Genomic DNA, 144,179 nt, shown 5'->3' with positions numbered 1-144,179 from the left:
AGAGTAGAATGTGAGTGGGGATTGAGGGTAATGGAACTTAATGAAATAAAATGAAATGAGAGGGATCTTGTAGTGATTAGTGATAGAAATATGCCTTCATCTGCAGAATACAATTAGTTCAAAGGTGTTTATCTGAGGCCCAGAAAAGAATAAAGCAATTATAGGTCAAATGAATAAGTTATCTGAAGGGCTGTTTTGCAAGAAAAAAGGCATAGACTCAACATTCAAGCTTACATCTGTAGGATGAGAATGCATGAGTCATGCAGAGAAAGGGAGAAAAGTTTTTCTGGTAACATGTGCATACCTGAGATTCAAAAGTGCTTCTTGTGGTTGAAGAACTGAAGGAGGCCTAGGATGAATTAAATAGTAGGCAAGAGAGTCATTATAGAAGCAGCCACACCATTCAGGGCCTTTTAGATTATAGTGTGAAATTTGGATTTCATCCTAAGTACAATGAAAAACTTTTGGAGGTTTTAAACCTGGGAGTGGCATGATGTAACATAAATTTTAAGTCTTCTCTGTTCCTTGGGTGATTATTGGATTGGATAGGAGTTATATGCAGAATGGAAGGATCAGTGAGGGGGTTATGGCATAATCTGGGGGAAGATAATGCTGCTTGAACTAGGCAAGTAGCAGTGGTGATGGAAAGAATTAGAAAGATTTGAAATAAGTTTTGCAGATAGAATTATCAGGACCTTCTACTATGATGGATGTGGGTAATAAGGGAGATGGTAGAATCAAGAGTGACTCACAGATATCTGGCTTGTGCAATTGCATGAGTAGTGGTGTTATTTACTATAAGGAGAAAAAACAGGATGCAATAGATTTGACTAGTCATTTTAAATTTTTTGATTATGTGGCTTCTTTGACTGATGGCTTCTCATTGCCTACCAAGTTAAGTTGAGACTCCTTGGACCAGTCCTCTAGACTCCCCACCATTGGATCTTTTCTACCTTCTTAGCCATATCTTTCATTATACCTCATAACACCACAACCCTTCATTCAAACACATTGAATTACTTGTATTTCCCTAAATAAATCTATTAATGAGTAATGTGTGCCTCTACTCACATTCTACTCCTTTCTGGATTGTCAAATGTGCATATCTTGACCTGTTGAAATAATATATGTTGTCAAAGAAAAAAAAAGATATCTTATATATTGTCAAAGTCCCAGTGAATATGTCACACTCCCAGAAACTTTCCAATAGCTCAGTTGGCATGAATTTCTTTTGTCTATATAACCATCACGCTTTACCTATAATTGTCAAGAAACTGTTTATCAATTCATCATTGTGACTAGATCTCTTACTACATTGTAAGATCCTTGTGTCTAAATTACTGCTGGATCCCCAGTGCTTGGTCCAATGCCAAATAAAGAATAATGCAAACACAGTAAATGCTTAATGAAATGCATTGTGCTGTACAACCTTGGAAAAATCTTTTTTCTTCTCTGGAGATCCAGAAACAATTTAGATAGTGTCACTGCTAATGATTTCCTCTGTGACGCTGAGTCTCCCCTCACTACCTCACCTTCATCACAACCATGCCCTATTTCTCTTTACCTTATGAGTTGCCAAATAAATAAAGGCTTTAATTCCTGTTTGAAAGCAGCAGTCCTTTCTCTGTTCATTCGCACGTGTAGATGTTAATAGCTACTACTGCCTCAGTGTGGATTAATTTTGATTTCTTCTTTAGCTTATGATAGTTAAAGAGAGGGACAGAACAATATATTCTTGAGTACTTAGAATTGCAGGTAGACAGCAAATCCTGACCCTAAAGAGAGAGAAAGTACAGATTTTGAAGCTGGGGCCAAAGTTTTAACAAACTTGACAGAATGACCCCAGCTCAGGGATGTGTGTAGAGAATGCTGGGAGCAGAGGATGCTGATTTTGAAGTAACTGCTTGGGATGGAGAGATAACTTAAACTGGAGGCCTTTCCAGGGTGCTCAGGCATAAGATAGCTATCACCCCTGTCCTAGAGCATGTGGACTGTGGCCTGGCTATCAGTGCGCTCACCAGATTGGCTCAGAGGAAGGGGCCCTGTCTAGGAGGCATATGTAAAGAGGAAAGAGATGAGCTCATCTTGAGGACAAAAAATAAAAATGAAAAAAATACCAGAGGCACTAAATGGACAATGAACTAAAAAAGACCCAATCTCAAAGAAAATCCGATTGTTGGCCAGGCATGGTGGCTCACACCTGTAATCCCAGAACTTTGGGAGGCTGAGGGGTATGGATCATGAGGTCAGGAGTTCGAGACCAGCCTGGCCAATGTGATGAAACGCCGTCTCTACTAAAAAATGCAAAACAATTAGCCGGGCTCTGTGGCGGGCACTTGTAATCCCAGCTATTCAGGAGGCTGAGGCAGGAGAATCACTTGAACTCGGGGGGCAGAGGTTGCAGTAAGCCCAGATCGCACCACTGCACTCTAACCTGGGCAACAGAGGAAGACTCTATCCAAAAAAAAAAAAGAATACCAGTTTGTTAAAACTTAAAGGTAATTTAGATTTCACTGGGTCCACTCCCACAGCCACAATTTGAACTGAGGTTCCTGGCACAAACTGGTGACAGCAAGGCTGGGCTCCAAACTTAAAAGAAGAAAGTACTAGGCAAGTGCTTGAATCAAGGGACTCATACTCTTGATAGGAAACAAAGATGGAGCACAGAGAAAGAAATATTTATTTTGCAAGGCATCATGCTGGCTATTATTATGATATACATTGTTCTGGTTATTTTATAAATGCCAATATAAGAAGTAAAAAAAAATTCTCATATTTTAACAACACATGAGGAAACTGAGGCTTAGAGAGGGGAAGCAACTTTTTGGAAGTCAGTCAAGTTGTGGTGTAGCACAGCTTAGAGCCTAGCTCCCATCATTCCTAAGTTTCCTCAGGTTTCTTCTGCTTGTGTTTCCTTGATCTTATGTTGCTTATGTATTAGGAGGTGGAAATGCCTTCTATAATTGCAGGTGCTGCCTTTTCTTACCTTGATTTCTGTAGTTGCCGGCAGCCCAGCAGAGAGTCTAGTTTGGGGGAAGATATATAGGGCAATTATGTGCATGTGAGTATGTTCTGTTCCTCCTAGCCCTCAAGATATTGCTAACTAAGCTGTGTGCCTAGATCTTTGAAAACTGTTTTAGCAGGTGGGAGGCCCCTTCCTGAGGTTGGAGCACTACTCAAAAGCCTAGTGGGAAAGGGACTCGTGTTTGTAGATTCTCTTTGCTGCAGGGGTCAGAGGGAAAGTCAGAGTACTATGGGGCCAAAGGGAAAGCTGGCTGTTCATATCCTCTGCTCCTTCCTGCACCACAAGCCACCTACCCATGAGGGCTGAAATCAACGAAATTGTAGCCAAAATTTTCAATTAGGTCCAATATTATTTAAACTTCATTCATTCAAATTGAGTGCAGAGAATTAAGGTTACAGATCCTGGAAAAATTGTGACATATGCAGTGTTATCTGTTCATCTCTCCTCTACCACTTAGCAATTGTGTGGCTTTGGACCAGTCAGTTATTATTTTCTTCACGTGTAAAATCCTGCATAGGAAGGGTTGGGGATGGTTGCAATGAATCATCTCCAGATATATAATAATCTTAAAACCAAAGAGTTTTAGTATTACGTATTCAAAAAAATTATAATCCTATAATTCTAAACCTATAACCTACAATTTCAAAATCAAGTGTGTCTTCCTTTCCTCTTGTCCTATATTGATCTATTGTCCTAGTCTCAGGACAAAAGATTCTTAACTGTTTGTCAGCTGAGGTACAAGCTGTCAATTAAATACTGTCATTACAATACTGTCATTATCAGTATTGACCTATAATGAAGGCATCATTTGGCTATCTGGAAAGGCAGAAAGGAGTTAAGAGCACTAATCGTGCTTTTAGACCTGAGGAAACATAGCATATTTAGTAGTTGGGATAGCCTTTAGGTCTACTGGAATGACCTAAAAGGCTCAGAAAAATTTGATATTGCATGCTTGGGGCCTTAATGTAGAATTTCTTTGTAGTTTAAAGTCATTCAAATGTCAACTCCTTTGGACCACATTCCAGATGCCATTTTAGTAGTGTCACGGTGCTATGTACCAGTCACATTTGTCTGCCTTTGCCTACCCGAACTCTGAAAGTCAGAGCAAGTAGTTTTCAAGTTTGCTTTTCTCTGCCTAGCTTGAGAAGTGTTCTTCCTGACCTGGCAAGAATGACTTAATATCTTCTTCTCTCCAGCCTGTTGCCTGCTGAGGTCTAACACACATGGAGTAGATGGAATGAATTGCAACCTCTGTGAAAGTAGCTCCTCTTATATGAAGCATAGGTTTAATAACTATGCTTCATTTTTAAAAAATTTCCAACTTATTTTTTAAAAATGTGGACCAGGCATGGTGGATCATACCTGTAATCCCAGTGGTTTGGGAGGGAAAGGCAAGAGGATCACTTGATGCCAGGAGATCGAGATCAGCCTGGGCAACATAGTGAGATCCCTGTCTCTATAAAATCTTTAAAATTAGCTGGGCATAGGGGCAGGCACCTGTATTTCTAGCTACTCAGAAGGCTGAGGTGGGAGAATTGCTTGAGCCCAGGTACTCGAGGTTGCAGTGAGCTATCATTGTGCCACTCTCCTACAACCTGGGCAACAGAATGAGATCCTATCTCTAAAAAATACAAAAAATAGAGAAAAAGATATGATAAATAAACATGCATATAATATGAACAAATAATACCAGAATAAATGCAAATAAAATCTAACACAAAAAATTGATAATGCATAGGCCTTCTCATAAAAAAGAAAATTGACTTTCTTGCTGGCCTTGAGAGTCTGTGAGTATAATAAAGTCACATTAACATTTGACCTAGATAATGGGGGCCCTTAACTTGCAGCTGCTTATGCAAAAGTTAAGCTTCCATCAAAATCTTCGCTAGTATTATCCCTTTTTATCTCAGAGAATTGCCTCAAGTGGGTTTAGAAACATACAAAGTCAAGATTTTCCACCTCATCTTCACTGCTGCTTCCAGTTCCTTTTATGAAAACACAAACCTTTGCCAAGTTTGTCTCCTGATGTTTGCCAAGCTTCCAGTCCTCCAAATGCCAAAGTAGTTCTGTGTTCTTGGCGGAAGTGAGCAAAATTGTCTTTTTTTAAATTCTAAGCCATAGATGATCATTGGGGTCCTGCTGCTTGGAAGACCCAGAATTACTAACAGTATTTCTATTTAAAAAGTGCTTAAAAACTAATCCAAGGGACTAGGGATACACACTGTCATTTCCCTCTATCTTCCTGTTCCTCCCTTCTGTCTCCGGTGCTCCAGCACAGACTTCTTCCTTATTCTTTTAGCAAAGAAGAAAAACCTCTTGCATATCAATTCATGAATAAAGAAATACAGGAGGGTTAGGTTCTGTATATTCTGAGCTAGGATACCTTGCTAAAATAAATAGCAAAAATGCAACAATAGGGCCGGGCGCGGTGACTCACGTCTGTAATCCCAGCAGTTTGTGAGGCTAAGGCAGGCGGATGACCTGAAACCAGGAGTTCCAGACCATCTGACCAACATGGTAAAACCCTGTCTCTACTAAAAATACAAAAATGGTGGTGGGTGCCTGCAATCCCAGCTAGTCGGGAGGCTGAGGCAGGAGAATCTCTTGAACCCGGGAGGCAGAAGTTGTGGTGAGCAGAGATCATGCCATTGCACTCCAGCCTGGGCAATAAGAGCAAAACTCCATCTCAACAAAAAAAAGCAATAATAATATTATTAATAATAGTAATATTAATGCTTAGTATTTATCCTGTACACAGCTCTATTATAGGCATTTTACATATATTAATTCATTTAATTCTTACAAAAACCTCATAAGCTAGATACAATTATCGCCCTCATAACTTGCCACAAGTCTCACATTGTGTATTGTGGTGGAGCCAGGATGCTCCAGAACTTGTAACTTTTTTCTTTAGAGATGGAGTCTTGCTTTGTCACCTAGGCTGAAGTGCAGTGGCGTGATCATAGTTCACTGCAACATCAAACTCCTGGGCTCAAGTGATCCTCCCTCTTCAGCCTTCCAAGTTGATGGGATTACAGGCATGAGTGAGTGATTGTGTCCAGCCTCTAGAACTTGTAATCCAAACAGCTATGACACCATTACATTCCAAGTTAGGAAGCCTTAGCAAATGGGACATACTGGAGTAGATAAAAGAAAAAAAAGATTTCAGTTCATAATATTCAGTGCTGGTAAAACTAGAGAAATAGGTATACTGACATACTCTTAGACATCTTGTAAATAATCTGTTGGACCCTTGGGAAAGCACTATGACAATATTCAGTAAGTCATAAGTAAGCTCATACTGTATGATCCAGTAATTCTAATGAAAATAAATTTGTCAAAGAAATGATGCCAAAAGGCACAGAAAATTTATGTGTACAGCGATGTTAAAGCCTTATTGATGAAGAAATAACAACAACAAAATTGTCCACCATTGGCCATTTGCCAATGGATTCATGGTGGTGTGTCAACAGAATGGAACATAAGGCAGCCTTGTAAAAAAATAATTAGGAAGACTGTACAGGTATGTGACAGAATACTTATGACAGCATGGTAAGTGAAAATATCATCACCAAATCCCCTGGCCATCCTAGTTGCGGACCATTTAAATTATGTATATATATGAAAAAGAATAAGCAAACATGAAGAGAGTGGTATTTAGGTGGTGGAATTATGAGCAGCTTTTCTACTTTTATTATTATTATTACACTTTAAGTTCTAGGGTACATGTGCATAACATGCAGGTTTGTTACATATGTATACTTGTGCCATGTTGGTGTGCTGCACCCATCAACTCGTCAACACCCATCAACTCGTCATTTACATCAGGTATAACTCCCAACGCAATCCTTCCCCCCTCCCCCCTCCCCATGATAGGCCCCGGTGTGTGATGTTCCCCTTCCCGAGTCCAAGTGATCTCATTGTTCAGGTCCCACCTATGAGTGAGAACATGCGGTGTTTGGTTTTCTGTTCTTGTGATAGTTTGCTGAGAATGATGGTTTCCAGCTGCATCCATGTCCCTACAAAGGACACAAACTCATCCTTTTTAATGGCTGCATAGTATTCCATGGTGTATATGTGCCACATTTTCTTAATCCAGTCTGTCACTGATGGACATTGGGATTGATTCCAAGTCTTTGCTATTGTGAATAGTGCCACAATAAACATATGTGTGCATGTGTCTTATAGCAGCATGATTTATAATCCTTTGGGTATATACCCAGAAATGGGATGGCTGGGTCATATGGTACATCTAGTTCTAGATCCTTGAGGAATCGCCATACTGTTTTCCATAATGGTTGAACTAGTTTACAGTCCCACCAACAGTGTAAAACTGTTCCTAATTCTCCACATCCTCTCCAGCACCTGTTGTTTCCTGACTTTTTAATGATTGCCATTCTAACGGGTGTGACATGCTATCTCATTGTGGTTTTGATTTGCATTTCTCTGATGGCCAGTGATGATGAGCATTTTTTCATGTGTCTGTTGGCTGTATGAATGTCTTCTTTTGAGAAATGTCTGTTCATATGCTTTGCCCACTTATTGATGGTGTTGTTTGTTTTTTTCTTGTAAATTTGTTTGAGTTCTTTGTAGGTTCTGGATATTAGCCCTTTGTCAGATGAGTAGATTGCACCTGTTCACTCTGATGGTAGTTTGTTTCGCTGTGCAGAAGCTCTTTAGTTTAATTAGATGCCATTTGTCAATTTTGGCTTTTGTTGCTGTTGCTTTTGGTGTTTTAGACATGAAGTCCTTGCCAATGCCTATGTCCTGAATGGTATTACCTAGGTTTTCTTCTAGGGTTTTTATGGTATCAGGTCTAACATTTAAGTCTCTAATCCATCTTGAATTAATTTTCATATAAGGAGTAAGGAAAGGATCCAGTTTCAGCTTTCTACTTAAGGCTAGCCAATTTTCCCAGCACCATTATTAAATAGGGAATCCTTTCCCCATTTCTTGTTTCTCTAAGGTTTGTCAAAGATCAGATGGCTGTAGATGTGTGGTATTATTTCTGAGGACTCTGTTCTGTTCCATTGGTCTATATCTCTGTTTTGGTACCAGTACCATGCTGTTTTGGTTATTGTAGCCTGGTAGTACAGTTTGAAGTCAGGTAGAGTGATGCCTCCAGCTTTGTTCTTTTGACTCAGGGTCGTTTTGGCAATGCGGGCTCTTTTTTGGTTCCATATGAACTTTAAAGCAGTTTTTTTCCAATTATGTGAAGAAACTCATTGATAACTTGATGGGGATGGCATTGAATGTATAAATAACCTTGGGCAGTATGGCCATTTTCACGATATTGATTCTTCCTATCCACGAGCATAGTATGTTTTTCCATTTGTTTGTGTCCTCTTTTATTTCACTGAGCAGTGGTTTGTAGTTCTCCTTGAACAGGTCCTTTACATCCCTTGTAAGTTGGATTCCTAGGTATTTTATTCTCTTTGAAGCAATTGTGAATGGAAATTCATTCATGACTTGGCTCTCTGTTTGTCTGTTTCTGGTGTATAAGAATGCTTGTGATTTTTGCACATTAATTTTGTATCCTGAGACTTTTCTGAAATTGCTTATCAGCTTAAGGAGATTTTGGGCTGAGACAATGGGGTTTTCTAAATATACAATCATGTCATCTGCAAACAGGGACAATTTGACTTCTTCTTTTCCTAACTGAATACCTTTGATTTCTTTCTCTTGTCTGATTACCCTAGCCAGAACTTCCAACACTATGTTGAATAGGAGTGGTGAGAGAGGGCATCCCTGTCTTGTGCCAGTTTTCAAAGGGAATTGTTCCAGTTTTTGCCCATTCAGTATGATATTGGCTGTGGGTTTGTCATAAATAGCTCTTATTATTTTGTGATACATTCCATCAATATAGAATTTATTGAGCGTTTTTAGCATGAAGGGCTGTTGAATTTTTCCAAGGCCTTTTCTGCATCTATTGAGATAATCATGTGGTTTTTGTCTTTGGTTCTGTTTATATGCTGGATTACGTTTATTGATTTGTGTATGTTGAACCAGCCTTGCATCCCAGGGATGAAGCCCACTTGATCATGGTGGATAAGCTTTTTGATGTGCTTCTGGATCCGGTTTGCCAGTGTTTTATTGAGGATTTTTGCATTGATGTTGATCAGGGATATTGGTCTAAAATTCTCTTTTTTTGTTGTGTCTCTGCAAGGCTTTGGTATCAGGATGATGCTGGCCTCATAAAATGAGTTAAGGAGGATTCCCTCTTTTTCTAATGACTGGAATAGTTTCAGAAGGAATGGTACCAGCTTCTCCTTGTACCTCTGGTAGAATTCAGCTGTGAGTCCACCTGGTCCTGGACTTTTTTTGGTTGGTAGGCTATTAATTATTGCCTCAATTTCAGAGCCTGCTATTGGTCTATTCAGGAATTCAGCTTCTTCCTGGTTTAGTCTTGGGAGAGTGTAAGTGTCCAGGAAATTATCCATTTCTTCTAGATTTTCTACTTTGTTTGCATAGAGGTGTTTATAGTATTCTCTGATGGTAGTTTGTATTTCTGTGGGGTCGGTGGTGATATCCCCTTTATCATTTTTTATTGCGTCTACTTGATTCTTCTCTCTTTTCTTCTTTATTAGTCTTGCTAGCATTCTATCAATTTTGTTGATCTTTTCAAGAAACCAACTCTCCTGGATTCATTGATTTTTTGGAGCGTTTTTTGTGTCTCTGTCTCCTTCAGTTCTGCTCGGATCTTAGTTATTTCTTGCCTTCTGCTACCTTTTGAATGTGTTTGCTCTTGCTTCTCTGGTTCTTTTAATTGTGATGTTAGAGTGTCAATTTTAGATCTTTCCAGCTTTCTCTTGTGGGCATTTAGTGCTATAAATTTCCCTCTACACACTGCTCTAAATGTGTCCCAGAGATTCTCGTATGTTGTATCTTTGTTCTCATTGGTTTCAAAGAACATCTTTATTTCTGCCTTCATTTCGTTATGTACCCAGTAGTCATTCAGGAGCAGGTTATTCAGTTTCCATGTAGTTGAGTGATTTTGATTGAGTTTCTTAGTCCTGAGTTCTTGTATGATTGCACTGTGGTCTGAGAGACAGTTTGTTATAATTTCTGTTCTTGTACATTTGCTGAGGAGTGCTTTACTTCCAATTATGTGGTCAATTTTAGCATAAGTGTGATGTGGTGCTGAGTAGAATGTATATTTTGTAGATTTGGGGTGAAGAGTTCTGTAGTCTGCTTGCTGCAGAGATGAGTTCAATTCCTGGATATCCTCGTTAACTTTCTGTCTCGTTGATCTGTCTAATGTTGACAGTGGGGTGTTGAGGTCTCCCATTATTATTGTATGGGAGTCTAAGTCTCTTTGTAAGTCTCTAAGGACTTGCTTTATGAATCTGGGTGCTCCTGTATTGGGTGCATATATATTTAGGATAGTTAGCTCTTCCTGTTGAATTGATCCCTTTGCCATTATGTAATGGCCTTCTTTGTCTCTTTTGATCTTTGATGGTTTAAAGTCTGTTTTATCAGAGACTAGGATTGCAACCCCTGCTTTTTTTTGTTCTCCATTTGCTTGGTAGATCTTCCTCCATCTCTTTATTTTGAGCCTATATATGTCTCTGCATGTGAGATGGGTCTCCTGAATACAGCAGAGTGATGGGTCTTGACTCTTTATCCAGTTTGCCAGTCTGTGTCTTTTAATTGGTGCATTTAGTCCATTTACATTTAAGGTTAATATTGTTATGTGTGAACTTGATCCTGCCATTATGATATTAACTGGTTATTTTGCTCATTAGTTGATGCAGTTTCTTCCTAGCCTCGATGGTCTTTACATATTGGCATGCTTTTGCAATGGCTGGTACTGGTTGTTCCTTTCCATGTTTAGTGCTTCCTTCAGGGTCTCTTGTAAGGCAGGCCTAGTGGTGACAAAATCTCTCAGCATTTGCTTATCTGTAAAGGACTTTATTTCTCCTTCACTTATGAAACTTAGTTTGGCTGGATATGAAATTCTGGGTTTAAAATTCTTTTCTTTAAGAATGTTGAATATTGGCCCCCACTCTCTTCTGGCTTGTAGAGTTTCTGCCAAGAGATCTGCTGTTAGTCTGATGGGCTTCCCTTTGTGGGTAAGCCGACCTTTCTCTCTGGCTGCCCTGAAGATTTTTTCCTTCATTTCTACTTTGGTGAATCTGGCAATTATGTGTCTTGGAGTTGCTCTTCTTGAGGAGTATCTTTGTGGCGTTCTCTGTATTTCCTGAATTTGAATGTTGGCCTGCCCTACTAGGTTGGGGAAGTTCTCCTGGATGATATCCTGAAGAGTGTTTTCCAACTTGGTTCCATTTTCCCCCTCACTTTCAGGCACCCCAATCAGACGTGAATTTGGTCTTTTTACATAATCCCATACTCCTGCAGGCTTTGTTCATTTCTTTTTCTTCTTTCTTCTTTAGATTTCTCTTCTCGTTTGATTTCATTCATTTGATCCTCAATCGCTGCTACTCTTTCTTCCAGTGATCGAGTCAGTTACTGAAGTTTGTGCATGTGTCACTTATTTCTCGTGTCATGGTTTTCATCTCTGTCCACTCGTTTATGGCCTTCTCTGCATTAATTATTCTAGATATCAATTCTTCCACTCTTTTTTCAAGATTTTTAGTTTCTTTGCGCTGGGTACGTAATTCCTCCTTTAGCTCTGAGAAGTTTGATGGACTGGAGCCTTCTTCTCTCATCTCGTCAAAGTCATTCTCCGTCCAGCTTTGATCCGTTGCTGGCGATGAGCTGTGTTCCTTTGCAGGGGAAATGCGCTCTTATTTTTTGAATTTCCAGCTTTTCTGCTCTGCTTTTTCCCCATCTTTGTGGTTTTATCTGCCTCTGGTCTTTGATGATGATGGTGACGTACTGATGGGGTTTTGGTGTAGGTGTCCTTCCTGTTTGTTAGTTTTCTTTCTAACAGTCAGGACCCTCAGCTGTAGGTCTGTTGGAGATTGCTTGAGGTCCACTCCATATCCTGTTTGCCTGGGTATCAGCAGCAGAGACTGCAGAAGATAGAATATTGCTGAACAGCGAGTGTACCTGTCTGATTCTTGCTTTGGAAGCTTCCTCTCAGGGGTGTACTCCACCGTGTGAGGTGTGGGGTGTCAGACTGCCCCTAGTGGAGGATGTCTCCCAGTGAGGCTACTCAGGGGTCATGGACCCACTTGAGCAGGCCGTCTGTCCATTCTCAGATCTCAACCTCTGTGTTGGGAGATCCACTGCTCTCTTCAAAGCTGTCAGACAGAGTCATTTGCGTCTGCAGAGGTTTCAGCTGCTGTTGTTGTTGTTGTTGTTGTTGTTTAGCTGTGCCCTGTCCCCAGAGGTGGAGTCTACAGAGACAGGCAGGACTCCTTGAGCTGCTGTGAGCTCCACCCAATTTGAGATTCCCAGCGGCTTTGTTTACCTACTTAAGCCTCAGCAATGGTGGGCGCCCCTCCCCCAGCCTTGCTGCTGCCTTGCCGTTAGGTCGCAGACTGCTGTGCTAGCAATGAGGGAGGCTCCGTGGGCGTGGGACCCTCCCAGCCAGGTGTGGGATATAATCTCCTGGTGTGCCCGTTTGCTAAGATCTTTGGTAGAGTGCAGTATTGGGGTGGGAGTTACCCGATTTTCCAGGTCTTGTGTGTCTCAGTTCCCCTGGCTAGGAAAAAGGATTCCCTTCCCCCTTGCATTTCCCAGATGAGGAGATGCCTCACCCTGCTTCAGCTCTCACTGGATCGGCTGCAGCAGCTGACCAGCACTGATTGTCCCACATTCCCTAGTGAGATGAACCCGGTACCTCAGTTGAAAATGCAGAAATCACCTGTCTTCTGTGTCGCTCACACTGGGAGTTGGAGACTGGAGCTGTTCCTATTTGGCCATCTTCAGCTTTTCTATTTTTATAAATATGTTTTTTTCTAATGTTTTTAGAGAGGACCTTTTCATTGTAGAGAGAAAAAAAATTATGATAATTTTCTTGTCCCTGGAAGCCAGCTTTCATTTCACAGAGACACATGGAATTCATTCCTCTACAGTGCTGGACTTTGGTTTTTGAAAGGGATAGGGCAGATAGCAGAGGACCTGACTATGCAATCTCTATCCACACAGACAAGGAGCTCTCCAAGATTTATACTTTTCTTGAGAGGAAGAGTCAGTAAGCCTTTTGAATTTTCCCTTTCAGCAAATTCTTTCTATTGTGTTAATTAAATTAAGCAGTGTGATATGGTGGCTCATTCCTGGACAAGGATTTGAGTGATAGGTGTAATTCTCTCTTAGTCAGAAGACTTGCTGTGTGACTTCTGACATCACTTTTTTCATCTTTAAAACAGGTAAGTATGAAGGGGCTTCATAAACTGCACAAGAAATTACAGATGTGAGCTGTAGACACAGCAAAAAACAATTGTGTTTTGTATTCAAATATGAAGACTCTGTCCTTCATCTCTTTGAAGCATACTTGAGAAGTGTATTTGCTCATGAAGAAAGCTGTTCTACTTTATTCATCAGTTGATTTGAGTTGTTTTCTTTTATTGCCTATTATAAATAATGATGCTATAAATATTCAAGTACAAGTTTTTATGTGGACATGTTTTTAATTATTTTAAGTATATACTTAGGAGTGAAATTTCTGGATTGTATAGTAATTATATGTTTAACTTTTTGAGAAACTGCCAGACTGTTTTCTAAATTGGCTGCACCATTTTACGTTTCTGCCAGCTGTCTATATTTTAAGAGGCATATTCTTAGGGAACACCATGGGGATTACAATTAACATCTTAACTTATAAAAATCTAGTTCAGATTAATACCAAATTGACTTCAACATATACATGCAATGACTTGCTCCTATGTGACTCACTTCTCTCTACCCTCCCTTGAGCTGTTATTGTCATACAAATTACATTATAATACATTATAAACCCATCAATATTTATACACATTGTTCTATGGAGTTATTTTAAACAGATTACAGAAAGATGCTTCAAGTAAAAATATGTTTATACTCTCTTTTATTTACCTGTGTAGTTACCTTTTGTGGTACTCTCTATTAATGGGTGTGGATCCGTATGACTGTCTAGTGTGTTCACTTCAGCATGAAGGACAGCCTTTAGTATTTTTTGTAGGCAGTCTTCTAGTGATGAACTCTCTCTCTCTCTCTCTCTCTCTGTGTATATATATGAAATCAGGGGGCATCTTCATTTTTTGTTTGAAAAATATTTTTTATTTGCTATTGGGCTAATTTCTTTTTAAAAAAAATTTATTTATTTATTATTATTATTATACTTTAAGTTCTAGGGTACATGTGCATAACGTGCAGGTTTGTTACATATGTATACTTGTGCCATGTTGGTGTGCTGCACCCATCAACTCGTCAGCACCCCTCAACTCATCATTTATATCAGGTATAACCCCCAACGCAATCCCTCCCCCTCCCCCCTCCACAGGATAGGCCCCGGTGTGTGATGTTCCCCTTCCCAAGTCCAAGTGATCTCATTGTTCAGTTCCCACCTATGAGTGAGAACATGCGGCGTTTGGTTTTCTGTTCTTGCGATAGTTTGCTAAGAATGATGGTTTCCAGCTGCATCCATGTCCCTACAAAGGACACAAACTCATCCTTTTTTATGGCTGCATAGTATTCCATGGTGTATATGTGCCACATTTTCTTAATCCAGTCTGTCACTGATGGACATTTGGGTTGATTCCAAGTCTTTGCTTTTGTGAATAGTGCCGCAATAAACATATGCGTGCTTGTGTCTTTATAGCAGCATGATTTATAATCCTTTGGGTATATACCCAGTAATGGGATGGCTGGGTCGTATGGTACATCGAGTTCTAGATCCTTGAGGAATCGCCATACTGTTTTCCATAATGGTTGAACTAGTTTACAGTCCCACCAACAGTGTAAAAGTGTTCCTATTTCTCCACATCCTCTCCAGCACCTGTTGTTTCCTGACTTTTTAATGATTGCCATTCTAACAGGTGTGACATGGTATCTCATTGTGGTTTTGATTTGCATATCTCTGATGGCCAGTGATGATGAGCATTTTTTTATGTGTCTGTTGGCTGTATGAATGTCTTCTTTTGAGAAATGTCTGTTCATATCCTTTGCCCACTTTTTGATGGGGTTGTTTGTTTTTCTCTTGTAAATTTGTTTGAGTTCTTTGTAGGTTCTGGATATTAGCCCTTTGTCAGATGAGTAGATTGCAAAAATTTTCTCCCATTCTGTAGGTTGCCTGTTCACTCTGATGGTAGTTTCTTTTGCTGTGCAGAAGCTCTTTAGTTTAATGGGATCCCATTTGTCAATTTTGGCTTTTGCTGCCATTGCTTTTGGTGTCTTAGATATGAAGTCTTTGCCCATGCCTATGTCCTGAATGGTACTACCTAGGTTTTCTTCTAGGGTTTTTACGATATTAGGTCTAACATTTAAGTCTCTAACCCATCTTGAATTAATTTTTGTATAAGGAGTAAGGAAAGGATCCAGTTTCAGCTTTCTACTTATGGCTAGCCAATTTTCCCAGCACCATTTATTAAATAGGGAATCCTTTCCCCATTTCTTGTTTCTCTAAGGTTTGTCAAAGATCAGATGGCTGTAGATGTGTGGTATTATTTCTGAGGACTCTGTTCTGTTCCATTGGTCTATATCTCTGTTTTGGTACCAGTACCATGCTGTTTTGGTTACTGTAGCCTTGTAGTACAGTTTGAAGTCAGGTAGTGTGATGCCTCCAGCTTTGTTCTTTTGACTTAGGATTGTCTTGGAGATGCAGGCTCTTTTTTGGTTCCATATGAACTTTAAAGCAGTTTTTTCCAATTCTGTGAAGAAACTCATTGGTAGCTTGATGGGGATGGCATTGAATCTGTAAATGACCTTGGGCAGTATGGCCATTTTCACGATATTGATTCTTCCTATCCATGAGCGTGGTATGTTCTTCCATTTGTTTGTGTCCTCTTTTATTTCACTGAGCAGTGGTTTGTAGTTCTTCTTGAACAGGTCCTTTACATCCCTAGTAAGTTGGATTCCTAGGTATTTCATTCTCTTTGAAGCAATTGTGAATGGAAGTTCATTCATGACTTGGCTCTCTGTTTGTCTGTTACTGGTGTATAAGAATGCTTGTGATTTTTGCACATTAATTTTGTATCCTGAGACTTTGCTGAAGTTGCTTATCAGCTTAAGGAGATTTTGGGCTGAGACAATGGGGTTTTCTAAATATACAATCATGTCATCTGCAAAGAGGGACAATTTGACTTCTTTTCCTAACTGAATACCCTAAGAAACTCAATCAAAACCGCTCAACTACATGGAAACTGAACAATTTTATTTTTGCAATGGCTGGTACCAGTTGTTCCTTTCCATATTTAGTGCTTCCTTCAGGATCTCTTGTAAGGCAGGCCTAGTGGTGACAAAATCTCTAAGCATTTGCTTATCTGTAAAGGATTTTATTTCTCCTTCACTTATGAAACTTAGTTTGGCTGGATATGAAATTCTGGGTTTAAAATTTTTTTCTTTAAGAATGTTGAATATTGGCCCCCACTCTCTTCTGGCTTGTAGAGTTTCTGCCAAGAGATCTGCTGTTAGTCTGATGGGCTTCCCTTTGTGGGTAACCCGACCTTTCTCTCTGGCTGCCCTTTAGATTTTTTCCTTCATTTCAACTTTGGTGAAGCTGGCAATTATGTGTCTTGGAGTTGCTCTTCTTGAGGAGTATCTTTGTGGCGTTCTCTGTATTTCCTGAATTTGAATGATGGCCTGCCCTACTAGGTTGGGGAAGTTCTCCTGGATGATATCCTGAAGAGTGTTTTCCAACTTGGTTCCATTTTCCCCCTCACTTTCAGGCACCCCAAGCAGACGTAGATTTGGTCTTTTTACATAATCCCATACTTCTTGCAGGCTTTGTTCATTTCTTTTTCTTCTTTTTTCTTTTGGTTTCTCTTCTCGCTTCATTTCGTTCATTTGATCCTCAATCGCTGATACTCTTTCTTCCAGTTGATCGAGTCGGTTACTGAAGCTTGTGCATTTGTCACGTATTTCTCGTGTCATGGTTTTCATCTCTTTCATTTCGTTTATGACCTTCTCTGCATTAATTACTCTAGCCATCAATTCTTCCACTTTTTTTTCAAGATTTTTAGTTTCTTTGCGCTGGGTACGTAATTCCTCCTTTAGCTCTGAGAAGTTTGATGGACTGAAGCCTTCTTCTCTCATCTCGTCAAAGTCATTCTCCATCCAGCTTTGATCCGTTGCTGGCGATGAGCTGCGCCAGAGTGAACAGGCAACCTACAGAATGGGAGAAAATTTTTGCAATCTACTCATCTGACAAAGGGCTAATATCCAGAACCTACAAAGAACTCAAACAAATTTACAAGAAAAAAACAAACAACCCCATCAATAAGTGGGCAAAGGATATGAACAGACATTTCTCAAAAGAAGACATTCATACAGCCAACAGACACATGAAAAAATGCTCATCATCACTGGCCATCAGAGAAATGCAAATCAAAACCACAATGAGATACCATCTCACACCAGTTAGAATAGCGATCATTCAAAAGTCAGGAAACAACAGGTGCTGGAGAGGATGTGGAGAAATAGGAACTCTTTTACACTGTTGGTGGGATTGTAAACTAGTTCAACCATTATGGAAAACAGTATGGCGATTCCTCAAGGATCTAGAACTAGATGTACCATATGACCCAGCCATCCCATTACTGGGTATATACCCAAAGGATTATAAATCATGCTGCTATAAAGACACATGCACACGTATGTTTATTGTGGCACTATTCACAATAGCAAAGACTTGGAATCAACCCCAATGTCCATCAGTGACAGACTGGATTAAGAAAATGTGGCACAGATACACCATGGAATACTATGCAGCCATAAAAAAGGATGAGTTTGTGTCCTTTGTAGGGACATGGATGCAGCTGGAAACCATCATTCTTAGCAAACTATCACAAGAACAGAAAACCAAACACCGCATGTTCTCACTCATAGGTGGGAACTGAACAATGAGATCACTTGGACTTGGGAAGGGGAACATCCCACACCGGGGCCTATCCTGTGGAGGGGGGAGGGGGGAGGGATTGCACTGGGATTTATACCTGACGTAAATGACGAGTTGATGGGTGCTGACGAGTTGATGGCTACAGCACAGCAACATGGCACAAGTATACATATGTAACAAACCTGCACGTTATGCACATGTACCCTAGAACTCAAAGTATAATAATAATAAAAAAAGAAAAAAGAGTGAAGAAGGAGAGATAGGGAAGCAACTCTGCTTTCTCACCCTGGCTCAGAATACCCTGGTTAAAATGGGAAGAGTGTGCAGGAAGCAGCTCTAAGTTAGGGAGAAACAATTATAGATTGGCCTCTGCACTTTCTCTGCTTGAGTTGTGCCATCAATCACAAACATTTACGGAGCACATAAAACAAGAGAGAGATAAGGGAGACTTCATTTATGTTTTCAAACATTTCACAGCAAAGGATAGAGGCACTGAGGGAATAACAGATATGCACACGGAATACAGTATAATCAATCTTCTTAAAGATGGATAAACTCCATTTAGGAGGAAGCAGCTAATTTACCCTGGGAAAGCTGGGGAAGATTTAACACTTAGTATGATATTCGCAGTGGGTTTTTAAAATTGAGCTTACTAAGCACAGAAGTAGGGATAGAGCATGCTGGTATACTGGGGGAACATCATGTGCAAAGAGACAGGTGAATGAAAGGACATAGCAAATTGATAGTAAGTTGTAATTACTTCAGATTAGGGCGTGTATCCAAGGGAAGAGGCAACAGGATATAAAGAATAAGAATAGATAGGAACTTTGGGATCTAATTTTGATCACTGAGAAGTTGGTCTTATACTGTTGATTGGGAATCGTTGCATTTTTATCAGAAAAGTGACATGAACAGAAATGTAGAGGATTAATAGGAAGTTGAAGTTGAAATTGCAAAAGGAAATTTTGTTAAAAATTAAACAAAGGAAAAAGGAAATAAGTATATAAATTATAAATACATGAAAACAGATAAATGAGAAGAGTAGAGACTCTCTGTCTAAAGAACTAAATTGTAGTCACAGATTGCTTTGGTTGCTCTAATCCCTGGCTGTGTAGACCCTGAGCAGGTGGTAGAAGGGGGTTCTTTGATTCAGACAACCAAAACGTATTAAGAAACTATTATATATCTGTGAGCATGCTATGCAATTTTACATGCATTAGATTATTTCCATTTGGTTTCTGAATATCAGATTTGATTGTTCCCCTATACCAAGTTAATAGTCATCTCTCTTCTGCATCTCTTGCCCCAACCTGGATGTAGGAACAAAAGTACTAGACCAAGAATCAGAAGGCCTATGATCTAGCCCCAGTTATTAATCTAATCTGCTGTGTGACCCTGGGCAATTCCTTTTCCCTGCTTCTGGCTCCAGTTTTCCTCATCAGTACAAGTAAGGGTTTGGATTAGTCTCCAAGGACACTCCCCACCGTGTTACACAATTTCCCGAAAAAGGGATACAGATTCAGTGATTGCTACATAGATTATAAGCAGGAAAAGAACCCTATGGGCTGGGAAGGTCAAGAAAGACATCTTGAAGGAGGTAAAACATGAACAAGACCTGGTAGAAAGCTAGGTATGTCTTTCATAGATTATTTTCCATTTCCTAGAGCTGAAGGGCAGGCACACTTGTAATAACAGTATACTGTAGTGGCAAAAACATAGATTTGGAGTTGGGCCTGGAGAGAGATACTGGCTCTGCCACTATTATGTGACTATGTGATTTTTCAGATTATTTTCTATAAAAGCAGTATAGTAGTAATACCTCCTTGAGAGGGTTTCTGAGAGTAAATTTATAAATGGTAGTGCTTAACCTATCACCTAGAGTAGATGCCCAAATGCAGCTTTTCTCTTCCTTGCCCCTTTCCTGTGCTTCTCTGCTCCGTGGTTTAGGCTGATACAGGGGGCACCTAGCAAGCTCTCTGTCAACGTTGGTTTGTTCATAATTCAGATTGATTGCTGAGTCTGCAGTCAAGCCTATGGAGGTACCTAAAATGTTTTTGAACTAGTAAGTGGGTGTGTGGTTCAGAGTGTAAATGTTCTCCTAGTACCATAACATTAATTCATCAAATTAATCAATTCATCACATAAACAAGGTCCCTGCTGTTGCTCATGGCTTAGCAGAGACTGGGAGTTCTTGCTAGCAGGAGAAGGATGATCATAACAACTAATTGAAATCCATATAGCCTGGAACTGAAAGTACAACCCTTTGTGATATTTTCTAAATAATGACAACAATTTCATACAATTATAACACCCCATTGAGAAGGGAGTATGATCCTGTGGCCATGTTTTGCTCCCCAAGCTACTGGATTCAAAAGGAGTTGTGCTGGATAAAACAAATAGCAACAGCAATAATTACGCAGGTAGGTTTTCTACACTTTGAGTATAAATAGTTGTAAGGCTGAAGTCATGTGGCACTCTGGAGGACATGAAGGGTTGTGGGAGAAATTCCGTGAAACATAGGTGTCCCCGCTCAACCATATATGTACATAGTCCCCCTCTCCACCTCAATAGAGAGACATGTATGTATGTACATATGTACTGCCCTATTGCAAATAAATAAATGTGCACATAGATGTAGATGACAGAAAGCAAGGACTTTGCCATTGCACAAGAGAGGGAAACTGATTGGCTGAAACATCCCAATCCTGGTGCCGAGGTGCAACTGTCATCTGATTCTTCTTATTCCTATCTTTGATCCAGAATAGAAGATAAACCTGGAAGGGTCTCTAAATGGTTGACTGCAAGCCTCTCATTGTACATATGGGGCAGCCAGAGTTCAGAGAGCGAAAAGGATTTGCCTAAGGAAACAGAGAATCAGTGACAGGGCCGAGACAGGAAGAATCCAATCCCTGACTACAATACGTAGCCCAACAGTGTTTCCTAAGTTTTTGTACCAGCACCACTGGTCTGTGATAAGCAAGACAATTTTAGGTGGTATATGGATGACTTTCTAATTTTCATAGTTATGTATATCTATTTGTGCTGTATTAAGAAAAAATCACTGGCAGATCAGAGCAATGATTTCATGGATAGTATTGTTTAAGATATGGTAGAAATCATGAAGGTAGTATACCAATAGTTGTGCTTGGTGAAACACTGTGGTGGTATAAAGGGTCTTGGGGCCAGCAAAGCCTGGGTTTGAACCTAACTAAGATGCTTCCTACTATCATGGATTCTTGGTCAAGTTTTCTTCTCTCTCTAAGCTTCCAATTCCTCATCTATAAAATAGAGATAATGATAGCTACCTCCAAGGTAACTGTGAGGATTAAGAATAAGCATCTATAAATACCTACTAAAGCTAAATATACATGGTATCTATGACCCAGAGATCCCCAGGAGTAGTCCTGGGGATGCACTCAATTAAAGTGAGTGTTTATAGCTCCATTGATAATATATTTTCAATAGGCATCAGGAAATTGAGGCCCTCAGTCAGCAGCCTGCATGCAACTGAATGTTGCTATTAACTACGTGAGTTTGGAAGTGGATATTTTCCCGTTCCCAGTTGAGACCACAGCCTTTGCAAATACCTTGATTTCCTGAAGCAGAAGACCCAGCCAAGCCATGCACAGACTCCTGACCCACAGAAACTATGAGATAATAGATGTCTGTTACTTTAATGTGCTAAGTTTCTGGTAATAATGTTACACAGAAATAGATGACTAATATAATGGAACAATATAAATGGATTTCAAAAACATGCTTAGTGAAAGAGACCAGACCCAAAAGTACACATATTGTGTGATTACATTTGTATGAAGTTTAGGCATTGTATGTTCATACATTATATGAACAACAAGTAAAACTAATCTATGGTGATAAAACTCAGAAAAAGGATTACTTCTAGGAAGTTATCGAATGGAAGGGGCATTAAGGGAGCATCTGGGAACAAACAAAATATTCTATATCTTGATCTGAATATTGACTACCCAGGTGTATATTTTAATCAAAACTCATCAAATGTACAGTTGAAATTAATGCACTTTACTTACCATACAGCTATTTTAGAACTTCAGAAGAAAATAAACAAAATGCCCTTTTTAGGGATTAGAATTCAAATAAAACTGCAAGCATGCTCTTTAAGTGGTAAGCCAAATATAGGCTTCTTTAAAAATTAAAAATACGTTATTGCTAAAAACGCTAACAATCATCAGAGCCTTCAGCAAGTTATAATCTTTTTGCTGGTGGAGGGCCTTGCTTCGATGTTTTTAAGTTCAGGAGTACATGTACAGATATATTATATAGGTAAACTTGTGTCATGGGGGTTTGTTGTACAGATTATTTTATCACCTAGGTATTAAGCCTAGTATCCATTAGTTATTTTTCCTGATCCTCTCCCTCCTCCCACCCTCCAGCCTCTAATAGGCCCCAGTGTGTGTTGTTTCCCTCTATGTGTCCATGTGTTCTCATCATTTATCTTCCACTTGTAAATGAGAACATGTAGTATTGAGTATTTGCTTTTCTGTTCCTGCATTAGTTTGCTAAGGATAATGACCTCCAGCTCCATCCATGTCCCTGAAAAGGGCACAATCTTGTTCTTTTTTAAGGCTGAATAATATTCCATGGTGTATGTATCACCTTTTTTTTTTTTTAATCCATTCTATCATTGATGGGCATTTAGTTTGATTTCGTGTCTTTGCTAGTGTGAATAGTGTGGCAACAAACATAAGCGTGCATGTGTTTTTATAATAGAATGATTTATATTTATTTGGGTGTATATCCAGTAATGGAATTGCCAGGTCGAGTGGTGTGTCTGTCTTTAGGTCTTTAAGGAATTGCCACACTGTCTTCCACAACGGCTGAACTAATTTACATTCCCACCAACAGTGTATAAGCCTTCCTTTTTTTCCATAACCTCGCCAGCATCTGTTATTTTTTGACTTTTTAATAGCCATTCTGACTGGTGTAAGATGGTATGTCATTGTGATTTTGATTTGCATTTCTCTAATTGTCAGTGATGTTGAGCTTGTTTTCATATGATTGTTGGCTGTATGTCTTCTGAGAAGTGTGTTCATGGCCTTTGCCCATTTTTTAATGGAATTGTTTGCCTTTTTTGCTTGTAAATCTGTTTGAGTTCCTTATAGATGCTGAATATTAGAACTTTGTCAGATGCATAGTTTGCAAAAATTTTCTTCCATGCTGTAAGTTGTCTGTTTACTCTATTGATAGGTTTTTTTTTCTTGCTGAAGCTCTTTAGTTTAATTAGATTCCATTTGTCAATTTTTGCTTTTTTTACAATTGCTTTTGGCATCTTCATCATGAATTATTTGCCTGTGGCTATGTCCTGAATGATATAGCCTAGGTTGTCTTCCAGGGTTTTCATAGTTTTGGGTTTTACATTTAAGTCTTTAATCCATCTTGAGTTAATTTTTATATATGGTATAAGGAAGGGGTCCAGTTTCAGTCTTCTGCATATGGCTAGCCAGTTATCAAAGCATCATTTATTGAATAGGGAATCCTTTCTCTATTGATTGTTTTTGTCAGGTTTGTCGAAGATCAGATGGCTGTAGGTGTGTGATTTTATTTCTGGGTTCTCTATCCTGCTCCATTGGTCTTTGTGTCTATTTTTGTGCCAGTAACATGCCGTTTTGGTTATGGTAGCCCTGTAGTATACTTTGAAGTCAGGTAGCATGATGCCTCCAGTTCTGTTCTTTTTGCTGTCTCAGCTATTTGGATTCTTTTTTGGTTCCATAAGAATTTTAAAATAGTTTTTTCTAATTCTGTGAAGAATCTCGATGGTAGTTTAATAGGAATAGCATTGAATGCATAAATGGCTTTGGGCAGTATGGCCATTTTAATGATATTGATTTTGTCTATCCATGAGCAAGGAATGTTTTTCCATTTGTTTGTGTCATCTCTGATTTCTTTGAGCAGTGATTTATAGTTCTCCATGTAGAGATCTTTCACCTCCCTTGTTAGCTGTATTTCTAGATATTTTATTCTTTTTGTGGCAATTGTGAATGGGAGATCATTCCTGATTTGGCTCTTGGCCTGACAGTTTTTGGTGAAAATATGAGCTTTTGATATGTGCCCTGGTCTCTCCTTGCCCAGGGCTCATTCTACCACTTTGAGCTGTTTTCTATCTCTTCCTCAAATGTCTGAGGGGTAGCGGGCTAGATGGGATAACCTATGGATAATTAATCTGGAGAGGCCTTATTATTTTTGGTTGCCATTTCAGGCCACTCACAGGTGTTTCAGCCATCCCACCCTTTTCTTTACAGATCTGAAAACCACCTGCACTCTCACTCTGGGTAATGAGTGGCTGAAAGATGTGCTAAACACAGCAAGGTGAAAGATCTAAAGTTGAAAAACCTCAGACCACTGGAGCCAAGTATATCAATCTTCCACACCATTCACCCTGGCTGGCCTCACACTCAGCCCCATACAGAGGCAGAAGCCTGACACCACACACACACACACACACACACACACACACACACACACACACAGTTGCCCAGCCAAATTCCTTTGGATTTTTATATAAACCAACAAGATGAATATTTCCTTTTGGACTTGCTTGATGCTCAACTCTGTATAAGGATCAGTGGGGGACTTCAAACCTCACTTTTGTCACACTGACCTTTAAGTATGGTTGGGAAAATCCTTTGAGATAATAGTTGAGGAAACACCTGAAAAACTGGGATATGAGATAGAAAGAGATGTGAACAGCAAATCCTTGTGCATATTAAGTGCTTGGGTAAGGTTTTTACAAACCAAAAAGAATTGAGAACTGGTGTCTCTGGCCAGTTTTTTTGTGAAGTACCTGGTAATAATGCCTCCTTGTTTCTGTCCTGCCAGCTTCTGAGTATAACTCCAGCTGAGGTTCAGGCCAACATTTAAGTTAATTCCTCCACAGTGATATCGTCCAGCTGTTAAATTACCTCCAGTCTTAGAGTCCTTCAAATTCTCAAGACATTGTGAAACAGAGACAAGCCATCTCCACTGTACTCTATTCCAATTCTTTGCTTACAGAAACCATGAGCAAGATAAAATGGTTGCTTTACATCTCTCTAGTTTTGAGGTGGTTTGTTAAGCAGCAATAGATAACTACCTTCTCCAACAACCTGAGGGATCCTTGTATTCAGTGATTGTCATCTCTGCAACTTTGGTGCCTAGTGAAAGGCCTGGCATGCATTAATAGTCGGTAATGTTTGATGAACTAATTTGGATTGAAATGGTTGTTGGATGGATAAATGAATGGAAGAGATAATGAATGAAGAAAACCATACCAAGGGAGTGGTGAGCAGCAGAGCATAAGCGAAGCTGGTGATAGGAAGAGGCAGGACATATGAGAGGTACTTGGAAGTGCCCAGTCTCCCAGGGAAAGACACATCTGAGAAATAGAGGAAGGGTCAGATTGCCACAATAATTAAGTGGTGCTGGATTAGGTTTGGGCAAGCACTTATGATGGGTTAGAGTAATAAGGATGCATTGAGCATCCTACTAGAACCAGCAAACTTCATGCCAAAAAATTCTGAAAGGGCTTAGATGTCTCTGTGTAGTGTTGGAGCAAGAGGTTGGTCCTTATTTACTGAGACCTACACTGAGACTCAGATGGAAGCTCATCTGGGGACCAGACAGGGCTCAGGGAACAAAGCAAATTCAAAGAGAGGCTCATATTATCTCAATGAAATGCTAATAGAAATTGTGTGCTGCCTCTCACACAACTCTGCTCTTCTTGCTATACAAAGATGACACTATATATGATTCTACCTCTGTGTCTCTCATCATGATCCCCCAATCCAAATCCACTGCCACTGTTGCAGTTCAGATTTTTATCTTCTTTCACCTAGCCTATTGTTATAGGAACTGCATTTTCCTCATTGAAAATCTACCTATCCACAGAATCTGACACGGAGACTAACACTTAAACTGAAATAAAAACAAACAGAACATACAAAATTAGGATTGCTCTGGAAAATTCAGACTAAATGAGGACCTTCATTGTTTATATAAATCCTTAGCCAACACAGTATCCACCTTTCTTCATTTATTTATTTGAATATTTGTTTATCATTTCTTCAAAATAGATTTATTGATCATCTATTAACTTTCGTGAACTGTGGTAGGAACTGGATGGAGAAAGAATGAAGAAATAAAAGAGAAAAATGTTGCAGGATCTAAGGAACTGATAATTTCTCAGTGAGCATAGACATTTCAACAAATGGTCTTTATCAACTTTTTAGTCTTGGGTGAGTTATCCAAGTGCAGTTAACCAGTAGGTATTTGGAAATAGAGAAGAGACTCTGGAGTGATACAGGGAAAGACATGGGACTCCTTTCAAAATAAGTAAAAATTAATACAATAGGAATAATGGGAGGGCCAGGAAGAGGGTTTAGAGAAAAGACAGGGGACAAGGAGAGAACTTTGAGATGTGCCTACATTTTCAAAAGGGGAATGAACCAGTAAAAGATAAAAGGTACAGTCAGGAAAATTGGTGAATGATAGGGAAATGAACATTTATTGATAATATTCATTACTTACTTGGGATTTTGTCCTTTTTTTTTTTTAAATAACCCTGTGAGACAGGGCTTTATCTGTCCCATTTTATACATGAGGAAACTGAAGTTCAGAGAGTCTAAGGGACTTGCTTGACATTATAGGATAAACAGTAGGGATTTAATACCCTTATTCCAATCTTACAACTTGTCTAATTTTTAGCCTACTGTTAGAAGGAAGCTCACCTGTCTGGGTCCAAGACTTTGATAAGATATCCCAAAAACTCCATTAATTTTGCTCTCATACTCATTTCATTCTCTCTGGCTTACTTGGCCCAAACACTAAGAGGCTTATGATTCAGGCATACTTATCCATGGTGCTAGTGAAATAACAGATTTAGGACCTGAATTTTATCCGGGGACCATAGGATCTTATTTTGTCTTTGAAAATGACCCTAGAAACCATCTTTCAGATCACCACACATACAATTTTGTACGTGTGTGTGTGTGCGTGTCTACAATTGTTTATGGTGAGAGAAGTCAAAGAAGTCACCAAGATGGTCATCTGCACCAGATAAACATGGAATTCTGGAAGAAGAAAGAGAGAAACAGGAGAAATGTGCTAGAATAAGGGATCTTCAGACCCACAAGTGTTTCCTTTCCCAGAAGACTTGGGGAATAAGCAAGAATGTTGAACAGCATTTGGTGTCATGGAAGGAGCAATAAATGCCAAAAGTGAAAGGTATAGATAAAGCACAGAAGAGTCTCAAGCATCTGATAATTTGTGACTAGTAGTATTGGGAAAGCGTCTATGGGAATAATGTTGTATGACAATGTCATTAAAGTTAATCAGGGTTTCATCTCATGGAAGATTCCAATGGAGGGAGCCAAGTCAAGTCAATAGAACTATGCAGAGGGATATGTTCAGAGACTGGGGAACAGTCCAGCCTGGCTGCTCCACAGAGGTTGATGAAAGGGCAAAGAGGGACGCTGGTAAAGTTTGTTCGTACCAGATTATAATAAACCTTTAGAACCAGGCTGAAGGTTTTGAATTTTCTTTAGGAAGCAATGAAGAGCATCAGGTGGCTTCTGAACAGGTAAACACTGTAATCCAAGGTGTGCTTGATGGAAAGGAGTAAAAAGCTGGTGCCCGGGATGATCTTGGAGTTTGTGTAGTGACATAAGACAGCCTGGCAAGCAAGAAGACAGACTCTAGACCCTGCTGTGAGGTGGAAGAAGTGTGCCATTCCAGCATGCTTATGAGAACTCAAACACATTGTAACTTAGTGATAGACGCTAACAATCTCGAGCAGCCTTATTTTAACAAATAATGAATCACTCTTACCATTTGTGAATGCTAGGCAGCTGTGGCTCATATATATGTCAGTCATCTGGGGTGTGACATACCAAACCTAACAGGGGACTCACAGTGCTGACTGAGCTCCATCAGGACTGGCTCCTGTGTGACCTGGCCCATCCACTTGTGGGTTGTTCCCTTTGCTACTGGGGAAAATTTCCCTGTGTTAACATTGCCCTCTGGTGGTTTTTGTTTCCTACAACCAGAGGTACACTTACCTCAGCCTTAAACTTTTCCCTTTCTCAGGGATTGCAGTTTTCTTTTCTGTCTCTCTTTGTTTTCTCTTTCATCTCTACCTTCTCTTATATCTCACTCCCTTATTCCATGGAGTGGAGTGAGTGAAGCAGACAGGCTTAGAGAGAATTAGCCCAGTGTTACAGATAAGGAAATTGAGTCTTAGAAATGTGAATTTAATTTGCTCTACACATTCAGCTACAAAGCATCTTAAATACAAAGTGACTGGATTAGAATTCAAACCATATATCTTAATTTGGAATTCTGGTTTTTATCCAATTCACCTTCCTCCCTTCTTCCTTTCTGTTCTCCCTCCTTCCATCTCTCCCTTTTCATTCACTGTCCCTTCCATAAATTCCAGTTGACAATTCAGTGGCAGGAATAATGTTAAGATATAGAAATAAATAGGTACTGTCTTAAAGGGAACTCCCAGTCTCTTATGACAGACAGACAAAAATAATTATAACCCAATGTGATTATATTGTTAATAGAGTCATGTTGGATGTGCTGGGTCATCAAGGATATAGGGTAATTTACCTGTCAGAAAAGAGGGAGAAGGGAAGATTATATTAGGACAAAAAACCAGTCAGCACTAAGGTAGAGGTTTGAGGAAAGAATAAGACATTTTCAGATACAGAGTAAGGGGATGAAGGAGTTGGGGGAGTAGGGCCTGGAGCCAGATTGTGGCAGCCTTTGTGTGCCAGGCAAAGTACTGTGGACTTTAGCCTCGTTCTCTCTTTTTACACAATTTCTGAAACTTATAAGTAAATACATTTTCTAGGCGATTACCATACCCCCACACACTAAGTTGTTTAGTTTATTTGTCAAGCGGGTCAAAAATAACAAAACGGGCCGGGCGCGGTGGCTCAAGCCTGTAATCCCAGCACTTTGGGAGGCCGAGACGGGCGGATCACGAGGTCAGGAGATCGAAACCATCCTTGCTAACCCGGTGAAACCCCGTCTCTACTAAAAAAAATACAAAAAAAACTAGCCGGGCGAGGTGGCGGGCGCCTGTAGTCCCAGCTGCTCAGGAGGCTGAGGCAGGAGAATGGCGTGAACCCGGGAGGCGGAGCTTGCAGTGAGCTGAGATCGCACCACTGCACTCCAGCCTGGGCGGCAGAGCAAGACTCCGTCTCAAAAAAAAAAAAAAAAAAAAAAAAAAAAAAAAAAAAAAAAAAAAAAAAAAAAAAAAAAATAATAATAATAATAATAATAATAACAAAATGAACTATTTTTAAGCCTGTCCAGGGGTATAATATGAGCCCAGGACCAAATGGGAACCAAACCCTGGTCTGCCTTCTAGGCCTTCAGATGATAAAAATGAGGAGGGGGGAAAATGTGGAGAAATTAACTGAAAAATAATGGGATAGATTCCAGACATCTGGACCAGCCTCAAACAAATCAATATGCAGACTATATCCTGTTTGCTCTGGCTTTCTCTTAACTTACAGGCCTAGAGATTGGGTGGGAAGCAAATGTTTGTTTATCAAAGTATATTTATCCACTGACCTCCAGAATATTTTCAGGGATGGTTGCTGTTCCATGAAAAACATGCAGGTCACAATACATTGACCTCAAACCACACAGTTATTCTCATAATACTTACAAATAGTGCTTCTTCTTTCCCCACATCTTATTTGGGTGCATGTATTAATAATTATCAGTCTCCCAAATTACTTCCTCACATGTATAAGGCTTCCCATGGACAAAGCCTTCTCACAAGCATTGGGTTCTTCAGCAACCCTAGGAGAGAATTAAAGAGGTGAATTCAGTTCCTCATTTTTCAGAAGAAGAAACAAAGGTTCAGAGATGAACTTGCCCCCAACTAGGGGAAGGAGGCAGAGCAGGATTCCAAGTTCAGTGCTTTTGCTACCCCTCCAGTTCCTGTTAGGAAGTGTGCTTAAAGAAGCACTAAAGCCACAAGCTTAGTGAAGCCTCATTAACAACACTTTCATTAACATACCTCATGGTTAATTTCCATTTCCTGCAAAATTTCTCCAGACTCAGGGTCCTGAGACCTAGAGGAGTCACACTGAGCCATTGCTCTGGTCAGCGTGACATGTTTCCATTCTGAGCCAAATTTTCAATAAAGGTCCTTCTTTTTTTTTTTTTTTTTTCCAGACAGCGTCTCATTCTCTCACCTAGGTTGAAGTGCAGTGGTGCGATCTGGGCTCATTGTAACCTCTGCCTCCTGAGTTCAAGCAATTCTCCTGCCTCTGGCTCCCAAGTAGCTGGGATTACAGGCATGCACCACCATGCCTGGCTAATTTTTGTATTTTTAGTAGAGACAGGGTTTCACCATGTTAGCCAGGCTGATCTTGAACTCCTGACCTCAAATGATCCTCCTGCCTCAGCTTCCCAAAGTACTGGGATTACATGCATAAGCCACTGCACCCAGTCAAAGGTCATTCTTACCCTACAAAATAGAGTTCTTCGGGAATAGAGAGAACCCTTGGAAATGCATGGCAAGTTGAACAACATTTATGCTTACGGATTCGGGAACTGGAAATATACCAAATAATTAATGTAGTTTTTCTTACCAGATAAAACAACCCTTGCAGCTTCTTCTGCCTTTAGCTGCTTTTCTTTGATAACTGACTTTCTCTTTGTCTGATGTCAGGGGATGAGCCTCAATTACATATAATTTTCTTTTAAATCCTCACAAAATACTATGAGTTAGGTGTGTAGCATTATTATCCTTTTTAGCAGATGAGGAAACTGAGGGCCAAAAAGGTTAAATTACTTGCACAGGGTCATATGGTTTGTAAGTGGCAGATCTGAACCCAGACAGTCTGATCTTAGAGCCAGTATGCTAAATTGCCATTCATTTTGTCTTGCTTTTAATTTCAGCATTCAGGGCCTTTCACTCCCTACATCTTGCCCCAGTCAGTTACCCTAGGGAGCTAGGTTTATTCCATTCCTTATATCTTTGCTTAAGCAGCAACCCCCACCCCGCCCCCATTCTCTTTCTACTTCTCTGCACCTGTGCAGATATTTGGAGGTTTACTTCAAAGTTCTACACAAAGCCTTTTCTTAATACTCCAGAACACCTGACATTTTGATCATGGTTAGCATGAAATATTCGAATACCTTTTCATTGTCTCTTGTTATTCAAGGATACATATCTTTTCAATTCCATTTTCACTGTTTCAAGAGCAGAGACACTTCTTTGGTGGCACTCACTTACCTTTAGTGCAATACCTAGGCACATATTTCGAATGAATCTATTTTCCAAATGTGAATAAATACAGGTTTGACAATGGGCCAGATTATCTGAATCTGGAATAAATAGTCCCAGTCCATAGGGTAGACTTTGGCTTGTGTAACAAACACTGGCTCAATTAAATAATTATTTGCCTTACCAGTTAATCATCTCAAGCTTACCAGAATGTTATCAGCAGATTAAACTACAATATTAAGTACCTACTACATGCTAAGCACTGCACTGGGCAATATTAAAAATATTTTTTATAAAACCCTCATATTATCCCTGAGAATCAATTCCCACTTACAGAATTAGATAATTTTTATGACTTGCATGCAAAAGCACTGTTACATGTCAAGACACTTTTCATGGGAACGATCTCACCAAGGTCAGTCTTTGATGGGAGTTCTCCAAAGCAGAAGAGTTGAATTCTCTTACTATGGAGAGGCAAGAGTTCTAAGCTCATCTCCTTCTAAACAGTTGCAGACTAAGCTGGTGCCTTATTATAAATTAGGACTAAGGTTGGAAGAGGACTTTTAGTGGAATCATTAAACTAGCAAAAGGGCCTGAGGTTGATTTTTTTATTTTTTATTTTTATTAGGTGCTTTAGAGAGAGAGATAAAGAGAAAGATAGGTAGGAAGGTGTAATTTAACTTATTTAAAGACTCTTTATAAAGGAAATTACTTAAGAATTATTATCTAGACAGATAAATGACAGATAGATAATAGATAGATACTTTAATGGATCACATTAAAATGTTCTGATGAGTGGCTAAATAAGAGTGGTATAACTATAAGAGATATTATGCAGCCATTAAAAGTCATGGTTTCAAAGAATATTTAGCAACATAGGGAAATGTCAGTTTTATGGTGTTAAGTGAATAAAGGAGAACACAAAGTAGTATGAAAAGTATGATCTCAATTAGAATGAAACAAAATACACATACATACTCAGAAAAAGGTCTAGAAGGAAAAGCACCAAAAATATTAACTGTGATTGCCACTGGGTTATAGAATTATGATGGATTGTTTTTCTTTACATATATTTTGCTCCCTATCCTTTCAAAGTTTTCTGCTCCCAGCAAGTTTTAATTCTGTAATAGCAAGGGAAAAGATAAGTATTTTTTTTAAAAAAGAAAGGTTTGTGCGTGTACGTTTGCCTGGGAGTAAGGGTAGAAAAATACCAATGGTGAATAAAGAAAATAAGATTGTTCCTGGGGCTAGGAAGGGAAGTGGAAGAGAAGGAATAGGTTAGAGTAGCTCACTGAAAGCTATAAGTAGCTATTTAGAAGACTCAGAGCTTCTTTGTCGCTTTTCAGAAGGAATGTAGAACCTGTAATGGATGTATTGGAAATTATTTTTCTGGATTTGTATGTTCTGTTAACAGTGGGAGTTGAGGAGAGAGGGAATGGGTGTCTGGTTAAGGTGATTGCAGTGGGAAATACACTGAAGGAGCCTCAAGCACAAGTTCAACTTTAGGGCAAGGATTTGGATATAGTCCTGCCACTCCCACTCCAATCCCCATGCTCTGTACAGGACCTGACAGAATAAGCTGTTCAGTGTTTGCTGACCAGAACTTTGAGTAACACAGAGACAAAGGCCCTTCTACCCAGAGATTTCCATCTAGCCATCTAGGATTTTCCTCTGCTTCACTTTGTGTGTGTGTGCAGGGGTTGGGGGAGGGTGCTATTTCCTTATTTAGGCATACTCAGTGACTATCATATTTTTTAAACTCGTTATTATTTTTATTATAAAGATATTATATATTTATGGTAGAAAAATGCAAAAATGCAGGTAAGCAAATTAAAAAAAATAAAATTATCCACAATTCTACCACCATCACGACCCAAAGATAACCCTGTAAACATTTTGGTGTACATTCCTTCAGACATTTTTCTGTGTGTATATTTATTCTTTTTTAGAAAATTTTTCTACCAAGAAGCTTTTTACTCTTGAAATGTGTATATTTATTCTTGTAATATGACCATGCTGTTTTGTAACCTATTTCTTTTCACTTAGCAATTTAATATGAACATCTTTCCAGGTTATTTAATATTTTTATTTTTGGATCTTTTGAAAGTCACTTTTATGTACACAAATAATACATTATCCTTGAAATTTGAAATCTATAAAACTTACAGATAAGATTAATGTCATTTTTGATCACCTGTCATACCCCTACCTCAATCCTGGTCCCCTCCCCACTTCTGAGAAATAACCACTATTATCATCTGTCATGTATTCTTATATGTGGTTCTCTAAAGATTTCCATACACATATATGTATTCATAGGGGACGTATGACATTATTTTGAGTGGTAGGTATGGTGTTTATTGTCTATACAAATGGTATCATATTAATCTGAAACTTGCTTTTTTATTCAGTAACCTAAATATCTAGATATATCTCATTCTATTTAATGAATGCATAGTATAGTGTAGTACAGATATATCATTGTTTATTCAATCATGTCACTATTGATGTAGATTTAAGTCATATCCAATTTTTCACTGTTACAAATAGCATTGGAATAAATATTTTTGTCATGACTCCTTGTGCATATGTGTGGGAATGTTCCTTTAGTATCGATAGCAAGGAGAAAAATTAATAGGTCATAGAATGTATACTTTTTATTACATTGCTTTAAAAATCTTTAATGAGGTATTTGATTTAAGCCAACATATTCAGAATACTGTTTAAATTGATAATATAAAAAATGAAATACATTTTTTGTAATAAATGTGGAAATTTTCAAATACATGTTTTAAAAGTACAAAATTTTATAATGAACCCACATGTGTACTAAAAATCAGATTCTACAATTATCAATACATGGCCAATCTTGTTTCATTTATGCTTCATTTACACTTGCCCCAGATCACATTGGATTACCCTGAAGCAAGTCATATCATTTGGATGCACATTTTAAAATTTAGTATATCCTGAAAAAGTGTCTCCAAAATGATTATGCCAATTTATACTTTCATCAGCAGTGTTTCAGATTACCTATTTTCCATACCTTTGCCAAACTTAAAATCATCAAACTTTAAATTTTTTGCTAATCAGAAAGAGCATTTTATTTTTTTAATTTGCATTTCTCTGACTACTAGTGAAATTTGGCATCTTTTCATATCCTTAACAACTATTTGTATTTCTCCTTCTGCAAACTGCCTGTTCAAATCCTTTGCCCATTTTTCCACTTTGGTTATCCTTTTTGCCCATTTTTCTACCTTGTTGTTTTTTAATAACATTAAATGTTTATAAACGAAATGCCACTAAGTAAATATGCATATTAGCTTGTGTTAACATTCTGAATGTTATTAGGAGAGTATGCTTTACTTGGCACCCATTTTATTCACATATTTGTTGAATACCTGGTACCTGCCTAACTCCTGAGGATACAATGTTGAGCAAAAGAGAGATAGTTCCTGTTCCTTTGAAACTGGTAATCAATCAAGTCGGCAAGATGAACATTGATTAAACAATCACACATATAAATATATAATTACAAATAGTTATAAGTGTTGTAAAAGAAAAGTACCTTGATCAAAAAGCTTGAGGTAGCCAGGATGCCGGATCATTGGGCATACTGGAATAGAGAAAGGGTGGGTAGCAGATGCTCTTATTCAAAGGGCCATAGCTAATAAGAAAGGGTCTCATCTCTGATACTCCTTCCCTAAGGAATATTAGCTTTGGGATCACAATCTGCTTGAAAAATAATATTTTATAAAATGGAATAAGTTATAAAAACACTGGCCAAACACTTCATTATTAATCTCTGGCCAAAAATGCAGAGGTAGAGACTATCCTCTGTATCCCCAATGACTTGTAAGCCCAGTGCCAGAATTTCTCTAGGAAAGTCATAAGAAACGTGATAGATAGGCCAAGTGTCTTCTAAAGAAACATGGAATGCTATGACTTGGGGAAATCCAGTGGGACTGTGCACTTCGTTAGATCATTATCAACCCCAGCAAGAGCAGTAAAAGCACCATTAGCAACATAAAAACCAGAGCAATGGCAAGAATATCAAAGTCCAGAAGAACAAAAGCAACAACATAAACAAGAGTGGAAATATTATCAGCCACATCAACAGGCAGTGTCAGAAGAGAGAATGATACAGACAACACCTCAGACTTTTTGTACCTACTCTTTCAAGAAGACGGTAACACCATGCTCAAGAAAGCTCACTACCTCAGAATTCTCCAGAAACCACCTTCAACCTCAAGAGATGTATTAATAGAACGGAGAATAAAGTGTGGTCTCAGAGTGTGATCTATCACATTGCAATTGATTCACTGGAGAGACATCATTCACCATGAAAAATATCACAATACTGAGCAAGAACTGCTTCAAATAATTATATAAGGACAGATCCACAGAATTTGGGGAAGTGGTCCAGTTACTCTATTTTGTACCCCAACATTTCCACCCTTTTAATGATTGACTATGAGATCCCCACCTAGGCTTGGAACCTAGGAAAGCCTTTCTAAGGCCAAAAAGGGTTTGGACTGCGGGTTGCTACTTACAATGCTTTACAACAAAACAGAATGGTCTTCACTTGAATTGACTAGTTATTTTAAGCTCCCAAAGCTAGAGAGGCATGAGAACATAAGATCCTCAATTATTTAGAACTCACAGCTTCTGATATGGCTCAAGACTGGGTGACAAACAGGGTTGGGCTGTTATGACGCTGGAGGTTAGGGCTGCTCCAGAGGGAAGTTTGAACACACAGCCATCTCTAGGGAAACGTGGGGTCTGGGGCTGTCTCACTTTGTTAGTGTTCTTCTCAGAGTGTGTTTCCTAGAAGGGAAAGCGTTCTATTTGTGATCTGACCAATGCTAAGTAGAGCAGGATTGTCACCTCCCTGGTTCTGAACACTGCATTTTTATGATTACTGTTAAAGATAGCATTAGGTTTTCGCCACCCTACCTCCTAACTGACACGTATTGAGCTCACTGTCCTCCCAAATCCCTAGGCTGTGCGACACTTGCTACTTTTAAGCCACATCTTCTCCATCCTGGGTGTGTGTGTGTGTGTGTGAGTGTGTGTGTGTTTGTGTGTGTGTGTGAGTGTGTGTGTTTGTGTGTGTCTGTGTGTGTGTTTGTGTGTGTATATTAAGTTTGGGGAATAAAGAAGGAGAGAACCAGGAAGAATTCAGAACTGAGTAAGAACTTCTGATCCAGAGGGGTTCCAACAAATTAGTAAAGTGTTTTTACCAAGAGATGACTACAGGCAGGGAGTAGGCCTCAGAGGGAGATCACCATAACTTCAAGGTCTGAATTCAACTTGGTGAGACCAGAAACTTAATTATCACCTCATCTGAGTTGGTCAGGCACAGGGAAACTGATTTCCATTCTCCAGAAACAAAGTTGAGTTACCCACACCTGCCATTCATCCACGCTGCCCTGTCCTAGGGTGAGTATACTCAGATGTCAGACTTGAGAGCACAGGGGTGTTTGACGAATGGAAAAGTAAGGCAAAATGGCTTGGATGACATTCTGGAACATTTTCTTAAAGCTGGGGTAGCTGGATGAATTAGTTTTTAGGAGATTTCTGTCTCTGTGGAGCAGGTTGATCCATAGACTCAGTGGCCCCTCTCTTTGGGTAGTGTCAGAGGAACATTAACATATTCTTTTGTTTTTGTCTCCTTTTTCTCTAACCTTCATGGAGACACCTCCACCCACCAGCCAGCCAACCACTCCTCTGTTATGACTACACAACAGTAACCTCAGCCAAGTCACAACATAATTGAGTAGGTTGCTGTTTTCTGTACACCAAATTCCATTCCTTCTATGTCTTACTAAAGATTGGACTTGGGACACAACGTTGTCCCTTGATGGAGACTTGAGACACATCCAGTTCCCATCACGTTAGTAATACGTGTCCAAATTCTTTCTCAGGCTCAACTCTTTCTGCAAAGGGCTGAGCTCATAGGTTCCTTGTTGATTTTGTTTTCATCAGTTTCCAAGAGCCGTTTGGTCTAACTTGACCTCTCCATGAGCAAGTAGAGGAGCTGGGGTTGGGTGGAGGGTGTGCCTCTTGTGGGATTTGGCACATTATCACAATAACTGTCCAAGGCTCAACTCAGAACTGATAATAATCAGCTCTTACGTATCATTTAATGTAGTCACCATATCAGTGAGATATATATTGTCACCCTGTTCATGAATAATAAAACCAATGTTCAGAGAGAGAAAGGACTTTCTTTAAGAGTTCCTTGACTAATTATGAGCAGAGCTGAATCCAAGTCTCTTGATTAAAAATCCAGAACTTTTCTGCTTTTTCCTGTGTCTTTACCTAAAAATTTGTAGGAACTCCCATCAATGCTACTCTTGCAAGGGCTTTCCTGTTTCTGACCATTTCTGGGGACCTCACAGAAGGGAGAAACCTGCCAGTGACAAAATCACTTGCCATCTTTCCCAGACATAAAGTAGAAGATATAGGAAGCTGGCTTCACTGCTTAAGTTCTGCTGCCCATGAAGTGACCTGGTCATAGTGGTTAAAGAGGACAGAGACCATACTACACACTCAGAAGACCTCCCTTTGCCAGGAACCCATGATGGTCTAAGAGGGACATCAGTGGACAGCAAACTTAAAAAATGGTCTTTGTGTATATTACTTTGCTAGGGCTACAATAATAAAATGCCACACACTGGGTAGCTTAAACAGTAGAAATGTATTTTCTCACAGTTCTGGAGGCCAGAAGTCTAAGATTAGGTGTCAGCAAGTTTGTTTTTTTTTTTCTGAGGCCTCTCTCGTTGGCTTGCAGATGGCCACCTTCTCATTGTATTCTTAAATGGTCTGCTCTGTTCCTGTGCATCCTTGGCTTCTTTTTGTGCCCCAATGTTTTCTTGTTATAAAGATAACAGTCAGATTGCATTAGGGACTACCCTAACAACCTCATTTTAACTTAATAACCTCTTTAAAGGCCCTGTCTCCAAATACAGTTACATTCTGATATACTGGGGATTAGGATTTCAACATATGAATTTTGGCAGGGGAACATTGTCCTTTGTTTCTTAGCTCATGGACTGAAACTAGTTAATCTTTTAGGCTTAAATAAATAGAGAACAGCTGGATAAAGAGACAATAAATAAGATACTTTTGAGATGAAGGTGATTGAGTATAATATTAATTACCATTTAGTACTTGCATCTCTTCTCGATCCACACCCCATGCTGTGTCATCTCCCTCATCCCTGGCAGTTCTAGAGTTTCACAGTTTCTTGGTAAACACCCATGGTCTGCTTGCTAGCAGAATCTTTGGTTTTCTGCTAAACTGGCACTTTCCTTCTTTTTGGCTAGTATCTGTTCTCTTTAGAAAAATTTGGGCTCTTGACATTCTAGAGACAAGTATGCAAAATGAGAATTCTGACTATATCTACAGACTTTTGATCCAAAAATGGACAAGTTTTGTCTTTAAGCAGCGGCGGTAATAAATATAGTGAACATAGATATCAGATTTTCCAGCACAGTCCAGGTTCAAATATTTGGTCTTATTGCTTCTGTAACCACATGCACATTTGTTAGACTGATGGTTCTAATGTGGGCCCAGAAAATATACTTTGGAATGTGCTGAATGGGTTTAAGTATTCCCGTCAATTACTTTACATTGTTTTGGAGACAAATTCTAAACTCACCACAGATTTAAAAGTCCTCATTAATGCAGACTTCCACATCTAGCCAGCTTCATCTCCTACCACTATTCAAGATAAGTCATGTATTCAAACCATACAGAATTTTAGTCACCAAACTTGCCTGTCCATTTTATATATTCATGCTTTTGCACATGGTGTGTTAGGACACTCTTCTAGAATACCTATGATGCTCCACCCACTGTTACCTGTAAACTGCCTGCTATTCTGTTAATCCTTCAAGTTTCAGTTCAAATCTCCTCTGTGAAACTGTTCCTGACACCCCTAGAAAGTCAATCACTCTTTCTCTTTTGCCACTGTAGCTTATACATACTATATTATATATTATACTTGAGCATGTTATAATGATGAACACAGTGGGCTAACTGGAACACCATTTTATTTGGCTATCTTTCCCAGTAGACAGGGACCTGACTTACAGTCTGACTTACAATAAGTACCCATGTGTTTATTAAATGAATGAAAGAACTAATAGGAAAAGGGCATTACCAAGGATGAGCATCTGCATCTCTCCATCTTCCAACATAATTAACGCAATTCCTTTCTTTATTATTTTTGAGGCAGCATTTCATTCTGTTGCCCAGGCCAAAGTGCAGTTGTGTTACGTCCACTCACTGCAGCCTTGACCTTCCAGGCTCAAGCGATCCTCCTACCTCAGCCTCCCAAGTAGCTGGGACTACAGGCATGCACCACTATGTCTGGCTAATTTTTCTATTTTTATAGAGATGGGGTTTCACCATGTTGCCCAGGGTGGAATTTCTTATGATTAAGAGGATGAGATGGGAGTGAGGTAGGGCTAGCATCTGGTTTATATAGCTCAGACTAGTCTTCTACTTTGTTTATCAGTTATGGGACCTGATCTGATTCAAACCAAGTTTCCAGTGCTGGGCCCCAAAAGGACTAATCCCACTCGTCAGATTAACCTAAACCCTCAAAGGTATGAGTAGTTGTGGGAGGGCAAGATGACCTGACAGACATGTTCCTGGCAGACCAGTTATCATGTTGAGGGGCCCAGAGAACCTGGTCCCTCCCACTCCTATCACCACCCTAGGGTCCCTGAGCAAACTATGGGAGACCAGAACATTGCCACATTGATGGAGAAATGTCAGCATGGAAATTGCCACACATAGACTTTGGGGAGACAGTATGGGAATGGGGTAGGGGACAGAATGGTACAGAGAGGCTGATGCAAAAAACCAACCGTCATTCTTGAGCAACTGAGGAGGTATGGGCTAGAAGTCCAGACTGTTGCTGCTGGGACTTCCCTTCCACAATGACTCTGCAGTCCAGAAGCTGGGGAGGCAGTTACAGAGGCCACTTCAGGCCAAGCCTGGGGTAGAGGTGGTGGCAGATAAGCCACCCACCCATGAGTTCCCTCCCCATCCTACTTTCCTTTTTCACATCTTTCTTACATCAGATCTGACACTAGCCCCATGATATAGGCAGGGCAAAGATTATGACCTCTATTTTACACTTGAGTATGTCAAATTCCAGGAAAGTGAGCCATGAGGCAGTCTCTTTCCAAACTCAACCGCTCAGTTGCCCTTACCTCGTGGCCCCTCCATGTATAGAGTGTGAGCCTTGCCCTGACAAGAGTCTCATATTCATTCAACTTAATAGCCCCCCGGTCTTTCCATGTCTTCAACTTCTTAATTTCAACTCAATCATAACATTGACCTAGTGATGTCAACTCCTCCCATCCTAACTTATGTTGTGTCAGAGGCACCATTTACTCACTGAATATTATTTAATACCTCCTACCACGTGCCAACTACTAAGCTAAGCAATATCCAATACAGCAGTGAATAAAACAGTCTCTGTTTATGTCACAGAACTACCAATCACAAGAATGCAGTGTTTAGAGCCAGGGAAGTGATCAGCAGTAAACATATAAACTGATCAAAACATCAATTATTCCAAATGGTAGGGTGCTATTAAGAAAATCAGTAGGGTTCCAAGCATATGCATATGAGTGAACAGGGGTAAGAAGAGCTATTTTATCTTGGTTTGGCAGGGCGGCTATTCCATAGAGAGAATATTTTAAGTTAAGACCTGAAGAATGAGAAGGAGTCAACCATGGGTTGAAGGGAATTTCAAAGACCTTGAGATAAGAAAGTGCCAATGGTGCACATAGTCAAGCCAACTATGATTCATAGCCATCTTAAGGCATTGTGGTATACGGGGAAGGTGAAAGGCACTGGATGCAACCTTAGGAATCCCCTTGTTTTTTTGACCCATCCCTGCTAAGAGGTCAGAAGGGAACTGGCATGTACTGTGTGTCTTTTTTTTTTTTTTTTTTTTTTGGCAAATTCTCACTCTGTTGTCTAGGCTGGAGTGCAGTGGTATTGTCACAGCTCACTGCAGCCTCGACTTCCCATGCTCAAGAGATTCTATTACCTCAGCCTCCTGAGCAGCTGGGACTACAGGTGGACACTACCATGCCAGGCTAATTTTTGTATTTTTTTGTAGAGACAGGATTTTACCATGTTGCCCAGGCTAGTCTTGAACTCCTTGGCTCAAGTAATCCTCCCACTTCAGGCTCTTGAAGTACTGGGATTACAACCACTGTACCTAGACTACTATGTATCATGCCGAACCAGGCACAAACTAGTCCCTTTCTCACATGGATTTTTTTTTTTTTTTTTTTTTTTTTTTTCCCTGAACCTCAGCATTCTCATAGTTGTAACAAGGAAGTGAAACTTTTTGGCCTCTAAGAGCTTTTATAACTTGGAGAGATTAGTTGTTCTAATCTATGATCCCATCCTCCAGTTAGGAGGCTGAGGTCCTGGAAGATGAAGTGCTTTTGCCTCAGTTGCCCAATGGATAAGTACATTCCTTTTTAACTCTATGCCTGATTGACCAAGGTAAAGCTGAAAGAGTCTCATCTAAACTATAACCCAAGTGGGCAAGCCAGACCCTTGGCACTGCCCAGGAAGAAGATATGGATGGGAGGACTACTCTTTCTTGAATGTAGAGGATAAAAGTTATCTGGGAGCTCTTTTATGGTGTGGTTGTGGCTTTGAATATGAGCAAAGCTTCTCCCGGCTACAGATATTTTCAGGAAGAGCAGAAACTGCAGCACAGTGTTTTGGGTAGATAAGGCTTAGCCTGGTGGGGAGAGAGGCCCTGGAAGGGTGTGAGTCCAAAATCTATATGCTTTCCTGGGAGGGGATCTGGTGTTGTAAATCAATTTTTAGAATTTTTTTTTTTTTTTTTTTTTTTTTTTTTTTTTTGTAGTGCAGCAAGAACTGGAGAGAGATCAAATACATTTTCATTTGTTTCCAATAGCCCTTTTTGCTGCTGCTGCTGCTGCTGCTGATGGTGATGACGAGGATGATGTTTGTTCTGTTCCTCCTCCTCCTCTTTCTTGTCCTTTTTTTCCCTTCTTCCTTCTCTTTTTCTTCTGGCTTTTGCAACTTAGAATGCACATGGTGGCTAGATACAGTTATAAACCCAGTTCCATGCTCAGGCTTATCCTAGCACTGGTTCTAATATCTATTCCAGATTGTTGGAGAAGATAAGAGAAAGTGAAGAAGGGAAGGGGAGAAAAAAACAGAGAAGAAAGAAGGAAGAGAAGGTAGGAGAGGGACAAGTAGAAGAAGGAAAGGAGAAAAAAGGAAAAGCAAGGAAAGTAGATAACCTGCCCTCTTTGACTAGTAGGCTCACCAACTCTTCGTTATCATGGAAGGGATTTCAGTAGGACCCAAGGCTTTTCCCATGAAATAGTATTTTATCTTGATAAGAACCTAGCACATTGGTTACCAAGCTCCTTAAATTGATTCCCTCAAAAGGAAGAAAGTGTATCTGCAAATCCTCTGAAACTTCCAGAGTCCCCCAAGCCCAGTGCTATTTCTACCAGGGGAGAAAGCAGAGCTCTTTGTATATAGGGGTAGGAGCAAAGTAAGATTCTCCTCCCCCTTTCCCCACAACCCAGAACAAAAGTTTCTCCTGAGATTTCAAACAATAAAATCACCATATAATACATGAGACTTCTGGAGAAGTTGTTAATGGAACAAGAGCTCTCACTAATCAAAGTAGGAAATAACAGGGCCTTGAAGAAATCGGAAATCTAATTAAGGTGGAATCTCAAGAGGTCTGACTGAATGTTAAATAAGTTGTAGAAGCCTCATCAAAAGGATTAACTCAGCTGCAGAAACAATGCAGAAAGGCAGGTGGGGATTTTGCATGAAGACTGGGAAAAAACAGTGCCAAGAACTGAAAGTGGTCATTGTGTTCATGGTGTGTCTAAAGGATAGATAAAAGAAAGAGGGGACCCTGACCCCTCCTTTCATCCTATCTTAGTTGATGAGGTTTGGGGAGAAGAAGAGTTTGTTAAGCTCATTTAATCTGTTTTGTCTTGTCCATGTTTTCATCAAGCAACTTTCTGATTAATTTGGCTTTCAGAATATATTTTTCGAAGCAAGACAGAGATTGCTGTTCAGCCAACATGAGCATTCCCAGCTGTTTTTGGGTTATATTATCTCTGGAATTAAAACAAAACCAAACAAAAAAAGCTCCTGTGTGTTATATCAGCTTTCTGTGAGTCTGAATTGCGTGGGTCAGTTCATGGAGTATGATCAGGTCAACTCCAGGTGTCTTCTCAAAACTGAACTGTATGGGTTATGTAAAACTAAACTGTGTGGTCCATAGTAAGAGGTCTCTGCTTGAGAAGTAAGCCACATCCTTGAAGGGCATTTCTATCTCACTCTTTTTGTTATGTAAAGAAGCTTAGTCCTTTATTTTGCACATGGGAACACTGAAGCCCAGAGAAGGGAAGAAACTTGTCTAATTTTCCTCAGTGGATCAGTGGTAAAGCCAGGAGCTAAGTGTAGGTCATAATCTTGTTCTACACAGGCTCTTGTCCTACAGCATTCTATGTCTAGATTTTGCAGTCTCTTTCTTGGCCCGTGTGTGTGTATGTGTGTGTAGGTTTTCATCCACAGTTCCTTTAGGCCTCAGAAGCAGGCCTCAGAAAACAGAATCTCTCTCTCTCTCTCTGATATTCTCCTGCTCTCCTTCCACTTGTCCAAGGCAGCATTCTAATTTGATTGTGGATCCTAAGACCCTCATTCCAGAGAAGGTCCTGACTCATACCCAGGAGGAAAGAATGCTGTGTAGAGAGGCCAAGAAGAATCTGAATAGATAAACCTTGCTGGCTTCCTCAACCCAGTCTGTTAGTATGATATAATACCCTTTTTATCCAATCGCATTTATACATGAGTGTCAATCATGCTTATGTAATGAAACCTCCATGAAAATTCAAAAGGACAGAGTTTGGAGAGCTTCTGGATAGCTGAACACGTGAAGGTTCCTGGAGAGTGGTGTGCCCTGGGAAAGTAAGGAAGCTCCACACAACTTCCTCCGTACCCCACCATATGCATCTCATTATCTGTACCCTTTGTAATATTCTCTATAGTAAAACTGCACATGTGTTTCCCTGAGTTCTGTGAGCCACTCTATCTAATTAATTGAACTCAGAAAGAAGGTAGTGAGAACCCCAACTTGACACTGCCCAGTCAGAAGTTCTGGAGGCCTGGACTTGGGATTGGTGTCTTTGGTGAAGGGAAGTCTTGGGAAATAAGCTCTCAACTTGTGAGACCTGAGGCTATCTTTAGGTAGATGGTGTTGGAATTGAAATAGAGGACACTCAGCTGGTGTCTGCTGCTTTGTGCGTGGGGGAAACTATCCCACACATTTGGCCACAGTAATCTTCCACGTTGATTGTTGTGTTGATGTGAAAGCAGAGGAAAAAAATGGTTTGGGGTTTTTCCCAAACAACCCTGAATTCAGGATCATGAATTTTATGAACTCTCTGAAAAACAATCTTTAAATCAATCAAACTTAACTTCACTAGTAATTCTCCAAAGGACTGAGGTTTATTTTCAGCTTTGCCTTTTGACATTTACAACAGATTTCCTCCCTTCAGCCCACACAGCTTTGCAGCCTCTCTCTGATTTTCATTTCCTCTTCTTCCTTACCTAAGGTGACAGGAATGTAACCCTGGTTGCAATTGTGTTTTTCTCTATTCAAATTTTGTCTCATTATGTCCATAGGAAGAAAACAGAGGTTTGGAAGACATTACTGGCTATGCGGGGTGGCTAACACCTGTAATCCCAGCACTTTGGGAGGCCGAGGCAGGCAGATCATGAGGTCAGGAGTTCGAGACCAGCATGGCCAACATGGTGAAACCCTGTCTTTACTAAAAATACAAAAATTAGCTGGCGTGGTGGCACACACCTGTAATCTCAGCTACTGGGGAGGCTGAGGCAGGAGAACTGCTTGAACCAACCCAGGAGGTGGAGGTCGCAGTTAGCCGACATTGCGCCATTGCACTCCAGTCTGGGCAACAGAGCAAGACTCCATCTCAAAAAAAAAAAAAAAAAAAAAAAAAAAAGACTACTCATCAACCCAATTGCTGTGCTGGCCTATATTCATCTCCAGACACATCGTGATTCCAAATTGTTCACTAAAAGTCTACTGTGTTCTAGGTATGGAGCCTAAGAAATGACTCACCCCTGCCATCTGAAGAGATTTTAACTCAGGCAGAATTGGAGTTGTGGACTAAACATGTGTGAAAAGTATCGATAAGCCAAGATGGAGTCAGAGTATATAACACAAATATTAATATTTATTTCAGTAGGCATTTTAGTCAGATTAAACCAACATTTACAGAAAATCTACTTTGTGGTGGAACTTAACCTAGGCTCTGGGAATCCAAAAATTATTAAGTTAAAGCCAGTGCCTGGTAGAGCACACTTAGTAACCATATACACAGGTAATCTAAATGCAATGTAATCAGGCTGTAATTTAGATACATACAAAGTACAGAAGAATGTGTCTAGGACAGTTAAAAGAAGTTTCCCAGAGGAGATGATAATTGAGTTGGGTCTGAGGAAGAAACACAAGGTCTCCTGACAGAATAGATGTGAAAGGACCAGGAAATTTTCCAGGTCCACAGAAAGGCATGTGTAAAGGCTGGAGGTATACTAGAATATAGGGCATGTAGTAGTCGGAATATAGGATGGAAAGAGAACAGTGAAGACATAGTTTGCGTAGATTGTGAAAGATCCTGATCACCTAGCTGACAGATTTTGAACTTTAAGCTTAAAGCAATAAAGAGCCACTCATCTTTTATAAGCAGTGCAATAACACCACTAGAGTTGTGTTGTTAAAAGATCATCCAGGCAATAAATATCAAACTTTAAGGATAAAAAGATTCCTGGATGAAAATGAACATAATTTTCATCTTTTTTTCTATATTCTTCTTCATCATTGGGAACAACATTATTCTCTTCCTCAAATACAGGCACCCTGGGAGCTGACTTCATCACCCTTTATTAATGTAGCTAACAATTGCTAACACTAAGGCCCCTTACTATGTGCCAAACACTGGTGATACAGAAATAAATCTAAACAGAGATACCTTTTCTTGAGGGAACTACAGGCTACTCATGAGAAAAAGGCATGGACAAAAAATATCACACTGTAAGGTCGTGTTATAATCAGAGTATTAGTAGAAATATATAATGGTGATCAATGATGTCTGATATTTCTAGCTTGGATTTTCTCCATGGAGATAAGAAACACAGTATTATGACCAAGTTTGTTTTAGGTGTAGCGTCTAGGGCATAAGGACTTAGACATTCAGGGAGATATGTTCAATATTAAATTGAATCTACCGATCTGGAGGTGGAGAAGATAGAAAGAGAGTAAGCAAGCATGCAGAGACACAATAAAAAGACCAAAGTACAGAATATTTGGAATCACATTTAATAAAGAACAGGAAAGAAAGAGATGTCATTAAGAGAACCAAAGAGAATGGTTAGAAAGATAGGTGAATCAGAGGAGTATAGGTGAATTCAACAATTCTCACTGAGCACTATTTGGGATCAGGTGCTCTGCTAGGTATCAGGGACACAAATAGAGAAGACAGTCTCTGCAATTGGCTATGATCCTCTGGCATGAATTTGATCTTTACATCTCATCTGAACCATACTTCTGTGGTTCTGGTGATCAAATTCAGTCTGGAGAGGGAGGGTATTCTCTAAGCCATCTGATGACAGGTTTTAGGAAAGAAGAAATGGCTACCAGTCATCTGTTGCAGAGACATTGAAGGGAATGAGGGCGAGTAGAGAGGCTTTTGGCTTTGTTGATTAGGAGTTCACGGTAATTTCATGACAACAGTTACCAAGGTTAGTGCAGAAATGCGAATAAAGGACAAAAAGCTAAATTATGGCAGATTAGGAGGTTAAACAGTGAGGTAATCTATGGAAACTACTTTTTAGAGTGATCTGAAGAATGATGTGGTGGTCACTAGAAAGAGATTTTTTTAAAAGTTGGTTGTGATGTGATTACATGTACAGGCTCAGAGATCAACAGATGAGGGACAAAATAGGACAATGTCTGAGAACAGGCTATTTGGTTGATGAGCTTTGCCAGAACAGAGTCAATGGAGTAGTAAGAAGAAAGTGAAGTAGGAGTAGTAGATTCCAGTTCCAAAACCCCTTTGCTTAGGAGTAAAATGAGAGGTTCTTGAGAGGTTTCAGGCTGCAGCTTGCAGCTCAGAGAAGGATGTTCAGAAGAAAAGTAGGATAAAGGAAGAGGAAGTTGACTTAAACCACAATAGGCCTGGTTCAGATTAGATGGGAGGTTCAACTTCCTGCCAGAGGAGCACCAGTTCATGTTAAGAGAAGTGAGAGAATTTCCTTGTTTGTGATCTCCCAAAACTTAGATATAATTATCCTGCTTTGGAGTAAAAATTGATATGGTCCAGCCTAAAGGCAGCAAAAGACACTAAAATGGACCTTCCAAGTGGCATGTGGTATGGAAGACAGTAGAAAAATTGGTTTGAACTCCAGTTTAGTGGATTACTTGAAGTAAGTCATTTGAGCACTCTGGGGTTCAATTTCCTTATCAGTGAAAGATATGACAACTCTCTCCTTATAGAGTTGTTATGAAGATTACATAAGAGGATGTACATAAAGCATCTAGCTTGGGACAGAGTAGTCCTTCTTCAACTGTTGTCTCTCTTCCCCTACTTCCTCTGGTTCCCTAGCCCTATCAACACAGTGTGCTGGAGTCTCCAGTCCTGCTGGAGATAATGAGATAATGAGGGCCAGACTAGTGGCTCACCCCTGTAATCCCAGCACTTTGGGAGGCCGAGGTGGGCGGATTACGCGGTCAAGAGATGGAGATCATCCTGGCCAACATGGTGAAACCTCATCTCTACTGAAAATACAAAAATTAGCTGGGCGTGGTGGCATGCACCTGTAGTCCCAGCTACTCGGGAGGCTGAGGCAGGAGAATTGCTTGAATCCAGGAGGCGGAGATCGCAGTGAGCCGAGATGGCGCCGCTGCACTCCAGCCTGTCAATAGAGCAAGACTCCGTCTAAAAAAAAAAAAAAAAAAAAAAAAGAGAGAGAGAGAGAGAGATAATGATAAGGTGGGAAATCCTGTGTATGCTGGGAATTTATGCCACAATGTCCAAGAACTGATCATCTCCTGGATAGTCAAGGTTGCTAGAGAGACCCACAGAGCTTCTTCCCCTTTTCTGTCTGCCTCCATTGCCAACACTTGCAGATAAGTCAGGCAGCTTCTAAGATGTCTTGTATCACCAGTAGCTCAGGCAAATGAGCCTAATATATAGTTAGAGCTAGTTCCAGGCTCCAAAATATTTCTTTCCTTGTCAGAGATAGATGATGTCTACTTTGTACTAATAAGTGCACCAGCTGGTCACCCTACAAATCCCAAGGGGACTCAGATTTAGATTCAGGACCTGTCTCAAAGAAACCTTCACTGAGGGCCACCCATGGAGGTCCAAAACAGGTCAGGAGAAATCCCCAGACAAATGAGAAAATTCATCCCTCACAGTTGTATTTATCACTTTGCAGTTTAGAAAGCTTTTTTTCACATGTTAGGTGAGTATTTATATATATATATATACACACACACATATATATACATATATGTATATATTTAATATAATATAATGTTTATAGTATCACTATAAATTATAGTTTATAGTGATATATATATAATATATAGTGTATAGGTATAGTATATAGTATCATAAGTTAACTACAACAAATAATCATATTCATTACAATAATGAGAAATTAACAAGTAACTAGTAATAGAAATATAGTATAATTAATGTTAATATTATATATGTACACATATATACAAGGCCCGAGAACTTTACTTAGTCTGGATCATTCTTTAGGTCTTAAATATTTTTTGAAGAAACCTTTTCCTAAACTCTCATACCAGATTAGGTTTACTATTATTTGATCTTATGATACCCTATATTTATCCTGTATAACACTTATATTTGTATTCTGAGATACTTTGGCAAGTGCCTGTGTCCCTTATTTTAATGTGAGTTCCAGGATGGCAGGGCCTTGGTCAGTCTTGCTATCTTTGGCACCCTTGTTACTAGACCACTTGACCAATCTGTGAATGGGAGAGAGAAGGGCCCTTTAAAGACCATGCAGTTTACCCTATTTATAAATGGGGGGTGAGGGAGTGATATAGTTTAGATATGTGTCCCCACCCAAATCTCATGTTGAAATGTAATCCCCAATGTTGGAGGTGGGGCCTGGTGGGAGGTAATTGGATTATGGGTGGGAGGTAATTGGATCATGAAAGGTTTAACTCCATCCCCCTTGGTACTGTTGTCGCAAGAGTGATTGAGTTCTCATGAGATCTGGGTGTTTAAAAGTGTGTAACACCTCCGTCCTTTCTCCTTCATCTCTCTCACCATGTGATGTGCCTGCACCTTTTTGTCTTCCACCATGGGAAGCTTCCTGAGGCCTCCCCAGAAGCAGATGCTGCTATGCTTCCTATATAGCCTGTAGAACCATGTGTCAATTAAACTTTTTAAAAAATATATAAATTGCCCAGTCTCAGGTATTTCTTTACAGCAATATGAGAATGAACTGATACAGGGAGACCAATACCCAGAGCAAAAAGGAAACTTCCCAAGGTCATGTTATAAGCCATGACACAGCTGGACCTGGAACTCAGGTCTCCTGACACTCTGTCTAGAGCTATTCTCAATGAGCCTTCAAACCTGATGGCTTCCAAGAACCAGGTCATCAGGAACCAGAGTCCAAGGAAGGTCAAAGCTTTCAGTATTCAGGTATCACCTCATTTTCTGGCCTTGCAGAACAGGAAGATTTTTTTCATCAACAAATATTTACTGAGCACCTACTATATAAGCAAGGCAGCTCTAGGCATTAGGGATATAGTTAAAAATAAAATAAAATAACTACCCTCATGGAGCTTACACTCTAGTAGGGGACATAAACAATAAACAAAACTACAACATGCTAGAAACAAAGTCAAAAGGCAAATGACAAACTAGTGGAAATAATTACAATTCTCATTACATACAAAGGCAAATCTCTCTAACATACAAAGTATTCCCAAAATCAATTAAGAAAAAGAAATCAACAGACCAATTGAAAAGTGGGTATGACAGACATGGTTCCTGCTCTCGTGGAGTTTGCAATTGAGTGAAATAATCCCCTTTTTTCTTTAAGGCTAGGGGAACCAGCTAGGCTGCAGGGTTTGAGGGGACCAAAGGATATGGTGAGTCATTGAGTAGCCTCTCTTATGCCATCTTAGGGATAAAATTCTAAATTTTAGAATTTGGAATTCTAAATTCTAACAAAATTATAAATCTCATCTCTGCTACTTACTAAATATGTGACGTTGAAGAAAGTTGCTTAATTTCTTCATGCTTCAATGCCTCCATTTGTGAAATAGAAATGATTCTTATTTTATAACGTTATTGAGAGTAATAAGTGATACAATAGAGAGTGAGAGTAGGTGGTACATACTAAGCACTCAGAAAAGTGTTTTTCTTCCAATTGCCACTCCTTATTCTGCCTAGAACTGAGAATAGAGGGCAGTGTCCCTTCTGATGCCAATATGAAGATTTTCTGCTTCTTACCTTGCATTATCTGGCCTTTACAGGAGCTCTCAGGATCCCGCTTTGAAAGCCCATGAGGTATCACATTTTTGGGATTGACTGATTCCTGAATCAGTGCCAAATCTAGTTCTAGCAAATGTTTAGCTGTGGTGAAAGCTCAAGCGTCTGGTCTAAATTTTCTTTTTGTTTCCCAAAAGGTGCAATTATTGCCCTTCCTTTACTCAGAAGACAAACTAAGAAGATGAAAATAGTGTGTGTGTGCCAAGTCAGTGATATCAGGGGCAACCACCCCGGTATGAATTAGGAAATATCTCTATACTGATATATATAGATAGATACAGATATAGATATAGATATATTCGTTTAATTTTTTATTGTTTAAGTTTATAATTGTATTTGTGGGATACAAAATGATATTATGATTTATGAATACAATGTGGAGTAATTAAATTTCATTAATATATCCATTGCCTCAAATGCTTATAATTTATTGAATACTTTGAAATATACTCTCTTAGCAATTCTGAAACATGCAATATACTATTATTAACTGTATTCACCATGCTGTGCAATAGATCTCAAAAAAACCCTTTTCCTTCTGTCTGAAACTTTGTACCCTTTCAAAATTATCTCCCCATTCCACCCACCCCCAAGCCTCTGTAACCGCCATTCTATTCTCTGCTTCTATAACTTTCATTATCTTAGAATCCACATGTAGGTGAAATTATGTGTCATTTGTCTTCCTGTGCCTGGCTTCTTTCACTTCACGTAATCTCTAATTCCATTTATGTTGTTGAAAATGACAGAATTTCCTCTTATTTATTTATTTATTTATTTATTTATTTATTTCTGTTGCCTAGGCTGGAGTGCAGTGGCTATTCACAGGTGATCATAGTGCACTACAGCCTTGAACTCCTGGGCTCAAGTGATCCTCCTGCCTCAGCCTCCCCAGTAGCTGGGACTACAGGTGTGATGTGAATAGTGGGAGTGAGGGACAGACTGGAGTGAGAATATATATTTTAAATAAATGCATGTTTGTTCCTTCCAAATACACTATTTACAATAGGTTATTGAAAGTGCATTCCTCATTCCTTTCTTTGTTGTCCATTAAAAACTGTTTCCAAGGGATTGTATATTTAGGGCAACTGGAATCTGTGCTCCTGAGTTGCAGCTCTCAAGCTTGGCCCAAATAAACTCTTTATTCAATTTAAGAAAAAAACAACTGCTGCTTAGTAGTTGTTTTAATCCATTTTTAATCCAGCTGCTGCTTAGTAGTAGTAGGTGGGCCATTATAGGAAATGGATTAAAATGGTCGGTTAGGGTCACTTCAGTTATTTCTGCCATAGATGGAAGCTTATGAAGGACTCTGACTGGGAGTAAGGTATGGGGAGTAAGTAGAACCAGTTTGATTTTCTGCCTTTAAACAACTCCCTGGAACTCCCATTTTATTTACTTCACTTATTTTGTCTTTCTAAGAAGCTAAACAAAAGTCAGCTTCAGCTCAGACTTACCTAATGATCATAAATTGGAAATTAATGAGGTTTTCCTGGAAAAAACTGTCCTTAAAGACTGAGATGATAACTGACTTGAATTTGACATTTCCTAGCCAGAGACATATTATATATTTTTTGTAGATTGCTCCAAAATTTCTACCATTCATAAATTGTTGCATAATATTTAAATCCTACATCTGCCATTTACTAAGTAATTATAGTATCTCCCTCATAAGGTTGTTGTTAGGATTACATAAGTTAACATATGTAAAGGGCTTCAAACAGTGCCTAGCACTTAGTAAGCTTACAATACTTGTTAATTATTGTTATTCCAGTACAAAATGGATCTCTTGATAGATCCAAGGTCTTTGCCAGGTTTCCTCCAGAGCACATTTTGTGTGTTGGATAGGCCTTTGGGCTACTATTATTCTACTATGTCTATAGATACTCAAAAATACTAAAAATACTCCTAGGCTTATATTTGCCATTTTGCATTGGTAGTCTAGCTATTCACACAAGCTCACCATATTCTTTCCTATCTCTGCACCTTTACTTGGGTCCTTTCCTCTGCCTGAAATGCCTTTCTCTGATTATTGATCCTGTTATCCTTAAAGGCTCTTTTAAAATTCGGCCTCTTCTGTGAAGTCTCTAATCCAACCAGTTGGAATTAACTTTTTTTTCGTCTTTGTTGCCATGGTCTGGACCCTTAAATTCCTAGGCTTGAATATAGAAAGGCACTGCATCACCTATATACACTTTCTGGCTTCTCATGTCTCAAATGCCCAACCTAGCATACAAGGCCTTTCTTAGTTTGGCCCCCTGCTTATCTCTTCTACTTGCTTTATGCTGGTTTTTTTCCTTTTGCTCACTCTTTTTCAAGCCATACCAGCCTTTTATCTTCTTGGAATATGCCACATTATTCTCCATCTCAGAACCTTTATACGTGTTGCTGCTTCTGCTTGGAACTGCCTTGTACCTATTATCCATTTGGCTCACTACTTTTTATTTTTCAGTCTCACTTTAAAAGTTACTTCCTTTGAGAAGTTTTCTTGACCTATCCAAGTCTGGTGGATTATGCTATCCTGTTTTGTGTTCTCCCTGCTCTCTGATCTTCCCCCTTTCTTGACATGTTTAAAAAATGTGTTTAATTGCTATTTTCCACCACACTGTATATGTCAAGAAGGCAGGCGTTTTATATGTCTTGTTTACTTCTGCATCTTGAGTACATTGCACCATGCCTGACGCTAAGAAAACATTCAACATATATTTGTTTCATGAATAAATTTAATCAGACTTATTGTAGAGATGGAAATATGGAGGCCCAGAAAGGGAGAGGGATTTGCTCAAGGTCACACAGAGAATTAGTGCCAGAGAAAAGAATGTAGCCCAGATCTCCTGACTCTTAGTGCAGTTCTCTTTTCCAGATATGCGCCTCCACTATTGTACTCATTTTTTGAACATGCTTATGTAGCATTCTGGTTTCTGGACTAGACTGTGAATTCCTAGAGGGTAGAGACCATGTCTTATACCTGTTTTGGTCAATACGGTAGTCACTAGCCACATATGGCAATTTAACACTAGAAACATGGCAAGTTCAAATTGAGATGTACTGTTTGTATAAAATACATACTACATTTCAAATAATGTAAAATATCTTATTAATAAATGCTTACATTGTTTACAGGTTGAAATAACATTGTGGATGTATTGAGCTAAATAAAATATGTTATTAAAATTAGTTTTGCTTATTAAAAATTTTTAATGTGATTATTATAATAATTGTGGCTCACATTACATTTATGTTAGATTGTTGTACATTTCTGTTCTGTTGTATGTTTATTTTTTTTCCCCTTTTGCCAAGCATAGAGCTTTGTAGCCAGTAGGGGCTCAACACACCCTTGCTGAATATAGTTAAGCTGTAGTTATTGGGTTAATTGTTGCCATTTATCTTGTCAATATCACTGTTTTGTGGGAGCCTCACAGTGAAACCTCTGTCCCCAGGCCCAGGTGTACAAAAAGTTCTTTAGTCTTGGCCTGCGGGTGCCCTACACATTGCACCAGCCTTTGTATTTCCTTTCAGAGAAAACCCCGATGCAATCCTATGCATAGCAATCACCAGGGTTGAGGTAGAGTGTGTGGACACCAGCCACTTGCACAGGAAGTGGCTTTAGCTTTGCAATTTTCCCTAGGGCCTCTTCTTGAAAGTCTTCTGAAAGGAGGTGGGGGGAAAGATAAACTCAAAGTGAAGGATGGGGGCTTCTCAGGTCCTTCATGAAGGTAGGGTAAGCTAAGCAATGTGGGGACATTGGGCTATGAGGTCTCTTTCTTTTGCTTATGCATTAACTCATTCACTTATTCACCTCACAGTTCTGGGATAAGTAGTTTATTCCTAGGCCTAAGAAGACAGTAAAGATCAAGCATAGTTCCTACTTTGGGGAGTGCTTGGTCTTCTTGGAGAGACTGACACCTAAGTGCAGTGTGAATGTTTTTCAAGAGTAGAGGAGGGCAAGGTGGGAAGCAACTAATTTTGCAGGTGGTTGTCAGAGAAGGCTTTCCAGAGACAGTGTGCATCATTTTTTCCTCTCTATCCTTTAAGATGTAGCCCAAATCCTATTCTTCTGAGAACCTTTCCAGTTACCATCACCTCCTCATCTTCTGCCCTGGGAGAATCTTATATACATATCTGATAGCACTTCATGCCTTTGTCAAATTACTTATTATATTCTGTAGGGTAACATAGCTCTTGGGGTGCACACCTGTCTTCCATTTCCCTTTAGCCTGAGAATCCTTCAATCTGATGTGGGGACTAAGACTCAGACAGGCTCTGTATGTTTGTTTAAGGTCACATAGTTAATGAGTTACAGAGCTTGGTCTATAACCTAGGGTCTAAGATGCAAGGACTCTAATTCAGTGTTCTTTCCATTCCAGTACTGAGGAAACAAATGAGTGTGTCTGCAGTGTGGTACCCCAGCACTGCCTGCTTGCTCCCCTTGTCAACTATTTTCCCTTCTTTCTCATCTCCCTCCACAGGCACACGCAAGGCAGAAATCATACAAAATGGGAATACTTTGTGACTTTTGGTTACTCTCCGCAGAAGCCTGGACAACAGATCAAAAAGAAGAAGCTCCTTTGTGCTGTTATTGGAAATTTGGCCCTTCCCAGCATAGTTTGTGTTTGTGGGCTAAAGAGGAACTCTGAGCTCAGTTCCCTTTTCTCTCATTCAGGCCCTATGCATAGGTGGTATGATTTTCAGAGCCTTCTGGTTCCTAATGCTCTCTTTTACTGCCCCTGTTGTTGGGCTCAAAATGGATACTGTTAATTACTACTTTAGGTAAACACATTGTCTCCAGAAACCCCTGTTACAAGGCCTGTAGAGTACTCTGATTGATAGGGGAGAAAAAAAAATGTGTAGCTAAACTTAATCTCCATGGTGTGCATAGGAAGAAGGGGGTCCCTTTTTAGCAAAGTGCCCACAGGACCACCCTACTTCTGCTCCAAGCTGTAGTCAGAAACCAAAGAGAAACAAGAACTGAATCTTTCTAGAAGCTAGATCTGGGGTCTTGAGGCCTGAGCCAATAAATTATTCCGATAGAAGGAAGTTTTCTACAGAGTGATGTTAGTGCAAGTGAATCCCTATCTCAGGCTTCCACAGAGCCTCAGGTCCTACGACCATGGGGAAGCCCACAGTGAGTAACGAAGAGCCACAAAGGAACCAGGGAATGTTTGAGTTGGAGTGATCTCCAAGACCATTTAGTCCAACCTCTGTTGGTTAAAGGAGAAACTAATGCCCCAGGAGGTAGTAGAGTAGGGACTGGGGCCCAGGACTCTTGGCTCACAGGATGTGGTCTTTCTTTGAACCTGAATTTATAAGAATGTATGTAGCTTGGAAAGATTATTTACCACAGCTTGAGTACCACTCAGGGCCATACTTCCACTAGTGTAGACAGAGGACTGTGCAGGGCACTGCAGTCATTGAAAGCTGTCAAAGTATACCCTGAAAACATTGTCCCTCCCATCCTTCATGCCATCAAGATTCATGGTGGAGGGCACTGCATGGTGGGAATTTGTCATCTTCCTGGCTGTTAATGGGGACTTCCTGGAGACTGCAAACATGAGGCACTAGGAAACCACTCACCCTCTTTTCACACTTTTCATGTCCCTCATTAGCCTGAAGGTCACAGTTGAACTTAGGGATCTGGCACTATCTTTTCTTTCTCAAAGTCAACTATTTTCTTCTCCCTTCCTTGTAGCCAGTGTGGGAAAGTAGAAGAAAACCTCAATATTTGGAGTTAGACCTGAGTGAAAAATCTGCCTTCTCTATTATTTTCTAGTTTTGTTTCCTTAGACAAGTCACTTTATTTCTGTGTGCCTCAGTTTCCTCACTTATAAATAAGAATAATAATACCATACCAGAAAGTAGTTGAATAAATAAGATAATACACATAAAAGAATATAATAAGTACTCTAATAAATGTAAATTTCCTTATTTATTATTTCCTTCTGCCAGCCCCAAGATGACAGAATGTGGCTTGTGGTCATAGCTGTGCCCCAGGGCCAGCTTCATAGGCATATGACCTGTACAGCTTCACAGGGCTCCATGCTTAGCAGACCCCACACTTAGTTTAATGTTCTGCTGTCATCATCTTGATATTCTTAAGTTTTAAATAAGGACCCTATCATTTTCATGTTTTACTGCACCTTGCAAACTATGTAGCTGGTTCTGTATGCCAGGAGAGATGTTGGAAATAAAATGGTATTCCAGGACCAGGAGGTATTCTGACAGAGTGAAAGAACACGTGATTTGGAGTCCATAGGGATGGGTTTAAATTTCAGCTTCGCCACTAATTTGCTTTGTGATACTGGGCATTTTCTTTTATCCCTTAGGGGCTCCATTTCTCAATTTTGACTACGGGTTTTTTCATTAGATAATGTCTCAGTTCTGGCATTCCAGATCTCCCTCAATTATTCTGGGAAAACCTCCTTGATCCACAGGCAGAGCCTAGGGCAGTCAGGTGCTTTCTACTGTCTCTCTCTGCAGCTTGGAAAGTTATTGTCTGTTGAAGGTCAGCTGGGAGTTGGTGGAGGCAGGGCAGTGGCCTGCTACTATTGCTGCAGTAGCAGACCCTTTCACAACAGCATTGTTTTGTCATTTTGCACCCAGATTTCCGTTGGCTAACCTCAGTCTTATCTTCCTCATTTCTGTTTCCTGTTGAAGACACCAAAGGCCCTTCAAAACACACAAGCTTCTTGCTCACGGCATAAAGCCCAATTCCCTCTGGCCCCTGCAGGTTGGCTCAGCACTGGGGAATCAGTGTCCCCTCCATGACCAAGGCACCACTCCACTGACAGGTATGGTATCCATTTGCCCTCTCTTCTTGGATTCCCAAGCTGGGGCAGTGTCCATGGCAGCCAAGGGTGGCTTGGATCTGCCCATCCCATTCTCTTCAGGCCCTCCTCAGGAATCAAGGTCAAAGGTGGGAGGAAGAAGGTTTCCACTGGCCTTTTATTCTAGAGCTTCTAGTAGAGGGGAAAAGGAGATATGATATTTTCTATACAATAGGATGTTTAGGACACAGTCACATGGAAATGGAATGTTCTTTGGACCCAGGAGTCAGGAAATCTTAGTAGCAGTCCTGATTTTACCATTTTCCCAATGTGTATCTTTGTTTAAGTCCTTTCTCCAATCTAGGACACAGTTTTTTTCACCCCTTTTGCAAAATGAAAAATTAAAAAGAGGAAAAGAATGATTAGATAAATGCTGTCTAGAGACTCATAGTTATTAGATTCCTTATTTTCATGATGGTCAGCCCTCTGTCAAGAAAGAAGATGAGTGTAATCTTTGCATATGTAACTGTGGGGCGGGGGGACTGAACACATCCAAGAGGAGAGTGCTGGTGGTAATCCATATAGCACTCTCTGAGAGGCATGACTCGAAGATGAAAGCCTCTTCTCTAGCCCAATCTTTGACTCCTAAAAGTTCAAAATTGAAAGGCTCTTAGGGACTAGGTACTTATGGAAAAAACTGAGGTCCAGAAAGAGGAAGAAAGGGACTTGCCCAAAGTCATACAGAGAATCTGTAGCAGAGCTGGGTGGTTCCCAGATCAGTCCTCTTTCTGCTCTATCCTAGGAGGACTGAGACATCAAGCAGCAGGACCTGTCCTGTAACTGACCCAGCTGGGCCTCCTCATACTAGAGGCAGTCTGGAAGTTTTAGGCATGGTCCTGAAGACTTCTTCTTTTCTTCTATTTTTCTTTCAGGTACTTGGTTCTCTCTGAGTGTTCAGAGATTCCTAGACACTTACTTACCCCTCGTTCTTCTGGTCTATTCCCTCCAATTCCTTCCATAAAAACTGACCCACCCTTTGTGTCAACAATAGAGGCTTGGTGAAGCTCTTCAATAGAGGATTTTGCATTTCATATGGGGAAAAATGATGTTATTCTAAGTAATATCTGTCCAAGAGAAGAGCTTTCAAATTCCCTTAATATCATCCCACATAGACATTTATCTCTTCTTTCTATGGGTCTGGTGAACATTTCTCAACTGAATCTGATTTTCTTACACACACTCCATTGGAGGGGCATGGACTAGAACAGCAAGAGTGGAAATGAAATCAGTTTAGTTTCAGCTCAGCTACTAACTCCTTCCATTAATACTGGAGCAATGTTGTCTATAAGGCTTTCCAAATTTCAAAGTACTAATAATTTTTTGCCCCTTTCATGCCTCCTTTCCAGGGTTTCTGGAGGTGAATAAAGTCAGAAAGGGCATTCAAAAGGCTGTGAACACCTCCACCTTATATAGGTCTTCTTACTGGAGCTGGCAGCCAATGAGGGTAATGATACAAAAAAGGTAACAATCCATTTCTTTCTTCCCTGCCATCCCCAACTCAGACTCTGTTAATCAGCATGCTTGGCTGGCCTCCAATCACAGGTCCAGGAGCTGAGACAAGGGTCCTTTTGAGCTCCTATGTGGGAGGCTCTGGAAAGCTTAGCAACACTTTCCAACAACTTTGCCAGGTAAGTTTTCTTGTCCCCATTTCCAGAGAAGACAACTGAAGCCCAAAGAAAGACTTCCCCAAGCCATGATTGGCTAGTTGATGGCCAAGACAGCATTAGAACACAAGTTTGTCTGATTCTTTCATGGTATATCTGGTGACCATGACTGCTGCTTTTGCTGCTGGTTGGCTTAGGCTGAATTGGGTAGGTAGAAAAGGAAGTGAGGGGCTGAAAGAGCTTTAGTTTTGAGATTACTGCCAGAACTTAAATTGAAGGGGTATGTTACCCCCTTACATTCAATTAAAAGAAATGAGCAAGAAAAAATACAGAGTGTTTTCTTGCTGAAAGACAAGGCTGAATCCCTCTGTCTTGCCTTGGCTGGGACAAGGCTTTCCAGCCTCATGGGGACAGTTTCCCATTTCTGGTAACCTTGGGAAGTTTGCAACTTTTCATGACAATATGTAATATAGACCAGCTACCTGCTCACAGATCAACTGCCACAGCTGGTAAGGGCAGTAATTTGATACCAGCAGCCTGGCATTTTTAGCAACAGGATCTGATTGTTGCCAAGGAAATTCTCCCAGAAGTCTCAGACCTGACCCTGCTCCTGTCAGCTTCCTTATTGCCCTGGTGGCTTGTGGGTTCACTGATCCCAAATGCTGCATTGCAAAGCTATTGCCTGTTTTTACCCTCTTTGTTGATGTGTCTCCCATTTCCTAGAGGGATATACAGAGAAGGGAGGCAAAATAACCAATGAGGAAAGCTGTATAAGGCATACTGTTGAACTGTAAAAAACTTATTGCATAAACTTTACAAGTCTCCTCCCCGACATGAACCTTTGTTCTCTCATTTATAACCTAAGTGAGTGAGACTAGATGATCTTTAAGGGCACTTTAATAGCTGCCATTCTTGAGTCCCTATGGGACAAGAGGATCATGTTAGGCAAGGCTGAGACCACAAGAAATCAATGTCACACCTGTCCAGATCCTGCTAAATCAATTGCCAATAGCTCTTTCTTTCATTTTAGTGGTACAACCACTGCTTTTTGAGCATTTGTTATGTATTGAATACTGAACCAAAGGCTTTACATGCATTATCTCCTGTCATTCTCACAATAATCTTATGAGGTAGGTACTATACTTAATATATTTTGTGGGTGTAGCAAACTTGAACTCACAGAGGTGAAATGATTGATCGAAGGTTGGCTAGCTAGCTAATGGAAGAACTAGGATTTAAGCTCATGTTTAACCTCAAAGCCTATGTGCATAACCACAACACTGTGAAAACACAACTTGGGAGAATCGAGAAGAGGGAGCAAGGATGCTGTCTCTGGGGTCTGGTACTTTCCTCAAGTCAGGGAGGCAGGATGATGACCAAATTTTCCCATCTTTGCTGCATAGAGGAACCCATTGAAGCTTGGGACCCCTAGAAATGCCATAGCTACAGGATTCAGGCCTGATGAGCTTCCAGCTGAGCACTGGGTGTCACTTGGGCTTTACCTGCTTATCCTCAGGATCTCTCTTCTGGTTAAGAACTTTATGCCTGTTTTGCTCACTTTCGTATTCTGGTGCTTTGTCTGGTTCTTTCAGCAAGCTCCCTGGGGCTAAGGGTGTGACTTCATCACTTCTTTCTCTCTCTTTCCCTCTAGGGTCATATCTCCCAGGAAGATCTCACTTCCCCACAGAATCTCCTGGCCCGGCCTCCTGCAGTGCCACGCTCCGTGTATTTGACAAGCTGAGTTGGACACTCCGTGTGGTAGAGTGTCAGTTTGTCAAATACCCCAAGTGCGGCATATGCTTACCAGCTCCAGGCCAGGGCAGATGGCATATGACGAATGGACTGCCAGCTGGATACAAGGATGCTCACCAAGCACCAAGTTCTCATAAGTTATTTTATGTGACTCTGCAGGAACTGAGGCATTTTTTTCTGAGGACACCAGAGAAAAAGTGTAGCATCTCTGGGAAATACAGCCCTGGGCTGAGTCTACACACACCATGAGAGTGCTGACGGTGGTGCAATAGACTTGAAAATGTATAATGGGTTCAAGAATGGAAGTGCTCTTTGATTCTTTTTTATTTTCTTCCTTCACATTCCCCTCCCAGAGTCTCCCATGTAGGACATCAGAATTCTCACACAAGCATCACGGTTTATGTGAGTAAGCAGGGGTTAGAAATTCACTTTCTTGACACTCAGTCTTGCCTTCTAAATACTCCTTGATCTTGCCTACCTCTTCCCTTTTCCACATGTCTTTTCCTCTAGGAACACTTTCTCCGTTTATATCTGCCTATCCAGTTCTTCCTTATATTTCCTGTATCAGCTAAAGTCCAGTGTTTCCAGAGACTTTTGAAAGTCAACTTATACTTTTTCCTTCTTCATTCATAAAGCACTTCTTGCCTGGGCCCTGGTATGTGCCCCTTTCTCTCCTACAGTCTAATAGCAGTAGGAGAGAATTGCCCTCTTGAATTGTCAGTGACAACTGACAACTCTTGAATTGTCAGTGAACTTTTCTAGGGTTTTTTTTTTTTTTGAATTCCCAACTAGATTGTGAGCTTCTAGAAGACAAGGCTATGTCTTTGATTGCTGTCTCCCCTACCAAAACTCAGTACTTTAGTTACAGAAAATAATAAACATATACCGATTGACTGACTTTCCTCTAGTCCACTAGCTTTGGGTTTAGGCTTTGGGGCCAAATTGTACTCTGGATTTTGAAAAAAAATCAAACTGTGAACACCACAATGTTATAGAGCATATGAGGTAGTAGCCAGCATGAAGGATTTTTTTATTCCTGAGAAACAGTGTCAAGGGCTGGAGGAAGAAGGCAAAATAGCAGACTCAGAGGGCAAATAAATTTTGGTATTACTTGATTACATAGAGTTATACAGGTGCTTTCTTGTAGGATTTTTCAGAGCCTTTAATAGTCTAACGTTGCATTGAGAAACTCAAAGAGGAAACCATAGAATGAGGCCTTTGCCGTATCTATCTGATCATGAATTTCTTTTCCCCCACAGGCGTTCTCCTGTGTCAATGTTTAACGAAGCATGATTTGGGAAACTGTCGTAGAGAGAAACTGTCGTAGAGAGAAACTGTCGTAGAGAAACTTTATACCTTCCCTATCTTCTGGAGATCTTTTCCTCTTTTCACTCATCTACTTTCCCCAACCAGCCATCTGCCTAAGAAAGGTCCCAACCTGATTTTTGTTTAGCCTATCCTGCAGCTGTGGACTATCTCTATTACATAGGAATTCTTTACTAGCTTGTCCTGCATTTAAAAAAATTCTTGAAGTTTTGAAGCAAAGGTGATCCAGATGCTGCAATAAATACATGCACTGAGGAGTTCACAGGCCTGACCTTTGGTCTCCGTTCTACTACTGTGTTTTTGTTTCTCTCTGAGCTTCATTTTCTCATCTTTAATATGGGAGTATTAGAATCAGTAATCTCTAGGCTCTTTAAGACGAATGACTGAGATATCCCTGGGAGTCCTTAGCTCTTATGGAGAAGCATCCCTGGATGTGTGGCTCCTTTTACTGGTGAAAATGCAACCAGGATTCTCTTTCCAACACCTGCAACTCATTTTTCTATGGGTAGTAGGGAAAGATAATGGTTATTTTCAAAGGCTGTAGGGTCTGGACACAAAGTTGTTTCATGAAGGAAGTTGAGGTTTCCACTGGGTGGAGACCCTATTTCAGAGGCTTGTAAGCACGACAGGGAAGAAAGAGTTGTTCCTTTCGCCAACTAGGAGAAGCTAGCGTCTGGAATGAAGAAAATGTTGAGGTTTTTACCATGGATTTAGTATGTTGGGTGGTGAAGTGGAGGACTCCTTTTTGTTACTTTTGTGTACTATTTTGACTTCTGTAATCATCGCAAAAGGGGAGCAACTCCTTGTGAAACATGAACTGACCTAGGGGCTGCGTGGGAACCAGAAGTAGCAACATGGCAACTTCCTTGAAGAGTGCAGAAGTTGATTTGACATTAATCACATGGAGAAAACAAAGCTATGTCGACCTGGGTCAGAACAGGTCCTCCTCACAGGGGAGCCTGATTTAAAGGTGTAGGTGTAGGAACTTATGTAAACATACAAACTCTCTCTCTCTCTCTCTCTCTCTCTCTCTCTCACACACACACACACACACACACACACACACACACACTTCCTAGCCCTATTCCTCCTTGAAGAGAAAGGCTTTCCTGCTCTTATCCCCACCTCACATTGTAAGAAGGGGACAGGAGCTAAAGCAGATAACCTGTGAAAAATGCAACTACCCCCCAAATTTTAAGCTTCAAAGAAGTGGAAGTGGTGCATCCATACTTTGGAAAGAAGGAAATCCCTTCGTCTCTGCATTCATAGTCCCCTGAGACAGAAAGACTTTTTCTTTTCTTTTTTTTCTTTTTTTTTGAGGCAGAGTCTCGCTCTGTGGCCCAGGCTGGAGTGCAGTGGCGCGATCTCACTGCAAGCTCCGCCTCCCAGGTTCAAGCCATTCTCCTGCCTCAGTGTCCCAAGTAGCTGGGACTACAGGCGCCCCCCACCACGCCCAGCTGATTTTTTTGTATTTTTAGTAGAGACGGGGTTTTGCCGTGTTAGCCAGGATGGTCTCGATCTCCTGACCTCGTGATCTGCCCTCCTCGGCCTCCCAAAGTGCTGGGATTGCAGGTGTGAGCCACCGCGCCCAGCCCAGGACTTTTTCTTTCTCAGGCTTCCAGTTGATGTGGGAAGAATCATCCAGGTGGACCTGGCAGGATGACATGTTGGGTAAGGGAAGCCAAAGGAGTTCTGTTTAATCAGGTATTCACTGTGCTCCAGCTGGACTTACCAGTGGAGTGAAGTAGGAGTGGCATGTGTGGGAAGGGAAAAGACCAAAAAAGCAAAAGTGACATCCATACTCTCAGGGGCCCCAGGCTTCTTAACTAGTCTCACTTTAATTACTTTTAGTAGTTCCTACCATACTGTGAGAGAAGACCAACATGACTGAATTTGCTGTTATGATTATTTATTGAGCACCAGAAGAGAGTCAGAACATTAGACTTACAGTGTAGGAGCAGAACTGAACCCTGGTCTGTGAAATGACAATTTCAATTAAAAGCTGTCTGGCCCTGAAGAAAGAGAAATGATCCTGGATGCAATTCGTCCTCTGAGCTGGCAGAGCTGAGCCTCCCTCTGGTCTTCTGGTGGCAAGATGCCAAAGTTGAATAGTGTCTGTAGGCATGATGACCAAGTCCCAGTGCTATGGGCATCTTCCTTCTGGTATTTAGAGAGGAGTACCAGAAGCCCCCAGCAGAGATACTAGAAGGGCACAGGGCCAAATCCAGCAGCTGGCTTACTTGAGATGCATCTGGCAAATTCTAAGGCAAAGCCAGTGACTCCCAGGGGCCCCAGTGTTGGCAGGGCAGACACTTTGGGCTACCCAGGAAGAGATGTAGCAGGGAAGAAGGCCATGCAGAAGGCAAGGACTGAATAGGCAATTACGTCAGCAGATCCTGGCCTAGTGGGGCATTTTTAACAGGCAGTCTTGCCCTCAGTGGCCAGAAAATCATAATCCAGAGGAACTGTGTCCAGTAGGCGGGCGTAGTCGCCATTGATCTGGGCGATGATCTGGTACTCCTGTCCTATGCAGGGCTCATCAGAGTAGTTGTTGCCCAGATTCTGAGAAGCTGGTTCATCACTGGGGCAGCCACTTGCGAAGATGGCCACCCTCATGGTATCTCCAGAGTCGTTGGCCTCTCTGGCATGTACCCTATGGCCCAAGAGCCCACCACCCATAAGAAGGGGCTTGGGGCTAGTGTCCTGGTTTCCCACCCTTCTGCCTGAATTCTTGCCAATTAATTCTCAGGATCCTGCCACCCAAGGATTCTGGAAGCAGAAGGCAGATGGATCTAAATTATCCTTTGTGTTCAGGGGTCCAAAACAACCTCAGGAGGTGCCTGAGAGAGGGAAGACAGCTATGTCCTGACTCTGAAGGCCTCTGGCCTTAGGACTGGGTCTGTGCCACACCCCCCTTCCTCCATGTTTCCTGCCAGTAATCAAAATTGAGGGCAAGGACGAGGTAAAAATGGAAGAGGAGAGGCTTTCTTACCTGGCCGCTTCATAGACATGCTCTAGAAAAGAAGGAGGAATCATGTCAAAAGTTTTCATGGCAAGTGGACAAAGGTCAAGCATGGATCCCTGGTACCAGTCAAAAGATGAAGGAAGGGTACAGAGGAGGGGATTTTAATATGTCTCAGCTTTCCAACACCTGGTAAGTACTGGGGAGGTGAATTGAAACACAGAGATGCAAATTTATCAGGTAAAGGAAGGGGAAGCACATATGGTCACTATCCCTTTTGTCATCTTGGACTCAGGATATTGAGCTGGAGCAGTTTCTGGGTATGGGTGCAGGGAGGGCACTGGAACTGGACCTGCTCTTTACCCAGGAATCTCCCCCAAGGATCCCCAGAGAGTCCTTGTGGGAAACTTGACTGTAAGGCCGGATACCAGGAAGAAGGGGCTGGATTAGCCTGATGCCGATGACCATGACCCAAGCCACTCCCAAATGCACTCACTCCCACCATATACCCAGGAAAAACCATGGTATTGGTCACTATTGCTCCCTAGAGTCTGTGGAGGAGGAGTGTCCTATATTCCGTACAGGTTCAAAGGCTTAGGTTGGTGCAAAGACAGATGTTTCTTGGTACTGCCCTCTAGGTGCTTATAATTTTTCGGGGATGCAACTGGAAATTCAAGCATTAAATGACAACAAAGTAAACAAGAGCAACCACAGGAATTCTGCCTTATGGTAGAGCCCTGCATTTCTGTGTCTTGCCTCCCCCATTGGCCTATGAGCACCTGTACTGCAAGGGTCGTGTCTTTTTCATCTTAATATGCCCAGCACCTGTCACACAATAGGTGCTCAGTAATTATGTTAAATTAAATTGATGCCCTGAGGCCGTCTCCCTTATAGAAAGATAGGAAAGAGGAATTTTTGGAAATGAGACTAGGTATAAGGAAGTGGTGGGGGTTGAGAAAATTGGCTAGAGCCACATCACAGAGAGCCTGGAATAGAATGCTGCATTTTGACCTATATCCCCTGGGCCATAAGAAACCATGGAAGGGTTTTGAGAGAGAAACAATTTAATGTGGTTACGTTTATGCCTAGCCTCATCAAGACTATATGAGAATACTTTCATTTTAGTGCCCCTGGGGTTTGTGATCATGTGAGGTATCTGCTATCAAGTTCAGCCTCATGGTGATAACCATGCTAACTGGCAAAAGCCAGAGCTTATAATTAAAACCTGGGAGGAGATATTCAAGGCTCCCTTCTGATGGTGGAAATCCATCAGATCCATGGTAGTAACCAGGCTATTTTGGAGTAAGAGATAGTACAGAGAATAAGACAAACTGATGTTAGGCAAAATGACTAGTGCATTGGGCATTGAGAGATAGCTAGTTGTTTTTTTTTTTTTCCTTTTAGAAACAAGTATCCCAAGTTTTTTTCCTCCTTGGTTGGTTCATAGTTTTTAAATGGCCCTGACAACTGTGCTGTCATTATGCCACTTCCATGCTTGAAAAAATTGGTAATTTTTAGTACCCTTGCAAGGCCTGGTGAAAAAAGTCCAAATTATTTAACCTGGCGTTTAAGGCCTTCTATAATCAGGAATAAACTTTCCTTTCCCACTGCACTTCTCTGTTGCCCATCTACAGAAGTTTTCTTTATTGATGACCCCACTCCCAGTTGTCTTTTAGGCCCTTACAACTTTGCTGATGTAGTTCTCTCTTCCTGAAATATTGTCTCCTTACAAATTGTTTTCATCCTCCAAAATGTGGTCTAAGATATTATTCCTTCTGAAATCCCTTGCTAATTACTCAAGCCTTAAATGACTCTCTTCTCCTCTGGATCCCTTTAGCATTGATTATCTTCTCTAGTTTTTGAGCTTATAGCCTCTATTGCTATATATTGTTATTGATAAATTCCATGTTTCTACTTTGAATCTCCTAAATAAATTGTAAGCAACTCGAGGGCAGGGATTGTGACTTCTCTTTCTCTTGCATCATTACAAGGTGACTCATTAGAAAGATGGCTGTACTTGACTGAGTACCAAAGCCTAGTGCTTTTAGTTCCATAAGTCTTATGCCATTGTTTGCTTGAACATCTGTCTCCCTGCACCCCCACCTTCACTCCCAAACTAGGCTGGGAGCTTCTTGAAGTGCCTAACACAATGCCTGATACAGAATTTAGGCTCAAGTATACTGACAGAAAGAACAAATGAGCCAAAGCCACTTTCTCATATTCATGACTAACCTTGTTGGGATGTCTTCCGACAGAGCATGATATAGGCCATGGTAAAAACCACCATACAGCACAAAGAGATGATGAGGATGATGGCAAAGATAGGCAGGCTCTTTCCTAGATGGTAAAACAAGATCAAGTGGTATTTGGTTGAAAATAAGGCCAGAAACAAAAACTCTAAGGAATAACCCAGACTAAGCCAAGCCTTTTTCTTTTTCATTTTCCATATTCTCCTAACCTTCTTAGCTAGCCAGAGAGAAAAAACTCCAGGCTCATGAGAAAAACTTGAGAAAGGATGCCTTGTGTAAATAGGCTCTTAGAGACTCAACAGTGGGCTGATTGGCCTGGGCATTTGAGCTAGTTGTCCATGCTTTCTATAGGGCCAAGACAGAAGGTTTTCACCTTCCTTTAGAAAAAAGAAAATAATATTCTGACTTTCCAACTTCACCAAAAATGCTACATACCTTATTAAGATTCTGATCAGTTGCTTCTAGCCACAAAGATTCTTCCCATCACACTCTCTGGTCAAGTCCCCAGCTTCCTTCTTTATCAAAACATATTTCCACTGAGCCACTTGAGACACATACTCCCATTATGCTTAAAAGCTGAAAGAATCAACTGAACTGGGCTTCCAGTCCTAGATCTCTTATTTACTTGTTATATGACTATGATAGGAAGAATAATGGTCCTCTAAAGATACTCACATCTACATTCCTGGAACCTGTCAGTATGTTAGTTTACATAGTAAAAAGGAATAGAGATTTGAGAATGCCACATTGTTAGTTTTGAAAATGGAGGAAGGGGGCCATGAGCCAAGGAATGTGGGTAGCTTCTATAAGCCAGAAAAGACAAGGAAATTAATTCTTCTCCAAACCCTCCAAAAGGAACACAGCCTTGCTGACTGATATTTTGATTTTAGCTCAATGATAATTGTGTCAGACTTATTTCCAGAAGTGGAAGATAATATATTTACGCTGTTTTAAGATACTAGGTTTGGGTAAGTTTTTACAGCAGCCATGGAAAAATGAATACAGTGACCTTAGACAAAACTTAGTTTTGTTACTAGGCCTTAGTTGCCCCATAAGTTCAATGAAAAGATTGAATGATGTCTAATGCACTTTTAGCTATAATATTCTGAATCTAAGAAGCTAGGTCAGGTGATAGAGAGGTGTAAGGAAAGGAACCTCAGTGTACTTAGGATTTGTTGCTGCAACTGGCTTGTTTTCATGAGACTCTAAGATATCATGTCTTAGGAATCCAGTATTTGTGGTCCTCAGAGTGTCTTGTTGGAACTGAGAGAACTCAAGTTATAAGCTGGTACAAATCGAAGAAATATTATCTTTTGAAGAAAGTCAAGTACTAAAAACTTGGTAGAGAAAATAGGGCGCAGACCTAATATCTAAGAACTTAGACTTTGCCCAAGGTTATTTTCTCATTTTTCCAAACCAACTCCCTATGAGGCATTTTCTAACTTCTATTCTCCCAATAGATGTTCTTTTGGGACAGGAATGGAGCTATGGAAGTCTTGAAGCCAAAGATGGCAATGCAAATGTGGCATATAAAACAGGTTTGAGTGCTGCCCAGAGATAGCCAAAAAACTCTACAATCAGGAAAGGAGAGGTACAAAGAACATTTGGAAGTCCACTCTCAATTATACACAGGCAGAGAATGAGTACCAGGAGTGATAGTTATCAAACTATTTAATTCCAACCAATCACAACAGATGCCTACTGTAGACTTGGAGTCTTAGAGATTCTTTGGTATACCTTTTGTTGCATGACCATGGGGGTGGTCTAGAGAGTTCTGAGGAATGGGACAAGGCGGCCCCAGGTAATAATGGAGGGTTCAGGGGTTAAGGGGAGCAGCTAATTATCAACTGGTGTGAGAGTGTTCTATTATTTCAACAGTCAATGTAGTCATGTCAATGCACACCAACTGACTATCAGATGCAGGTGAAACACAAAAGATTTATCTGGGATTTGATTCTCTGAGACCCTGACTTGGGAATATTCAAGGCCTTGGAGGAATCAGAAATCAGCTTCAAGTGGCTTGAAGAGCCCTGGTTAAGAGCTCAAGCGATGACGCTCTGCCATTATCCTTACCTGGCTGAGGTCATGATGTCATAATGTCCCTATCCCTATTTCTTGCTCAGAATGTTTGGAAAGTATATTACTATGGCAACAGAGAACTAAATAAAGGACACATTTATCACTTCCCTTAACCTCACTCTGACTTCACTCATCCCTGGATCTGTATCTCTCTCTCTACATCCCACCCACCTTACCCATCCTCAGTGTCCTTGACCATTGCTTGGCACATAGCAGGTAATGACTTGCAGAGTTCAATGCTGTAGAACAGTGTGCATAATGGAAAGTTTTGGTCACAAAGCTTAGAGTCAAGAAGAAAAGATAGAAATCCTGACAATATTCTTACCTGGCCCAGCACTGGTTGCTCCAAGGTAGCCATCCACGTCAGTGGTCCAGTCCCAGGATTGCTTCACTGTAGATGTTGCTATGAATATAGAAAATAGGGTCAGAGATCTCTCTTCTATCAAAAAGCTGAGAGGTAAGAGATGGTTGCAAAGGTTGGAGTCCTTCTCTGGCCATTTGTGCTGTACTTTCCAGAGTGCCTGGCCATGTTATCAACCACTAGTACCATGAGATGAGGCATTCTCGTTTCTTACTTTAGGTGTGGGCAGTGAGAAGAAGTCCCATAGAGGGGAGGTAATATACCCAAAGTCACACAGCAAGTCAAACTAGGAGCAGAATAGAATTTGGTGTTCTCCTTTTTTGTATTTCCAATGGGAGTATTCTAACTCTTTCTTTCCTTTTGCCTCAGAAGTTTTCACAAAAAAAGAGTATATATTCATCATTGTTACCTTTCTTTTGTTTCCATTCCTTTACTGCTATGTTCTCGCTGAGGAACCAATTGACTGTTTATTAGCCATTCAATGGCATTGTGATTCCTTCCTTGGCTACCATGACACCATTTTGGACCTCTACTACTTCCTCAAACAATAGTAAAACTCACCTTTCAAGGGGTGTCTCATGGTTGTAGGTGCCTCAGTCTTGGTCTTGAGTAGTTCTGAGGAGTCTGCAAGGAAAAGGGAACCGATTCAAGGGATCTTGTACTCTTGGGTGAACAGTTTAATGCCCTAGGGAAAGAGGAAGTAAGTAAAGGCCATTCAGTTCCATACTTGGACCTGTCTCAACACTTCTGTCATGACGCTGGTAAGTTCTGTGTTGCTTGTTCAGCTTTCATACATCAATCAAGGACAGAGTTTTAAACCCAGGATTAATAGATCTGGAAGTAACTTGTATCTAGAGTTCAGAGGGTGAGTCAACTTGGAGGGGAAAATATATTTTATTTTTTACTAACTTCTAACTGAGACCTAGTAGTTAATTCTCTTGAGAGAAACTTGGCAAGTATCATAAAGAAGGTGGCAATGGGTGACATCAGTGAAAATGGTGGCATAATAACCTCCAGAAATTTACCTTTTAACAACATCAGTGAAATAATGCAAAATTTGACAGAATCAACTTTTTTTTTAGAATTTTGCAAAATAGCCAAAGGTTTGCAGCACCTTAGGGAGAATTTATGGAAGAAAAATATTCCAGTTTTGGTAAGAACAGCAAGCTTTATGTTGTTTTAACTTATCCTCGTCCCCTTACCCCTTCTACTTCAGAGGTAATCTTGAACATACAACCTCATTCCAGGTGCTGGAGTGGGCCCAACAAACTTCATTTTTTAACAATTGCCATTATTTGGCCTGTCTGGTGGTTCCCTGAAAGACCTGACTCAAAAGACTTGTTTTATTGGTCACCCAGTGCTAAGAGCCTCTCCCCAGGGATGGGGTAGCATTTGTCACCCAGCTGCCTGAGGCAATGGAAAATAGGTGAGAGAAACAAACAAACAAACAAAAACTAACCAAAATAGCCTTAAAAACGGTTGAGGAATAAGATTTCTCTAGGGATTTTGAAGAGTTCTGACACAGTTCTGGGAAACTAGAAGGCCACACACAAGCACAGGGCCATGTACCTGCTCAGGAAAGACATGAGAAAACCATAAGCTCCTCCCTCCTGCTAGCAGAGGAAACAGCATGCTCCGTTTTAGATGTGGAGAAACATATTAGTAGATAAAGCTGGACAGGTAGGCTGAAAACAGACTGAAAGAGTTTGGGCTTTGTTCTTTGGTTGGAAGGATCCATGGGGTGTAACAGAAGGTTACACCTTTTGAGAAAAGTTTACTTCCTTTTGAGAAAGGAAGCAAAAATTGTTCAGCCTCTTTTTTTGGAAATAATTCTGACAACAGTGTGGTAGGATTTTCAAAGATGAGGCAATAGCATATTTTGCCCATTCATTAACAAATACAATATTCGTCTAGTGTCTAGTGTCTTCTTTGTGCCAAATACTTTGCTGGGCTCTGGAGAACAGTCATGAAGCAGACAGGTAGAATTCTGCACTCTTGAATTTTATAATCTAGCACATAAAATATATACTCAATAAATATTGAATAAGTTGATGATTTCATAAGAATGTATGGACATGGGGAGAACATTTAGAAGATTATTGAAATTGTTTTTTAAAAGAGAATATGAGACCATGAGGGTATAGGAAGAGAAAGAAAGAGCCTAATAAGATACATGATTCAGTAGGTGAATTCACAGCACTTGGTAATCTTGATGATTATTTGACCATGCAAGGTAAAAGATAAGGAGGAGACAAAGATACTGCTGTGTTTTCTAACAGGTTTGAGGAACAGGTTTGGTGAGTAAAAGGTACATTCAGTTTTGAACAAGCTGAGATTAGAAATGAAGCTGTCCAGAAGGTAACTAGACACTGAGATCTAGCAGTCAGGAAAAAAAATTACAGATAATATTATGGTTTGAGAGTCATCAGCCTACAGGTGATATTTGAAGCCACAGAAGTAAATAAAATCTCCTGATAATATAGAAATACATGCAGAGATGAATAAGAATTGAGTCTTTGAGTACATTTACAATTAAGGAGTGAATGAAAAAAGAGCCAGCAAAGGTGTCTCAGAAGGATCATTCAGGAAGGTCTTAGAAGAACCAAGAGAAATTGGTGTCATTGATAGCAGTGACTAAAAGAATACTGAGGAGGAATAAATGGCCAACAGGGACCACTGTCACAGAGATGTTGAGGAGGAAAAGTATGAATGCAGAGGCCTTGGGATTTGGTGATACAGAGGTTAATGATGACCCCAAATTACAAAGTTATGTGTGGTGAATGAATTGAGAGGTTCAGCTGGTGGAAGCTACCTTCATGAGAAGGTTGGTAGTGACCACAGGAGAGATTAGGTGGCAGATGGAGAAAAAAATTTTTTTTAATAATATATATATATGTATGTATTAGGCTTGCATACTGACATGTATAGATATATTATGCATGCATATATATTTGACTTAGGTAGAGGATAAAGGGTATTGCAGGGCATTGGAGTAGCTGATGCTGAGTTCAGGAGGAGGGGCTTGTTGTGGAGAGGAGCAAAGCATACCTTACTCTGAGCCAAGAGGAAATGGATAGGGAAATATCAAGGCAGAGAGGAGGGTAGTTGATAAAATTCACATCTGAAGAGGGCCTGGACCTTCTTATAGAGGAAGGAAGTTACCTTATCTTTTAGGAGTGGGGCTGGGATCCTTAAATAAGGTAGAAATGTTCTGAAAAGCTGCTACGAGGAATGAGACAAAGATAAGCAAATAGATAGACACACAGTATGAGGGCAGGCAGTGGATGTCGCAGAGCATCAAATTAAAGTGGAGTCAATTCATATCTGTGTTTTGTTTTGTTTGTCAGCAAAGCTCAGCAGTCCAAGAATATGAGCAAAAGCAGGGCCTCCAGAGTCCTTCTAGAACTAAAGAACAGTGCAGAGTGAGGTGGAAGGGTGAAGGGCTGAGAGTTCCATAGGGCAGAGGTGAAACAGGGAGTCAGACTCAGGGGACAAGGTTGGGTGGACAGGGAGGCAGGTAGAGGTAGCCAGGAAAGATTACCTTGGCTCACAGAGCAGGGAAGAGTGGAAGGCTGAGAATAACTTCCCTGAGCCTCAGTTTTCTTATCTATCAGTAGGGGGCAATGGCGAGCACTGCTTAACAGCACTGTGATAAGCATTGACTGTGAGAAGGAATAGGCAGGCGGGTTTACTGTGAGCAAGTTCTTGCCTAGATGGTCTGAGAAGTCACAGAAAGGCGAGAATGTTCAGTTAGTCTTTTTATGAAGTATGCATTCTTGGGCTTTCTGGTCATGCCCTGCCCTCTCTGCTTGACCAGACTGTCAGCTCTTAGAGAACTGGGACACTGTTCATATAACTGTTTCAGGGTGGACCACTCTTGTTCCTCCCCAAACTAACAAACCATGATCTACAGCACACACATCCTCACTACAGCTTAACTTTGGGAAACAAATTCCTCCAGGCAAACACAAGAGTCTCAAACCAACATCAGTCTCCTAGCCCAAATGGTAATAAGCCATTTGGGCTAGCTTTACGTCCTCTCCTTATACAGATCTATCCTCAGAAGACAATAATTTTCAGATGATTCTGAGGGCAATTCCCTAAAATCAGTTAGTTTCCAACATGTTTTTGGCAATGGTAATCTTGTTGGAGTGTCTTTCTTTCCAAGGATATCTCTTGAAAGCTAAGAAAACTCATCTGGACATATCACTGCTGGACTCTTCATTTAAGCCTCAGCTTACAGTGTTTATATGCATAGTTCGTAGTGCTCCCAGGACAGTGCTGTAAGAAATAGCCAAATCTTGATGAACCAGAACCCATCTTCAAGGATACTTCAACCAGAACTTGTATTTGGCTTTACAATGAAGTGGGGGAGGGAAGTTAAAAGAAAACATGTAAATATATTAGATCAAGCCTAATCAAACAAGCAAAACAATAACCAAACGAACAGAACACACACACACACACACACAAACAAACAAAAAAAACAGCTTTCGAAGGGTGCCCAGGATCTAATATAGATTCAACCATGAGAAACAATCAGACATAGTAGAAAGAGCATGAAATCTGAGTGCAAATCCAGATTTATACTTCCTTGTTGTGAGACCACAGGCAAGTAGATTACCCTTTCTGACTCTATTTCCTCTTCTGTAAAGTAAAAGTAATGATCACTATCTCATGGGACAGTTGTGGTGATTCAATGAGAAAATATGTGTCAAGTTCTTGTACTTTGTGTCTGGCAAATACAATGTGCTAGTAAATCTCACTCTTTCCTTCACTGTCTTTATCTACTTAACCTATGGCATGACGGGCAATGTCTCTATCCCTGTTGTCCCCAGTCCCATTTTTTTTTTTATTTGGGATTGTACAACCATTGCCTGCTTGGGACCCTGTTCTCCCAATTCTTCTTTTGCATAAGGGCACATTTTGAGGTGTCTTTGGTTCAAACTGGTCTGTTAAGATGCTCACCAGGAAAGAGGGCCACTCACCTTTGACCACAAACTTCACAATGTCGCTGTGCTGCTCAGAGCCAACCCGGCCCTTGGCAGTACAGAAATAGGAGCCCGAGTCAGCTACCATCGCAGGCTTGAAAAGTAAGGTACTTAAGGTTGCTACTTTGATGGGTTCCTGGTTATTAGTCTGTTCCTTATACCAAATATAACTGATGGGAGGAGAACCCCGAGCCTGGCATTGAAGGCTAATCCTCATTCCCTGGGGCACTGTGAAGCCATAACCGCTGCCAGTTGTCACTGTGGGCTTGGAGACAGAGACTGTGAAGAAAAGACAAGACAGGAAACTCTGGGCAGTCATAAGGATATGGGACCACAAGGCCAAATCACTCTTGTTGGGCATAAGGGCATGCATATATCTGCAACTGGAACTAAAGGGGGCTTCTGACTTTGGAGGAAATAGGAAGGAAAGGGTAATACAAACAAAATGGCTTTCTTTGAAGGTAGGTACCTTTTGGTATTACCTGGGATTTTGGAATATTTGGAAGTAAAAATCAACTGACCTTTAAAAATAATGTAGTTTGTTCTGGGGCTCAAGTTTTGAGTTTTGCAGTTGCGGGTTTTCAGGGCCAGACCTTTGTAAAATTGTCCACCAAGCAAACTTATCCTGGCTAACCTCTGCCTCCCTTTCCCCAGAGCTTCTCTATCAGCATCTATCTACAAATTAAATATACTCATTTTTGAGTTGTAAATCCCAGAACCCAAGCAGGGTAACTAGGCTATGGATGCTGGCATTTCTGGGACACTTGAAGGGATACAGATTTGCAGGTCAGGAACCGTTCCCAGCACTTCTTAAATTTAACCATGGGAATTCTAACCATAATAATTCTTTGCCTGTTCACTTTCTCTGATAAGCACATATACCTGTGGAGAGCCTCTGTATAGATAAACAAAGGCCTCTGGGTTTTTCAGGAGTTTCTAGAATTACATCCACTATTGATTCATTGATTATCAGTACTTTCTTACCCCCATAGTGACTCACGTTTCTGGACACGGAGCTCAGTGATCTTATCTCTCACTACTTGGTTGCCATCAGGAGTCTGCCAGGTGACTTCACACGTGTAGTGGCTCTGGTCATCCATCTCCAGGGTGCTCAATTGGAGGGATACATCTCCTGGAACCTTTTGGTTCACATGCAGGCGGCCCTGGTACTTTGCCTGCTGGATATGGTCTCCAGAAGAGTCACGTAGGAAGATGGTGACAGGGTCTGAGCCACGTTGTACCAGCCACTTCACCAAGACTTGGGTGTAGCCTTGCAGGGGGCCATAGGTGCAAGGAATATTCACATCCCCTTTCCAAGGTCCTGTTATGCTCTCTGGCACTTCCAGGATGGGACGGCCTGAAGAAGCAGAACAGAGGAAAGAAGCAAACGTAGATTGCATACCTATCCGGCAACTAAGGTGGCAGCGACAGACCTCAAAAGGTTTCTGAGAAAAAACACTCAACTTTCTTTCTATCACACTTTTGTGTACCTGTGCCCTTTTGCTCTTTGCCAGCCTTCTCGTCAATCAGAACCAGTCTTCAGAATGAAAACCTTTAACATTGTTTAGATTTGTGAGTTTCAAGACCTTTTTTATGTTACTGTCTTGCTATGGAGGTGATCCTAGGTAAGTCAACTTTCTACCATGGAAGATTCATTTACTTCATCTATAATGTGGAGAGTTTGGATGGTAGATGCCCTAGATATTCTATCAACTCTGTCATTCTGCAAATCCATGAAAAAAATTTCTTTTCACATTTTCCAAAAGAGATGTGGAAGCAAAAATGCTAAGCATTTGGGTCTGGACTATTTCATTTTGTGTAAATATGCACCTGGAGAAAAGTGTAGGCTTTTGAGATCAGCAAGAAGGGGCCCTCTGCCCGGTTATTCTCTCTTGTTCCCTTAGAAATACTCAGTGACTGGGGTCTCAACCCTAAGCTGTTCTCTGAAAGACAGGAAAAAGGAAATACTGAGGGTAGAAACAGGTGAGAGGAAGAAGTCTGGATATACATTTCTGTTTAACAAAATCATTATTTATTGTTAAATTTGAAACCTGCACTTTGTAAACCTGACTTTTTTTCCCCGATTTCTTTTGTTTATTTTCCTTTTGATTTCTCTTAGTTCCTAGCAAGGATACATAGGAAAATTTCATCCTGAGGGGGAAAAGATTGCATCCATTCTTGGTCTAGAGAGGAAAATGTTCTGAGTGAAATCCTGAAGCTGGCTGTAGTGGGGATGGTGATAGAAGCAATGGGAGATTGCTCTTTGTCGTGCTTGAGAAGGAAACACTTAGGGGTAGGGATGGGGGTGGGGGAAGGAGGTGGGGATGTTGAAACAACCATTGCCTCCCATCAGAATTTTCCATCCATAAGCTCTTATTTTTAAGATTTTTTTGTTTTATTTAACTGGGGCCAGGAGTGTGGGGTGGGTATATTTAGGCAATATATTCATGTCTCTCCTAAGAGAGGTGGTTTCAAAGATATGAGATATTACTATTCAGTCATATTTATTCAAAAGCTGCTAATTGAGCCTAGAATTCCCAGTATTCAGTCAAGCAAATGGAAGATGAAATCTTTTGGATGGGTTGAGTGTATGCTTTCTAACTCCCAGAATGTACTGTCCAGCATCATGGCTTCTGTTAATAGAGATACTAAAGTCAAGCCTCTAGCCTGTGCCCTCACCAGGGACTCTTAGAATATCAATAGCATATTTTACCCAGGAAAAAACCCTTGAGTAGAAAAGAATAAATAAACATAAGTCCATGTTGCTAGATCCACTACATACTCCCTGGAATGCTTCAAATTTGGCAGAGAGCAGAACTCAGACCTACAAATGGGAATACAAGAGGGGCAGATTTTGGTTAGCCCTATTTTCCTAATTCTATTTCTTTTTATGATATTCTTTTCTGTCTTCCACATCGCAGAAGGGATGGTTTGCCTTACAATGGACTTTGTGATTAATCAGAGCTATCTATGGATGAATTAAGCTGTCTGGGGAAGTTCTAGGCTTTGTTTGGGTCTTAGCATTGCTCTTTAAGGTCCCTTCTAATCTTAGGTGGTCCAGTGCTAATAGACTATAATAGAAATAGAAGTTATATAATTATATGTTCCAGCTGGCAGTAAATTTTCACCAGGTAGTAGGTTTCACTGTGCTATAGACAGTTCACACCTCCATGTGATTGCAGATGTAGCTTTTCATTATCATCGACACACATGCCCATGCATATTTTTGGCCACATGCAAGCACAAATATACCATCCTTAAACCCCATGAAAACTATCTAAGCCTCTTGGTTTAATAGGCTATTTCCCATTAATCTTCCTCTGAACTTTCCCAATGTCCCTCCTCTTCTCTGAAAAGCACTCTCACATTCCCCTCTTGGGCAACAAAGCAGCATTCTGCTGTGAGGACATCTGGAGCAGTTGAAAATGCCTTTGTCTATGCATATGCATGTCTTCCTTCTGACCTTAGGGGAGCTACAAGGCCTGGCTTGTGTTTTCCCTTCCTGGGAATTTGCTGGAAATTCTCACAAAGCTCAGTGTGGCCTATCAAAAAAATTGCTAGCTAGTTTCAATTTCTCAGTTTTGAAAATCACTTCTGGAAGTAGGTCAGGCTTGACTCCTCCATCTCAGAATGAATAGGACAGAGTTTGTAACTAGACTTCCCAAAATGGCACGTTTTTCCCCCTTTTACTTATTTTTCTTTTCCTCTCCCTCCCTTCTTCCTCCTTTATTTCTTCCACTCTTTCTTCCATTATGCTTCTGTTCCTTTTTTTTCCTTCTCCTTTTTCTTATTCTTATCTCCTCTTCCTCCTCCTGCTTCATTAGTTGCATAGTGACTGGATTATAGGTACAGGGCATCACAAGAAAAATGACATTGTACTATTCCTCATGTTCTTTGATCTCCAAAGTGAAGTAAACCACAATACCACTGACTTTTACCTTCTACCTTTCCTTGTAGTTTTCTTAGAATCAAGTAGGAGTCCCTAATGAGAGCAGGAGGGTAATGAAGAACTGTATGATGTAGTAGGAATACCACTCATGTAAGCGCAAGGTCTGCCTTACCACATATCTCTCTGTGTGACCTTGGGTAAAATACCAAACCTATCTGAACTTAAGGTCATTATCAGTAAAGTGGAAATAATAATAAAGATTCTATAGAGAATAATTGTGAAGGTTAAATGAGTTCATACATGTGAAAGCACCTAGCATGTGGCTGGCATTCAGTGGGTGCTGGATACATGTCAGTCTTGTCCCATGCCCTAAGTGAAACTTGTTGTAGTTGTCTTAAATTATTCCGATCCTATAGCAGTCTTCAATATGTCATTCCCTGGATAAACAGATTCATTAGGTTGGAACGTTGTCAGATTTAATATTGGCATGAAGGAGAAGTCATCACATGGTAAGGTAAGGAACCACTCTCTCCTGTCTGAGACAATCTACTGAGTTATGGGCAGGTACTAGGTTGTCTGTGGGTTGTAGGGCAGCCAGAGAGGAAACAACAGCCTGTGTCTCCAATAACAGGGCTGTCTTAGCAACCAATGTAAACTGTTGGCCAAATTAAACAATACTCCTGGTTTTCCTGGAAGATTGGGTATGAAAAATCCATTTCGGGAAACCCCCCACCTCCTGGCAGAACACTGTGCCCATTATGGATACCTTAAAACCACCAAATGGCAAGCCACTTGGTATAACAGGGGTTGAGGTACAAAAGAGGATAGAATTTGGAGTCTTCTGGAATGGCAGAGCTGGAAGAGCTTTTAGAAATCACTTAGTTACATTCCCTTATGGTACATATGAGTAAGCTGAAACCCAGAGATAGGAAGATGCTTACTCAAAGTCACACGGATAGCAAGGTCAAAGCTAGGCCTAGAGGCCTAGAATACAGGTTTTCAGAAGCTACACTGCTTTCTTACCTTCTTAAATTATTAAACTATCAGTCACAATAGAAACCAGCAACCTCTTACCTGGGCCTACCTGACATGGCTTCTGGATGTTATCTCAGGGTTAGATATTATCCCATGATTGTCTGCAAAAAAAATATGCCCCCATCTGCCAGCTGCTTTCTGAAAAATCTTTCCCATAATGCCCGAACTTTGCTCTCCTCCCTCAGGAAATGTTTGTATTTCCTTCAAATATTGGCCTTCTTCAGGGGAAAGACCAGCGCTGGATACTGACTCAAGGAGCTTTGTTGACGGAGGATTTGGCTTGAGAAAGAGGGAACAGTATTGAGCTTATTGTGGTCCTGGGTCCCAGCCTTATAAAAGCAAATGTCTGACGCCTGTGTAATGGCACTGAAGAAAAAAAAGGCTGAATTTACTAGGTGTGTGCTCCTTTATAAGACCCATTCTAGGTCTCTTTCTGAATCCCCTTCCTCCCGTCATCACAAAGAGGGTGACATTTTCCATGTCTCTATCCCATTCCCCCACATGACTGGGTTCTCTCCCTTTCCTGGAATGCCTCCCGGATAGAGGATTAGCTTATATAATAGATGTTTATAAAATGTTTCTGAAATGTTTAAAATGTGTATAAAATGTGAAGATTAGAACTTTTAAAATTTTGATTATCTTGACATATCTCTTAGCCCCACAGGAAGAGGCTAGCAGCTTATTCTGGCCCCTACAGGCTTTTTAGCAGTGACGTTGCAGTCCCACAGAGCTGTCCAGTTGAGAAACCCCTTTGAGGCCAGTCAAGTCAACCTCCTCACTGTACAGATGGGCTGGGAACAGTGAGGTCCAGGGAGAAGGAAGGTATTATTTACAGCTCAGCATAACCTGAGCCTCAGGTCTATAGTGTAAAATTCTATATACAAATGGAAGGCCTGCTTCCAGGTCTAGAAAAGCTCATAGGCTGCGGAAGGAACAAGACACATGAGTACTCTCTCCTCTCTCTCTCTTTCTCTCTCTCTCTCTCTCTCTCTCTCTCTCTCACACACACACACACACACACACACACGCACACAAACACAGGATTTAAATTTAACATTTCTAAAACGCTCCCTCAAGCCCCAGGCTTGAGCCCTAGCTCACACCAACAGACTTGGAGAAGGTAGAGAGATACATTATAAAACCTACTAGAGAATGGAAATATGGTAGTTATAGAAAGAAAAATATTTTTTCAGGAGTATTAACTCTGCCACTAATGCTCTTTGGCTTGGGGGCAAATTATTTTTTCTTTTGGTTGACTTAATTCAGAGTCTTTTCTAACTCTGAGGTTCCAGAGTCTGATGGGTCACAGAGCCCCAGGATAGGGTAACCTAATCAGAGTCAGCTATGGAAAGCTGGATTCTTTCTGACCTCACAAGTGACACCAAACTAACACCTATCCAGCCTTTTTCTCTAGGGATGATAGGGAAGTAGCAAAAACCCCCTTTAGCCTATATTGGATCTCACTTAGCTGTTACCCAGGTTTAGTTTCCTGAAAATCCATCTCACTTCTCAGGAGTGTAAATGAGGATGGAGCTTCCCAAGCTCCAAGGAAATAAGCGACTACGGAATAGTCCATCCTCCTTTGGGATTTGTATCCAACCCATAAATAGCCCAGACAAATTGAGCCATGTCTATAGGGAAGTGAGTTAGCCCAGGAATGTGTAAGAAACCGAGTCCTATGAAGACCAGTTGAAAAAGCTGGAGCTGTTCAGCTTGGAGGAGAGAAGAGTCAAGGAGATATAGTACTTGTCTTCAGGCCTTTGAAGGGCTATCACAGGGCAAGGAAGTATCTATGTTCTGTGTAGCCCCAAGAAGCAAAGCTGGGGCTTTTGGATGGAAGTCAGAGGGAACTGAATTTAGTTTAACACAAATAATAACTTTCTAACAGTTGGAGCTGCTCCTGGATAGACTAGATGGTCTGGGGAGGTAGTGAACAGTGAAATCTCAATCACTACTGAATGTTTCTGAGCACTTACTCATGACAATGAAGGGTGGTATAGGTTACTTCTACAATCCTATCCAACTCTTAGAAAACACTCCTTCTTCAGGGACTATATATTTTAACAGAGACCAAAGCTTGGAAGCAGAGGGGTTAAGTCTAATGGTAGAATTTTAGATGAGAGACACAGATGGAGGAAAAATTCGGGTGTCACTGGGAGCCTTCTTGATGCCCCTGAGATACAAGCCCTAGAAAATCATGCAGATGTTTTCCAAGAGAAAAATCCTTTTTCAATTTCTGCCCAAACTTGCCTTCTGACTTCTTCAACAGACTTCAACTACGTCCGTCCCTTTTGCTCAAGGCTGAGAGAACCTGCAGAGTTTGGTTGAGAACACTCACCTGCCCAGCAGGAATAGGCTTTCCTTAGTAGATATTAAACACCAACCCCCTAGCCTTTTGCCTAAGCCAGCAATGGCAGCCAGGACCCCACTTTCTGCCTTACCATAAGTGTCCACTGTTAGGTGCCCCAGGAGTAGCAGGCCCAGTAAGATCCCCATCACAGCCAGAGCCATTTCTGTCCTTTCTTCCAGCCTCCAGCTACCAAAGAGGCTCAAACTTCTGGTGGCCACCAGTGTCTGTGTGTGTTTACTTCCCCTCCTTCCCTATATCTCTCACTCAAACTCCTAGTCCCATCACACATTCCCCTTCCTTCCCTATTTCAGCACAGGTCATGTGGGGTGCCCCCCTTCCCCCACTTTCCTGGCGTTGGAGGTTCCAGGGTGAGTGAAACAATTCTTCTCCCCTGCTAGGGTATTGACTTGACTTTCCCTGGAGCCAATGGGGCTCTCTGGTCTTTGATCTCCCAGGCTGTATTTATTTTGAGTCTCCTCCACAAGACTCAGAGGTTGTGGGGGTGACCTTTGGGATGAGTCTTCTCACTCCAGTATGGGAGTGTTTTCCTTTGTGGTGAGCCCAGGGAGAAGGAAACAACTTTGCTGGCCTATCCAATTTTCATCATTTGTACTGTTAACCCTTGCCTGTGCAGCCTATGCAAATGGACAGCGTGTTGGGTCTGGTGTGCCTTTGGGCTTAAGAGTACAACAGCTTAGTGTATTAAAGGGCTTTCTACACATCAAAACTTGAATAATTGGCAAGCCAATGGATAAGGCTGTTATGGGTGAATATGCCTCATATCTCATATTGGGGAAGCTCTTTGAATCACTTTCTACAATGGCTCCACCTCTCTGCTGGTAAGGGAGAATTCATTTTCATTAATATTCTCTATGCTTTTTCATAAGGAATTTATTTATTATTTACTTCTTTTAAGGGAAAGTTAAGCCCAGCCTCCAGTGCAGCAGCCCATTAGTAGTACACTCTATTAGGTCAAATTTTTCATTGACTTCCAATTGGTACAGGCCCTTAACCTACAATAGAGTGATATTATGCCTCCTAGCAAAGCTCAAGTGCTCCAGAAATTGCTCCTCTTCACAGGCCCCAGAGTGACTGTAATTTCATCAGCAGTCTAACTAGGTTTGGCACTGCCCTTTGTCTACTAAGCTTTGAAACTATAAGCACTTTCAAAAGCACAAATACATCCAAAAAATTCATACTGCACTGTAAGTAGCATCTAAGCTTAGTTTACTTTTTCATTGGAGGGATAGGAAAGGCTTTGGTCAGGGAAGGGAAGAGTTTGTGCAGAGATGGGGAGTGGGAATATAAAGAAACATACTTGCCAAGGGGTGACTGCATACAGATGATTTGGAGCTTGCACGGGCTAAGGAGACATTCCAGCATTTCAGGACCCATTATTACATGAAATTCTATCAATCACCTCTGCCTCTAGGGCCCAATCCCCCTTGACTGGTTGTTCCTTGTTTTTAGAGTACTGCACTCATTCCATCTCACTGGAACTTTTAGCCATTTTTTCCCAAGGGGATTCTCACTCAGGAAACCCTGAACTTTGGAGAACCTTCCTTTGATATTTTTCAACCAACACCCTATCACCACTACCACCACCACCACCCCCAACACACACACACCCCTCCCCTTCCCCACTAAAAAGCCTACAGAACTGGTGTCAATTTTTGCCTGGCCAGGTGATTGTGTATATTTTGAGCTGCCCCTTGCATTTTGTTACGACCTCCTGGATCTGAAGATAAAGAAATGTCCTGGGGAGTATGCACAACATTACTTCAAGACTGGGAAAGACTTCCAGTCTTGCAGTAGGCTCAGTAGCCCTCTTGATTAGTAAAATAATTGGACGAGAAATCAGAAACCTGGAAGTAAGCCTGGCTCTGTGTCTACTTCATTCTGAGGCCTTGAAGAAGTCAAATATCTCTGAACCTCAGCTTCCCTAATTGTAACATGAACATAATTAGACTTAATGCTTGTATCTTCTCAGATTTATAAAAATCAAACTATACTATACATACACTAACAACTATATAATGATAGTTGCTATTCAAAATCTTTTACTCTTCCAGTCACTGAATTAAGCACCTTGCATGGGTTATTTCCCTTACAACCCCTCGGGTGGGTATTATTGTATGTACACTTGTATCTCTCTCTACCACACTGTACTCCCTTACATTACTTTTCTTTTTCGTTGTAGAGCCCACCACTACTTAACATATTGTATATTTACTGTCTTACTTGTTTGTTTTCCATCTCCAGAATGTAAGACTGGAGTGTAAGTCTTCTGAAGGCAGGAATTTTTGTATGTCCTGTTCATTGTTGTATTTCCAGTGCCTAACATATAAGACACTCAATAAGTATTTGTTGAATGAATGAATTCAATATAACTCCGTTTTACAAATGTGTCTAAAACCCAGAATAGTGAAATCACTTACTTGTATAGAGGGTGCCTAGACAAGATTTAAACTCCTATCTATGTGCCTCCAGAAATGATACTGTTAAGTAACACCCTATTCTGCTTCATTGATACCTTTAATGACCACTTCTACAACAGTTCCAGATTTTCTATGGATGTTGTGAGGGAGAGAAAAGAAATGTTAGATATGGTCCCTGCATAAGTGAGATTTTAGTGTAAAGGAAAAACAAACACATATGAACACACTAATACAAGGTGAATTCTTAACTATAAAACATCTGGTTTGGGCAGTATTTAGTGAAGGCAATAGTAGCGTGGGAATGCTTCCCAGGTAAAGTGATACTAAAACTACCATTTGTAGAACTCCTGCTCTGTGTTGTGCACATTGTCCCTAGGCCTTACCTCACAAGGAAGGCATTATGAATAACCTTTCCTTATTGAGAGAACTGAGATCTGGAGGTACTGTGGAACCTGCCCATGGTCACACAACTGATAAATGACAGAAGTACAACTTACCATCCAAGTTGGTGTTTCAAAAAATTGTACCTTTGATCCTCCATGCACCAGGGCATGAGCCAGAAAAGATGAAGTGGTTGAAGAGGAGAGAGATGGGTAGTTACTTTAATTCAGGGAGTCCACCTTTTTCTTATTTTCAAACTCAGTGCTTCATGAAATTATAGCGTGCATGTGGTAAGAGTTCACAGGTTGTGGGTGAGCAGTAGAGAAAACGACTCACACCCTTTGAGGTCCAGTATTCAGAGGTCACTGTGGCTGTATGTCTATTTCTACCCCCATAGGCCATCTTTCTAGACAAAGGTTGAAAGGTCAGATTGGAGAAATTTATCAATGTGTAAACATTATCTGAGACCCTCCTGTGTGTATGTGCACCTTGGGCTTATTGAGCTGGAGGGAAGCAGTGGTACAAAGAGGAAATCCACACAGGCCCTGCTCAAGGACACACACACACCCACACCCACTCACACACACACACCTATAAATACCACAAATAAACATAAATGCACAGATACATATGGTTACACTTTTGCGTATAGCTATACATATGTATATAATATGGCCTTAAGCACAAACATGAGCACATTGATGCACAATACACAAAATATACACACAGAGACTTGTAAGCAAATGGGACACAGACACACAAAATATTCAGGCAAACACACAAATACACATAGACCTGCACATAGACCTGAGAAAACAAGCAATGAAACACAGATTCATACACTCAATCTGGACATAGGCAGATAATACATGCACATAAGCATATGAACATTTAAATAAAAACACAGATATGACATACATATACAGAGAAATACACATATAAACATCAACCTAAAGATACATAGAAAGATAAACATGAGGGTTTAGAAGAAAACTAACAATAACAGACCTTACATATTAAGAGACAAAGGAATGGCAGAAACTCTTTTGTGCAATGGGAGTTCAGAGGTGGTAGCAATCCCTATGGACTTCAGTGGTTTAGGAAAGCTTTCTAGAGGAGCTGGAGTGTGGGCTGGGATGTGAGATTTGGTTAGCATTGGGCAGACAAAGAGGATGGGGAAAAATTCCAGGTAAGTGATAGGGAAAGAGCCAAAGTCCACAGGCAATCAAAGGCAAGAATGATTCTGATGAACAGGGAGAGTCAGTTGGACTCTAGCTTGGTGTATATTTAGAAAGGCAGGAGAAGAAAAAGCTAAACCAGGTTGTGGAGGGTCTTGAAAAGAAGACCAAGATGCCTAGACTTGATCTTAAAGACTTATGTGGGAGCTGTAGAAGGTTCTATAGTGAAATGGGGGCCTGCTGCGGTTGAAAGCAGTTTCTTAGGACCAAATCTGTTTGCAGAATATCAATGGAATAGGATGGGGAAATTGGAAGCAGAAAAATGAGAGACTAATTAGACTTTTGGTTGTATAATGCAATGAAAAGAGAATGGGAATAGGCATTAGGAGACCTGGGTTCATTCACCTCTCTAGGTCTCAGTGCTCCCATCTATACTCTAAAGGTGTCATACTCACCAGTGGATTCTCAACTTATGTTCTTGGGATCCCTAGGAGTTCTGTAGCAGGGAAGAGGAAGGGAACAGAGAGAAATTGAGGTGACTGAATTTCAACCAACGGTGTACTTAAATTCCATTTAAGTACTTAAATGGCCAACTTAATTCTTTAATAACTTAAATGGCCAAATTAAATTCTAAGAGCTGATTTTGTGAATTTATTCCTAACTCTGTTTTTAGTGACATTGTGTTGGTAGTTTGAAAGAAGCCATGATGAAGATATTTACAAGACCCTAGATGTAAGACCAGGCACATAATAGGTATTGAATAAATGCATATTATGCACTTTTGATGTTTCTGACACTGTTCTAGGTCCTGGGGGATATAGTAGTAAAGAAACAGACATGAAACTTAAATTTTAGTAGAAAGAAAAAAGTTTAAGAAACTACCAAACAAATATGAAAATGAAAATCAATAATTATATAATTATATATTATGTGGCTCAGACATGATGTACCAGTAACATAAACACTGAATCTTGCTCTCACCACCAACATTGTCTAGAAATAGTTTATTTATTAACAATAAATTGGGGAATATGAAGACAGGAAATACTCATATGTGGATGTGCAGGATTTGGGTGAATAGAGGTGAGGGAGTGAATTAGAGCTAAATTCTTAAGAATGACAATAGCAATATGAGCATGTTTTTCAGAGTTATGAAGTCAACCCTTGGCCAAAAAAAAAAAAAAAAAAAAAAAAAAAAAGCTAACAAAGTTGAAAATGATTATCTTGGGGAAAGGGAAATATTTTAACAAGCTTCATAGAAAGATCTGATTTTCTTGACTATGTCTATCTAACTAATAAATATGTATATTGTATATAATATGTCAAATGGTGATGAGTACCATGAAGTAAAATAAAGCAGGGCTATGGGATAGAGAGTGTGAGAGTGTGATAGGCAGAGTACTGAACCCCCAAAGATGTCTGCGTACTAATCCCCAGAACCTGTGAATAAGTTAGGTTACATGGCAAAGGAGAATTAAATTTGCAGATGGAGTTAAGGTTGCGAATCAACCAACCTTAACGTAGGGAGATTATTTTGGATTATCCAGGTGGGTCCACTGTAATCACAAGAGTCCTTAAAAGTGGAAAAGGGAGGAAGAGGAGTCAGTTAGGTAGGGGGAAATGTGACTGTGGGAGAAAGGCACAAATAGGTGCAACACTGCTAACTTTGAAAATGGAGGAAGGGAAACATGTGCCAAGGAAAAGGGGTGACCTCTAGAAGCTTGAGAAGGCAAAGAAATGGATTCTCCCCTAGACCCTACAGAAAGGAATGCAGTCTTCTGACATCTTCACTGTAGCTCAATACGATTCATGGCAGACTTCTGACCTCCAGGACTGTATGATGATTAATTTATGTTGTGTTAAGCCAGTAAAGTTGTTCTAATTTGTTATGACAGTGATGTAACACTAATACAGAGAGTAATGAGATAGCATGTATTCTCAGAGGAAGTAATATTTGAACAGACCTGAATGAAATATGAGAGTAGGCTTAGCAGATATCTGGGGAAAGATAACTCCAGGCATGGAGGACTGCAAGTGCAAAGACCTTGAGACAAGAACATGCCCAGAATGTTCAAAGAGGTGTGTTTGGAGCAGAGGGAGTGAAGGAGAAAATTGGGAGAAGATAAGATGGGAATAGAAAAGGGTGAGGGAGAGTGTAGTATGCAGGGTCTTGTAGGGCATGTAAATGATTTTAACTTTTATTCTGAGATAAGGAACAATTGGAGGGATCTGAACAGGAGGATGACATAATCTTAGTTGTGTTTTAAAAGGATTGTCCTTGCTTCTCTATTGTAGACTATAGATGAGGAAGGGTAGAAGCAGGGAAACCAGTCTGGATTTGCAACAAATAGTAAATGCAGGACAGTGACAGTGAAATCAGAATATAAGGAGGTGGATGCCAGAGACTGTGGAAAGAAGAGTAGCTAGGTTTTGATTATGTGGCAGAGTGAATCATGGCTAAGTGGAAAGCATGGATACTACTCATGCTGTAGATATGGTTGGCCTGGGCAACAATAAGGCCATAAACAGAGCTCAGAAAGTGTTCAAGGGGAGGGGTTATTTTTAGCAGAAGACAGTTTCAGACTAGCCATGTGGAAACAGAGGTGATGGAATTCCTGCAGTGAGATGTCCTCATAGAGTGAAGAAGGTAGGACTGGAGTTCAGGGGAGATCATGCCTAGAGGGAGAACTTTGACAATCATTTAAAGACATGTGATGGTGAAGCCATGGGAGAATGTCATATCCTTCAGTATAGGAGAGTGCAGAAAGAAGCAGGTATCTAAGGATGGAGAGCTGAGAGTTCTATGCTGCACCCAACTCTCTCCTTCATCACCAATTCTAGATCCATACTTAAAATAACAGAAAGTCAGAGCCTAGAGGGCCCTTTGAGACCACAATGAGTCCTCTTCCTTCACCTCAGCTTCACAGGGGGAAAGAAAATGAAGCTTAGTGATGGAATGGAATGTGTTTAATGATACACAGTGAAGATCAGTGGCAGAGGTAGGACTAGAACCCAGACTACCTTTATTTACATCACACTGCCACTCGTGCTGCTACATCCTCTAATTATGCAGGTTCTAAGAAATTACCCTAAAAAATGCATTTGGGAGAGGTCATTTTTAGACTAGACAGAGTGGAGCTGCTTTGTCTTTACTGAGCCCTAGTTGCTCTCTCTGAAGTGTAAGGCTAATAGTATTAGTCAACTAAAACAACCACTAGTATGCTTGAAAATCAAATTGGGATCCATTGGTTACATGCATGTATACAGAATGGAAAACAAACAAAAAATGAACTATATGCCACCACCCTTATTTTTGATTGAACAATAAGAAACAGTGTTTTCTGAGCTCTGGTTTTTAAGGTGACAGAAAAAGAGGAAGTGAGACAGTTGTGGCTGTGAGTGGGTGGATGTGATACATAAACTGAAAAAATTTTGTCATTTTCCTGCTTCCACCCACTCTACCTACTGACTTGGAGAGTTGAAGAAGGAACAGCCTAGGAAGACCCCTGGTAGGCTAGGCCTGCAAACCTTTTTCCTGGTTCCTCTTAAATGGACTTTCAATTTAAATACAATTAATTTCATCAAAAGACTTGAGTACTTACTGTGTGTGTCAGGCTTGTATCTGGGCCCTTACAAAAAATTTTCTCCTTTATTCCTTCATAGTAGCTCTATGAGAAAGGTACTAATTTATTCACATTTTACAAAGAGTATAAGGCTCAAGGCCTGGGCTCCAAATTTAATTTGAAATGGAGCTGGGAATTGAACTATACAGTTTGTAGATAGAGTCCATGTTCTGGCTACCACTCTCCAATACTGACTCTTTTAATATGAGTGTTAACTCTGTAACTCTAGGCCAGGCCAAGAGCCTCATATGTGTCAGGTTTTGTCTGTTAGGTATAATCAAATTGAATGTAGAAAGTACTATCCTAGGAGGTTAAACCACTATAAAACTACAAGGAAACAAAGACCCAAATTCCCCTTAGAGTCAGGAAAGGCTTTGAAAGGGGAGGTGGTGGCATTTGCAGTATATTTTGAAAATTGGGTAGGTCTTTTTTCTTTTTCTTTTTCCTTTCTCTCTCTCTTTCTTTCTTTCTTTCTTTCTTTCTTTCTTTCTTTCTTTCTTTCTTTCTTTCTTTCTTTCTTTCTTTCTTTCTCTTTCTTTCTTTCTTTCTTTCTTTCTTTCTTTCTTTCTTTCTTTCTTTCTTTCTTTCTCTCTCTCTCTTTCTTTCTTTCTTTCTCTCTCTCTCTCTTTCTTTCTTCTTTCTCTCTCTCTCTCTCTCTCTCTCTCTCTCTCTTTCTTTCTTTTTTTGACAGAGCCTCCCTGTTTCTCCCAGGCTGGAGTGTGCAGTGTCATGACCACTGCTCACTCCAGCCTCAAACTCCTAGGCTCAGCAATCCTCCCCACTCAGCCTCCTGAGTACCTGCGACTATTGGTGCACACCACCTGGGTAGGTCTTTTATAGGAAGAATTAAGAGTAAATAAGGAGGTTGTTTCAAATTGAAGTTCGGGGTGAAGCAGGACAACTTGTGTACAGTTGAATAACTTAATTTTTAGCATCTCTAGCCTTGACTAGTTTGCTAGACTGCAGACTCCAGATGTGAGGCAGCTGTTTTGCTTCAGGACAGGATTTGACCTATGCTATACCCAAATGCATGTAATACAAACAATGTAATAACATTTCTGCTGTATTAACCTTATGTTTGCTTTCCCTAAGCACATACTATCTGGAGGATTTCAAGGCGTCCATGCCCATACTAGGTGGAAACAAATAAGCCAGCATTAAAAGTTCTCCAAAAAATAGACAAATTAATCTAGAGTCATAAAGCAGGTTAATTGCTGCTTGGGGTTAGGAGAAATTGCTGCTTAAGGCCAGTGAAAAAATGGGGAAGTGACTGCTAATGGGCATAAGATTTCTTTCTGGAGTTGTGAAAATATTCTAAAATTGATTATGGCAAAAGTTGCACAGTTTTGTGAATATACTAAAAACCACTGACTTGTACACTTTAAGTGGGTAAAGTTTATGCTCTTTAAATTACATCTCAATGAAGCTGTTGAAAAATTCATTACAGTTTTGGAAGAAGTTTTAATGGCTTGGGAAAAAGTTTGCAATATAATGTTAAGTAATAAAGCAGAATATGAAATTGTACATAAGCCATAATCCAAACTAGGTTAAAAGTATGACAAGCTTGCAGATAATGTTTAATTTTTTTTCTTTTTTTTGTATTTTCCAATTTTTCTAATAATCATGCATTCCCTTTAATAATTTATTTTTATAATTTTCTTCAAATATGCATCAAATACATATTTTAATTGGTAGACCTAAAATAATTTTTCTTTTGTACTTTTTACTTTGTTCCATTTTCTGATTTTCTACAATTAAAATGTACAGGTTTAATAATCAGACAAAACTAATGTATTTGAAAATACTATAAAATATCCATCATACATCATAGCATCTACAAATAAATAAGAATAAGTCAATTAATGAAAGAATGAACACTCAGGAGACAATCTGCACAAGAAATAATATGTTTGGCTAGTAAATACATAGAAATATGCTAAACCTCACTTATAACAGCCAAAGTATAAAAGCAATTGATGTTGCCCATTTTTGTTGAAGGTGTGGGGAAAAAGACACTTTCATACAGGGATAGTTGGAGTGTAGACTTGTGCCACCACTCCAGAAAGTAATTTGACAATACCTATTAAGATAAAAAAAATTTACTGAGCAATTAAAGTTTTAGGATGTTATTCAACAGAAACATTTACACAGTGTATGATGAAATACAAGATGTTTATTGCATCATTCATGGTAATATGGAAAAGTTAGAAGCAACTTATATGCCTATCAATAAGAGATTGCTTAAATAAATTTTAGTTCATCAATATACTGAAGAATACTACGAAGCTATTAAAAAGAATGGGGGTAGTTTTATATGTACACATACAGAAAAATGCCTACAACATATTCTAGATGAAGAAAGCAAAATTTAAACAAGAATGTATGAGTCCATTTTTGTTGAAAAATATAGGTTAACATATACACAGAAAAAGTCTGTGAAGGGCAGACAACAAATTGTTATCTGTGGGGTAGGTTTATGGGGGACTTTCAGTTTCAACAAAGGAGGAAAACTGAGTTTTAATCCTAGATTTTCTGCTTACTAAGGCATGAGGCCTTATATAAGTTAGTTTCCATTTTGTCATATGTAATGGGGCTAAAAATTGTATGTATTTCATAAAGTTACCTTGAAGATAACCAATGTAACTAATAAATATCAGTTATTTAAAATGTAGGCAATAAATTTTTGCTGTATACTACTATAATTTTTAACAATTTTTACACATTTTTCTAAAATCAGAAGAGAAGGTGAGAAGAAGATTGACAATCTACGTTCAAATAATCGTTTGGTGACTTTGTCAGAGTATCAAGTAAGATGAACAGAAACTGCATAAAACCTCCCCATGAGAAGCAGAATATCTGGTAACCTACAAAGGAGCTCCCCAGATAGGGAAAGCCTTAGATCTCTATTCTTAAAATTTATTGGAAACTGAAGCATTTTTACATGTATTATCCCAAATCTGTCAGTTATTATTACTCTATAGATAAAGCAGAGGCTCTGAAGTTAAGTAACTTCCCCAAAGTCACACATGGTGGAACCTTGAATCTTACCAGGTTCTGTTTGACTCCAAATTCATGCTTTTTCATATTGCACAACACTGTCCAGATTAATTCAAGTAGGGAGTTAACTTTTTCTGGTGCATCCCTTAGCCTCTTGCACAGTCATTGCCTTTCACATACCCAGACTGTTTCTTTGCTTTAGGGACTGGAAAGTGGAAGTGGAACCCCCTATGTTCTGTTCTGGGATATTTCCGGGGTGAGCCAAGAGTAGCTGTGTGTCCTGCTAGGTCATGGACTTTCACTGACCACAGAGGTTGAGAACCCTTGAGCAAACTAAATTCTTGTATCTCACTGGTTTGGGAGCAAAGCAGAAGTGTCAAAAGCTGACAAAGCCCAGCTGGAGCAGGGATGTTGAAATGGACACAAATATACATGCCCTGTGGACACAATCAATATAAATGTTCTAAATTTACTCCTACTCCTGTGCTTATACTTTCTGTTACCTTGTAGCTAATCTTGGAGCTACTCTTCCATTATCTTTTGCCCCATATTTCAGGTGCCTAGCTGTGCTATTCTCCTCTTCATCTTCATAGTCAAATTTCTCATTGAGGGTCTGTGTAGCTCACATCTGGACTACTACAAATGTCTTGTCATGGGTCTACCTATCTCAAATTTATGTTTAAATGTGTCCCAAACAGTCTATTTTTATTATCTTTTCTCAGTCCTCAAAATGCTTCACCAGCTCTTCCTCATGATCTGGTTTCATTATCTTAGGATTTAAACCTGGACATATGCAGTTATCAGGCAGATAAAAGTAGGAAACGTAAATATAATTTACTTCTAATTTTTACTATCTGCTATAGTATAAACTTTGTGAGGTAGAGATTTTGTGTATTTCATTTACTGATATGTCACAAGTGCCTAGAAATTGGCTTGAAACCTTGGGAGCTCAACAAATATTTATTGAACGGGTGAATGTATAAACATTCTAAGATCTTGTAGTTAATTTTCTTCCTTTGCAGTACTCAAATAGGAATAAAATCTGCCATGTAAAGTTTAGAGGTCATATATTCCAAGGAATAAGACTCTACAAATTTTCTTGAAAGCACTGTCCAATTTATAAAACTGCTCACTGCTAGGGAATGTATTCTTTTGTTCATGTTATTAATTTAGTTCCTGCATGCCTACTCTGTGCCTGACCCTGAGCTGGCACTGGAAATACAAAAATGAGTACAAAACAATACTGCTTTCAGAAAACCCAAAATCCAGAGGGAAACACAGACGCATGACAACTAACTAGAATTTTAGGCCACACATAGTAAGTGCCCTGTAATATATACTAAATAGTCCAGGGGTAGAAAGGAGAGAGATCACCTTCAATTTTGGAATCAGAAAAGAAATCTCGCCAGGCATGGTGGCTCACACCTGTAATCCTAGAAATTTGGGAGGCTGAGGCAGGCTGATTGCCTGAGCTCAGGAGTTTGAGACCAACCTGGGCAACATGATGAAACCTCATCTCTACTAAAATACAAAAAAAAAAAAAAAAAAAAAAAAAATAGCCGGGCATGGCGGCATGTGCCTGTAGTACTAGTTACTTGGGAGGCTGAACCCGGGAGGCAGAGGTTGCAGTGAGCCGAGATCGTGCCACTGCACTCCAGCCTGGGCAACAGAGAGAGACTCTGTCTCAAAAAAGCAAAAACAGAAACAAAGTAACTCCTAGTGTAGGTAATCTATCCATGGCAACTAAGCCCATTAAAGTCTTAGCAGGTGCCAAATGAGGTGTTGTTTCGTATAGCTTCCAATATTACAGACTGCAAGGATATCCCTTTCACCGAATACTCCCTCCCCAGGTCTTTTCTTCTCTGCAGTATATAATCACAGTTCCGTTAGCCTTCTTTTACAGGTTATGGTCTCACGACCCAGAACACTTTTTGAGAGTACTAAGTAGGTTTTCTTCCTAAGTACTAACTATTCTAGTAAGCTATGATAGTCAACCCCATGACTAGGGAGTTGGGAAATTCGAGCACTCACTGAGGGTGTGCTGACTTAGATGGAAAAATGTCCTGAATAACCTAATAGTGAAATCAGCCCTTCACTCCCATGGAGCAACTAGGGTGGTGTAGCAATGTAACTGTGGGACAGAGAAGACATGTGGAAATAAACAAGACAGACTTAACAGGAGTTGCCAGAGTGCTCAGAGTTGCAGAGGTCACCACCACTTGCACATCTTTGATTGACTTGGTCACTGTCACCTAGATGAAGAGTGGTGACATTAAATTTAATGATTCTTTGTAAGGCTGTTCTTGGCTGGCACTACTGAGGTTATGCCAGCAGATCTAAACAGGCAGGCAGATCTAAAGGCTGAGATACCTGGGGCAAACTGTCTTAATGGAACTGTACTGATGCTGAGCCATGTGAGGAGGTGCAAAGTGTCAAACAGTAGAGGCTACCTTTTCAATATATATGAATCACTTAACTCAAATGCAGCTGCTGCTCATCTCCATTTTGGAAGCTATTGCAAGGAAAAATTCAGTTAATAATATTTTCATCTGGCTGTCTTCCTTTGCTATAATCTCTTGAAGTGAGAGTTACATATCACTGATATGTGTGTGTGTATATATGTGTGTGTGTGTGTATATATATATGGCATTTTCAAGAGCATTTCATTTTTCCAAAGCCCTGATAAACATTTTATATCTTTCTGGTACTTGGAAGAAACGTGTACTACTCATGCTATGTTGGGCACATGTCCATGCTGTTGCTGGTTGATGGAGCTTTAAGAGTTGGTTTGGTTCCTACTACTTCAGGGTAGGTTCTCAAATTTATGGATCCAAGCAGTCACCATTATCAATTCTGATAGTGTCAAATTAATCAAAGGTGTAAAACAGTGTCGCTCAGTCTTGGCTGCACTTTATTTTTTATTTTATTTTATTTTATTTTGTTTTATTTTATTTTATTTTATTTTTTACCAATAGGAGATGCAGTTCAAGAAAGCAGCCACGGGGGCAGAGGGAATACATAGCATTTACAGAGTTAGCTACCTGTACAGAATGAACTACACGTGCAAAAATAAAAATCTCAAGACGACAGGATGGCGTGAGCTCCACCCCACTGCTTCAATCACCCGAGCATGTGGTAATCCCAGGCAGGTGGCCCCAGATTATGTAGCTGGTGGGGGTGGGAGTGATGCATGGAAGGAAAAGCCACTGGCCATGGAAATTAGTAGAGAATAACCGCCCCCGCCCCCCCCCCCCCACACACACTCAGACACATGATAGGATACAGACAAAGGGCAGATGACACCTAGCTGGGATGGGAAGGATAGGAATTGAAGTCTATACAGCCTGCTGTAAGAGGGAGGGGAGTGGGAAGCTCCTAGCCACTGTTCAACTACATGGTACAGGGAAACTCTCTTTTCAGAAGGAAAAGGGTTTTTCCCTCAGGGTGCTGCAAAGCCCATCTCTTACCCAGTCTGGGCAGGGGGCTCTGCCCTGAGGGTGGACCAAGGAACAATGGGGAAGTTTATATGGACAAACCGGTTCCCAAACTACTTCCCACTTCTCCCTCCTCTAACCACAAGGGGGAAAAAGAGAAGAGAAAAGGATGTATTAGGGCCTGAGTTGCAGCTGTCTTTCAGAAGGGACAGTGGCCACAGCCTTCCTCCCTTCACCTTCCGCCTACTCCCAAGAATGCATCTGGAAGGAGGCTGGAGGCCTGGTGAGATTCTCCTCTATCTCTGGCCTCCCCTGGGAGGAAGAAGGCTATGGGGCCAAGAACAGAGGAGTCAAGGCCCCAGGATTTATTCTAACTCCTGCTAAAATCTGTTTTGTTTTTTTTTTTTTTTTTTTAAATAATCACAATTTGTGGGTCAAAAACTAATTTGTAACCAGGTATCAGAGAGAGTCAGAATCACCCTAGGGAGACAGTGGGGTTCCAAACATGGTGCTGTAGCCCCATCTCTGTTGTTCCCTTAACCCCCTAGGATCTCTAACCCAATCAGTCCAACCAATCCTGGGTACTAACTACCCAAATGTAGGATAGCTCCTCTTGGGAAGAGGGCAGGGGACACGTCCAGCAAGTGCCAGAGAACTTGGCTCAGGATCACCTCCACCCATGTCAGTCGGCTCTGCTCTCAGCCCAGGTTGTGGTCCTCCAGCTTGGCTCCTGGGAGTAGTGGTGCCCGCATGGAGGGTGGATGGTACATCTCTTTAGGATGTAGACAAGGCAGGGGGGCACACTGGCATTTGACAGTCCCACAGAAGGGTAATTGATACCCCTTCCCCTCCACTGACAACGCAGAACACAGAAGCCACCCTTTCTTCCCACAGAAATCCTAGCAAAGGGGGAAGAGGCACAAGATAAGATTTTCCTCAGAGTCCCAAACCACAAGTACAGAATAAATAACTTAAAAGCACTAAGGAAGGGAAATGGGGGGCTTTCAAGGCAGGAGCTCTGAGATAGGAAGAGAAGCCAGTCAAGGTGAAGGGGGGGTGGCAAGCAGCAGTTGGGAACTTGGGCTGCCCTGGTAGGGCAGTGGGGCAGGGTGGGTAGGAAGAACACAGGGCCACCCCAGGAGATTGAGGCTGGGCCCCTTCCTGGGGCAGGGAATGAGGTAAGAAAACATTTCAAATAAAGCAGCACAGTTCCCTCGCACCTTGGGGCCCCACTCCTCACCAGCCCTGGGTCAGGGAGGAGAGTCATGGGGAGTAATTCTGACACAGCTCCCTCTTCATACCCTCCCTTTCCCATTCCTTGAAGTTGTAGAGGCCGGAGGTCCTTTCTTGGCACCCAACAACAAAAGGACAGCTCCTGCTGCCAAGGAAGCCATTGGGGACTAAGGAGAAAGGGCTGTCCCTGTGAAGGGCAGGGAAGGTGGCGGCAATTCGGGATGCCCACCTCAGCAGAGAGTACTCTGTGCCTGCCTACCCCTGGGACTGGGGACATTTGATAGGACTCTCCTCACAGACAGGACATGCCCATCCTTGCCCCTCAGCTCCAAGTACTGGACCCATTTACATTGCTGAGGGCAACGAGGGCAGGCCCCCTTCAGGCTCAGCTTCCAACCCACAGCCTTCTGGACCACCACATTGCTCCTCAGTGGGCTTAGTCCAATTCCTCCGGTGGGGGACAGGCAGTGCCCTGACACAGTGCCCAGTCAGGCCCCTGGCCTAGCTGGACATTCAGTAACTCACAGAATAAATAGAAAAACAGCCTCCCCACCAGACTTATGTCCAAGGCATAATATGTCCAGGTCTGAGTCATGCACGCCGAGGAGTTGTGCTCCATTGTAGAGGACCTTGACATCCCCCAGGGGCACATAATCAGATCCTCTGCCTGCCTGGCACACCTAGATTCCCAAGCCCCAACCCTCAGCAACCATTCATTTGCCAGGCTATGGCACCTGGGTGGGGATCAGGAGAGAGGGTTCTGCTCAGCCAAAGGCTCTCTCTTGCACTGAAGTCATTGATGTCATCATAGATGTTGGCCATCAGGGGTATCGGTAACTTTGGCTTCTTGTTGGAGCCCAGGTCGGAGGAAGTCCCTACCAGGCTCAGATGGGACTCCTTTTTCTAAGTTTTCTGTGTCTCAGAGCTGTTGGTACCTAGACCCCATCCCTGATTTTCCCTCGTCTTGGGGGAGCCTGAATCAGAGGGTGAGAGATCAGAGAAGCAGTAGCACTTAAGCTGGCTGATCAGGGCCTGGCTGTCAGTCATATCAAAACTGTCATTATCCTGGGAACTCTCCACCTCTGGATGGACAGCTGAGGCCCTGAAGAAATACATCTGCAAGGTTCACCTCTGCTCATCTGTGTGCTGTGGGCAGTGCAGGGACTTTGTGCACATCTTCTTGGTATCTTCAGAAATCACCCTACATTGCATGCTTAGCAGGATATGAAACTCCTCTGGCCCCAGGTTTCATAGCTGATCCCAGTTGAGTTGTTATACTTAAAAAAAAAATAAAATCACTAAGTTCCCCATTTTTGCATTTTAAAGACTCAGATCTTCGAGGGGAATCGGGGTTCTTGCCTGATTTTCTCTTCTCGGCTTTATTCTCTGAGCCATAGGACCAGTCATTGTCGTTGATGTCATCATTATCCTCTTGGTCACTCTCAGACTTGCCCATATTGTTGCTATTGGCAATCCGGTGGTTGGCGATTCGGCTGCTATTCCCACCCATTCCCAGGCACTTATCCAGATGGGGAGCAAAACGGGAGGCAGGAATGCTACAGTTGCAACCAGGGCAGACACACTCCTTGTTCTCCCACTGGTTGAAAACCAAAATCGTTCACGCTATCAGGGTCCATGTCATCCAGGAAGAAGTAGCCACACTTGGCAGCCTGATGTACCTCAAAGCAGAATCCCAAACAAGAATTCTAGACCAGGTCCGCTTATATTTCCCTAGCTATGGCCTCTAGCTTGCTGTTATTCAGGCCAGACAAAGGCATATTCTCCATTTTCATTTATAAACTCTTGTGGAGAGGAGGCTCTGATTGTTCATAGCACAGCAGGTGGGCGGGGGGTGGGGAGTGGAGAAGGAGGAATGGGGGAGTGGGGAGAAAGAGAGGGGTGGTCAGGCAGTCTCTCAGGGATGCATTCTCTGGGGGCGGCTTCTCCAGAACCCTATGTCCGTTGGTCCATTCTCACCTCTCCTTGGGGCCCAAGGCCCGGCCAGGGGTTGGGCCTCCTTCCTGCCTCACCGCCTCACCGGGCGGCCATGGCCTCTTCCCCTCCCTTCTTATCCAATCGCCGCCTCCTCCTCCTCACCTACCCTGCCCCTGGTAGGTGCCATCTTGGCTACACTTTAGAGTCACCTGGAAAACTTTAAAAGTTCAAATATCCAGATATTACCTCAGACAAATTAAATTGAAGTCTTTAGGAGTAGGTCCCAGATATCAGTATTTCTTAGAGCTCTGTATTAGTCTGTTCTCATGCTGCTAATAAAGACATACCTGAGACTGGATACTTTATAAAAGAAAGAGGTTTAAATAACTCATAGTTCCATATGGCTGGGGAGGCCTCACGATCATGGTGGAAGGCAAAGGAGAAGCAAAGGCACGTCTTACACAGCAGCAGGCAAGAGGGCATATGCAGGGGAATTCCCTTTTATAAAACCATCAGATCTCATGAGACTTATTCACTATCAGGAGGACAGTACAGAAAACACCTGTCCCCATGATTCAATTACCTCCCACTGGGTCTCTCCCACAACACTCCGGGATTATTACAATTCGAGGTGAGATTTCAGTGGGGACATAGAGCCAAACCATATCAAGCCCCCAGTCTAATTTCAACATGCAGCCAAGGTTAAGAACCACCACATTAGAGTGATCACTGTGTAAATCTAGATGCCATTTGAGTTACTGTGACAAGAGATATAACTAGCAACATTTGCAGAAATTACTATTTCTTCTTCCTTTCCACTTTTTGGTATGGGCATACATAATAAATATTATTCTGGGAAATCAAACTTAAATACTGTCCTTGATGAGTGTGTGATCAAAATGTAGAGTCAGGGGCTCGCCAGGCATAGGAAGAATTCTTAGTATTTGAAACAGTGCCTAAATGGGATAAAGGGTAAGGAGAGAGCCTGAAATTAGATAACAGATACAAAATGCCCTCCCACGTCAGCACGCCCTATTACTTGGACATAATACTATCCAGTAGTCAAAGGGTTAATATCATATTACTTGATTCTTTGGTAAGTTTCCTACCCTATGAATTCCTTCTCTTATTTATTTTTTTATGGGAACCAAGTTACCTAAAGTCTTATTTTAATAAATTTAATGTTATAGGCAACTTTGTTGGGATCTATACATCTCATAAAACAAGCAATAAATATATTTATTAGGCTAAGATAAATTAGAATAGGAAACATCTGGCAATATTCTGTTTGAGTTCTCACTTTTGCAGGTCAGTACAGCAGTGTGGAACAAATATGTATATATATTTAAAGAAAGAAATTAGTATTGGAAGACTGGAAAAAAGAATATCAAATGGTTAATAGAATTTCAATTATAAAAACAAAGGCAGACTGTTTTGTCTATCCTGTACATGGCTTCCAAAATAAAATAGGTTCAGGCTCTCCAAAAGGATAGGTTCAGGCTCTCTAGAAGAAGTACAATGGACTCTTGCTTTATTTCAAGCACTTGCCTCAGGCATATTTCTTGGTTCTAAGTGGAATAATCCAAACTGAGCATTTGTCTTAGAAATTTCATTGATAGAGAGGCATTTCTTTGTCTCAAGATTTTGTAGTTGGCCGGGCATGGTGTAATCCCAGCACTTTGGGAGGCCGAAGTGTGCAGATCACCTGAGTGAGATCAGGAGTTTGAGACCAGCCTGGCAAACATGGTGAAACCCTGTCTCTACTAAAAATACAAAAATTAGCTGGGTGTGGTGGCATGTGCCTGTAATCTCAGCTACCCAGGAGGCTGAGGCAGGAGACTCGCTGGAACCCAGGAGGCAGAGGTTGCAGCAAGCCGAGATCGCGCCACTGCACTCTAGCCTGGGTGACAGAGCAAGACTCGGTCTCTCTCTCTCTCTCTCTCTCTCTCTCTCTCTCTCTCTCTCTATATATATATATATATATATATATATATATATATATTCATTCAATAAACTTTTTTTTTCATTCAATAAACTTGTATTGAGGGAATGACTACTATGTTCTAGGCACTGATGATACAAAAGTAGAAAAGGGGACAAGACAAATTACTTGCTCTTTGAACTTATAGTCTGGTTAAGAACAACTGACAATGAACAAGTAAATCTCTTTTTTCACTTTTTCTCTTTGCACTTTAAATAATTATATATTTGTGTTGTCTCCTTTTAGAGACTAAAATTCATGAGGTATGGGACCCTGTTTTGTTCACCACTATATTTCCAGTTCTTGGTGCAGAGTAAGCACTAAATAAATGTTTGTTAAATGAAAGAACTCAGAGCAATAGAAAAGCAAATGGTGGTTTGTTATATTTTGAGTTCATGAGTTTTACTACTTTCTTCATTGTACTCTGTTTTTGACAATAGCTCAACAGTCAAGCAGTCAGCAAAGACTAATTTTTGCCTAAAGATCTTGTGTCTTGGAAAGGGAACCGAGATCTTCCTCCATTGTTCTAAAATCACATCTACCAGTACTAATTTCTGAAGGGCAGCGCCATGAGCACAGGCAAAGTAAAATGAGCTAAAGCATTTGTTTGAAAGCTTTCCATTTTATGAGATGAATTCTTTCATCATTTTGAAATCTAGGGGCAGCTGTTAGTAGCTTCCTAGTCTTCGTTGAGAAAGTTGGTTAATAATATATTTTACTTAAATATATTATTTATATATATATTTATATATATATAAAGCACCCTATTTAATAAATGGTGCTGGGAAAATTGGCTAGCCGTAAGTAGAAAGCTGAAACTGGATCCTTTCCTTACTCCTTATACGAAAATTAATTCAAGATGGATTAGAGACTTAAACGTTATACCTAATACCATAAAAACCCTAGAAGAAAACCTAGGTAATACCATTCAGGACATAGGCATGGGCAAGGACTTCATGTCTAAAACACCAAAAGCAATGGCAACAAAAGCCAAAATTGACAAATGAGATCTAATTAAACTAAAGAGCTTCTGCACAACAAAAGAAACTACCATCAGAGTGAACAGGCAACCTACAGAATGGGAGAAAATTTTTGCAATCTACTCATCTGACAAAGGGCTAATATCCAGAACCTACAAAGAACTCCAACAAATTTACAAGAAAAAAACAAACAACCCCATGAAAAAGTGGGCAAAGGATATGAACAGACATTTCTCAAAAGAAGACATTCATACAGCCAACAGACACATGAAAAAATGCTCATCATCACTGGCCGTCAGAGAAATGCAAATCAAAACCACAATGAGATGCCATCTCACACCAGTTAGAATGGCAATCATTCAAAAGTCAGGAAACAACAGGTGCTGGAGAGGATGTGGAGAAATAGGAACACTTTTACACTGTTGGTGGGATTGTAAACTAGTTCAACCATTATGGAAAACAGTATGGCGATTCCTCAAGGATCTAGAACTAGAAGTACCATATGACCCAGCCATCCCATTACTGCATATATACCCAAAGGATTATAAATCATGCTGCTATAAAGACACATGCACATGTATGTTTATTGTGGCACTATTCACAGTAGCAAAGACTTGGAATCAACCCCAATGTCCATCAATGACAGACTGGATTAAGAAAACGTGGCACATATACACCATGGAATACTATGCAGCCATAAAAGAGGATGAGTTTGTGCCCTTTGTAGGGACATGGATGCAGCTGGAAACCTTCATTCTCAGCAAACTATCGCAAGAACAGAAAATCAAACACCGCATGTTCTCACTCATAGGTGGGAACTGAACAGTGAGATCACTTGGACTCGGGAAGGGGAACATCACACGCCGGGGCCTATCATGGGGAGGGGGGAGGGGGGAGGGGTTGCACTGGGAGTTATACCTGATGTAAATGATGAGTTGATGGGTGCTGACGAGTTGATGGGTGCAGCACAGCAACATGGCACAAGTATACATATGTAACAAACCTGCACGTTATGCACCTGTACCCTAGAACTTAAAGTATAATAGTAATAATAAAATAATAATAATAATATGTTTTACTTATACATTTCAGAATGTACATAATGTTTCTAATTTGGGGGAAGTTACAACCCACTGCATTACTGAGTTTTTGTCCAATGTAACATTTTACCTTTTCTCAGACATATGCCCAAATAAGAACATCCACGAAAGACATTGGTACTTGCTTGGCTTAGGAGAAGGGACCATGGCTCTTCAGGGGAGAAGAGAAGCAAGGCCTACGTTATTGAAACTTATTTAGTGAACTGGCACCAGGACAATTTACCCAGATTATTTTGTAGTGGTCTTACCATTCAGCACAGTGATTGCTTTTTCTTCTGTAGGCTGTCTAAAACAATAAAGTGATAGGATTAGGAAAAAAAAATATTTCCCAAACGAGGAAAAGCCAAGGTTTAATATTCATTTGGTAAATATTAAGACTCCTCAGTCATTTGGTTTGAGGCTAGCAGCAAAGTATTCTGATTATTTCATTACCTTTTTAGTATGGGCTGTGGGCCCTAGGAAAATACAGAACATTTGGAGATTTATAAATGTTTGATACTTAAAGCTATCCAAACTACAGTTTGATTATTTCCATAGCATGGCAATTTGACATCATTTTACTCCTCAGATCTTCTTGGCTGCTTTCTACTGATACAGATCTAACTGTCCCAGGAAACCCTGGAATGATGTAACTCATTTGCTATATTGAGTCCTCCTGAACTATGGACTTAAAGATACCACCTTAGTTGGCCTAATTCACCCACCTCTTTGATCTTATTGGTAGCTCCTGCTCCAGCTATGCTATTCTCACCTTTAGTTCTTTCTCTGTTATGTCTTTAAAACTCTCCACAGCCTTTAAAGACTAAGTTTGATGTCTACTTCTCTGGTTATCATAGAACTACCTATAAATCCCAATCACTTTTCCTCATGCTACTTTGTGATATATATGACTCTGTGATGTTTTTACCATAAAACCAGAGGGCACTCAGTCTAGGAGATGTTTTCTGAAGTGCAAAAAATAATTAAAACACAAGTTCATATATATGTCTGTTTTACACAGTCTCGATACCTACATGAACATGTGTTCTAGAAGCTGTATTCCTTTTTTTCATAGGGTCCAGTCTACCAAAAAGAAGAGGACCCTATTAAATGCATGATAAGTTCTTTGTTAATTTTATGTAACATGTTGGAGCAACACTGTAGTGACAACATAGTTCTTTCACTTTTTGAAGTATGCTAGGTTCATTCCTGCATATCAAAAGCTCAGTCCTGGGTAAATTGAAGCCTGGACTTTCTTGAGAATTTTAAACATTGTGTAAACATTATATTTAAGTGAATGTGTTTTTTATAAGATATATTGACTGAAAGCGATGACAAAATCCTTCCTTTCCTTTGAAGTTAAGTTTATTGGAGAGGCTATGGAAGCACATGTAGAACTTTGCGAAATAAAAGGGAATAAAATGAGTAAACATGTAAGGGGAGTTTAGCAGGTGGAAGTGAAAGAGTGGGGAAGCAGTACAAACTGATCTCTTTAAAAATAGCTTGAAGTTTTGTGTTCATTTTATGTTATTTAATTTTAATTCTTATCTTTAAAATTTTTTTTGCTTAAGGTATTGTGGTACTGGTAGTATTTGGTTACATGTGTAAGTTCTTTAGTGGTGATTTGTGAGATTTTGGTGCACCCATCACCCAAGCAGTATACATTGATCATGGGGGATTATCTTTTGGATGTGTTGTTGGATTTGGTTAGCCGGTATTTTGTTAAGGATTTTAGCATCTATGTTCATCCAGGATATTGGGCAGTAGTTTTCCTTTTTGGTTATGTTCCTTCCTAGTTTTGGTATTAGGGTGATGCTGGCTTCATAAAATGAATTAGGGAGAGTTCCTTCTTTCTCTATCTTGTGAAATAGTGTCAAAAGAATTGGTACCAATTATTTGAATGTCTGGTAGAATTCTCCTGTGAATCTATCTGGTCCTGGATTTCTTTTTGTTGGTAATTTTTAAATTACTATTTTAGTCTCTTTGCTTGTTATTGGTCTGCTCAGGATATCTAATTCTTCCTGATTTAAGCTAGTGTGGTTGTATTTTTACAGGAATTTATCCACCTGTTCTGGATTTTCTGGTTTATGTGCATAAAGGTGTTCATAGTAGCCTTGAATGATCTTTTGTACTGTCAGCTGTAATACCTCCTGTTTCATTTGTTAATGAGGTTATTCGGATTTTCTCTCTACTTTTCTTGGTTAATTTTGCTAATGGTCTATCAATTTTATTTATTTTTTCAAAGAACCAGCTTTTGTTGTTTCATTTATCTTTTGTATTTTTTTGTTTAAATTTCATTTACTTCTGCTCTGATCTTGGTTATTTCCTTTCTTCTGCTGGGTTTGGGTTTGGTTTGTTCTTGTTTCTCTATTTCCTTGAGGTGTGACCTTAGAATGTCAGTTTGTACTCTTTTTGTCTTTTTTATACAGGCATTTAGGGCTATAAACTTTCCTCTTAGCACCGATTTTGCTGTATCTCAGAAATTTCGATAGGTTGTGTCATTATTGTCATTCAATTTCAAAAAATTTTTAATTTTTCATCTTCCTTTCGTTTTTGACCCAATGCTCATTCAGGATCAGGTTATTTAACTTCCATAGTTTTGAAGGTTCCTTTTGGAGTTGATTTCCAGTTTTATTCCACTGTGATCTGAGAGACTGCTTGATATAATTTCAATTTTCTTAAATTTATTAAGCCTCATTTTATGACCTATCATATGACCTATCTTGGAGAAAGTTCCATGCACTGTTGAATAGAATATGTAGTCTGTGGTTGTTGAATGAAATGTTCTGTATATATCAGTTAATTCTATTTGTTTCAAGGTATAGTTTCTATCCATTGTTTCTTTGTTTGTTGCGGGAAGTCAGGGACACCGAATGGAGGGACCAGCTGAAGCCATGGCAGAAGAAAATAAATTATGAAGATTTCATGGACATTTATTAGTTCCCCAAATTAATACTTTTATAGTCTCTTACACCTGTCTTTACTGTAATTTCTGAACATAAATTGTGAAGATTTCATGGACATTTATCACTTCCCCAATCAATAATCTTATAATTTCCTATGCCTGCCTTTAGTTTAATCTCTTAATCCCATCATCTTCATAAGCTGAGAATGTATGTCGCCTCAGAACCCTGTGATGATTGCGTTAACTGCACAAATTGTTTGTAAAGCATGTGTGTTTGAACTATATGAAATCTGGGCACCTTAAAAAAGAATAGGGTAACAGTGATGTTCAGGGAATAAAGGAGATAACCATTAGGTCTGACTGCCTGGGAGACAGTCAGAACAGAGCCGTATTTCTTATGAGTAAGCCAAATATCACTGAATTCTTTCCCCAGTAAGGAATATTAATAATTAACAGCCCTGGGAAAGAATGCATTCCTGGGGGCAGCCTCTAAAATGGCCGCTCTGGGGGTGTCTACCTTATGCAGTTGCAGATAAGGGATGAAACACACCCTGGCCTCCTGCAGCGCCCCCAGGCTTGCTAGGATTAGGAAATTCCAGCCTGATGAATTCTAGTCAGACCAATTCTCTGCTCTTGAACCCTGTTAAGGTGTTTATCAATGACAATGTGTGCACAGTGGGACATAGAAGTTCATTAGAGATTCTGGTTTTGCCCTGACCTTGTGATCCCGCCCTGACCTTCTCCCTTGTGATCTTTTGTTGCCCTTGAAGCATGTGATCTCTGTGACCCACACCCTATTCATACACTCCCTCCCCCTTGAAAATTGCTGATAAAAACTTGCTGGTTTTACAGCTCAGGGGGCATCATGGAACCTGCCGACATGTGATGTCTCCCCCTGATACCCAGCTTTAAAATTTCTCTGTTTTGTACTCTTTCCCTTTATTTCTCAGACAGCTGATACTTAGGAAAAATAGAAAATAACCTATGTTGAATTATTGGGAGCAGGTTCCCCCAATATTTGTTGACTTTCTGTCTTGATGACCTGTTTAGTGCTGTCAGTGCAGTATTAAAGTCCCCCACTATTATTGGGTTGCTGTCTATCTCATTTCTTAGGTCTATTAGTAATTGTTTCATAAATTTTGGAGCTCCAGTGTTAGGTGCATATATGTTTAGGATTGTGGTATTTTTTCTTTTGGTCAAGGCCTTTTACCATAATATAATGTCCCTCTTTGTCTCTCTTAACTGCTGTTGCTTAAAAGTTTGTTTTTTCTGATACAAGAATAGCTACCCCTGCTCACTTTTGGTGTCCATTTTCATGAAATGCCTTTTTCCACCCCTTTACTTTAAGTTTATGTGAGTCCTTATGTGTTAGGTGAGTCTCTAGAAGCCAGCAGATAGTTGATTGGTGAGTTTTTATCCATTCTGCAGTTCTGTATTTTTTTAAGTGGAGCATTTAGGCCATTTACATTCAATTTTACTATTGAGATGCAAGGTACCATTGTATTCATCATGCTATTTGTTGCCTGTGTACTTTGGTTTTTTGTTCATTGTTTTTGCTTTTATTTTTTTTTTTTTTTTGAGACGGAGTCTCGTTCTGTCGCCCAGGCTGGAGTGCAGTGGCTGGATCTCAGCTCACTGTAAGTGCTCCGTCTCCCGGGTTTATGCCATTCTCCTGCCTCAGCCTACCAAGTAGCCGGGACTACAGGTGCCTGCCACCTTGCCTGACTAGTTTTTTTGTATTTTTTAGTAGAGACGGGGTTTCAGCGCGTTAGCCAGGATGGTCTCGATCTCCTGACCTCATGATCCACCCGTCTCAGCCTCCCAAAGTGCTGGGATTACAGGCTTGAGCCACCGCGCCCAGCCTGTTTTTGCTTTTTAACTTGTATTTTTGTTTAATAGGTCTTATCTGATTTATGCTTCAAAGAAGTTCTGTTTTGATGTGTTTCCAAGATTGGTTTGAAGATTTAGAGCTCCTTTTAGCAGTTCTTGTAGTGATGGCTTGGTAGTGGCAAATTCTCTCAGCATTTGTTTGTTTGAAAAAGGCTGTATCTTTCCTTCATATAGGATGCTTAGTTTCACTGTGTACAGAATTCTTGGCTGATAATTGTTTTGTTTGAGGAGGCTGAAGATAGGGCCCCAATCCCTTCTAGCTTATAGAAATCTGCTGTTAATCTGATAGGTTTTCCTTTACAGGTTACATGGTGCTTCTGTCTCACAGCTCTTAAGATTCTTTCCTTCTTGGTCTTAACTTTAGCTAACCTAATGACAATGTGCCTAGGTGATGATATTTTTGCAATGAATTTCCTAGGTGTTCTTTGTGCTTCTTGTTTTCCAATGTTTAGGTGTCTAGCAAGGCCAGGGAATCTTTCCTCAAATATTCTTCTGAATTTGTTTTCCAAGCTTTTGGAATTCTTTTCTTCCTCAGGAACACTGAGTATTCTTAGTTTTGATTGTTTAGCATAATCCCAGACTTTTTGGAGGCTTTGTTCATATTTTCTTATTCTTTTTTCTTTGTCTTTGTTGAATTGTGTTAATTTGAAGACCTTGTCTTCTAACTCTGAAATCCTTTCTTCTAGTTGTTCAATTCTACTGCTGAGACTTTCCAGGCCATTTTGCATTTCTGTTAGTATGTTCAATGTTTCCTGAATTTTTTGTTTTTTCTTTAAGCTATTTCCTTGAAAATTTCTCCCTTTAATTCTTATGGCATTTTTTGGATTTCCTTGCATTGGGCTTTGCATTTCTCTGCTGCCTCTCTCATTAGCCTAATAACTAACCTCCTGAATTATTTTTCTGGTAAATCAGGGATTTCTTCTTGGTTTGGTTCAATTGCTGGTGAACTAGTCTGATTTTTTGGGGGCTGTTGAAGAGCTTTGTTTTGTCATATTACCAGAGTTGGTTTTCTGGTTCTTTCTCATTTGGTTAGGTTTTGTCAGAGGGAAGGTCTAGGGCTGAAAGCTGTTGTTCAGATTCTTTTGTTCCACAGAGTGTGTTTTTGATGTAGTACTCTCTCCCTTTTCCTATGGATGTGGCTTTCTGTGAGCCAAACTGCAGTGATTGTTGTGTGTCTTCTGGATCTTTCAACCTAGCAAGTCTACCTGGCTCCAGGCTGGTACTGGGGGTTGTCTGCATAGAGTCCTGTGATGTGAACCGTCTATGGGTCTCTCAGCCATGGGTGAGTAGGAAAGGACGATTAGGTGGGGGCATGCTTAGGCACATCTGAGCTTAGACTTTCCTTGGACTGGTCTTGCTGTGACCGTGTGGGGGATGGGAATGAGGTTCCCAGGTTAATGGAGTTGTGTACCTAGGAGGATTATGGCTGCTTCTGCTGAGTCATGCAAGTTGTCATGGAAGTGGAGGAAAGCTCGCAGTCACAGACCTCACCCAGCTCCCATGCAAACAAAACAGGTGGTCTCACTCCCACCGTGCCCCATCTAGCAGTCCTGAGTCTGTTTCAGGCAGTGGGTGAGCAAGGCTTGAGAACTTGCCCCAGGATACCTACTTCCCAGCTGCAAAAGAAAACAGCTTGGTTCTTCCCCTACCTGTGGAGTCTGCACACTGGATTCACACCCTTCCCTGAGTTCTGGCCAGGAGGTTTCTCGCCCCATTCAAATTGTTATGAATTTCAGCTGGAGATTTCCCTCTCCTTGTGGTGTTTCCCTCACCATCTGGCCCCGCTCCTCTGGCCACCCTCCCAATGGATCCCTGTGGTCCCAGGCAGGAATGGCCTGCTTGGGGACCCAGTAAGCTCCCAGAGCCTTTGTGCTGCTTCCTCTACCCCTGTATTTTGCTTGGCTCTCTAAATTGACTCAGCTCCAGGTAAGGTCAGAAACTTCTTCTGCAAACAGACATTCAGTTTCTCCAGTGGGGGTGTGTGTTTGGGAGAGGAGGTTCCCCCTTTCCCACTTCTGCCTTTGGGGAACTCACAATATTTGGGGTGTCTCCTAGGTCCTGCAGGAACAGTCTGCTTCCTTCAGCAGGTTTGTGGCTCCTCTTGGGATTGCTGGTTTGTTCTTTCAGTCAATCTGGAGCTAAAATTCACAATGCAAGCCTTCGTACACTGCTCTGTCCGTCCGAGTCTGAGCTGCAATCTAGTCCTTCCTCTCGTTTGCCATGATGATCTATACCTTCATTTTCAAAACGTAAAATCTTGCACATTTTAAAGTGTTCCCTCTACTAAATAAGTGTATTCTATGATGTTCAAACAATGACAAAATAGCATAACAATGCATTTCTCAGAACATATCCCTGGTTAGTGACACATGACTGTATTAACAAAAAAAGATCCTTCCATCCTTCCATCCTTCCTTCCTTCCTTCCTTCCTTCCTTCCTTCCTTCCTTCCTTCCTTCCTTTCTTCCTTCCTTCCTTCCTTCCTTTGTTTTTTGTTTTTTGTTTTTCTGAGGTAGGCATCTTATGTTGCCGAGGTTGGTCTTGAGCTCCTGGACTCAAGCGATCCTCCTACCTCAGCCTCTTAAGTAGCTTGGATTGCAAGTGAGAGCCACTACGCCTGGCTAAATCTTGCTTTCCAAAAACAGATCTAATTGTCCCAAGAAACTTTGGAATGAGATAACTCATTTTCTAGAAGCAAAATCAAGCTACATGGATTTGCTAATTATTTAGAAAACTGCTATAACATATGGTATTTAACAGAATTTTTTATTCTAGACTCACATAAGGTATTGGAAAAATGTTCATTTAAAAAGTTTTTTTAATCCCCTCCAACTTTGATGTATTTCTAATATTTTTTATATGATCTGAATTTCATCCCAGCCATGAAACCTTGTTCTGGTACCAGGAGGTAACAATTTTAACTATAATTTTTAAGGTACAGAGGTTAAGAGATGGAGGGAAATACGCTAGACAGTCAAAGATAGTCAAGTCCTGTGTATTTTCCAGAAGGAAGCTGGATTGGGAGGAGGATCTAAAAATAAATTCAAACAGATGGGTCAATTTTAGTAGACGCCTCAATAAAGTTGGCAAGAGGGTTGAGAAAGAGCAAAGGGAATAGTTGGTTTCTGTGACTAATAGAGGTTCGAAGTTTTCCATAGGATTTGCAACACCTAATGTTGAAAATGTTAGGTGACCATGATTATACAGGCCTAAATGTTTGAACAAGAAACATTTAGGCCTGTATAATCATGGTCACCTAAATCTGATGAGACATCCAACGGGTTCTTCAGATCATCCAAAAGAAGGTCATTACAGTCTCAAAGTTTTTCTCCAGAGTTTCTTATTAGCACCTCATCTAACAGGGAAAGCAGGGGAGTTTTCATGTTTTGTACCATCTGCTTGTCTGTGGAGGCAGTGTTGTGTTATACATGACGTGGAAGGACAGGGAATATGACAAAGTATAATTCACAAGTCTTACACTGTTAAATACATCACAGCATTATGGAGGAGTGTCTTTTTTAAAACCTTATTTTACTTTCTTTTTTCCCAAGTATGTCAGAGGCTAATAAATTTTTTGAAAAATAGTAATTGTACATAATCATGGGGTACATAGTGATGTTTTGATACATATAATGTATTATGATCAGATCAGGGTAATTATCATATCTATCATCTTAAACATTTATCATTTATTTGTGTTGGGAATGTCCAAGATCCTCCTAGCTATTTGAAACTAAACAATGTGTTATTGTTAACTATAATCATCCTACAGTGGTATAGAACACTAGAACTTATTCCTCCTATCTAGCTACTTTGTATCCCTTAAAAAATCTCTCCCTATCTGGAAGGACATTTTAACTATGAATAATGCACACTGGCCTCTGGTCTTAGACGCTACGATCAGCCTTCTTTAATATATCTACTATTTCAACCCTTTTGATGCTTCTATAGGAGAATAATAAAGATCTGTGATATAATTATGTAAAAATGCTGTTTTGGATTTAGGAATAGCGTTAACATCTTAGAATATAGATCTTTGCAGGATGCACTTCTTATAAAAATCTAAAGCTGACTGTGGAGGACTAGGCTTAGTAAATAACAAAGGAACTACTTTCTGAGAAAGAACTTCTTTGCATGTCATGTGAAAAACCCAACATCATTTTACAGTACATCTGTTTGGTGATATTATTTTTCTAATTTTTTTCTTAAAATCAGAGACATGATAATATATGATCTTTTAATTTTATATAGTAATTTTCAGGCCTTTTCATATTCTACTTTATTTAATATTCACAAAAGCTCACAAAGCAAGAAAAGCAGTTAGTATTATCATTGGTTCACACAAGAGTAGATTTGGGTTCAGATAATTTAGTGACTTGCCCAGGGTCATCTGGATAGTAAACCATGCGGCTGGGACTAAGACATAAGTCTTCTTATTCCTCCACAAGTATGCTTTTGTACCTCTTTTTCCATTGGCTTCAAGTGGAGTTCTCTCTCCTTCATTTTTCTTTAAACATAGACTCCAGATAGGAAGAGAAAACACTGATGTCTTTTTCAGCCAATCATTCTTAGAGATTAAGTTAAACACTTTAGTTAAAAAAACCTATATCTTGAAAGATTAACAAAATAGAGAAAATAATGTTTATACTTTTTAAAATTTTGTAGAGGCTGTAGTTGTTTTTGCTAACTGATCTTTAGACAAGAGGCAGAAAATCAATAGTACAGTGAGAGTCAACTGTGCAATATGGATCCAGTTGTCATTTAGCTTGAACAAATATTGACCAGTATTTTCTGCCAAGACTGAAGCAAATGCAGTAAATATTGGATTTAAACACGAGTGTTTGAATCTGAATGATGTGACTCATCAAACATGCCTAGTCTGTCTGGCAGAAAGAAAAGAACACTTCTTTCAAGTCATCTTAGCTAAACAATTTAACAAGAGTCAATGCCTATCAGGGTCTAGTCCCATTACTTATTGGTCAATGACAAAAAAAAAATCCATCTGGAGATCTTTCATAGTTGGAGAAAACAGTTATGGGAAAGTCGAAAGGATTATTTTTTGTCTTAAAATAGAAACATCAATAATAATACCTCACTAAGCTAAGAAAGAGATTTGTAAGAACAGTATTAAAGACAATTATCACTAAGCTAAGAAAGAGATTTGTAAGAACAGCATTAAAGACAATTATCTGCTAGGAATTAGGGTTCCTTGCTATTCCCAGGAGGTTGAGAAAGAGCTTAATAAAGATAATTTTACAAAGCAGATGCCCTATTGTTTTTGATCCTCTTACAATTTCCAGTCATAATTATGGCTATTTACTATCTTACTCAGTCCAGTCAGAATGCGTGATTTCTTCATATGGCTAAAATTTGGTTACCTATCCAATATTTAGACAGTAGTACATTTAATGTTTAGACACCTATCCATGTCACAGTGTAAAATGTACAGATTCTCCATTTATCAAATGTTTTCACTTAAATGCAACCCATAGCCATAAAATTATGGTATAAAAAGATGATAAAAATTATGGTATAAAAATATCCCCTAGGATATAAAGAAATATTAGAGAAAATCAAGCAGATGAATAATGTGGTAATGCTGATGATTAATCCATTCATACATTTTTTTGATGGACGAGTCCCTTAAAATATTTCCTTAAGTACTCTCTACAGTTCCTTAGCCACATGTTTTAAGAAAGTTCTGTTATTCAACATGGTAACTTAAGTAAAAGCCCAATGAATCAGATATGTATTCCAGTTTGTGATCTTATAGTCAGAGAATAAGATTCCTCTTTTTATAGTTTATAAAGAAAGCAACTGCCAAATAAACAGCAGTTTACTTAAGAGAAGAATATGTTAACTATTTCATCAGTCGCCATTTGCAAATGTGTGAACAAAGAATTTCTACTTCACCAAACAGGTCTCTGATGTATCTTGTATGTATAGCAAAACAATTAAATATTTTTAAAAAATTTTACTAATTGAGACTAGACTTTAATTAGTCAATATTAAGACAGAGGAGAAAAAGCATGACTAGAGCAATAAGAAGATATGGATGGCATACCATAAGTCATCTGACTTCATTCACTTAACTGAAAAGTTGTTCGGCAAATAACCTGCTATTACCTCAATCTTCATTGTACAGGTACAATACAGGGCCTTAAAACTAGGTGGTATATAAAAAAGCAGTAAAGAAGAGTAGAAAAATGGATCTTACACATCTATTTCTGCCATGACATTCATGTTGAGTAAAGTTTCAGCTTCCTTTGTCATCAAACTTGGAAGTTCAGAACCGACTGGCTAAAAAGAAAAAAAAGAGAAAGAATTATAAATAAAATCCTCTAAATACCATAATTTAAATTCTAAGCCTTAGGTTACTTAAGGAGAAAAGGTTTTGTACACAATATTGAGGGATAATACAACAAGAAGAGGAAGTTTGGATACATGAAGAACTATTACTAAAACATTACAATTCTACACAATGGCTAATTTCATATCGATAATTTTTAAGTGATTGGAGCAAAGGAAAACACCACATAACAAATAAATTGTGACATTACTATGGGAAAGAGGGATATAATAACTTCTTCCATTTTAGTTCAGAAAGCCAAGACAGAAACACCATGTACACGAAATCAGTAGAAAAGCCGAGATAAGAACTCAAGTATTCTTGAACTCCAGGATGAATAATATCCTCAGGGTCAGTGGTCATACACCATTTTTCTTTTGCAATAATATACACAAGTACAGTAAAGTCTCAAAAATAGACTTACCTCACTGACATGATAAGAGTCATAATTCACTTTCTTCCTAGATAGCAATGACTAGCTCTGCCAGATTAGCTTCGATACAGAGCCTGTGCATCTCATCCTGTAAATGAAAAGCAGATGGGTGGGGAATCAATAAGCACTGATGCCAGCAGGATGAAGGTGAACTGAAAAAATGGTAATCTAGCAGCCAGGAGACAATCTTTGAGAAAATACCACAAACAATAAATTTCATAGATTATTGCAGGTCCTTGACCAAGAAAACACAAACCATATAGTATTTTCCAGTTATAGATATTTCACTTCCAGACTATAAAGCTTACTGCTATTCAGAAGATTTCAGTATGTAATTAACTTGTTATAATTTAGCCAGAGTGGACCACAGTCGAATAAAATACCAGAGTTTTCAAACTGAAGAGGTCCAGAAAAGAAGGATAAAGGCAAAAACCAGATTACTCTGTTCCCTAGGAATCCTGAATAGGAAGTACTCTTCAACCTGGGAAAACTTTCAGCCCACAAGATGCCTTTTTGCCTACGTGGTGCCAGGTAAAGATGATAAATCACTTCACTGTCCCTAATCAGAAGTGAAATGCGAGATATTTCAACAACGTAACTGGCTAGTCCAAATGACCTCTAGGGTCCTTCTATCTATGAGATTATATATATATATACACACACATATATGTATATGTGTGTGTGTGTGTGTGTGTGTGTGTGTGTGTGTGTGTGTATATATATATATATATATATATATATATATATATATATGCAGCCTAGGCTTTGAAATGACTGTATTTCTCTTAATGAACAGCACTCAGTCTGAATCTCATCAGTAGATGAGAGCCACAAGACTTGGGGAGTGGGACTTATGTCAATCGTCACAGTGTAAAAAATTTCTGTATTTTTACCTTACCCAGTGATGTAGATCTTGACTTCATTTTGTAGTGCCATTCATTATTAAAAGGAAGTGCTATGAGGACCATTTGTGGTATTATTTTCAACTATTATTTAACCTGATTTCAAGAGCTCAAAATGCCAGTACATTCTAATAGGTCAGGAGCCTTTGGTCTTCCCTGTAGCTTTCTCAATCTAGTGGAACTTGAACTCAGCTTTGATGGCCAACTAATAATCGTCTCAAACTAGAGAGTTGCTTTCTGAGTCAACTCAGTGCCCTGAAGAGTGATAATTATTTTGCTGCTTAAAGTAGTTCATTTTGGTGTAGGTTCGAGGGGCTGGTCCACACTTAAGTTTGACATCAGGCTAAGGAAGCTCACGTGGCCCCCTTTTGGGTGTGTTTCTTTCTCTTTCTCTCTTTTTTTGAACTTTAAAGATCATATTTATTTAGAGAAAGCAAAAAAGCCACAACCCAAAGGATGGGATTTTATATCTCAAGGTGTCTCCCATGTAATAAGTCTACAGATTACAGATTATTTTCATAGAAGATATTTTTGTACAAATTTTGCATGTATTCAGGAGCAGGCCATTAATTAATTCCAGTTTCTATTTTAACACGGGCAAAGTAGGGGAGAGCGAAAAACAGCTTTGGATACAACTATTTCGAAGGAGAATAGACATGAAGATGCCAAATTCTAGCTTTTCATTATCTAAAATCCATGTTTATTTTTTCTTTTAAAAACCTTCCAATCTTCAGTATATCTTTAAAAGCCCACTTCTTAGCTGCTAGCCAATCCACACCAATTATTTAAATTCACTTGGTACACACCTTTGTCCGCTGGGTAAATTATATTCATTATGCCCACTGCTGCAGCATGCATAAACCAACACCCCTGCATGGCTGAACAGGGCCTAATCTAGGACTGATGGGAGAAGAGCTTGCAAACCAAGATCAAGATGTCATTTCTCTGCTAATACTCTCTACCAAACTGATCCCTACAAAAATTCACATAAAAGCAGGCACGTTTAGCTACTGTGTTGCAAGAGAAACCAGGACCTAGTTAAATAGTTCTCTCCATTACCATTTATTCTCTCAAGGGAAGCTTAAAAAAAAAAAGAAAAAGAAAAAACAACAAATTGGTTTGACCACCTCATAAATCCAACAAGCATTGGTGTGGCATTTCAGTGGAGAGGGAAACTTGGGGGGGGAAAAAACTCATCAAGGTTGTAAGAAGGGTTCCCAATTTAACTGTCCCTGTCCCTATTTATCCACCTTTATTCACCACCCAAGACCACTATTATTCTAGAGCACTCTGATCTATAAAGGGGGTCAAAGCATCAGGAGCAGGCAGGTGTAAGAACCAAAAGACAAGAAACCAATTTGCTTGAGAAAAGCAGAGATTCTTCCTTTCACAGCTCTCCATGGCTGAGAGAGACAATGCCCAAGAGATCATCTCTGTGACTTAGAGACTGCTTTTTCGGAGGTTAAGAGTAGCATGAAGAACTTAAGATGATGACGAGAGTCCTAATTTTTAAAGTTTCAAGGTTTCAACAGAATGTGGATATATCCGAACTTTCAAAAAGGAGAGTATTTAGAAAGGGAAAACCAGGACACCCAAAACATTGGGAATTACTATGACCCCCAAGTGCTTCTGGCTCCAGGAAATAACCATTCATGTGTTTGCTGGAGGTCATAAAATTTTCCCCTATTACCTGGTGCAAAATGACTCATCACCTCCCAAAAGCTTCTTTTCAAACCACGATTTTCCCCTTTATTTTGATCAAATGCAGTCCTATTCTTTATGGCCTATAGACTCACTCCCAACTCACGGGGTAAAACAAAGAAATGAAGGAATTCCCCCTAGGTTGGCCCCCAAACTCAGAATTAAATAGGAGGAGCTGCTGGCATCCACCTGGAGACTAAAACAACCTGAGGCTAAATCTACCTTTCCGAGAGTGGAAAATTTATTCAGATAATGTTTGAGAATTCATATATACCACAATAGGATAAAAACCAAACAATAGAAATCTCACACTTTTCCTTATACCTCCCTCCCCTACTGCCCAACCAGATTCCAGACCTTATATCACTGTCATTACCATTTCTGCTAAATTGAGGCCCCTCGGCACTCACATTACACTGGCAACTGCATGGTGACATAACGCACCACAATTTTTCCACTAAAAATCTCTAGTCTCTTTCTCCCTGGCTATATTGGCGATTCTCCAATTATTTCAGCACTTTAAAGGCTGCAGCAGCATGCAAAATAATTTCCATTTAAAAAAATAATAATAAGGTAATAAAGGTCTCCAGGAGATGGTGAGTTTTATTTTATCTTGTCTGGATAGAGGTTTCATTTGCTCTCGAATGTTCCAGGGTGGAGATAAACTAGGATAAAGCACAGGATGTCGAGGTCTCTTCGGCTTAATCATCTCCCTCGTTTTCATCTTCACCGTCAATGGAGAGAGCAGCACACTTCCTTGCAGAACTGAACTTGGAAGCTGGATTTTCCTCAGGTTTTTTTGACTCAGGTGCAGATGTGGAGTCTTTATCCTTTTTGCCATCTTTCCTATCTGACTCCTTCCAGTGGTCTTTGTTCCCTCCCTCTCCTGAACCATGGCTAGAGTTCCCAGTTTGGCCTTTTGGGACATTCATCCCATCTACTTCCTTTCCAGCTTTCCTTGCTGGTCCTTACTCAGATGGTTGAGCTGGAGCTACTTTACCCCACCAGCTGTAAGGGATTGCTGCTCTGTGTCTGAGCTCTGAGATTGAGCACGAGGTTTAGAACTTCATTTCACCCAACCATTCTCCTTTGGTGAAGGGGCTGGCGTTACCTTTAGGGGCTTATCAGGTTTGGGAGGTTTAGAAGTTAGAGACTGACAATCTTCCTCCTTATTGAGTGTTCAATTTCTAGTGACTTCTCTCTCTCCTTCGTGCATTTCTGCCGGATGTGGCGGAGGTCCCAGTCTGCGATGAGTCACTTCCTGTCCTCAACTGTTCCCGTTCCTGAGTTTCTTCACTTTGCTAGCTTGGGTGTCTCTCCCGAGGCTGTCGTTCTAGTTTTGGCTCATCCAGCTAACGCTGCAACTTCTCGTGTTCCTTCTGTAGCTTTTCTTCTACTTCTCTTTCTCTAGTAGCTGTGTCAACGTGCTTTGCCCCTCTAAAGATAGAAGCACCTTGACTGCACTGGGAGGTACTAGCAGAGGAATCATCTTCCTTAGGAGTACTCCGAGGCTTTAGATTCAGTTTAGGTCTTTGGGAGAGACCTCTATCATCACGCATATAATCATCCTGAGAGTAATCATCTCTGGAGCTCCATGACTGATCATCCTATCTGTCGTATCGGTCTTCATAGCCATTCCTGCCTCCTCTGTAGTCATTATCTCTGCCGCACCCACTGTCAAATGCTCTTCTGCCACTGCCTATCCGAGAATCATAGCCTCTATCATAGTCTCTGCTGCATCGGTCATCATAGCCATCCCGGCTGCCGTATCAATCCATATCCCAGTGTGGGCCATACCGTTACCCATCCCGATGCCCATCGTGATACCGGTCTGAATCATAACGATCTCGATACTAGTCTCCAAAGCTATTATCACCTCTTCTAGGCGGGTAGTCATCAAAGCTGTCTGTGGCAGGAGGAGTCCTCCAGTCTGTATCTGTTTTGTCAGAATCCCGATTTCTATCATGGCCAAAAGAACGATCCTCCCTGTCTTTCCCCTGTGCTTGATCAGCAACGTCCACTTGAATTTTCCTGTTACCTAGAGACTCTTCATTGAGACTCATGGAACTGAGCAGGGAATCCAGGTCCTCAATTTCAGCATAATCAAAACCTTTCAACCTCTCTGGATTGCTGGGTTCACGTGGCAAAGGCACTGCACTGATATTTAATCCTCGAAAGAGTTCCTTAATTGATTCTTCTGTCATGTCATAGGATAGGTTCCCTAGAAAAGCAGTGTAGGGTGGTGATTTAGGAAGACGGCTCTGGTCGATATTGGGTTCCCGAGTAGCCCGTGGAGCAGTGGGAAGGATGAAACGGTCAATTGAAGGCCACCTATACACATCATCATCATTACTGTGCCAAGTTGTTGAAACATCTCCTTCCAGGTCATCTGTTTCATCAGCCCAGGGGACTGGTTTGGAAACATAGGTGCTTCCTCTACCAGTCCTCCCATCCTCAGCCAGAAAGTCTGTTAGGAAGATAGTCTTCCCCTTCTTCTTCTTTTTTGCTGAGGCCACCATGTTGGAAGAGGGAAAGAGTTTTGGGTGTGTTTCTCAGGAAGCTTTTCTCACTGGGGTTGGGCAGTAAATGAGGATCAGTAGCAGGGAATAAAATGATAAAGCATGTAAGCAGACAAATGTAAGCACTGCCGATGAAGGTGAAATTCAGGCAGACTCCCTTCCTCCACATGCTACTCAAGATTTTCATGGGTAGAGGTTTGCTGACAATAGTGACTTTGTGGCTCCAATTTAGTAGTATTTCTGCGGAAGCACCCACAACCTCCTAGTTTCAGGAAATGAAGACAACTTTTATTTTTCTTCCTATAGTTTTGTGCCACGCAGGAGGTTTCACCCTACTTACAGAGTTAATTTCAGATATAAGATGGGAGGAGGGGGTATTTTACACTACCAATGCCTGGCTTTCATTTTTAGAAGATTGCAAAAGAACAAATACCAAATATATTATCAAAGAGTGCATCTGTGGTATATGAGAAACAATGATAATATGTGGGAGTGCAAGTACAGGGGAAATGTTTCCTTAATTATGTTTTGTTCCCCTCACTATAATATTATAATATTACACTTTGGACTAACAAGAACCCTTCCCTTGACCTCCCCAGGCTCAAGCAATCCTCCCACCTCAGCCTCCTGGGTAGTTGGGAGTACACATGCACACCACCACGTCCAGCTAATTTTTGTGTTTTTAGTAGAGACAGCATTTTGTCATGCCCAGGCTGGTCTCAAACTCTGAACTCAAGCAATCCTCCTGCCTTGGCCTCCCAAACTGCTGGAATAACAGGCATGAGCCACTGTATCTGGCCACAAGTAATTTTCTAACCTCAGAAGAATATGCCTGAAAATCAATATCCAGATTTCTTCAGAAACACAAATCATACATCAGAGCTAAGACCCAGTATTAGATACTGATCATAATTTAGTTTTCTCCTAAAAAAGGTCTGATTGGTTAAGGTTTCAAAGTAAACATTGAATCAATATTCAAATGTACATTCAGGGATGTATCGTAGAATTACGCTACTTCTCAGCTCAGAGGTTCACTCGCTTTATACTTGGGTTTCCAAATCCCCATCACCATCATAAATAATGTTTCTTGGTTTCTCAGAAAAGAAAGTGAAAGAGTGCACAGAGGTACCCTTCAAAGTCTCTACAAGCTTCTGTTGATATATTCCTGCTTTTCTTCCACTCTATCCAAAGTGATTTCCAGATTATGAAAAAAATTACAAACAAAGCATTCCTTTTAAAAACATGTGAACCCCCTAGGTTAAAGAAGAAAGAGATTTTGTACCTGTTCATTATAACATTAGATTGAGTATCTGGTTGTCTTCAATCAAGATTGGAGTATTGACATGAAAAGGAGAAAACACCTACTCCAAAGAAATATTTATAGTTGCCTCTCCAGATAATTCCTGGATCATTAGTTCTTGGAAATCTGGTACCACCAAATCCAAACCAATGGCCAGTGAATCTTCACTCATAGGTACATCCTGAACTGATATTTCAGGGTATTTCCTGAGAAATAATCAATGCAGGAAAATATTAATCCTACATATTTCAAGAGCTCAAATTATATGGGCTGTAGCATATCTATTAGTTACATAATATCAACAGATGATTTGCAGTGTTTAGGTCAACTAATCAATAATGTGCCCACAAATTCTCCTTTCATTTTATTTGCATATTATATAATACAATGTCCAAACATTCTCACAGGACAACAACTCGATCACTTCAATTTAATGGAAAAAAAAAAAAAAAAAAGATATCACACCTGGAATAGCTATTACAAAAGAGACAGACAACAAGAATGGTGAGGATGTGAAAAAAATAGGAATCCCTATACATTGCTGAAATAAATAAATGTGAAATGGTATATCCACTTTGGAAAATAGTTTAGCTATTTCTTAAAAAGTTAAGTATAATTTTTTCCACTCAGTTCCAATTACTTCCAGCAATTCCATTTTTGGTATCTATGCAAAAGAATTGCAAACACATTTCCACATAAAGATTTTCCTGTGAATGTTCATAGCAGCATCATTTATAATAGCAAAGAATTGGAAAACAACAGAAGTGTCCATTAACTGATTAATGCGTAAGTAAAATGTGGTATATCTATACAATGAAATACTATTCAGCAATACAAAGAGTTGAAGTAGTGATTCATGTCACAGCATAGATGAAAACATTATGCTATGTGAAATGTTCCAGACACAAATGACCACTTGTATTATTCTATTCGTATGAAATGTCCAGAAGAGTAAAATCTACAGAGACAGCAAGTAGATTAGTAAATGACCCTGAGGGATCTTATTAGATTGATGAAAATGTTCTAAGATGGGATTATGGTGATGGTAACACAACTCAGTAAATCCACTACAAATTGAATTCTACACTTAAAATGGGCAAATTTTATGATATATAAGTTATCTTTCTCTTTCTCTCTCTTTTTTTCTTTTTTTGGGTACAGAGTCTTACTCTGTCACCCAGGCTGGAGTGCAGTGGCATGATCTTGGCTCACTGTAACCTCCACCTCCTGGGTTCAAACGATTTTCCCGCCTCAACCTCCCTAGTAGCTGGAATTACAGGTGTGTGCCACCATACCTGGCTAATTTTTGTATTTTTAGTAGAGACGGGGTTTTACCGTGTTGGCCAAGCCTAGTCTCAAACTCTTGATCTCAAGTGATCTGCCCGCCTTGGCCTCCCAAAGTGCTGGGATTACAGGTGTGAGCCACCCTGCCCGACCTACAAATTATATCTCTATAATGTTGTTTACACATATAAATTTTAGCTATATATAATATGTGTATATATGTAAATATCATACATATATGAATTTTTATCAATATATATGTATCATTTAGAGAGACTGTATAGCATATAGCAAATAACACAGCAATGTAATAGTACCCCTAAGGGTCAGGATTTGCAGCTCACAGGCCATGTTTCCATTCTGTGGTGTAGGGACTAAACAGACACCTCAGTTTCGACTGGGAAAGAAGTAGAATTGGACAATGATTTGCTTTTCAGGTAAAGGAGGTAGTCTTAAGAGAACACAAATAATTCCCAGATTGTTTCTCGTATTTTTGACCAACTTACTTAAGTTGTGTGAGGGCTCTGTAAAAAAGATTGAAAAAGCTAAACTATAGTTTAAAATTTCCACTGAAATAGCATACAGATACAGCAGAGGTTAATTTTATCACAGGATTAAATTTTCATTTTCAATAGGATAATTAATTTAGATATGTAACCACATTTTTCCATATTCTTTTTGAATTTATATTTTAGAAAACTGTCAAATACATGTAACTGGACAGCTTCTCTGACAGTTGAATTGTTAAATTAGGTTCTAAGATTTAATGTGTAGTTGTTTAATTATCATTTATTACTATAGTTGACAATAATCTAATGTGTATTTCTTTTTTTTTTTTTTTTCCAGAGACAGGGTCTTGCTCTGTAGCTCAGGCTGGAGTACAATCATGGCTCACTGCAGCCTCAACCTCCCAGGTTCAAGCGATCCTCCTACCTCAGCATCCTGAGTATCTGGGACCACAGGCACTCCGTGTCTGGCTAATTAAAGAAAAAATGTTTTGTAGAGATGAGGGTCCACCTATGTTTCCCAGGCTGGTCTCAAACTCCTGGGCTCAAGTTATTCACTCACCTCAGCCTCCCAAAGCGCTGGGAGTACTTACAAGTGTGAGCCACCGCACCTGGCCTTGTGTGTCTCAAAATATCTAGAAGAGGCTGAGGTGGGTTGGTCATGCCTGTAGTCTCAGCTACTTGAGAAGCAGAGGTGGGAGGATCACTTGAGCACAGGAGTTTGAGTCTACGGTGAGCTATGATCATGCTAATGCACTTCAGCCTGGGTGACAGAATGAGACCCTGTCTCAAAAAAAAAAAAAAAAAATTCTGTCTAAGAATGAGGATAAAAAATACATAGAAGAGAATAATTCAAACGTTCTTAGCATAAAGAAAAATATTTAAAATAGTGCTCGCTTCGGCAGCACATGTACTAAAATTGGAACGATACAGAGAAGATTAGCATGGCCCCTGCGCAAGGATGACATGCAAATTCGTGAAGCGTTCCATATTTTTTAGGCATGGGCGAAGACTTCATGTCTAAAACACCAAAAGCAACAGCAGCAAAAGCCAAAATTGACAAATGGGATCTCATTAAACTAAAGAGCTTCTGCACAGCAAAAGAAACTACCATCAGAGTGAACAGGCAACCTACAGAATGGGAGAAAATTTTTGCAATCTACTCATCTGACAAAGGGCTAATATCTAGAACCTACAAAGAACTCAAACAAATTTACAAGAAAAAAACAAACAACCTCATCAAAAAGTGGGCAAAGGATATGAACAGACATTTCTCAAAAGAAGACATTCATACAGGCAACAGACACATGAAAAAATGCTCATCATCACTGGCCATCAGAGAAATGCAAATCAAAACCACAATGAGATACCATCTCACACCAGTTAGAATGGCAATCATTAAAAAGTCAGGAAACAACAGGTGCTGGAGAGGATGTGGAGAAATAGGAACACTTTTACACTGTTGGTGGGATTGTAAACTAGTTCAACCATTATGGAAAACAGTATGGCGATTCCTCAAGGATCTAGAACTAGATGTACCATATGACCCAGCCATCCCATTACTGGGTATATACCCAAAGGATTATAAATTATGCTGCTATAAAGACACATGCACACGTATGTTTATTGCAGCACTATTCACAATAGCAAAGACTTGGAATCAACCCAAATGTCCATCAGTGACAGATTGGATTAAGAAAATGTGGCACATATACACCATGGAATACTATGCAGCCATAAAAAAGGATGAGTTTGTGTCCTTTGTAGGGACATGGATGCAGCTGGAAACCATCATTCTTAGCAAACTATCGCAAGAACAGAAAACCAAACACCGCATGTTCTCACTCATATGTGGGAACTGAACAATGAGATCACTTGGACTCGGGAAGGGGAACATCACACACCGGGGCCTATCATGGGGAGGGGGGAGGGGGGAGGGATTGCACTGGGAGTTATACCTGATGTAAATGACGAGTTGATGGGTGCAGCACACCAACATGGCACAAGTGTACATATGTAACAAACCTGCACGTTATGCACATGTACCCTACAACTTAAAGTATAATAATAATAAATTAATTTAAAAAAAAAGAAAAATATTTAAAATAATGGATATCCCAATTACACTGATTTGATCTTTACAAGTGATATGAATTTATTAAATTACCATAGGTACTCCAAAAATATATACCTCTGTTATGTATCAATAAAAATAAAATTAAAAAACAAATAGCATTTATTACAACATTCTAGATGTCATAAAGTCTGAGAGCCACAAACTTCTTTCCCTCTGATGCCTTTAGGAAAGCTTTTCTGGTGCACTGTTTCTCAGATGTGCTATTGTTAGCATTCTGCACCTCTGTTCAGTTGATGTATGTGATGAAGACAACACATGTATGCCACTCTCCTGGGCCAACACCCAGGTAGATGGCTTTTATGCTGTTGGCTTTAGCAGTCAGTATCTGCAAAAATTTAATTTATGAACAGAAGTTTAGCATTCATACCTCCTTCTCCAAAAATACGTCATTCCCATTGTCTTACTTCTTAAACACCTCAGCTCCCAGATACAATTGATTTAATGGCTCACTTCTCTTTATAGTACCCAGGCGCTAGGATACCCCTACTTACACCTGTAATTACCGTTCCCTCAAACACATTATCTCTCCCAAAAGATTCTAGCTCTTCAGGTTTCCTCCATATACCCTCAAAAGATATTTCAGAATATTCTGCCTCCTAAATGATCTTCCACTGGAAGTCTTCTCCAGTCATTTCCTTCTCAGATTTCCTTTTCTAAAACTTCCACCTTCCTTCACCAGACTTAATGATTCTTCACTTGGCCCTTCCTTCTACCCAAATAGACATCAATAAAACATAGACGTCTTAACAGGTAACTCTCTTCAGAAGATACCCAAATATCTGCCATCCATAAAATACACTTGAAAATGATATACATGTTTATTCTCCTGTTTCCTTTAACATGTATAGAAAAATCTCAAATTTGCAGATCATTTTTTTCCCAAATAGTTACTCTGTATTTTTTATTATGTTTATAGTATTTGCTAATTTAAATTTTTGTTGTTTTGGGGAATGGATTTTTTTTTTTGCTAGAATTTTAACTAGCTATTGTTTACATATTGCAAAAGTGTTAATTTTATACCTATATTTTATACTAAGTAAACTTTGTTTTAATATCTTATTTCTTCAATCATGATACTACTGAATGTATTTTTAATGGGCTGGTTGTCATTGTTCTATTCTGTAGCCACAAAATAACAGGTCAGACTAGTTATTTTGCAAGTACGTTTTGGTGGTCATAAAGGGAACTGAGCAAGAATATAGAGAGCAGTACCATTGCCACTACTAAGAAAAAAACTCAAATGCATAATATACTGGCAGAGTACCAATGATGTTATTTTTGTAATTGAAGGAAAGCACTATTTGTTTAGTTGAAAATAAGATATGCCCTCACATTTTAACATAGCTGTAGCCCCTATTAAATTACCAACACATTGCCAACAAGACTGCTTACCCATTGTCTCTATCTGCTGGGTTGATAGATGAAACTAAGTTTTTGGATTCATCTTTCAAATAGGTAAGACACTGTCAAGGAGACTTTTATTTTTGTCTTCAACAAGTGCATGATCATTTTTAAATATTTCCATCTAAATAGTTTAGAGGAAATGATACTTGATTATGTACCCGTTCATAATCAGGTCTTTCTCAGGTCATATTTGATGTGATTCCTATTGAGAATATTTAATAATGATATGAGAAATAATAGCAACAAGCATGGGAATTTTTTTTTACTCATCCTCCACCATATTATCTCAGAATATTACAGCATCTTCTCTGCTGGAATGTGGAAATATTGATGAGCACATTGGGAAGCTGAAGCCCCAGATGTGACTTGTAATGACCTGCAATGAGACCCACATTTTATTGCCATTAGCTACCTGAATGCTGCAATGGTCAGACAACTTTGTTGTACAAAACCAAATTTTAATCATCCTTTGTCAGAAATGTTTTCACTAAACAAATATTTTAGGACCTCAACATCAAAGTGGAAAAAGAAAAAGACCCAGTGCATTTAAATGGGAGGTTTAGAAGAATTAGTGACAATTCAGAATTGTCCCTATGTTTTAGCTTCTGTGTGTCTACATTAAGACATTCTAAAAGCTTGGCGTTTTAAGTATACACAGGGTAAGATAAAACTGAAGAACAAAGGGAAAAACCAGCCTCCTGGGAGTAATGCCTGATTCCAGGACTGGGCAGGCAAAGTACAAATTGAGCCTGAAGCATCCTATTATGACAAAAGTAAAGGCTCAAAATAATGAGGATATATCTATCAATGGGTATATTCTAGTAATGAATTATTAATCTTCGAGGTAAATAAGAATCAATGAATCCATGCTGATATAAATAAATAAACAGGGAAGAAAGAAAAGCTCTTCTTTGTGGTAGAATGCAAAATAAAAACACAGAAGAATGATGTAACTAGAAAATTATTGTTGTACAACCATCACGGTAATACATGATTCAGTTAAGAGTCCTCAATTCATGCTAAAATTAAAGGATAACATTTTGAGGAAGAGAATATTTGTAAAGACTCAAAAGTATCTCCCTACTAATATTAATTACAAAGAAAAAATAATAAGAGTGGATAAACTTGGAATATATCACCTTAAACAAATGATCAAAGTTGATATCACCAATAATGAGACAAACTAACATCAAGTGCCTCTGATATTATGCAGCAAGGACACAGCATCACTTCTTTATATTACTGTCAAAAACATACAGTGTGATTCTACCCATGACACCACACTAAACTCAAAGTGAGGAACATCCTACAAAAAATACTGGCCTGTACTCCTCAAAAGTATTGCAGTCATGAAAGACAAACACAGGCTGAGGAACTCTTCTATATTAAAAGAGAATTAAGAGACATGACAACAAAATGTTGTGTATGATCCAGGCTTGAACCCGAGATTGAAAACAGGGGAGAGGGTGTGGTTGTGGCTATAATATTTGTGAAAAAAATTGCTGAAATTTGAAAGTAGATTAGGAATTAGAAAATAGGGATTAGAAATAGGAATTAAGACATAGTATTAAGTCAATGCTAAGTTTCCTGATTTTGATATGGTACAGTGGTTATGTAAGAATATGTCATTGTTATTAGAAAACACATGTTAACGTGTTTAGGGGAAACAGGCACCATGTCTACAACTTACTCTCAAAAAGTTCAGAAAAAAGTGTTTGTATGTGTCAGTGGAGGATGGAGAGAGAGAGAGAAACAAATGATAATTAAAATGTTAAAATTGGAGAATTTAGGTAAAGGCCATCTGGGAGTCCTTTGTAGAATTATCATAAATGTTCTATTTCAATTATATCAAAATTTTAAGTTACCAAAAAATTCAAAAGTGGAAAGGAGGGCCCACTCAAATGGGAGGCAAAACTCTGTAGTCAATGACCCTACTACCTGGGTTTGAATTTTGAGTCTATCATATATTAACTATGTGACCTTGTACAAAACAGTTAAACTTGCCATAACTCAATTCCCTCATTTGTGAAATGAGAATAATAGTAGAGCCTATCTGATAGAAATATTTTCTGAAAATTAAATAAGACAATCCATGTAAGGCACTTAGTACAGTATCCAGCACATCGTAAGTACTCAATAAACATCAGCCATTAATTATTATCTAATGGTTCTAAGTTGCTTAATCAAGTCTGAGGAGTCAAACCAATAACTTAAGACTTCCTGCCTGAGGTACACCTAGATAGCACCCTGCAAGAAAATTGTTTATTATTAGATATTCTGTCTTCTAAGGGCTTAAAACAAAAACCCTACAATCTTAGGTTGCAAGAGGCCAGTAAAAATGGAACTGGGAACTCCTAATTATATCAGAAATCATACGTGAAATTGTTTTGTTCCTCTGGCCAGTCTAATCTTTTGTGTAAAGAACCTCTATGGAAGATCCACGGTGCTTTAGCAAGGTGGAGCTGAGGGGTTGCTTCCAATTTATTCTAGGAGAATCCCAGGTGAGGTGTAAGTTCTATTAGGTTCCTTAGAACCTTAGAATAACTGGTATTTTTCCTATATTAGTTATCAAAGACATTGCTGGAACCACCTTAAGGATACAGACAGAAGTAACCTACAACCAACAGCCAGCAACTAGGGTGCACCTATCATGATTGTGCCACAGCAAGTTAGCCTGTTATCATTTTAAAAGTATAAAAACAAAAGAAAACACAATATATACTGAACTGATGATATGTTTGGCTTTCCTTGGCAGCTATCTTCTTTATTCTGACACACAATTTATACATGCTGTTTAACTGCTCTGATCTAAAAGATAAGAATAAACTTGGAAAGAGAAGAAGTATGGGATGTGAGCATAGAGGGGGCTTCTATAAGCAAGAAAATACGTAGAATCAATAAACTCACCTTTTTCTATTCATGTCTACTACATAATTTCCACTCGTCAAACTCAATATAAACTGGAGAATCTAACAAACCATGGAAAACACTTCAATACGGACATAATGCTCACTATTTAAGGAAGCAAATAAAGAGGAATGTTATAAGAGATACAACTAAGCACAATGAAAATTAATACATTTTTCTTTTGACCTTCATGGAATTATATATTATAATTATTTTATATCTAAGCCAAGAATGTTATAGAATAGCTATAATTAATAATTTACAGAAAAGAAAGAATAAAAAACTTCGAAAGACTGAACTGGCACCTATGTTAATAGCTGCTGTTGCTTCCAGTACTTTTGTCTTAGGTTTGTTATTTCAAGGCAAAGGTTGTGTATTTCCAGCAACATTTACGTATTGCCAAAATGAAGCAAGACAGAAAGATGTCTATAGAATTTTGAAGATATATCTAATAACATATTGAACTCTATGAGTTAACAGTTTTAATTTTCTTCATAAGAATTATCCCATTACTCTGATTATTCCAAATTTAAAATTTAACTCCTTTTAACCTTTCCATCAGTCAATAGTCCATACAGGTATTACTGTAACATTTTTGGAAATACAGACTAATACCTTCTAAACTTGAGAGTATAAGAATCTTTGGAAACCAAGATAATACAAATGCAGATTCTTTACTAACAATCAAAGGGGTAGAAAAATACTTCATAGAAGGCTGAGAGAACAACTAAGTCTCTAGGCCAGTGGGTATATATAAAACTAACATATCTATACTTCCTTTGAAGGATATGGAAAGAGACATCTTGTATCAGATTAATAAACTACAAACTTCATATATAGAATTAACTTTAAGTATGATCTAATACAATCCAAATTCCACAGTGGGAAAGTATCACCAATATTTGGCTAGAAGGAAACTCTGAAGGCCATCTAGTTTGCTATAGAGAAAGTTTTTGGTCTGGTTTACCTATAAAACCAGTCAGAACCCACTGGAGCATCATTAAACACATGATATATATGTATGTAATGGTTAACATTCAACAACAGACTGATGTCCAAAATTAACATGAAGGGTTGGCTTATGGTTGATGTCAATAAAAATCTTGGCTTATATTCAATGTTGCTGAAAAGGCAAGAAAAATACTTCTACTTTACCCTCTCTCTCTTTTATTCCTTGTGGATGTGAAAAGTTTAATTTGTTAAGTCAATTACAAAAGAGAGACTCATACAATTAAAAATACATTTGTACTTCATTGAAAAATTGACAGGCGAGCCCAAGTTTAATTTTAATATAATGAACATTTGTTAGAACACATGCATGCATGTCTTCTCTAAGGTAAATAATAGGTTATAACCTTTTCTCACAGGAATTATTGTGAAATGGTTAACCATTTAAATTTTGCATTTGCGACGCTGTGGAGAAAAAAGAATGCTTACACACTGTTTGTGGGAATGTAAATTAGCTTAGCCACTGTGAAAAACAGTTTGATGATTTCTCAAAGAAGTTACCTTTTTTTAAAAAAAAAAATTTCCATAGGTTATTGAAGAACAGATGGTGTTTGGTTACATAAGTAAGATCTTTCGTGGTGATTTGTGAGATTCTGGTGCACTCACCACATGAGCAGTATACACTGCACCCCATTTGTAGTCTTTTATCCCTCATCCCCTTCCAACACTTTCCCCCCAAGTCCTCAAAATCCATTGTGTCATTTTTACACCTTTGCATCCTCATAGCTTAGTTCCCACATATGAGTGAGAACATACGATGTTTGGTTTTCCATTCCTGAGTTACTTCACTTAGAATAATAGTCTCCAATGTCATCCAGGTTGCTGCGAATGCCATTAATTCATTCTTTTTTTATGGCTGAGTAGTATTCCATCATATATATATAGTATTCCATTATACATATATAGTATTCCATCATATATAAGATATATAGTATTCCATTATATATATAATGGAATACTGTTATATATGTCTCACAGTTTCTTTGTCCACTCGTTGATTGATGGGCATTTGGGTTGGTTCCACGTTTTTGCAATTGCAAATTGTGCTGCTATAAACGTGCATGTACAAGTATCTTTTCATATAATGACTTTTTTCCTCTGGGAAGATACCCAGTAGTGGGATTGCTGAATTGAGTGTTAGTTCTACTTTTAGTTCTTTAAGGAATCTCCACACAGTATTTCACAGTGGTTGTACTAGTTTACATTCCTACCAGCAGTGTAGAAGTGTTCCCTGTTCACTGCATCCATGCCAACATCTATTTTTTTTTTTTTTAATTTTTTGATTATGGCCATTCTTGCAGGAGTAAGGTGGTAATACATTGTGGTTTTGATTTTCATTTCTCTGATTATTAGTGCTGTTGAGTATTTTTTCATATGTTTGTTGACTATTTGTATATCTTCTTTTGAGAATTTTCTGTTTATGTCCTTAACCCACTTTTTGATGGTCTTGTTTGTTTTTTTCTTGCTGATTTGTTTGAGTTCATTGTAGATTCTGGATATTAGTACTTTGTCAGATGTATAGATTGTGAAGACTTCTTCCCACTCTGTGGGTTGTCTCTGTACTCTGCTGACTGCTTTTTGCCATGCAAAAGCACTTTAGTTTAATAAAGTCCTAGTTATTTATCTTTGTTTTTATTGCATTTGCTTTTGGGTTCTTGGTCATGAACTCCTTGCCTAAGCCAATGTTCAGAAGGGTTTTTCCAATGTTATCTTCTAGAATTTTTATAGTTTCAGGTCTTAGATTTAAGTCCTTAATCCATCTTGAGTTGAAAGTTAGAGTATAAGGTTAGATAAGAAGATTCCGTTTCATTATCTTACATGTGGCTATTCAATTATCCCAGCACCATTTGTTGAAAAGGGTGTCGTATTATGTTGAAGAGGAGTGGTGAGAATGGGCATCCTTGTCTTGTTCCAGTTCTCAGAGGGAATGCTTTCAGCTTTTCCCCATTGTTATGTTTTCTGTCGGTTTGTCTTAGATGGCTTTTATTACATTGAAGTATGTCCCTTGTATGTTGATTTTGCTGAGAGTTTTAATCATAAAGCAATGTTGGATTTTGTCAAATGCTTTCTCTGCATCTATTAAAATGATCGTGTAATTTTAAAAACATTCTGTTTCTGTGGTGTATCACATTTATTGACTTGCTCGAAGTTAAACCATCCCTGCTTCCCTGGTATGAAACCCACTTGATCATGGTGGATTATCCATTTGATATATTGTTAGATTTGGTTAGCCAGAATTTTGTTAAAAATTTTAGTATCTATATTCATCAGGGATGTTGGTTTATAGTTTTCTTTTTTGGTTATGTCCTTTCTTAGTTTTGGTATTAGAGTGATACTGATTTCAAAGAATGATGCACAGGGTTCCCTCTTTCTCTGTCTTGTGGAATAGAGTCAACAGGATTGGTACCAATTATTCTTTGAATGTCTGGTAGAACTCTGGTGTGCATCCTTCTGGTCCTAGACTTTTTTTGTTGTTGTTGGTAATTTTTAAATTACCATTTCAAACCTTGGTCTGTTCAAGGTTTCTAATTCTTCCTGATTTAAGCTAGGAGGGTTGTATCTTTCCAAGAATTTATCCATCTCTTCTAGGTTTTCTAGTTTATGTGCATAAAGGTGTTCATAGTAGCCTTGAATGATCTTTTGTATTTCTGTGGTGTCAGTTGTAATATCTCCCATTTCATTTCTTATTAAAGTTACTTGGATTTTCTCTCTTCTTTTCTTGGTTAATTTTGCTTATGATCTATCGATTTTATTTATCTTTTCAAAGAACCAGTTTTTTCTCTCATTTATCTTTTGTATTGTTTTATTTTGTTTCAATTTCATTCGTTCTGTTTTGATCTTAGTTATTTCCTTTCTTCTGCTGGGTTTGGGTTTGGTTTGTTCTTGTTTCTCTAGTTCCTTAGGGCGTGACCTTAGATTGTCTGTGCTCTTTCAGACTTTTTGACATAGGCTTTTAGGGCTATGACCTTTCCTCTTAGCACTGCCTTTGCTTTATCTCAGAGGTTTTGATAGGTAGTGTCACTATTGTCGTTAAGTTTGAAGAATATTTTAAGGTTTGTTTTGATTTCATTTTTGTTCCAATTATCATTCAGTAGCAGGTTAATTTTTATGTATTTGCATGGTTTTGAAGGTTCCTTTTGGAGTTGATTTCCAATTTTATTCCACGGTGGTCTGAGAGAGTGCTTGATATAATTTCAATTTTTAAAAATTTATGGAGGCTCATTTTGTGTCCTATCATATGGTCTATCTTGGAGAAAGTTCCATGCACTGTTGAATAGAATGTATATTCTGCGGTTGTTAGATGGAATGTTCTGTATATATCTGTATTTGTTCCAGGGTATAGTTTAAATCCATTGTTTCTTTGTTGTCTTTCTGTCTTGATGACCTGTCTATTGCTGTCAGTAGATTACTGAAGTCCCCCACTGTTATTGTGTTGCTGTTTGTCTCATTTCTTAGGTGTATTAGTATTTATTTCATAAATTTGGGAGCACCTGTGTTAGGTGCATATATGCTTAGGATTGTGATATTTTTCTGTTGGACAAGGCCTTTTACCATTATATAATGTCCCCCTTTGTCTTTTTTATTGGCTGTTGCTTTAAAGTTTGTCTGATGTAAGAATAGCTACCCCTGCTCACTTTTGGTGTCCATTTGCATGAAATGTATTTTTCCACTCATTTACCATAAGTTTATATGAGTCCTTATGTGTTAGGTGAGTCTCTGGAAGGCAGTAGATGGTTGGTGAATTCTTATCCATTCTGCAATTCTATACCTTTTAAGTGAAGTAATTAGGCCATTTACATTCAGTGTTAGTATTGAGATGTGCGGTCCCATTCCATTAATCATGCTATTTGTTGCCTGTATACTTTGGTTTTTGTTTTTGTTTTTTAACTTGTATTTTTGTTTTATAGGTCCTGTGTGATTTATGCTTTAAAGAGACTCTGTTTAGATATATTTCCAGAATTGGTTTCAAGATATAGAGCTCCTTTCAGTAGTTCTTGTAGTAGTGGCTTGGTAGGGGTGAATTCTCTCAGCATCTGTTTGTCTGAAAAAGAAAAACAAATTCATCATATGTGAAACTTAGTTTTGTTGGATACAAAATTTTTGGCTGATAATTGTTTTGTTTGAGGAGCCTGAAAATAGAGCCCCAATCTCTTCTAGCTCATAGTATTTCTGCTGAGAAATCTACTGTTTATCTGGTAGGTTTTTTTTTTTTTTTTTGGTAACCTTGTATTTTTGTCTCACAGCTCTTAAGATTATTTTCTTCATCTTAATTTTAGACAATCTGATGACAATGTGATTAGGTGATGATCTTTCTGCTATGTATTTTCCATGTTTTCTTTGTGCTTCTTGTTTTTGGATGTCTATGTCTCTAACAAGGCCAAGGAATTTTTCCTTGATTATTCCCCCAAATACGTTTTCCAAAATTTTAGATTTCTCTTATAACTCAGGAATACCAATTATTCTTAGGTTTGGTCATTTAACATAATCCCAGACTTCTTGGATGCTTTCTCCACATGTTCTTATTCTTTTTTTCCTTTGTGTTTGTTGGATTGTGTTAATTTGAAAACCTTGCCTTTGAGCTCTGAATTTCTTTCTTCTACTTGTTAGATTTTATTGTTGAGACTTTCCAGAGCATTTTGCATTTCTATAACTGTGTCCATTGTTTCCTGAAGTTTTGATTGTTTTTTCTTTATGTTGTCTATTTCTTTAAATATTTCCCCCTTCACTTCTTGTATCTTTTTTTTTTTTTTTTTTTTTTTTAATTTTCTTCGATGGGGCTTTGCCTTTCTCTGGTGCCTCCTTGATTAGCTTAATAACTAACCTCCTGAATTATTTTTCAAGTAATTCAAGGATTTCTTCTTGGTTTGGATCCATTCTTGGTGAGCTAGTGTGATTTTTGGGGGGTGTTATGAACCTTGTTTTGTCATGTTACTTGAGTTGTTTTCTCATTCTTTCTCATTTGGGTAGACTCGTCAGAGGGAATGTCTAGGGCTGAAGGCTGTTGTTCAGATTCTTTTGTCTCGCAGGGTGTGTTTTTGATGTAGTACTCACTCCCTATTTCTATGGATGTGGCTTCCTTAGAGCCAAGCTGTAGCGATTGTTATCTCTATTCTGGATCTAGCCACGCAGCAAGCCTACCCAGCTCTGCACTGGAACTGGGGGTTGTCTGCACAGAGTCTTGTGATGTGAACAATCTGTGGGTCTCTCAACCATGGATACCAGCACAGTATTTGTATCCCAGGTCCTGAAGGAGAAATCCTCTTCCTTCAGAGGGTCTGTGGTTCCTCTTGTGTTTCCTGATTTATTCCTCCCGTCGTTCTGGAGCAAAAATTTATGATGTGGGCCTCCACACCCTGCTCTGTTCATCCGAGTAAGAGCTGCAATCTAGTCCTTCCTCCAGTATGCCACGATCCCTCCCTCCCATCTGCCATAATCCTCTCAAAGAACTGAAAACAACCATTTGACCCAGCAATCCCATTACTGAGTGTGTATCTACAAGACAACATATTGTTCTTCCAAAAGGTCATGGACTGACGTGTTCATGGTCACACTATTCACAATAGCAAAGACATTGAATTGACCTAGGTACCCATCAATGGTAAACCAGATAAAGAAAATGTGTTACATATACACCATGAAATACTATGCAGCCATGAAAGAATGAAATCAGATTTTTTTGCAGCAACATGAATTCAGCTGGAGGCCATTATCCTAAGCAAATTGACACAGGAAAAGAAAATAAAAAACCACATGTTCTCACTTATAAGTGGGGGCTAAATGTTGAGTACTCATGGATATAAAGACAGCAACAATAGAAGCTGAAGGCTACCAGAGGGAGGAGACGGGGAGATGGGAAAGGATTGAAAAACTAATTATTGGGACACGTTCTGAAATTGAGGCAATAATTAAAAGCCTACAAACCAAAAAAAAAAAAAAAAAAAAAAAAAAAAAAAAAAAAAAAAGAAAGACGAAAGAAAGAAAGAAAGAAAGAAAAGCCCAGGAGGGAAGACTCAAAGCCAAATTCTACCACAGGTACAAAGAAAAGCTGGTACCATTCCTTCTGAAACTATTCCAAACAAACAATTGAAAAGGAGGGACTCCTCCCTAACTCATTTTATGAAGCCAGCATCATCCTGATAGCAAAATCGGGAAGAGACACAACAAAGAACACTTCAGGCCAATATCTCTGATAAACATTGATGCGAATATCCTCAATAAAACACTGGCAAATTGAACTAGCAGCACACCAAAAACTTGTCCATCGTGATTGAGTTTGCTTCATCCCTGGAATGCAAGACTGGTTCAACATATGCAAATCAATAAACATATTCCATCACATAAACAGAACCAAAGACAAAACCCACATGATTAACTCAATAGATGCGGAAAAGGCCTTTGATAAAATTCAACATCCCTTCATGTTAAAAACACTCAATAAACTATGTATTGATGGAACATATCTCAAAATAATAGGAACTTTTTATGACAAACCCACAGTCAATATCATGTTGCATGAGCAAAAGCTGGAAGCATTCACTTTGAAAACCAGTGCAAGACAAGGATGCTCTTTCTCAACACTCCTATTCAACAACTTATTGGAAGTTCTGGCCAGGGCAATCGCACAAATGAATAAAGAGTATTCAAATAGGAAGAGAGGAAGTCAAATTGTCTCTGTTTGCAGACGACATTATTTTATATTTACAAAACCCTTCATCTTAGCACCAAAATTTCTTAAACTAATAAGCAACTTAACAAAGTCTCAGGATACAAAATTAACATGCAAAAATCACAAGCATTCCTTTACACTAATAAACAAGCAGAGAGCCATATCATGAATGAACTCCCATTTGGAATTGCTACAAAAAGAAAATACCTGGGAATACAGCTAAGAAGGGATGTGAAGGACCTCATCAAGGAGAACTACAAACTGCTGCTCGAGGAAATGAGAGAGGACACAAACAAATGGAAAAACATTCCATCTTCATGTATAGGAAGAGTCAATATCGTGAAAATGACCATACCACCCAAAGTAATTTGTAGATTCAGTGCTATTCCCATCAAACTACCATTGACATTTTTCACAGAATTAGAAAAAAAAAAAACCTTTAAATTTCATATGGAATTAAAGAAGACCATGTATAGCCAAGACAATCTTAAGCAAAAAGAACAAAGCTGGAGGCATCATGCTACCTGACTTCAAACTGTATTACAAGGCTACAGTAACCAAAACAGCATGGCACTGGTACCAAAACAGACATATAGCCAATTGAACAGAACAAAGACCTCAGAACTAACACTACACATCTACACCATCTGATTTTCTACAAACCTGACAGAAACAAGCAATGGGGAGAGGATCCCCTATTAAACAAATGGTGCTGGGAAAATTGGTTAGCCACATTCAGAAAACTGAAACTGGACCCCTTCCTTACACCTTATACAAAAATTAACTTGAGATGGATTAAATACTTAAACCATAAAAACCCTAGAAGAAATCTTAGGCAATACCATTCAGGACATAGGCATGGGCCAAGACTTCATGATGAAAATCCCAAAAGCAATTGCAACAAAAGTCAAAATTGACAAATGGGATCTAATTAAATGAAAGAGCTTCTGCTCAGCAAAAGAAACTATCATCAGAGTGAATAGGCAACATACAGAATGGGAGAAAAGGTTTTCAATCTACCCATCTGACAAAGGCCTAGTATCCAGAATTTACAAGAAACTTAAACAAATTTACAAGAACAACAACAACAACAACAAAAACATCAAAAAGTGGGCAAAGGATATGAACAGACACTTCTCAAAAGAAGGTATTTATGCAGCCAACAAATATATGGGAAAAACTCAAAATCACTGATATAAGAGAAATGCAAATCAAAACCACAAGATACCATCTCACACCACTCAGAATGACAATTATTAAAAAATCAATAAAGAACAGATGCTGGTGAGGCTGTAGAGAAATAGGAATACTTTTGGGAATGTAAATCAGTTCAACCATTGTGGAAGACAGTGTGGCAATTGCTAAAGGATCTAGAATCAGAAATACCATTTGACCCAGCAATCCCATTACTAGGTATGCACCCAAAGGAATATAAATTATCCTACTATAAAGACACATGCACACACATGTTTATTGCAGCATTATTTACAATAGCAATGTCATGGAACTAACCCAAATGCCCATCAATAATAGACTGGATAAAGAAAATGTGACACCCACACATCATGAAATACTATGCAGCCATACAAGTTAATGAGATCATGCCCTTTGCAGGAACATGGATGAAGCCAGAAGCCATCATCCTCAGCAAACTAACACAGGAACAGAAAACAAAACACTGCATGTTCTCACTCATAAATGGGAGTTGAACAACGAGAATACATGGACACAGGGAGGGGAACAACATATACCAGGGACTGTTGTGGTGTGGAGGGTGAGGGGAAGGAACTTAGAGGACAGGTCAATAGGTGCAGCAAACCACCATGGTGCATGTACAGCTATGTAACAAACCTGCACATTCTGCACATGTATCCCAGAACTTAAAGTAATATATGTATATATATACACACACATACACATATATACACACATATATGTAAATAATTAAGGACATTAAAGACAATACAGATAAATGGAATGATATTCCAAGTTTATGAATTAGAAGGATTAATTAGCTTGATTATGATAATTTTAAAACGTGTGTGTGTACCAAATTATCACGTTGTAAACCTTAAATGTGTGCTCTTTAACTGAAGAGTCTTACTCAATAAAAATTAAAATAGAAAAAATAAACCCAACTATTGGGTACTATGCTCAGTACCTGAGTGATGGGATTATTCATACCCTACACCTTAGCCTCACAAAATGTACCCAAGTAACAATCCTGCACATGTATCACCCTGAATCTAAAATAAAAGTTGAAAAAAAGAAATTTTGCCTTTGAATGCTACTGCCTGAGCAAATACCCTAATGTTAAGGTCATTGTATGCTGTTTTATACACTATATGGTTCTTTATAAAGCACTGAAAAATATATTAAAGTATCTATTTTATAGACAAAATTTAAAAACATCTTCAGAGAAAGGAATCATAGATTATCCTTGAAGCCACCAAGAACTAGCAAATAAGTCAGGAATGTAGGTTAGAGTACTTAAATTCAGAACCTATACATTTAACATCCTTTTCTGTTTTTGTAGTGTCAAATAGAAACTGCTAGCTGCTATATTATTCATACCTGAATGGCTATCTTGGATGCTGGTGACTTCGTTTCTGATTTATACAGTGGTCTACTAGTCAGCCAGAGTTATATGATCCAAGCCATTGGAACATGAACAGCAGTCCAGCACTAAAGCATTTGATTCAGTGCTGTAGTTTTACTTAAAACAAGTAAAACTCACTAAAGTGCCATGGAAAACAAGAGTTCAGTTTCTAAACTTGAGGCAATCAAACTTAAAAACTTTGGAAACAAGCATTGGAAATCTTCATAAAAATAAGCACTTCTTCAGTTCTGCAAATTTGGCATCCATGTTGCTCTGCTTCTCTCTCATTTCTTGTACTTCAGCCATCATTCTCTGGAATACATCAGGGTAGATTCTGACATCCTCAATTTTCATTGTTGGCACCTAAAATGGAAACAGTACACTTGTATTGGTTAGAAATTTCACATACCATTGACACTCCATTAAGGACACTAATGAAAGAGAGGAAGCATTATTAACCTAAAACAATAGACTAAATTTTACAAATATACCTCTTTTATAGCACTAAGAAAAGAATACCTCATAATCATTATTACATGCATTCTCATCTCTCCTACTAATTTAGAAGAAGATTACAAATGTAGTCTCTCCCATCCTTCCCCCCAATTCCCAGAACAATACCTTACACATAGTAGACCAACAATAAATGTTTACTTGATTAAGCATATATTTTTGAGTAAATTTTACACATTAAGAACTGTGAGGAGACTGCAAGGATTAGTAAGTACTAGCTTCTATCTGGAAAGAATTGAAAATATCTTACAGTGAGAGAATATATATAATTACAGAAGATAGTAAAGAAATTGGATGTGACTTTTATAGGCAGGGAAGTGTATTATTTAGAAACAAACCTCATTCTGTTTAGACTTGACCTCTGACTTTTGCCCAGCTCTTCCCTGTTGGAAGTGATTATGAGTAGTGTTGGAGAGGAGGCTTTATCTCATGGATAATCCACAGTGTGGTTAATTCTCAGAAACAATCCCAAGTATCCAAAGTAGGCTAGTTTCATTTTATAGGCCAACTAGGTTAGGAACATATTGAACTAGGTGTTTCATAAAATGAAGCACCATGCTAGAGTTCTACAGTTAAATGCAGAATAATGTCTATAACGGTGATGTAATTATATCCACAGGTGGTGACTAAGCAGGCTTTAATGATTTGGACCTGCACTGCTTGAGTATACCTATAAGATGCAATATCGTTACATTGAATAGATCTTTTCAAGAAACTCTTATTTTTTTCAGAATCTCATGGTATAGGCAGAACAAAAATTTTCATTTAGTAAGTACAGATAAGTAACGACAATAAAAATTTAACAGAGTAAAGCAACACATCACATTATCACGTAATACTCTAACTTGAAATCTTTACATTTTTCCACTACTGTCTAAGTAAGCCTGGGTTCTAGCAAGCAAAGAACTATAGACTATAGGTACCTCAAGTTGGAATGGGAAATGTGAATGGAAACTTATAACTTGTTTTCATCTGCTGTAAAGGTGTCTGTTGAATAAGCTGATCTGTCAAAGATCCCTCATGGAGTTAACAGATCAGGAATGGAGGTTAGATATTTAGACATGAAAAGATGACTATATCTGAAAAGCAGTATGTAATAAATAACAAATGAGTAGCACAGATATTATATTTTATCAGCATTAAAAAGAGAGAGCAATCCCATTTGGAATCAACCAGACATCTGTTTTGATTCTGTGATAATGAAAAAATTGCCTGCAATCTGTTTAGGCGAGAGCCCACTCCTTTATGATGTAGAAGGCATTTACCATTTCCCAAATATCAGTAAACCAATGGGCACAAAAGCTAACCAGCCAATGCAATACTAGAAAAAGTATTTGAAGTTTTTGTTTTTTTCTACAAGAAAATAGAAGAAAAATCTGGCATCTCTTTTAGTATGCTGGTGGTCACTTGCACTTAGTAATCAGATATGAAAATCATTGTTTCATATTTGGAAGCCTTAAACTCAAATTAAATATTGTTCAGTTCATGTGTCTAAATATAATTCTCAGTGAGACCAACAAGAAGAAGAGCTACGTAGACTCAGAGATGTCTGTACATGGCTCCTTTTTCAATGGCAATGGATAATGATTCATCTTAGTTATCTTTCTCTTTCTTCTCCTACCTCACATATTGAAGAAGGTTATTACAAGGTCACTACAACTAAAACAAAGACCATACTGCTTTTGTATTATGAAAAAAGTGCACTGTGAACCAAGTTTGGTCTATTCCAGTGATTCTTCACTCTTTAGTCTTAGGGTCCCTTACCACTCTTAAAACATTTTAGGAACTCCAAAAGCTTTTGTTTATATGGGTTGTATCTATCAATATATACAATATTAAAATGTAAAACTAATAAACATTTTGAATATTTACAAATTTCTTTAAAAATTGTAATAATATGAACATTACATGTTAACATTAGAATTACATTATAAGACATTATGTATCCTTTGGAAAATTCTGTACTTATTAGAGAATAAAGAGTTAAAAAAGGCTACTCATATCTTGATATTATTATAAAAATAATTCTGAATTCACATATCACATGAAATGTCTTGAGACTCCCAGGGGTTCACAAATCATACTTTGAGGAACACTGATCTAATTTATATACCAAATAGTTGTGGTTTTGCTTTTTGTCTCTAACTTACAATACATAGACATCATCTATATATAAGGTTCATGTAAAACATCAACATACACAGACATCTCATAAGTGAGAAACTGTGTTACTATTGAGTTATAAGCAGCTCTGGGGATGAGCAGGCAGGTTCAGCAGATATTTTGCTTATTAAGAAAAATATCAAAATAAAGTTATGGCTTCATAACTATTCCTAGTTTCATGTGCCTACGTTTTTCTTTTTCTTTCTTTTTTTTTTTTTCTGAGACAGAATCTCACTCTGTCGCCCAGGCTGGGGTGCAGTAGCACTATTTCTGCTCACTGCAACCTCTGCTTCCTGATTTTAAGTGATTCTTGAGCCTCAGCCTCCCGAGTAGCTGGGATTACAGGCATGTGCCACCACACCCAGCTAATTTTTGTATTTCCAGTAGAGACAAGGTTTCCCCATGTTGCCTAGGCTGTTCCGGAACTCCTGGTCTCAAGTGATCCACCCACCTTGGCCTACCAAAGTGCTGGGATTGCAAGCATGAGCCACCGTGGCCAGCCCTGCCTACTTTCTAAATATATCCCCATCTACATGGGAATACAACAGGTGAAAAAAATATGCCTTTGGAAGAGTGGTCATAAGTTTTTGGACAAATTGATATCTAAAGGTCATCTTTCTTTTTTAAAAAAAATTATTATACTTTAAGTTCTATGGTACATGTGCACAACGTGCAGGTTTGTTACATATGTATACATGTGCCATGTTGGTGTGCTGCACCCATTAACTCGTCCTTTACATTAGGTATATCTCCTAATGCTATCCCTCCCGAAGACAGGCCTTGGTGTGTGATATTCCCCATCCTGTGTCGAAGTATTCTCATTGTTCAGTTCCCATCTATGAGTGAGAACATGCAGTGTTTAAAGTACTGTCCTTGTGATAGTTAGCTGAGAATGATGGTTTCCAGCTGCATCCATGCCCCTACAAAGGACATGAACCCATCCCTTTTCATGGCTGCATAGTATTCCATGGTGTATATGTGCCACACTTTCTTTCTTTCTTTTTTTTTATTATACTTTAAGTTCTAGGGTACATGTGCATAATGTGCAGGTTTGTTACATATGTATACTTGGGCCATGTTGGTGTGCTGCAGCCATCAACTCGTCAGCACCCATCAACTCGTCATTTACATCAGGTATAACTCCCAATGCAATCCCTACCCCCCACCCCTCCCCATGATAGGCCCCGGTGTGTGATGTCCCCCTTCCCAAGTCCAAGTGATCTCATTGTTCAGTTCCCACCTATGAGTGAGAACATGTGGTGTTTGGTTTTCTGTTCTTGCGATAGTTTGCTAAGAATGATGGTTTCCAGCTGCATCCATGTCCCTACAAAGGACACAAACTCATCCTATTTAATGGCTGCATAGTATTCCATGGCGTACATGTGCCACATTTTCTTAATCCAATCTGTCAC

The 144,179-nt window shown here is 39.6% G+C and overlaps 1 protein-coding gene, 1 long non-coding RNA gene, 1 other non-coding gene and 2 pseudogenes across 7 annotated transcripts; 2 read left to right on the top strand and 3 right to left on the bottom strand.

The window, feature by feature from the left end:
• Positions 1 to 57,558: 57,558 nt before the first annotated feature.
• Positions 57,559 to 61,637, top strand: LOC119622495 (uncharacterized). Its single transcript, XR_012091964.1, has 2 exons — positions 57,559 to 57,688; positions 58,467 to 61,637. It is a non-coding gene; the product is annotated as an uncharacterized lncRNA (long non-coding RNA).
• Positions 61,638 to 64,294: 2,657 nt separating this feature from the next.
• VSIG4 (V-set and immunoglobulin domain containing 4) lies at positions 64,295 to 82,575 on the bottom strand. Of its 5 annotated transcripts, none has more exons than XM_007991922.3 (8): positions 82,414 to 82,573; positions 76,049 to 76,405; positions 75,046 to 75,327; positions 70,619 to 70,681; positions 70,022 to 70,099; positions 67,601 to 67,705; positions 65,399 to 65,420; positions 64,295 to 65,059 (listed from the first exon to the last, which is right to left on the bottom strand). In XM_007991922.3, the coding sequence occupies exons 1-8, from the start codon at positions 82,481 to 82,483 to the stop codon at positions 64,822 to 64,824; spliced, it is 1,215 nt and encodes a 404-aa protein (XP_007990113.1). In that variant the 5' UTR covers positions 82,484 to 82,573; the 3' UTR covers positions 64,295 to 64,821. The 5 variants fall into 5 exon arrangements, with proteins under 5 accessions (XP_007990113.1, XP_007990114.1, XP_007990117.1 ...); XM_007991925.3 differs by having other exon boundaries at positions 64,958 to 65,175; positions 82,414 to 82,575; XM_007991924.3 differs by lacking the exon at positions 64,295 to 65,059 and adding an exon at positions 65,162 to 65,246 and having other exon boundaries at positions 82,414 to 82,575.
• Positions 82,576 to 98,308: 15,733 nt separating this feature from the next.
• Positions 98,309 to 99,399, bottom strand: LOC103232099 (ataxin-7-like protein 3 pseudogene; annotated as a pseudogene).
• Positions 99,400 to 118,425: 19,026 nt separating this feature from the next.
• Positions 118,426 to 120,279, bottom strand: LOC103232100 (eukaryotic translation initiation factor 4B pseudogene; annotated as a pseudogene).
• Positions 120,280 to 124,258: 3,979 nt separating this feature from the next.
• LOC119622503 (U6 spliceosomal RNA) lies at positions 124,259 to 124,365 on the top strand. The gene has a single exon (XR_005239119.1). It is a non-coding gene; the product is annotated as a U6 spliceosomal RNA (small nuclear RNA).
• The last annotated feature ends 19,814 nt before the right edge of the window (positions 124,366 to 144,179 follow it).

This window comes from Chlorocebus sabaeus, chromosome X (assembly GCF_047675955.1).
Source record: "Chlorocebus sabaeus isolate Y175 chromosome X, mChlSab1.0.hap1, whole genome shotgun sequence".
Classification (NCBI taxonomy): Eukaryota; Metazoa; Chordata; class Mammalia; order Primates; family Cercopithecidae; genus Chlorocebus; species Chlorocebus sabaeus.
This window is presented reverse-complemented; position numbering and strand designations above follow the sequence as displayed.

Excerpts from the sequence above, each read along its gene's own strand:
- VSIG4 (XM_007991922.3), bottom strand. The coding sequence starts at position 82,483 with ATGGCTCTGGCTGTGATGGGGATCTTACTGGGCCTGCTACTCCTGGGG. Across the intron at positions 75,328-76,048 it reads TGAGCTCCGTGTCCAGAAAC|TCTCTGTCTCCAAGCCCACA; the intron begins GTGAGTCACTAT and ends TTTTCTTCACAG. Across the intron at positions 65,421-67,600 it reads TCGGAAGACATCCCAACAAG|AGCATGTCTATGAAGCGGCC; the intron begins GTTAGTCATGAA and ends CTTCTTTTCTAG.